The 144179-nt window shown below is 43.7% G+C and overlaps 8 protein-coding genes across 10 annotated transcripts in view; 2 read left to right on the plus strand and 6 right to left on the minus strand.

Moving 5' to 3' along the window:
• Positions 1-2387: 2387 nt before the first annotated feature.
• vps35 (VPS35 retromer complex component) lies at positions 2388-29502 on the minus strand. The gene is made up of 17 exons (XM_080788437.1): positions 29406-29502; positions 25042-25137; positions 24334-24430; positions 23519-23642; positions 21340-21522; positions 19512-19731; positions 15968-16051; positions 14781-14890; positions 13514-13610; positions 12313-12461; positions 10794-11001; positions 10368-10523; positions 9431-9553; positions 8655-8834; positions 5675-5914; positions 5357-5500; positions 2388-3476 (listed from the first exon to the last, which is right to left on the minus strand). Exons 1-17 carry the CDS (start codon positions 29406-29408, stop codon positions 3297-3299), a joined length of 2394 nt encoding a protein of 797 aa, XP_080644563.1. The 5' UTR covers positions 29409-29502; the 3' UTR covers positions 2388-3296.
• A 983-nt stretch (positions 29503-30485) lies between these two features.
• Positions 30486-32852, minus strand: LOC308320888 (CCR4-NOT transcription complex subunit 3-like; the record flags this gene model as incomplete). Its single annotated transcript, XM_080771606.1, has 1 exon — positions 30486-32852. The coding sequence occupies one exon, from the start codon at positions 32850-32852 to the stop codon at positions 30486-30488; it is 2367 nt and encodes a 788-aa protein (XP_080627732.1).
• Positions 32853-34796: 1944 nt separating this feature from the next.
• orc6 (origin recognition complex, subunit 6) lies at positions 34797-40157 on the plus strand. The gene is made up of 7 exons (XM_080784809.1): positions 34797-34925; positions 35391-35517; positions 36336-36499; positions 37193-37282; positions 38384-38493; positions 38814-38903; positions 39351-40157. The coding sequence occupies exons 1-7, from the start codon at positions 34861-34863 to the stop codon at positions 39491-39493; spliced, it is 789 nt and encodes a 262-aa protein (XP_080640935.1). The 5' UTR covers positions 34797-34860; the 3' UTR covers positions 39494-40157.
• Positions 40158-41072: 915 nt separating this feature from the next.
• Positions 41073-70689, minus strand: mylk3 (myosin light chain kinase 3). Its single transcript, XM_080764212.1, has 13 exons — positions 69938-70689; positions 64174-64273; positions 61701-62220; positions 58709-59151; positions 57616-57721; positions 54942-55035; positions 52055-52164; positions 50303-50444; positions 48739-48809; positions 48220-48348; positions 46897-47049; positions 45466-45601; positions 41073-43568 (listed from the first exon to the last, which is right to left on the minus strand). Exons 1-13 carry the CDS (start codon positions 70553-70555, stop codon positions 43491-43493), a joined length of 2700 nt encoding a protein of 899 aa, XP_080620338.1. The 5' UTR covers positions 70556-70689; the 3' UTR covers positions 41073-43490.
• A 13915-nt stretch (positions 70690-84604) lies between these two features.
• On the minus strand, positions 84605-85789 carry LOC308320891 (eukaryotic translation initiation factor 3 subunit M-like; the record flags this gene model as incomplete). The annotated part of the gene is made up of 1 exon (XM_080771616.1): positions 84605-85789. One exon carries the CDS (start codon positions 85787-85789, stop codon positions 84605-84607), a length of 1185 nt encoding a protein of 394 aa, XP_080627742.1.
• Positions 85790-86264: 475 nt separating this feature from the next.
• Positions 86265-87387, plus strand: LOC308314181 (mitochondrial import receptor subunit TOM20 homolog; the record flags this gene model as incomplete). Its single annotated transcript, XM_080761638.1, has 1 exon — positions 86265-87387. The coding sequence occupies one exon, from the start codon at positions 86265-86267 to the stop codon at positions 86697-86699; it is 435 nt and encodes a 144-aa protein (XP_080617764.1). The 3' UTR covers positions 86700-87387.
• A 3095-nt stretch (positions 87388-90482) lies between these two features.
• LOC308320898 (protein canopy homolog 3-like) lies at positions 90483-93273 on the minus strand (the record flags this gene model as incomplete). The annotated part of the gene is made up of 4 exons (XM_080771627.1): positions 93153-93273; positions 92232-92328; positions 91673-91795; positions 90483-90590 (listed from the first exon to the last, which is right to left on the minus strand). Exons 1-4 carry the CDS (start codon positions 93257-93259, stop codon positions 90483-90485), a joined length of 435 nt encoding a protein of 144 aa, XP_080627753.1. The 5' UTR covers positions 93260-93273.
• A 38212-nt stretch (positions 93274-131485) lies between these two features.
• The window catches only part of LOC308326445 (UPF0547 protein C16orf87 homolog), a 19907-nt gene continuing 7213 nt past the window's right edge, over positions 131486-144179 (minus strand). The window contains exons 4-6 of one of the 3 annotated variants that reach the window (XR_013965093.1): positions 140899-141078; positions 135079-135431; positions 131486-134982 (exon numbers count right to left, since the gene is read on the minus strand). Coding sequence is in view for 1 of the 3 variants with exons in the window: in XM_080779331.1 (XP_080635457.1) it covers positions 135313-135431; positions 140899-141078 (299 nt within the window). In the remaining 2 variants the exon portion in view is untranslated. Of the gene's footprint in view, positions 135432-140898; positions 141079-144179 lie in introns of all 3 variants that reach the window. The other 2 variants (XR_013965094.1, XM_080779331.1) reach the window with 2 other exon arrangements.

Below are 144179 nucleotides of genomic sequence, written 5' to 3' on the forward strand. Positions count from 1 at the left end.
TTAATTCAAATATCACTTATTTTTTTGTTTTGTTGTGATAATCCTCCCTACAATAGAGTGTGCTGACCATATAAGGAGTTCCTCTCTGTCCCACGTTAACCCCTTGGGGGTCAGAAAACCTATAGGTTTCGTTTTTGGATAGCTGGCCCAGCCTTCCGCCAATCATGATCGAGCGGGGGCGGGGCGGGCCTTGGTGTGTGTGCTAGCAAATAAGTAATTGTAGATCAACTCATGGGCCTGGATTGGCCTTTGCATGAGTTAATTGATACCAATTACTGTGATTTGTCTTTGGTTTCTCCCACCTGTTTAAGAGCAGGAATACTGCAGGTGAGGAGAGTTCAGTCTGACTTGATGCTAGTAAGAGACAACAGGTCAGAACTGCAAGCCAGGGCCTCATTGTAGGAGAAAAAGCCTGCAACAGTTCCTGTTTGTTTCTCGTGTATATAGTTTTCAAGTCAAGTGTACATTTAGCTTTTTTTTGAACATTTACTTTTGGCCAGCATTATGTATGTTTTGTACTTTGTCGCTGGCTTGCACTGCACTTTTGAAGGTAAATAAAATGCCTAAAATGTACTCGTGGACCCGTCTACTTCCTGGAGCCTCCGTCACAAAGAGGAACAACAGGCCAAGGTCCACTGCAGTCCAAAACATAAGGACATGTTGACAGCATGTCAACATTGACACACCAGTCCGTCCACATGACAGCCTCTCTGACAGCGTTTTATCTCAACTCTATCTGATCTTTTATGAAGCCATCTTTAGTTCAAAAAGTTTGTGGGACGTTGTCACACAAAGCCCACACCTCTTGCCTTTTAGCAGACCTATGCTGCCATCTAGTGGTGGAAATGCCCTCAAATAAAAGTCTATTTTTCATATTGGCCTACTCCAGCTTTGAGGGTTTGTGTAAACACAAACATTGAATGCCATTGACAATGAATGGCCAGTTTTGAGTGAGTTTGAAAAAAAAAAAACATTGTCCCAACACAAACATTGAATGCCATTGACAATTAATGACCAGTTTTGAGAGTTTGTGTAACCGGAATGAGATGAAACAAAATGAAATTCTGCATGTAAGTAGCATGTCAAACTAGGGGTTTTTCATTATTCCGAATCCATTTTTTGCACGAAAAACTAAACACACACTCTATGGGCTAATGATAGTTTGTTATAATTTCTTATTAAATTATGACATTTTTACATAATGAATACAATATCAGAGATTGGTCTGTAATCTATCTACACACTACTATACTATCAGACGTCAGAGTATAGCCTAGTTGTCTCTGGACTAGAGCCAATTTACATTGACTCCACAGTCCACTAGGCGGCAGCAGAGAGCTTGTTGATACACAGATGCTCTATTCTAGTGCTTAACAAACCTTTTAATTTCAAGGACCTCATAACTCTTGAGTTACAGCATCTTTTAATTAAGTTGGAGGTCCGCAGGCATGGGTTTTCTTCACATGAAAATGTTTGAAAACCACTGAGCTAGAGTAAACATTCAGGCAACATTATTTATAAATAATGTATAAATCATATCGCAACCATTTTAGGGGGTAATGTGCCACATCATCTGCTTTGTGTGGAGTCTAGGATATACCACGTGTCCCCAACCTAAATCTGCTGTTGTACCTAGAATGTCGATTTGAACAATATGACTAGGCAAACTGTCGTTTACACTTACAGTAATGGACAGTGTAAAGTTTACACTGTCCATTACTGTAAGTTCATTGTTTACACTGTAAACAATGAAACGTTTTTTTGGATGAGCCAACCTCCACTCTCAAGGTTGTCGTCTTCTCGGAATGGGCTGTTCAGCAAACCTGCAGGAGTCGGCATGTGATTATGGCAGTGGTTCTCAGACTTTTACATGTCAAGGACCTCAAAATTAATAAGCATTTGGCCCCATCTGAAAATGTGTTTTTATATCAGCCGCATGACCGTAGGCTACTTACATTGTCATTGTCTCCAACAGGCCGAAGACATGGGGAGAGAGTATGTTTTGCACTCCGTCCGTGTGTGTGTGCGCGTCCGTCCGTCTGTGTACAGCTAATCTCCAGCACCGTTAACCCGGTCATAGCCTCTCAAACATGAAAAGTTATTAAACATTTTCCAAACACATGCTTTTTCAGACATATTCAAAAATAGCAGATGTATAGAACACCACCCACTATAAATGTATTCCTTTTAGAGTTCCAAGAGAAAGACATGTTTAATAACCCCTCTATGATTGATATGATTGAGCACTCTGGGATTCCTTGTGAATGAAAAGTGCAATACAAATACAATTCCTTATTAATATGCCAAATGAAATCTACGCATGTCCAATTGAAATGACTGAAAATCAATAAGACGCATATACAAGTTTAACATTTTTATTTACGCTTGATTGGGAGAGGAAGCGAGCGATTAATGCATCTCATTGCACAGAGTGGGGCTGGAACCCCGTGGCTACGTATGGGTGGGGGGTGGGGGGGGGATGCATGTACAGTGACGGACAGACAGAGGTTAAAGTTCATTCGCTTTATTAAAACTCGACAGGGAGCTGAAGGGGTGGGTGTCTCTCTCTTGCGCGCGCGCACGCACGCGCCCCGCCGCCGCCGCAGCAGCAGCGACTCCAAGACGGACAGAATGATCATGGAGGAAGGAAGGAATGATGATGTCACAACATTTTGGAAGAAGTGCGAGGAGGCGAGGAAAACATGGAAGTGCAGCAGCAGCAGCAGTGTCGTCGGTATAAGAAAACAAACAAAAATAAAACAAAAAAATATGACAAAAAGTGCCGGGCCAGAACTCCAAAAGGTATACAGTGATGCCGTCGTCGCTAGATGACGCCGGGAAGTGGGGAGGTGGGGGGGGGGGGGGGGGGGGAGGGGATCTCAGAAAAAAACAAGGTAGGTCAGGAAAGCAAGGTAGGTTTAACTGTGGGGGGGGGGGAAGGGTGACGCAACATCTGGTTTATTTATAGATTTATTTATTTATCCCCGTCACATGGAATACCCTGGATGTGTGTGTGTGCGCGCGTGCGTGTGTGTATGTATGTGTGTGTTGTGTGTGTGTGTGTAAATATATATCCATAATCTAGTTATATATATATTTATATGGACTTTCTCCCCCATATTACCCTCCCATCCTGCTTCCCTGTGTGGCTCTTTTTTTAAAAGGACCCAGGACCTCGACGTGGAGGACAGACCTCGGGGGGCCCTCCTTCTCCTCCTCCTCCTCAGACAGACAGACAGACGGACGACCCCGAGGGAAACCAACTCAACTATGCTATGATGATGTGTGTTTTATAATTAAAGGACCAGGCCCTCGTAGGCGGGGCCCTCGGATTCGGGGGACTCCCGCTGCAGGCGCAGGTGCTCCAGTGTGTTGTGGAAGTGTTTGTTGATCTGCTCCGTCTCTTCGCTGGCCTCCAGGTTGGGCAGGTCCTCCCGGACCTTCTGGATGAGCTGGTTCAGCACCTGCATCGTCACCTGTGGAGGAGGAGGTTTATCGAGGAGGAGAACAGGAGCAGGACAGACGAGGCCATTAGATTACTGTAAACGACCTTGTTCTTACAACTTCCATCCATCCATAACCGCTTAATATCCGTTGTCAGGTGGCGGGGGTCAATAGCTCCAGACTTCCCTCTCCAGAGCAACATTAGTAACGTCATCCTGGGGGATTCCGAGGTGTTCAGAGGCCAGTTTGGAGATACAGTATACCCCGCCCCCCCCCCCCCCCCATAAACTGGTAGAGCTGGCCGACTGTCTGACAAACTCCATGCATCGCGCACGTGTAGCAGAGCTACCGTCCCATCGCCTGAAGAGACGCAACGCTCCGATTGGTTCAGAAACGTACAGTGTTCGGTTTCAGACTCAAACTTCAAAAATAAAATGACCGAAATAGCCATTGCACCTGGGGGCCTGTTTCACGAGACTTGGATTAGAGGTTAAACTGGGATTTAACAGATGTCCTGGTTTAATATATCCCGGGATCAGCGATTAACACATTTTGTACATAACACGTCCTGAAACGTCATAAGGATTGGAACCGAGAGGTGCCTTAGACGTCTGTGGACGTCCTAGCGACGTCCAAACGACGCGGGGCGAGATAATAATATTCAGAATAATTACTTCTTTTTTTTTTGGCATTTCGCTTTTCGCTTGCCGTATGCTAACGCTCTGTGAAACTATTAGCTTGTCATTGACTCCCATGTTAGCGCGGCGGAAAGAATGACTCGTATCTCCTCATCCAGGGCGCTCTCCGTGGTGATGAATGGATCGATATGCTGGCGCTGCGTTTCTGCTCCTCATCCGTCTCTCCCGCAAAATATGAACTCTTTTTGTAGCGAATATAAATATATTAAGATGATCGGAGATTGTGATGGCACTTTGTCAGTCAACTTTTTTAAGAAAGTATTTCCGGTTCATGGCTTTCAAAATGGAAGCGATCACTACTCTGGCGATTACTCTGGCGCAAGCAGCGCCTTTATTTTGATGCAGTTCCGGTACTAAATGTGTTAACCGGTTTCATGAAAGCTGGTTAATCTTGCCAGGTTCATTTAACCAGTTAACATGAATATGTTGATTTGGTTTCATGAAAGCAATGAAAAAGTGAAAATATTACCATTACTCATTGTATTTTCTTATACAATATTACCATTGTAACATTTCACACACCAACGGCCACTAGTGCATCACCCCAAGCCAGGATTGAACCCATGACCCACGGTTCACCAGTCTGGGCAACAACCCCCTTCACCAATGGTAGCTCCCTCAGAAGGGGGAGTTGTGGACAAATATCACAAAAATATTAAGTTTAGTGAAATAGGCCCCAGGTCTTTTAACCCCAGGATAAAATATTAAAGTGTAATGAACCCGTTATGACCCATTGTCTAGGGGTCTAAAGTAGTAACGTAAAATGGAAGAACTGCTGGCCGTAACAGAACCACTTTTTTTCTTTTTTTTTTACATGCATTTAGAAAATACAAAACCATTGAAATTTCCATTTTATCCCTAAGAAATATCAAACCATAAAAGCCAAAGTTTAGTTTGACACTGCCTGACACACAGAGGCAGCTCATTCCAAAAGAGAAATACCCATGTGGTGTGTGTGTGTGTATGTGCGTGTGCGAGTGAGCGAGCGAGCGCATGCTGTATAAAATAACTCTCCAACTCGCCACGCCACAACCTCCAACTCTTGGTATCTCATTACTGTCTGGTACGGTTCGACTTAGTTTCATACCGATGTATGCTCTTAAACACAATCAGTGCCGAGATTCCTTCAAAATAGAAGCTCTGGGGTGCCGGAAAGACATGGTCGCTCGCTTTTACTCTGAAGTGTGAGGCGTGTCTTTTTGCAGCCAGCTTACCGCATCGTTTTCGCGCTCGTAGAAGCAGACGTATCGGTTGAGGATCTCGATGAAGAGTTGCACCTGCAGCGACGGGTCCATGCACTGGTTGGCGATCTTCAACGCCTTCTTTAGACACTCCATCACTCGCTTCCCGTCACGGATCTGAGCAAAACAAATAAAAATAAAAGGGATCATCTGTGGCTCCTCAAACCGGGCCAAAACGGCCCACAACGTGATTGTCACGAGGTAATAAATCGGCCCCAATCATCCCGCATAGCGTGAGCCCCAACTTTCATACACAAAAAACAACAAAACGCTATAAAATGTCTCCCTCACGTCCTCTCCGCTCTTGTCGGTGCTCCGTCCGGACCAGAAGAGGTGGGCGCAGATGCTGACGGCGCGACACTGGTCGGGCTTCTTGAGCAGCTTGGAGGCGGCCAGCGCACACTGCGTCCGGAGAGGCTCGTGGTTCTCCTCGCTGAAGCACCGCGTGCGCTCAAAGGTGCCGATGATCAGCGTGATGGCCGCCAGCTGGGCTTTGGAGTCACTGATCTCGTCCTCGTACAGAGAGAAGGCCTGGGGGGGGGTAAATGGAGGATGGAAGAATAAGATGCAGAGGTTCAAATGGTTATTTAACCCATTCTGACCTGAGATCAGATTCATACAAGGTTTCCACTGGACACACACTGGTCTGATCAACCCATTCTGACCTGAGATCAGATTCTAAAAATGTCAGTCGTTCTTCGATTTTTCCAAAAATAGCAGACCTACAAGCTCGTAGCGCGCCACTCGGTGGCGCGCTATGAGCTTGTAGATCTGCTATTTTTCAATAGCTAAAGCATAACATGATGCGAACACCAAAACGGGTTCCCGGTCAGAATGGGTTAAACCAGACAGGCAAAAATATTAGTTGAAAACAAGCGATAATAATAAGATAATGAGCATTAAGTTGATGCGTTGTTGTGAGCTTGTACATCAGCCACTTCCCACTACACTTAAAAGGGACATTTCACCGCTGGTAGAAACTGCAGTCACTCAATGTAATTATAGTCCGGCAGCCAACAGGCTTCTTTAGTTTAAAGTGGGAAATTTGGTATATACTGTAGTCTTTTTTTATTGGCCTAAAATATTGTGTACATTCACGAATCCTCTTGCTGAACGGCTGTCAGTATTGAGCAATTTATAGGGGTTTCTTGGGACGGTTCAGCAAGAGGATTCATGAATGTATGTATAGACAATATTTTAGACCAATAAAAAAAGACTATATACTAAATGTATCACCCACAACCCCCGACTGCCGGACCGTACCAATAGTATTTGCAGTAGATAGCAGTAGCACAATTTGAAATATGCACCCTATGGCCATAAAAGGCTGTGTGTTTGCTTTAGGGCACTTCCCCTTCTTGTTGGGGAGGCTGCGTGGAGGTGGGACTTGTAGTCCAGGAAGGAAGTGAGACCACATGACATTTTCATGGCAAAAATATCTAAAAACACATATTACAACAATCCCCAGGAAAGTGTTTCTTGTGCCATCATTAAAATAAGATCTGGTTGCAAAAGGGGTGAAGTGGCCCTTTAAGGGTTCAGTGATTTGATCTTCAATAGTTGCTGTTTTTTTTTTTAGAAACTGACATTCCGTAATATTCTTGTATGTTCTCTTTTAGAAGTTAGAACCAAAACAAATGCAAACTAAATCAACTTCCTGATGTTACTATTTTAACTGGGACTGCATTCATGGATTCAGATCTTCAAATAGTACAAACAGGAATTTGGCATGACTTGGGAATGTGTCTTATTAGTTTCTTTTGCTGTCCAGACTTGATCAAATCTGGACCAAAAATGTGACATGGGCTGCCTACCTCCCTAGCACTTCTCATTCCGTTTCTATTCTTTATTGTTTTTGGTTCCAAACATTCCCTCAGTAAGGTCAACATAAATTACTTCCAAGGTTAAAGTTGATGACATAGTAATATCCAGAAAAGACTACATATTTGGGCTGTATTCTCGACAACAAGCTGACGGGTGAAAGCAAAGCATGGCAACAAAGGTGATGAAAAAATCAAATCAAAGAACAAGATTCCTGGGCAGAATTTCCTCTTTCATTTGCTCTCAAAACTCTTGCATGAGCTCTAATTCAGCCCTCCTTTGACTATGCTTCCACCTCTTGGTTCTCCAGCATCACAATGTCACATAAGACTAAAGCTTCAGACCTCCCAAAACAAACACATTCGACTACTCCCTCGGCCTGGGGCCCATTACCCACCTCTTTCCAACCCATTTTGCAAGTCTAAACTGGCTCCGGGTAGAAGACAGAGTTAAGCAACTGCAAATGCAGCCTTGCCCTCAATGCCCCTCAGTACCCGCATACCTGACTAACTGTAGTATACGGATTAGCTAACTACTATAGCCTATAGAACGAGCACCGGCGCTGTTGTGCATTAGCTCGCGGTGCGTTCATGCTGCAGTATACCTACGATCCGCCAGCATGTTAATTTAGCTTCAATGCTTTGTCTCGGTGTCCGGGGCTTGTATGTTACCTATGACATGAACTGTGATGTTGAACTGACTAGGTGAGGGTCCGTTTCTGTTGCCTGTGACATGAACTCTGATGTTGAACTGACTAGGTGTGGGTCCGTTACCTGTGACATAGTCTCGCGTTGCCAGACTGTTGCCTTCCGCAATTTCCAAATGCTTCCATCACACAGTCTGGAACGATGGAAAGAGCTATCACGAGTAAAATATAAAAGCGGAAGTGGAGCCTCCTCCCGACTTCAGTTTCGTCTTTGCACTCGCGCAAATGTATTCTAATATAAATACCGGTAGAAATCATCTAAGCATATATAGCTTGTTGCTATAGCAGAAAAGAAAATACAAAAATATATTTTTTAAAAATATTTAGAAAATAACGGAAATGGCAGCTTCCTTACTCAGCTCATGGGGGCTATAGTTCCAGACTCTATATAGCATGTGGAGATTGTGGAATAGTTGTCTGGCTACGCGAGACTACCTGTGACATGAACTCTGATGTTGAACAGACTTGGTGTGGGTGGGTCTGGTCACAGCCATAGAGTAAGACAGAGTTACGACATTGACGGGGCGGAAAACAGCCCGGTCACGTGGTTCATGTATACTCGCACGAGCCCATATGCATCCCGTAAACTTCCGGTTGTCCCTTTTCAATAGAAAGTCTATGTAGAAGAGCCTGGCCTCACGAAGTGAAGGGAGTTATCGTAACTCTGTCTTACTCGATGGCTCTGGTTACCTGTGACGTGAACTCTGATATTGAACAGATCGGTGCGGGTTCCGTTTCCGTTACCTGCGACATGAACTCGTAGGCCACCGTCTCGTGGTTCTCAAAGCCGATCTCGCCGGCGGCCAGCGCCCCCTGGAGGAAGAGACGGAGTGGCAGCTCCGCCAGCTCCGCCTTGATGAGTGCACTGATGGTCTGGTGGGCGAACGAGAAGATCTTCTGACACTTCTTCTCCCACTTGTCGTCCTGTAGAGGAGTTCACAGACACACGGGAACGTTGAAGAGGACCGCATGGAGACCAGTTCACAGAAAAACACACAGGATATCGTCGCTCTTGTCTCCATATTTAAACTTTTTGTGTTTTTCTCGGGTGCAGTATACTTAGTTTAGACAGTTTTTGGTTTAGACTAGTCATTGGCTAGACCAGTCATTAGTATCTCAAACCCTCTCCCTAACCCTAACCTCCCACGGGGCAGCACACCTAAGCCTAACCTTAACCATCCACAAGCTTGAGAGATGTGGAGTGAAGTGACATGTTTTGAGCTTGTAGATCTGCTACTTTAGCCATTTTTGAATTTGAATCCTTAACAGTTTTGGACATATGGGATTTCCACCCGACAGAGACGATATAAGCAGAGCTTGCGGATCTGCTACTTCTGTTGCTTTTGTGTGATGCTGCAGCTATAGTATAGTAGAGCATACATTTGCGAAACATAAAATATAAAGAAAATGGCGACAAGAGGTTTCTGCCGACGGCTACATTATAATAGTATGGTGTGTGTGTGTGTGTGTGTGTGTGTGTGTGTGTGTGTGTGTGTGTGTGCGCGCGCTCGTGCGCATACCGATGAGGAGTTCTCCTTATATCTGAAGGCGAGCTGATAGGCTGCGAACACCAGAGGAGGGAGAGTGTAGCGGATCCGCTGGTTGCCCCCGGCTCCAAAGTGCTTGCGTGCCGTGTTCAGTATCTGTGCACGGAACGCAGGGAAACAACAAACAAACTCATTACAATTTACAAGACGGTTAAAAAAGACAATCGTGGATAATTAAACACAGTAAAGGCATCCTCTGAATTCCACTGTGGTCCCGACACATAATTATGAAATAACAGACTACACCATTTAGATGAACTAACAATTTACAGCGGATCTTCTTTTTTTTTTTAGTGGTGCAACCACTCCAAGGAACAGCAATGTCCGTGTCTATGTGTTGATGAGCACCATAATGAGTACCAGTAGGGGCGCTGTTTGCCCGAAACAGAGAGAGGGAGCCTGCTAATGAGAGAGAGATAGGTGGTGGGGGGGGGGTTAATTACACTCTTTATCATAAATAGCCTAAAATAAATATATTAGGAACTACTTGCTCACACTACTGCTATCCTCTCAAGAAGATGGTTTAATTCTACCTAATTCTAAGAAAGAAGGTTTCTTTCTGGAGACATAGTGTATATTCATTGTTTCATAATAGATATTCCACTGTTGGGTTCTTAGCTTACGTATGGGTCTTGAAGACTATATTTATGTTTTTGATGTTTTCGTTCTAGCTTACTAGTAAATCGCTCTGGATTAAGAGTGTCTGCTCTTTAAATCAGAAGCTTTAGGTTTATTGTATGAATGGTTTTTGGTCCCATCCATGGGCCTGCAGGGTTTTCAAGATACTGACAGGACCAGTGCCTGTGTAATGCTTTTTGTGTTATCCTTTTAAGCATTATTAGTATTAGTTTTAGCAAACTGTTAAGTAAAGTATTCAAATGGATAAAACAACTCCAGAGTCGTTTCTCACCAGGTACTGCTGGTCGGGGTCGTCTGACTGCAGCAGGTGGATGAAGCGTCCCACCAGGCTCTGCTCCTCGGCAAAGTCCTCTGGGTCTGGGTCTTCTGCTGGCTGGTCTGGCTGGTCCTGGATCAGCGTCGACACCAAGCTCAGGATTGCGTCCACCTGCGGAGAAGGAGAGAGAGAGAGAGAGGGGGGAGAGAGAGGTCGGATCCAATTAAATTGATAAGTAAACGGCCGAACTTGTGGTTCATAAAATCAGCGGGTAGCTGTTCGGAATAAGAGCTCTTATGAATGGTGGTCTATGGGCAGCAGGCTGCAGCTTTCTGTGACCTTAAAAATGTAAGGCCAGATAACTATATAATTTCTGCACTCACATGAGATGGGCTCCAAACATAAGAGCATAAAATGACGTGAACGCGGCAAGTTGCTCACCTGCTCCTGGGCCATGATGGTGGTGTTGAACTCCAGCGTGTTGGTGAGGACGTAGCAGCTCATGCTCTTGCGGGACTCGTAGTCAAAGTACTCGAAGAGCGGCGGGAAGTGTTTGAGCTGCAGCACGGTCAGCACGTTGTTGTAGGTGTCCACCGGGATCTTCAGCAGCCGGGTGAGCTCCTTGGACACTGCACTGCTGGTCGCAATGCTGAAACACAAAAGAACACACGTCTGGTTTAGCTCCTTGGACACTGCACTGCTGGTCGCAATGCTGAAACACAAAAGAACACACGTCTGGTTTAGCTCCTTGGGACACTGCACTGCTGGTCGCAATGCTGAAACACAAAAGAACACACGTCTGGTTTAGCTCCTTGGGACACAGCACTGCTGGTCGCAATGCTGAAACACAAAAGAACACACGTCTGGTTTAGCTCCTTGGGACACTGCACTGCTGGTCGCAATGCTGACACAAAAGAACACATGTCTGGTTTAGCTCCTTGGACACTGCACTGCTGGTCGCAATGCTGAAACACAAAAGAACACATGTCTGGTTTAGCTCCTTGGGACACTGCACTGCTGGTCGCAATGCTGACACAAAAGAACACATGGGACCATTTGTTGTTTTGTTTAGACAGGGAGGTGTGTGTGTGTGTGTGTGGGGCGCATGTGTTTGTTAGACAATAGACATACTAACAGTCCACCAGACATTAGTCTGATAACTCCCGCCCTGTGCAGCCAGTTACAACTTAACTTAACTTTTATTCATAGTCCAGTTTTCCGTGAAGAGGTGACCACTGAAACGGTGGTTAGTAAAAGCCAGAGAGATGTGTTGTGTGAGTGGGTGACCACCGCGGCGTGACGCCATGTTGTATAGATTTCACTTTTCGGTGGTCACCTGAAAACTTGGACGATGAATAGGCCTTAACACGTTGCCGGTTAAAACTCATCCACGCACGGCGGGTTAACACTAACCCGTTGCGGGTTAACCCATTGACGCCTGGTGCAACCTATACGTTGTACTACCTTTGATGCCGGCGCGCTCTGTGTCTCATCAGCTATTGCTATACAATACATGTAGCAACTTAAGTATTTAAAAAAGAATGAATCAGAATTTGAAGGTTTTCAGAAACCTTAGGTCAGGCCCTAGAAGGCATTCCCAGATTCGGCCTCAGGCATCAATGGGTTAAAACTAACCCGTGGCTTCCAGAAGGGTTATAACACCAAAAAAGGTGTTCCTGCCCAGAATGGGTCAAGTACAATTTTGAGGCATTTGTATTTCCAAAACTTTTACTTCTACTCCACTAGATCTCGGATCCAAATGTTTCACTTTGACCCCCACTACATTTATTTGGGAAAAACTTTGTTGATTTCGATTAGAATTACAAAACATACGGCCATTTGAAAATAGCCGATCTACAAGCTCAACAATGAGTCGCGATGCGATGCATTACAAGCACATTTTGAATAGCGTTACTTCTACTTTGTAACGGAGTATCGGTACTTTTTCCCACCAACTTACTGTTCGAGGTTGAGCTTGTTGAAGATCTCCACGGTGCTCTCCAGGACTTTGTCGACGTAGTCCACGCGGTCGGGGTAGCACTTCATGGCCAGGTTGATGAGAGACACCTGGAGAGACACCACGTCCTCCGACGGCATGTCCTGGCGAGACTGGAGAACGATTCAGGAAATGAGACAGGGGGAGGGAGGGGAGATACAAAAAGCAAGGACTGTCTAAAGAGGACGAGACGCGATTAAGACCGTAAGGGCGCCGCCATGTTGCTCACATGGTGCTCCATGGAAGGAAAGAAACATGCGCAATGGGCTTTATGCAGCCAACACTTCCTCGTTCAGCTTTATTGGTCTCAACTGCGCATGTTTCTTTCCTTCCATGGAGCACCATGTGAGCAACATTACGGTCTTCGCGTCCCGTCCTCTTTAGACAGTCCTTGACAAAAAGCAGGAGGCGCCGCGAGAGAACCCCCAAAGCATGAACCAAAATAACCAAACTGAAACCATAAAATGCCTTTTCACATCCCTCATACTTGCCCTGCGAGGGCTAGTGCCATGTTTGCTGTGTTCAGTTAACACCGTTACTGCCCCAGCGTCGGTTGGAACCAGTACATTGCCTTCCCTTTTCAAGGTAACACAGTCCCCCGTTCGCTTGACCGGATGTAGCATAACGGCTAAACCAAATGATCCAAATCCATCGCGGGGCATGAATTGTTTTACCACAACTAGCGGCGGGCCGACAAAAACGCGGTGTTTTGATTAGAATCGCAATCCGTGATTTAGATTCAGAGAAATCAGTGGGAGAGGATTTCGGCAGTCCCATTTATTATAATGGACATTATAATATAATTTATTATAATGGGATAATTTCGCCAAACAACTTTACGGTTTGGAATGTTGTGTAATTGACGCTCATAGACAGTGGTATAGCGCTTGTCGATATCAAACAAATCTAGAGCATTGATTTAAAAGGCGGATCTCTCCGTCTAGGGCAGATAACAGATGGGTTTGATAAGACGGAGATCTCCGTCTTGGGCAGTTATGAACTTCAAAAACTAGGTTTAGAAACTTTGCACATTGTTCTTGTGCCTACAGAACATCTGGGGTTGAGTGTCAAGGAAAACTGTTAAAACCATTAAACCATTGTCTGCAGCATTGGAAAGATATTGTATTTGCAGTGAAAATAAGAAATAAATACTGGTGACATGTACCTGGATGACAGTGGCGACTTGCTGGGAGAATATGTCAAACAGTTTGATTTCAGCTGGTATGCCAGGGCCGTCTTCTCGGTGAGCAAACAGTGCTAGTCTGAAGCACAGAACATTAAATGACATTAGCTTGTTTAACGGCTCTGAAAAGGTTTATGGATCAATGTTTTATGTGAATACATTTAGAGTATATAAATAAATTGTTAAATTGTTTATAGGATCAATATAAGTCAATTAATATATGATCCCCCTTCCACAGTAGTAGCTTTTTCATATTTTCCTATATAATGCCTAATTTGCATATTAAAAACAATTTGTAATACAATAAATCATTGTCTTTGTGTAAGTAATCAACTGGGGAAGTTTCATGGTGATAACAATCTAATATAAGTATGGTTTTGCTACACTCAATTCATAATTAACGTTTCAATTAAGGAGATCTGGCTCATGGACTTCGGAACCAAAAATAACTGAACCGGTTCCCATTGGGAACCAACCGGTGTAAAAGAACTGAACCGGTTCCCATTGGGAACCAACCGGTGTAAAATAACTGAACCGTTGCATGTATTGCATACAGACAAAATGTTCTATATTGCTCGGCCCTCAACCACGCTGGAAGACTTAATGAACTATTGTAGAACTATTGTTGTTTTAAAAAAAACGAATGCCGATCATTAAAGGGACATTTCACCGCTGGAAGAAACTGCAGTCACTCAATGTTAATAGTATTTGTAGTAGATAACAGTAGCACAATTTGAAATTTGCACCCTGTGGCCAGAAAAATAATACAGTCTGTGTGTTTGACTATAGGGTTTTACTGGATTGCTGAATTCCTACAATGCCCATAATGCTTTAGTGCACTGCCCCTCCTTGTGGAGAGGGGGTGGGAGGCTGCATGGAGGTGTGACTTTGTAGTCCAGGAAGGAAGTGAGACGACATTTTCATGAACCTGGCGTCATGACTACAATATCTTATAAACACACATACAAACCCCAGGAAAGTGTTTTCTTGTGTCCTAAACATCATTCAAACAAGCTCTGGTTGAAAAAGGGGTGAAGTGGCCTTTTAATAAATATACAATACTAGGTGTGGCTTAGCTGTAGTACATCTCCATTATTCTCACGCCTGTGTAACTATAATTAGGATATACCCCCAACCGTCAAATATTCATAATTCCCAGTGATAACCGACAGGTTTTAATTGACTCGATGACTCCAACTCAAGTGTAACTGTAGTAGAGAGGGACGTGTGTAAAGGGGGTGTACAGTACCTGTCAATGAGGGCGATAATAATGTTTTTGACGTTGACATGCTGGTGGAGCTCGGCGCACGAACGCAGGAACGGATTCAGTGTCTGAAGGTGGAACTCGTCTGGGAAAACCTGGTTAAAGTTGAGAAACGAGAGAACAGAATAGAAACCCATTTAGACCTGAGGCCGATACTGTGTAAGATGATAACGGTTGACACCTGTGTTCAATAACTGTTGATTGTATCTCACACATAAATGCCACACTTCCTGTTGTCTTGTCACAACGATGAGGATGGCCATACAGGCCCAAACGTGTACATTTTAATTGTCAGAGGTAAATAAAATCATCTAAAATGACATGCAATGAGTGCTGCAATGAGTAGGAAAAAAAAGGCTTCTAAATCCTAAGAGTTTTCTGGAAAAACCTCTGTTTCTATATGTCAGTGGTGCTCAACCTGTTTCATGACAAGGAGCGCCAGAATTATATGTATTTGACCCCTAACCCTGAAAATATGTAGTTCCAGGGACCCCCCCCCCCCCTCCCCACAGAAGCAAAGATTTGAGTTAAAAAACTTTCGCTCTGAAAGAATATATATTCAAAGATTTGCACAACATTTTCACGATTTTTCAAAAAAATAGCAGATCTACAAGCTTGGTGCCAACCCTACACAACCCTAACCCTATGAGCTTGTAGATTGTGCTATTTTTAAATAGCTAAAGTATAACATATATATATATATATAACCTGACGCTGCCAGATCCAATAAGCTTGCTACACATGTTTGTTTCACAGCTTATTGGGATCTGGGATCGCGGAAGCAAATTCGATGACGGGCCTGTTCCTTTTTTTCAAGATACTTGGTAGATGATTGGATGGGACCGTCTGTCTATCACCGTGTGGGCGTGCAAACACAACCAATCATATTGACGTGTCTATATAGCTTCACATCTGGTTTCGCACATATCCCGCCCTTAGCTCACGCTGATTGGTTCGGTACGGAACGGATTGGTGTTAGCTCAACCCCCTCAGAGATCCCAGATGGATGTGGTGTTGGGGAACATGGTTACCCAATACCGCCCCCAGCTGGCAAAGTCAGGTTAGGGGGAGGGGGCTAACACAGTGGAGTTAGAGTGAAGAGAAGTGCTGGCACCCGAAGCTGTGGTTAATGCTACAATTAGCGAGCAATATGATTATGATAATTTATGTACCTGAATGATGCACTCCATAAGGTATTCCTGTGCCAGCGAGTCTCTGCAGTTAACCACCTGCTCCAAGACACCAGCCAGAACGACCTGGAGAGGAGAGAAGATATCAGAGTCTGTTACAACAATACATTTCTAAACGTTTCAAAAATAATACTGATTTTTTTTTAGCTTGCAGCCCTTTTGGAATTTTGCTGAGTGGCCCCTGAGCCCTCTGAAGTCGAGTAGCCCTAGTCTAGTCACAGCTTCCAGCCATGCTTTTCCTTTGACTTTCTACACGTTTCAAACCAAAAGATTGTTAGTTTGTCAAACTAAAACTTTAGATTGTCAAACTAAAACTTTGACATAAGCACACAATAATTTAGTGATCGGATGAATCCAACACACTAAATCACTAAAGTGATTTAGTGTGTTGGATCATCTATCTCAATTAAGTGCTTCAAGTCTCTGCAAGTAGATTCATACTCTACTGAAATGAATAGCATTCAACTGTGTCGGCCCGGACTGCTAGCCTAGCGGTCCAGGCACTTAGGCTTCAAGTATGTTGCGGGTTCGAGTCCCGATCCCAACGACCTTTGCCGCGGGTCTCTCTCTCCCCATGTCCCGTCTATCTACTGTATACTATCAATAAAATACATATCTTAAGAATTCAACGCACCACGGCACCATGCGTAGGAAAAAGTAGCACTTGTAAATATACTGTGGCATAAAAATATATATAAAATGGTGTCTCCTTTAGTTGTTGATTTGTCACATAACTGAAGTGCTTCCTCTTCATGGAACCATCCCAACTGGCGATGCTACTCAACCCGCAACGTGATCTAGTTATTGATCTAGAAACAGAAAGCTAGGGGTGTGCTTAGATGGCACAAGTGGTCCAGGAGTGACTGTCCACCACTGCAGAGTCTGGGGATTGAAATTCCCCCTGGTGCATTCGGCTTGCACGGCATAAAGCAAACTACAATCCCAAGACTGTAAATGATACTATTTTAGGCCGACCGGCTGAAGAAATCATCACGACATTTCTGAGACCATTCATGTTTCTGGAAGATGCTTCTAAACTCGTATCCTATTGCTAGTTTGATCACTTCAAATAATCTTAAAATAACTAAAATAGCCAATCTACAGGAGACCAGAGAGCCATGCCTAGTGATACTGTCCCAATATTGTCACTGTCGGGCAGAAACCTCTTATGTCCATATTTTAACTTTGTGTGTTTTTCTTTTTTTGTAAAGTACTGGCCTACTTGATCATACTACAGTGTCACACAAGCATCAAAAGTAGCAGATCCACAAGTCTGAAACTTGTCACAAAGCTACGCATTTTGAGCTTGTAGAACTGCTACTTTTTGCTACCTTTGAGTTTGAATCCTGAAGATTAATAGTTTTGTAAATATGACATTTCCACCTAAAGGACCGACCTCTAAAGTCTTTGCATTGCAAATGCAATGCAGTTTTTTTTATCTCAATTGTTTCCACCCTGTTTTAAATGTCACCTGTTTTAGCACACAGATTACATGTCACCTGTTTTAGCACACAGATGAAATGTCACCTGTTTTAGCACACAGATGAAATGTCACCTGTTTTAGCACACAGATTAAATGTCACAAGACGTACACTAGGCAGAGATCTATGATCACCTCAGGACTAGTTGGAAGGGAAGAAGTAGGAAGGGGGCACTGCTACATCCTCCCCGTGGGGGCTCCTCACTAGCAGGTAAAGCCCAACACACACCGTCTGCGAAGCGGGTGCGCAGGGACGCGGCATAGACGTTGCCGCACGGCAACGCCTGGAAAATAGAACAGTGGCGTATCGGCGCGTCAGGCGAGGCGTGAACGCGCGCGTCGGACGCCGCCGGCGTGGGATAAGGTTCATTGAAAATAACGGAGGCGGCTGTTTTGACGCGCGCCGTTCGCAGACGGTGTGTGTTGGGCTTAAGCCAGACAGCCAGTAGGCTACAAACCGTGGCAACACAGAAATGTGTTACTACTAGTAAAGTGGGAGAAAAATAATTGCCTATTATGGCTACTCATTCTAAAAAAAAAAGAAAGGAAAACACTAACGATTAAGCTGCATTCTATGGAGACTGGAGAGTATTATTAAATCAGGGTATCTGCACACTCAAAGTACAAAATGTAATACCTCTAAAAAGAAACAAATAATACCATTACTGCAGCATTCTGCAAAAGACAAACAGCATATATAATGAGTCAATATTATTCTAATTTTGAACTACTACCAATGGTAAATGGTGCATTTTATATAGCACTTATATCCAACATTCACATGGATTGTGCATCACATTCACATTATACACCGATAGCGGAGGAAACCATGCAAGGCACCAAACTGCATATCGGGAGCAATTACCGGCTACTGAGCCACTGCCACCCCCTATTCACACATTTAAGTGTAGCAACAATGAAAAGTAACAATTTTTTTCAAGAAATTGCATATTATATAATTCCATTTTGAAAACACTTTTTCCACGATGTGGATATATAATGGAGGCCGACAAGAAGTCTCAGTCTAAAAGAGTGGAAAATGTGCCAATGACTACAGTATATTCACACAGCACGGCCATCTTGCTCTCATGTCATATTTGCGGGTTGGGAGTGAAATGCCACACTGGGTGACACTTTGGGAGTGAAATACCACCCCGGTGACACTTTAACACATCCCATCCATAGGACATCTGGAAAAGTGTGTACACGTCCTAACGCATCCTCAATGATATCAGGCGAGAGAAGAATATTCCGAAATTTTAACTTTTCTTTTTGAGTCGGACTCTCGGCCACCGTATGCTTCGCTCTACGGCATATATGTCAAACTCAAGGCCCGGGGGCCAAATCAGGCCCGTGAATGAATTATCTTTGGCCCGCGGGATGATATTTAATTAATATTAGAACTGGCCCTCTGGTATATTGCACGGACCACCATAATACTGTTTTAAATGCATTTACTTTTTTGCTATTTGCCTGGGACGTCCTCCTGACCGTGATGCCCGTGTGTTGAAACACATGAGTCCGGCCCTTGACTTCTAGCAATTTCTTTATTTTGGCCCACCGTGTATTTGAGTTTGACATCCCTGCTCTACGGCCATTCAGAGTGGCCATTAAGCGGCCATGTCTTTCCGGCACCCCAGAGCTCCTATTTTGAAGGAATCCCGGGAATGATTGTGTTAAGTATGGCTATAGTTAAAAATGTCCACAGTGGCCATTTTTTACTATTAAATATGGTGAATTGGCTGGCTAGCTTAAGCAGTAGGCTATTCCTAGGGCATTCACTTCTAGTAATTTTTACTAGTTGCCTAGTTAACTTTTTTTTGGGAAATAAATATTTGTACATTGGTGACTATAACTATAATCTAACTGATCTTGAGGCCTACAAAATCGTGGAAAAAATAATTATATATATATTATTTCTTTAAATGATAAACTAGGTACTACCAGTACCAACAAGATCGACGACTAGTCGACTAGTTGAATAGCCGACTAGTTGCTTGATACCCTAGCTATTCCACACAAGTCACCACACACACACACACACACCTGTTTGTACTTGTCCACGTTGACTCCCTCCAGCTGGCTGAGGCGGACCAGGTTGGTCCCTACCAGAATCCTCAGCTCCTGCCTCTCCTTCTCCCTCTTCTCGCGGTCGCGGCTGTGGCCCTGGTGCTGCATGCGCACCCACAGCTTGTTCATCTCGGCGAAGTTGAGCAGCACAAAGTCAATGGAGTCGTTGATGTCGCCCGTCATCTCCTCCGTGCCTCTGTGTGTGGAACAGGACAACCGGTTTACAAAATAATACCGTTGCTTTCAACCAGTGTTGATTTAGCTGATTTCGCTAATATGACGAGAAATGTTCTTCGACTACCTTTTTTTCCACAGACGAAAAAACTAAATGGAAACTAAATGAAAGCTAAGCTATGATGACTAACACTACATACATTGACAATTTCGTCAACAAATCAAAACTAGACTAGAATGTTAGGAAGGGACTAGTGGACAAGAGATCCAAAACGAGTCATTTTATGCTTGGTTGCATGCTGAAAATAGCCGATCTACAAGCTCACAACGTGTCGCCCCGCAAACCAAGTGTTAGTCGACTAAAATCGTATGATATTTAGTTGGCTAAAAAAGAAAAACTAAACTAACACTAAAACATTTCAGATGACTAAAATGTGACTAAAACTAAATGAAGTTTGAGATGAAAATGAAATGAAATTATTCCAAAGACTATGACCAAGCTAAAATAAAAGAAAGTCAACCAACGACGTCACGTCACCAACAGCTGGAGATTGTTAAAGCCTGACGCGTTGTAGAAGTACATACTGCTATGTACTGTATGAAACTGTAAGAAACCTCATAGCTCTGTGTTTTTAAACAACGTGAATCAATGCCCTACTTGATCATACTACAGTGCGGCACGAAGCGATGCGCTTTGAGCTTGTAGATCTGCTACTTTTGCTATTTTTGAATTCTGATAAAAATGTAAAAAGAACCACCGCTCATCTGCTGAAGGAGGTGCTGGAGTCACAAAAAGTCCGAGTCTGAAAAGTAATAGTTTTGGACGTGTGAGGATTTCTTTTCTTTTTTTTGTTGTAAATGTGGGAAATAACTCCACAGAATGTTATTACTATTCATAGTTACATACAGATCAGAATTCAGTAAAAATGGGGGAAAATAAAGGAAAAAAAATAACCTGGGGACCATGGAACAAAGATGAGGATCAAGCTCATGGTCATAATTTTGGTCAGAGGATAGAAGCTTAAAGGACCACTTCACCACTTTTCAACCTATCTTCATATAATAAGTCCTCACTAATAATCATGAAAAAAATGGCAATTTTTTTCTACTCTGTCTGTGTCTCATATTAGGGCTGTGGGTAGTTCAGAAACCGTCTTCCAGTGACATCATCGATGGGGAATACAAGCTAATAAAAACGGCAGGCTTTCTAGTCCTGAAAAGTTGCAATGCGAAAATGGAAGCCATCGTTCTCACGATAATGAAAATCTAAACATTTTTGTAAAAAAAAAAATCTTGTTTAAAAAAGAATCTGCCTAATGATGATGTCACTGGAAGACGGCCCACAGCCCTCCTATGAGACACAGACTGAGTAGGAAAAAGATCGTGCCATTTTATCATGATTATTAGTGAGGACCCATTATATGAAGATAGGTTGAAAAGTGATGAAGTGGTCCTTTAAAGGGAATGAAATTAAACAAGTAGGTGTATCAGAAAGAATATCAGCATTCTAGGGAACGCCCCCCACCAAGGAATGAAACAAATACACAACGAAAATGAGTTTTTCGTAAATGAGTGACAACAAAACATGTCTCTTGGTGACATCATCAGATCTTATGTGATGTCTCCTTACTCGGGCTGCTCTCCGTCGTCGGGGAGGATGTTGCGGGTGCACTGCAGCAGGTAGTTCCTGAGGAACAGGCCTCGGAGAGGGTGCTGGACGCCCCGGCACATCTCCACCAGGTCCTTCAGGATGTCCTTGCGCGACTGAGGGAAGGAGCGCACGTACACCACGCCCACCGTGATCAGCAGGTAGCTGGGGAGGAGGAAGAAAGACTCAAGTTACACTTGAAGGGCTATAAGGCTTTATCACATTCTGACCTGAGATCAGATTCTTAAAAATGTCTGTTTGAAAATGACAGTTTTCTGGAAAAAGCTATGTTTCTATGTCAGTCGTTCTTCGATTTTTCAAAAATAGCAGACCTACAAGCTCGTAGCACGCCACTTGGTGGCGCACTATGAGCTTGTAGATCTGCTATTTTTCAATAGCTAAAGCATAACATAATGCGAACACCAAAACCGTTTTTCTGGCAGAATGCCTCTTAGCTCCATGTTAGAACTTTATAAAAAAAAGAATGCCCTAAGCTTGTCGGTTAGCTACTTTTGAATTGGAATGACTTGGCAGCCTCTTGTGTGTTTTCGTCAATTGATGTCATGTGTCATTTAGGTCGCATTCTCACCTAATACTTCGGTAGACTCGAATGCGTATGGGAGGAGAAATGGGATTCTTGCATATTTAATTGGCTACGGTTTGCCTTCACACTGTCATGATCCGCAGCAATTGGAAACGCAGCAGGGGGGACCTTTATCAATGTGTTACATTCATAAACTAGCCTACACAGTGAAATGATAAATCTATGGTGATAAAATTATACTCATAACGTGCATTATGTGTCGTGCCGACGGTCTGGGACTGCCCCCCCGTCTCTCGCTCTCTCACTATAAGCACGCAGCCACGCACTGTTCTTTTGGGCATGGAGGCACAGCGCTGAGCGCACTGATATAACAGACAGCAGCGCAAAATGTTTACAAGTTTATCGAGATGAAAGTTCCTACTCCCCACTAGTCCCTCCCACACAGTGACAGCACTCCATGTTTACGGCACGCACAGACAGACAGAATATTCTGTAGGCTATAATACTATTACACTGCACTGCAGTGTTTGTGTTTTCTTAAGCAATTGATTAATGTACTCGTCCTCATTTCGATCAGGGCTTCAGTCTCCACTCTCCTCATTCGACCACGTCTATCCACGGTAACGGGACATCTTTGCGCTGCGTAAAATATGCCTTCTCCGTCTCCAACTGTGTTCAGCTCCTCACCCGCCTGACGTATGTTTGCTTCATTTCCTGTATTTTTTTGCGGATTGCATTCACACCTGCACCGAATCGTAGTCAAGCGCGATTGGAAGCGAAGCGAAACCCCCGTTTTTGCTCGGAGTAAAATGCGGTTCTTTGTTGCGCATTAGGATTCGAAAGAGCCTTCACACCTGCCAAACGAAGCGCACTTTCTGAAAATGCGCAGCAGGATTCGTTTTAATCGCAGCAAAGCTCTCTGGTGAGAATGCGACCTTAGTGTCACAATGTGTTTTGTGAGTTTGTAGATCTTTTCTTTTCTCAGCCTATAAAGAGGATTAGGTTGAAAGTCGTTAAATTCTATGGACCCTATTTTGCCTGATGCTTAAAAATAGCCAATATACATCAAGCTTGTAGATCGGTAAATTTCACCATTTTAACCCATTTTGGCCTGACCTCGAAATTTTAAAAATGTCTTTTTAAAATGCCTTTTTTTCTGAAAAACCTCATTCAGTGGTTCTCAATATTTCATGTCAAGGACCCCAAAAATTATATGTAATATGCCGCCGACCCCCATCTGAAAATATGTTGTTCCAGGGGACCTCTCCAGAAGCAAGGATTTGAGTTAAAACTGAAACTCTGTAAGAATATTCCAAGATTTGAGGCACATTTTCACGATTTTTCAAAAATAGCAGACCTACAAGCTCTTAGCGCGCCACTCGGTGGCGCGCTATGAGCTTGTAGATCTGCTATTTTTCAATAGCTAAAGTATAACATAGGCCTAATGCTTAAAACACCAAAAGGGGTTCCCGCCCAAAATGGGTTAAAATGGCAAAATATTGTATACATATTTAGCCACCTGTATGCAGTGTGCACATTAAAAGAAATTGTCTGTGGTGTAGACGGGCTTGAACACATCAGCAGTTATCTTTTTAAATGATTTAGGAGGATACTCACAGTCTAGGGATGATGTTTCCTGCATACTGCACCAGCTCGTACAGGTCAGCCACTTTGCGTCCTTTGGCAAACTCATCTGTCAGATAGACCTCTAGGTAGTGGAGCTCATCGGAGATGGCCATGTCTGGACTCACCGTTAGGGACAAGCTACTGAAACACCTGCCTGTGATGCATTTGGTACGCACCGATTAAAAGCGAAATAAGGTCTGACAAGACTGAAAATGTTCGCATGACCAAGTCTTAAAACCAAGGGGAAGAAGTCACAGACTGAGGCTTTAATTTGAGCTTTTATTCAAATTACAAAAAACGGTATGAAATATCCGAGACCATTGAGATTTTTATGGAAAATGCTTCTGAACATATTGCTAGTTTGACCACTAGAAATGCTTAAAATAATTACCGAAAACATCCTATCTAAGCTCTCAATGCGTCACAGAGCTTGTAGATAGGCATGTCTTCTATATGGAAGCATGTTGCGCAGCGAAAACAGCCCATCTACCTACAAAAGGCTGTTTCCGCTGTCCAAGCCAGCATGTCTATGGAATCCAAATGACTGAAATCAATTGTGGCGACTGAGAACTTGAATCCCGCTTTGGGAGAAAAGGTTTGGCGACCCCTGCACTAGTATTCTCGCCCCAAAAAAACGAATCTCTTCGCCGATATCCAAGTTCACGACACACGTGGAAACTATACAGCATGACTCCTCATGGCCAACAACGTGAAGAATGAGAGGAATGTGGACATGAATGCAGTATAAGCTCATGATTCTACTATGATAATGGCGGACATTGTTCTTTTTTGCTGGTAGAGGATACAGAGCTCGTAGTAGCTCTTTGGAGACAGCATGGATGTCCTGAGCTCTCCCAGCATGTTGGAGGCATGCTTCAAAGCGTCCATCAGCTTGTTTTTGTCCTGCAGAAGACAACGACAACTGGGTCAGCAGGACTTAAAGCAGAGGTTCCCAAACCCAAGAGAGAAATGTGATGTCTCCCCAGGATCCAAACTAGTAAAAATAGCTTATCTACAAGTTATTTCTCTACTTCTTACAAAGTATTATATATATATTTTTTTTTAATGAAACATTTATAATTTTCAGGTATTTTTTTGAAATAATTAAAAACTAAATGTAGGAAACAAAAAAATAAGGGGATATTTGCTGGGCCTAGGACCCAAACATGGGACTAGGGTGTAGTTCAACCATCCATTTCATTATGAGTACATCCACAAAGAAAGCAAATATTACATGTAACGCCCGCACTGTGTAGAGACTGTGGATTTTATTAGAGGCATTCGTTTTACACTACAATATCAGACCCAGAAACAAACGGTGTAATATCGGGTCCTAAATATGATTACATTTTCAAGATATTGGTCAATATTGGCCTGAGAAGAACGCCTCAGGAGGAAGTGGTCAAATGTTGCTCGGGAAAGGGAAGTCTGTAGCTCTCTGGTGGAACAGAACCGAGTCCGGGTAAAGCAGCTGAACATGGATGATAATAATAATAATAATAATAATATCCTACCAGGCATCTCTTCATCTGGAAGGACTGGACCTTGACAGCCTGCACAGCTTCATCTAGAAGCTTCTCCTGCTCATCCTGTGGAGACTGTGTGGTTGGCTGAAAACACATAAACACACACAAACATTTAAAGCTGCAATCCCTAAAGTTTCCATGACCTAACTGGAGATTCCACGCATGATAGACCAAACTTCTACCACTCCATGGGGAGATATTTGCGCTTCAGGTTGTCCTTCAAGTTTTTACCCCCTAATTGATATTTGGCTGTTGTCTCAAAAATATCTTTGCTCCAGGGAGCTCCAGAAGCAAACAATTGAACAAACTTTTATGATAGCAGATCTAGTAGAAGCTCATAGCGCGTCACTTCGCGTCGCACTATGACTATGAGCTTGTATATCTGCTATTTTTGAAAAGCCAAAGTATGAAATATTAATTATGGTTAAAGTGGTTAGGATAATTCTGACCCTATAACTAATATTGCTGTGGACTCCCAGCCCAGGTAAAGCATAATTTATACTCTCTAGTACAAGTATGTCGCTTTGCCAAAAAAGAACATTAGTACAAGTAGCCAGGAAAGACAAGTGACAGATTCACAAGCAAATGAAGCAATAGAAGTCAATAGAACTTAAACCACATCGTGTGGTTTAAGCAGATCTGCTCTTTTTGGGACATGACGCCATCGTACTACAGAGCATACTGTCAGCTCAGCATAATTTCGCCTTTTTCCGTCGTTAAATACTTTTACGCTTAGTTACGGTTTCACTTCATGAAGCCAAAAGGAAGTCACTTGCCTTAGTCGCCTGCAACCTGTCACCAAGTTCTTCAACCAGCTTGCTGACTTGGCTCAAACTCTCTCTGACTACCTCCATGTCAATCATGTTGGGGGCTTTATAGATTGTTGCAACTCACTCATTGCAACACAAACTCATTTTGTGACATATACAACTTTGAGCTAGGTTTATAATGAGACGATGATGACGGCTTGGCTAAGGCTTTATCACATGACCCTATACTACTGCTGCAATGTGATCAGGGCATTGACTGCTCATTTCATTGCTCCCCGTTTCATGTTGGTCGCATTCGCACTGTAACAAATCCATTCGATTCGCACAATGTGGCAACGGGTGGTGGTGAAACTCGCTTCTCAAGTGATTACTGGCCGATCACAGCGCATCTTTTCCGGGACTTTCCTGAACATGTGCTCTGTGATGCTCTGTTTCACCACCACTGTGCAACTCAGGCCTGCGGTGAGTGAGTGACATTCTATCAAGTCATAATAATAATAATAATAATAATTAGTATCCATTCCTACTAGCCGGTGCCTCTATCTTCTGTCCTGGTGGTTCTGTCCGTTTAATCTCCCTTACAAGGAGGATTGTCTATCAGGCCATCCCAATTAATCGTTTTTCTTAAAAGGGACATTTCACTGCTGGAAGAAACTGCAGTCACTCTATGTTATAATAATAGCATTTGTATAGTAGATAACAGGAGCACAATTTGAAATGTGCACCCAGTATGGCCAAAAAAATTATGTAGTCTCCTGCTTGTGGAGAGGGGGGGTAGGGCCATAGACATACTGTATAAGGTAGACACCCTTTCTGGCTCTGGAACGTATATATCTGCCAGTATGCTCAAGGGAGGGCAAAACATTCCCGAGATTCCTTGTGAAGCACCCATGAGTGTGCATCACAGAGTACATGTTCAGGTCTGATAAGTCCCGGAAAAGATGTGCTGTGATTGGCCAGTAACCACTCGAGTGACAGCATGACGTAACGTGCCTTCCACACTTCCGGCATACTTCCTCCCCCAGTGTAAAATTGTTCCGCCCCTCCTTCAACACACATGGCTCCAACGAACAGCAGCGGCCAATGAGGCATCTATTCTTTGTATCTATGGGTAGGGCTGCCTTACGGAGACAACATGTAGTCCACGAAGGAAGGAAGTGAGACCAGTGTCTATATCACATCACTGGCACTTTGAAATACTAAAATATCAAAAAAACACATTATACACACACAAAAACCCCAGGAAAGTGTTTGTGTCCTCCTGTTTGTACAAAATAAAGTTTAGACAAAAGGTGGGTGTCTGTGGGAGCATGTTACGCAGCGAAACAGCCCATCAACAAAAGACTGGCTCAGAGTGTGTCCACTGTCCACCAAGGAAAGCATAGGCTTTCTAATTACACAAACCGCCTTTGTATTGCGAGTAGGTCAAACATCTTTGAGTGGTGCAACCACTCCAAGGAACAGCAATGTCAACCTATGTGACTATGTTACTATGAGTACCACCAGTAGGGGCAAAAGTTTGTTGTGCCAGAAACAGAGAGAGAGAGAGAGAGATAGTGCTGCACTGTTGCCTGCTAATAATGAGAAAAAGAGGGAGGGGGGGGGGGGGAGTTGCACCACCACACTTTTGTATTTACACAACAACAGACCAGAGGCTGGTCTGCATTCATGCGAGCGTAGGACAACGAGAACAGTTCCATAGCTCTAATGAAGGCATTAGAGCTATGGACCAGAGCTAGTAGTATACCCCAGACAGACGGACATGCTCAGAAAAACAAAACCTTGCTGTCTGGCAAGATGAATCACAACCCCCAGAACTAACAAAACAAGGTCATGGTGGTTCTTTATTATTAAGTCTCCCGAGGAAGACATTTGTCTTAGACAAAGGCATGCCCATGTCGCCGCAGTGCAGCGCCAATAACAAAACACACTACACATAGGGAAGGGGTCTTGAACATGTTTTAGGTCAACCCCTTGTGGAAGACCCATTACTATGGACCAAATCCAAACCATTGATTCACAAAAGGAAACCACAGTAGTCTGAATGGCCTCCGTTCCCAAATAGTGAAAATAGCCCATCTGCAAGCTCACAATGCATTGCAACATGAGCTTGTACATCTGATTTTTGAGGGGCTCCGCCTCCTATATTCAGCTATTAGTGTAGATCTTCATCTTACACAAACAATACATTCCCATTGACAATGAATGGAGAATGTACGTCATAGTGTCTGTCAGCAAATCGACATGTTACGTCATGATGCTGTACGATGATAATGAGCGCCCCTCATTTTACACTGGGGGTGGTTTTTTTATTTTAAAAAGTTCACCAAAATATAGGGACACCGGGGTTAATGTGGTATTACATTGTATTAAATGTAATCGTTTTATTGTCAAACATTTACTACAGCCTTCATTTACCAACTTCGCCCTGTTTTTTGTGGCTATTTTATTCGATTTCTAGGCCTATAGTAATAATGAGGCTCTTACACATGTGTGCCATCAACGCCCCACGGCAGACTCGAGCAAAGGTGTCAAGCAGACAAAAGGAAAATAACAGATCTACAAGCTCATCGTGCAACGAATCCTACAGTATACGTTAGGCCAGACATATTTCACACAATGCTAGAGATGTTTTGGAAATGTTTTTCTAGGAATGAAAATATACATATACTATAGGTCAATTATATTCAAACATTTTCCAAAACATTTACGCAATTCCAAACCATCTCCAGGGCAGGCCTGGAAAACTGTTTTATTTCTAAATATTCTCAACACACCTGTTTAAGAGGATATATATATATATATATCCTTGTCACACGTATGCACAAACATGCACAGAGCTGGTGAGTTTTAAACCACTGATTCTCAACATGAGCTCAGGGGGACCCCGAGAGATCCTTGAGGGTAGGTTTCCAGGGGGTCCCCAGCTATACATTATTGTTGGAACCCAAATGGACTTTATGGATCGTTAACAGTTAACACTGACAGTGTACAAATGGAACCAAATGTAGCCTTATGGATCGAGAGTGTAGAAATGGATCAATGTGTACACTATCAACAGAGGGGAGTACAGTGTAGATTCATTGTGGTCAGAGATAAACAATACGCTATGAAAGAAAGGCATGAGAATCACTGTTTAATCTACGAATTAACATGAATGAATGCGTCTCATCATCAATTCACTCTATCGACACAGCTGGCTAGTAAGTTGTTGTTATGCTAACGTTAGCATGCTGTGCTAACCCTATAGTTGCAGATGTTGAGATGCTGAGTCCAAAGAGGGGGCACGACAGAATGCGACCATGTATACGACTTCTATTATTAAATAAATATAACACTCACTTCATTTCTCACTGTCTTTCAGTCTAGCATTGCCCATTTTCTTACTAGCACGTTAGCCACTAGGCTAACCAGCTAGTTGGGTTGGCTAACGTTAGGCCAGAGCCAGCAGCATTAAATAAAGTGTTTTAAACGTATGTTCAGCTCTTCTGGACGAGCCACAGTGCTCTCACACTAAACAACAGGCACGGCGCGCAGATGAAATGGCTGATATTGACATCAAACGGACTGTACTCTACTCACCATGTTTATTATCAACAGATGTGTGTCAACAAGAGGAAACAGTCGAGGATGGATCAAATTGATTCACTGTGTCATGTGACCAACACACAGTCTGACAGGCTTCTTCCATGGTGTCTGGAACGGCAGGCCGTGCCGTGCATACATTCATGTTGTGCTACTGACACCTGCTGGAGGCTGGTTTAGAGCAGAAAAACAATGGGGCTGTCGAATTAACTGAGTTAATTCATTTGTAAAAAATTAATTAGATTACATTTTTAAACAACGACTCTGCACTATCTGCCGCCCTATCTGGATGGACTGCAGAGGCTCAAATCACATAGCACGACAACAGGGTGAAAGACAGAGAGACACCATCCTGCCACACTAGATTTGTTTAAAGAATAAAATTACACGTACCATTAATATACAGAAAAAACATGGAATATTTTGGACATAGTTGAATGGTGAATAATCATGATTAATTATTTTTTAAGCTGTGATTAATCTGATTAAAATGTTTAATCGTTTTGACAGCCCCTATATATACTTAACTGTATAAAACTTTATTTATTGTTATTTTTATTTGGCCCCCATCTGAAAAATGGTAAAAGGTGCATTTATATAGCGCCTTTTATATAGCGCTTTACATAGATTGTGCATTTCATTCACACACATTCACACCGATGGCAGAAGAAACCATGCAAGGCACCGAAACCTGCTCATCGGCAGAAATTAGGGGTTCAGAGTCTTGCTCAAGGACACTTCGACACTAACTGGGGGTGAGTTACAGATGTACAATTCTACAAATGCAGGGGGGGGGAATATAAAAAAAAAGGTCTAAACATTTTCTATATTTTTCAGAATTTTTCAAAAATAGCAGATGACATCCCCCCCCTCTCCGATTATTATTAGGCCTATTATTATTATTAATAATAATAATAATAATTCCGTAAGTTGTATGAGTTCAGAGTTGTAGAGCCTTCCCTAGAATCTGGCTCAATGTTATTTTTTGTTCCGTGTCAAACACTTCCAGGATTGTGTCAGAGTATAGGAGCAGCAGCACGTTCTCTTTCTGTCTCTCTTTTGTGTTACTGGAGGTCTCTAGATGTCTTCCAGGTACCTGTACTCAAAGATGAAGCCCTCCAATGGTCTCCAGTCCCACTTCTCGTAGTCAAAGTAAACGTAAGTGCCCTTTTCAAACTCCCCCGTGGTGATGACCTTGGGTTCCCCAAGTCTCTGGAACCACATCATGTACTTGTTGTGGAACATCCACGATTGTTTCTTCAGAACCTTAGCAGACAGATACTGGGCCTTGGTGCCCTCTAGGTAGTAGAATATGAAGAACAGGGTCTCTGGTGAGAATCTCTGGTAGAACTCTATGGAGTCCGAGTGGTGGAAGGGAGACGTGGGACAGGGGCTCCTCGTCATCTCGGAGTCAGCGGGGTGAGGCATATGCGTCCACGCCGCCTCCTGCATGGCCTGCTGGTACTGCTGGTCTTTAGAGAGCGGCGTGGGGCCCAGCGGACACACCCCTAGCGAGGGGGGGATGCTGACCTCTGAGAAGGACGGCCGGGGGGTGGCGGGAGTCTCGGGGGTCGCAGACCAACCAGAACTGTCTTTCTCCGATAGGTGCAGGTTTGTGGTCTCTAGATGCAGACGAGATCCTAGCACCGACCTCTCAGCCATCGCCTTGAGAGAGCTGAGAGGCTCAGACCTTAGGCCCTCAGAGGGCTGTGTGTAGGAGGAGTGTAGCCCATTGAGCAGGCTCCCTCCTCCGGGTGCACAGTCAGAATACAACGGGGATGGAGATCTTGGGGGAACAGCGACGGAGCTGATCAGACTGCAGGGGTTGTCTATCCGCTGACTGGCTGAGGAGGCAACTGGCGAGGGCTGTCTGCTCTGTGATTGACTCGGTGTACCTAGCGCCGACTCCGTAGAACTCTCTGCCTGCACTATGGCACTGTAACTTATGCTTCCGCTTTGTTTCAGTCTACTTGGCGGTCTGGCGGGAGCAATGTTTGCGCTACACACCACAGAGACCACGCTTTGTGGAGCCCAGGGCCCCCCGGTCAAAGAGCTGTGTGCGGGGCTCGAACCCCGCACACCAAGGCCCGTGCCAGCCCCATCGGTGGTGACTCCACTAGAGCCAGAGGTGGCGGGGGCGGTCCTGGTCTCCACAGATACGCTCGACTGGGTGTTGCTGCTCATACCCAAGCCGCCCCATGCCACCGCGGCCTGGGCAAAAGAGTGGGCTTGGGAGATGGGCGTGCTGGGGGTGGGGAGAGACGACGGGGTGGTGGAGGCTGGTAAGAGGGGGCGGCTGGGCGGGCTGGCAGTGTTTGAGGGGAAACAGGTTTTCATCAGTGGTGGCTGTTGCTGTTGTTGCTGGCTTGTTGTTTGGGCATGTCGCTGCTGCTGCTGCTGTTGTTGTTGTTGTGGAGGCTGATGCTGTTGCACCACACTGCTGAAGCTTCCTACAAGACTGTTGCTCGTTGGAACAACAGATTTGGCCCTGGCCTTGCTTGCCAGGGACGCGAGTGAGGGCGAGGAATCGGATGGGCGGCAGGTGGTGGAAGAAAGCAAGTAAGGGGTGCCATTTTTCACAGGCGACTGGCTAACTTCATTGTCTGTCCACTGGGCGCTTTTCTTATCGTGGGCTGTGCATGTGGCCAGGGACGGGGACGGGGACGTGGGCGAGGACGTGGCGGAGGACGTGGGAGAGCTGGCCTGACCCGATGGAGACGTGCAGGCAACTAGTGCTGCGGGGACCTCTTCCAGGTCCAGGTCATCGTACAGGAACTCATTCTCCTCGAAGTCAGGATCCTGCGACGAGTCGATGTAATACACCACGTCATCCTTAATCTTCTGGACGGAGTCCACCGGGACGGAGTCGTTGTCCAGCATTCGCAGGATGGTCTCCAACATGTGAATGTGGAAGCGGTGCCTCTCGATCAACCTCCTGAGCTCTGTGATACGATCCTGCTTCTCCTTCTCGGCCTTCTTCTTGCCGGTCTGCACCGAGAGAGACTCCACCTCACTTTCAAACTGGTCTACCTGCATGTTTAGAGTGTCTATTGTATTCGTGAGCCACAGTACTGTCTCCTCCTTCTCCTTCTGTGCAGGATCAAACTTTGGAGTGAGCCCCAGACCTTCTTTCGAGTACGCTTTTGTTTTGGATTCTCGCTCCACCTCCTTGAACCGCTCCATTTGTATCTCAATGAGCTTGCGATGCTCCACTAGCTGCTGTTTGTCTTTGATCTCGTTTGAGGCTATCCATGTCTTCAGTTGATCCCTCAACCGCTGTAGTTTCTTTATCTCTTTCTTTAGGTCAGCCTCGTGCTTTTCCTTCTGATTAGAATTCGCTGCATTTTGAAGCTTTTGCCAAATATCTTCAAACTGTTCGACGCCTTCAGCTACCCTTTTAAAACATCTGTCGATTTCACATTGGAGTTTTCTCTTGTCAGCCATGGCTTTGACTCAGTTTGTGAGTAAGCAAGGGGTTCTGGGCTTTTATTTGTCCTTATTCAATTATAGGCTAAGACGCTAAGTTAATTCCCCGCCAAATCCTCTTTGCTTCCAAATTATATGTTTTCAGTTTGCCAGTCATTCAATTCTTATCTGGGTCTATAAAGCCAACGCCAGATTATCGTTTACCAAGCTGCAGCGGCCTTATTACGTGCTGGAATCGTTAGTTGATTGGTTTGTTTTATATAAATCTAGCACAATATACCAACTATATAAAGTTCAAGTTGAGGTGGGTAGTGCACAGATATTCCCATGTATGGACTGGACATGTCTGATGTCAGAACAAATCAGCATATGGGCATGCCCATATATGGTCCGGACATGCCCAAAGTCAGCGTAAATGGCAATGGTTGTACGAATCAAATTGTCAACTTATCTTTTTAATGCACGCAAATCGACGTTGTTAGACAACGGTCTCTGTTGTGTGTGACATCAGACCAATGCTCGACTATAGTGAGAGAGAGAGGGAGAGAGAGAGTTCACCCCACCGACTTCAAATTCGACACACACGTTCCACACCCCCACAAGGAGTGCAATGCCCGGTGTCAAGTCGGTCGGACCCACAGTTGTCCAGAACCGCCAAAAGGCCTCTGGCCGGGCTCTAGTACGTACAGGGCCCCTGCCCAGGGTCCATATATGGAGCTGGCCTGTTCTGACATCACAACATTCTATATATTTGGGCATGCCGCGCCTGACACAGAACTCCATATATAGGAATAAAGGCACACAGAGAGACAGATACATGAAATCTCCATTTATGGACATAAAAGGGACACAGACAGATGGGTGGAACGGGTACTCTGACACGGGTTCAACGGGTACTGCTTCCGTCGTTACTGACTCGGTGCTCTACAGCTGGGCACCGGTCTATAGTGACTATAGAAATACACTCTGTCGAGCTGCCAACTTGCGCATTGCACACCAGTAGGCCATGCATGACCTACTGGTGCACAAGCAGAGCACACCATGAGATGCGTTCATGGTGCAATGCTATTAACCAATGTATACTATACAATTGCTGTTCTAAATGTCCCTTCATATACAACTTTTAAATGTACATTAGTTACAGCCCCTCTATTGGCTGGTGGAGAACACCAACATACATACATACCCAGCCGATGCATACCCTTACCACCACCTATTGACCTTATACCAATTTTGAAACGTACTTTAGTTACGTCATCAAGACTGAACAGTGGTCCCTCATTGGCCGGTGGAGTACACGACATATACATACCCAGCCGGGTATATTGACTTTATACCCATTTTGAAACGTACTTTAGTTATGTCATCAAAGGTTTTTTTTTTATGTTTGACAATGACATAAGTGTATGCACATAACATTATATACCGGTACCTAACCTAACCATGGTGTTTTTTGTCTCCATCAGAGGCATGGGGAGAGAGTATGTTTTGCACTGCGTCTCTGTGTGTGTGTGTGTGTGTGTGTGTGTGTGTGTGTGTGTGTGTGTGTGTGTGTGTGTGTGTGTGTGTGTGTGTGTGTGTGTGTGTGTGTGTGTCTGTGTGTGTGTGTGTGTGTGTGTGTGTGTGTGTGTGTGTGTGTGTGTGACAAAATGCCTCAAATCAAAGAAGAAATGTCACCCTTTTCACATTGGCCTATTATAGCGCCACCAGGAGGCCACAACCTGACCTGCCCTGGTGGAGACCTCAGACCTATGCCCCGAGGGGCACTTTTTCTATTTTTCTTTTTTTTCATTTTTGGAAAGGACACCTTTCTTCTCTACACTCGGGGCCGGGGGCCGGTAGGTGGCGATCATGATCCATAACTTTGCATACCAACCGTCTTCTTTAAACTACAAAAGGAAGAAGAAGACATTTGCCGCGAGTTCCAACTTCCTTCCTATTGTTTTGTTCATTTTCTACCGAGGAGAAACCAAACAGCAGCGGATAGTCTCGTTTTCTAACATTTCTTTAAATTAATCTACTGACGATGGAAAAGGAGCTGTATTCCAAACTTGCTTCGAAAATGGGTATAAGTTCTGCCAGAGTTATTCGGTGAGTAACCTATCCTATGTAGATTCGTTTAGTTACTGTAGGCTACTATACTTCTCCAATTCTCCAATCTAGCTGTTAATAAATACTTCAATCAAACAAACTTGATTGATTGAAGTATTGTTCAGTTTGCAGAATAGGTACATTTCGCATGAAAGCACAACGAAATACAAAGACTGTTACTGTAGGCGACACACAGTAGGTCCACAATAATATAATTATAACTGCATGCTCACATTGCTCAGGTATAATCTACTAAAAGTGTCAAAAATAAAGATTAGAGAAATGTAAGAGTGTGAGCCTGAGGTGTTGTTAGATATCATCTGTCAATTAGTTGAGGGAACATTTCGTACCCTTACTAAGGTCTTATACCATATATTATTCTGCAATGATTTAATGTCGCCTGTAGGTGTCACGTTTACTCTTTTTTTTTTAAATATATTCTCTATCTATCCATCCATACTTTAGCCAGGCGGAGGAGTATGTGCGCCTGTCCCAGGTCAGATGCACAGGGCTGGGGAACCTCACAGCCACCAGCAAAGCAGTGATGTGTCTGGAGCTGGCCTCCACCGCCATAAAAGTACCCATGGACAAGGTGAGCTATTTGCCTTCACTGTTTCTCTGCTTATCAGAGCATATAAAGCAGTGGTTCTTAAAGTGGGGTCCCCAGCGAAAGTATAGTTAACATACCGTAGCTTCTAAATCATTTTAACCATTATTGAAGATTTAAAAAACAAATCGTGAAAGTACATGAAAATCTGCTGTTCTGAATGGTCCCTGGCACAATAAAACCTTTTCAAATGGGGGTCCGTGGCCCAAGGCCAATACATATTCATTTCTAGGGGTCCTTTTCCTTGACAAGGTTTAAAAACCACTGATAGAAATAGTTCAGATTCAAGTCAGGAGACCAATTTTTGGCCGGAAAGTTAAATAAAGTTTGTTATATTCAACGTTTAATTTTTAAAGATAGAGTGCCACCATTTTTTTCCACCCTAAAACATGATCATCAGGTATTATTACAATATAAGGGGGAAGAACTTTTTCCAAAAAGTGTACAGTATTTGTTAAAATCATGCTTTTATGTGGACACGCCCACCAGTTCATTAAGTATGCCTGGTTTGCCTGGTGGGTGGTGATGGGTGGTGATCCACCTGAACTGAAGCCGCACCCACAGCTGTAGTTGTATGATAAAGGGGGAGGGGTAGGGGAGGGGCTGATAGTGTGGTGTCACTATATTACTGTTTACTTAATTGGCCTGTTTGACTGTCAAAAGTTCAGCCATCCAGGAAGAAACCCGAAATACAAAGTTAATACACCATAAAAACAACTCCAGGGTGTCTCATGAAGTACTGTCACCTCATAGACACATGAAAACCTCGAAAAATACAAAAATTGTGGCACTCCATCTTTAAGGAATACGCCGTCAAGCTGTCGGGGCTTAATAAAAAGATGTACCAGAGTAACCTGAAGGCGTTGGAGTGTCTTCTTGGCTTGGAGAGTCACGTGGGGCTCCGAGAGCTGGCTGTCCAGTACGGATGCATGGAGGCCCTCAAAGTGGCTGCACAGATACTGCAAAGGTGACAACTAAAACATTCATTCATATTTGCTATTTACTACTCGCAGCGCGTGTACTGCACGTATAGGTAGGGACGGCACTGTAGCCTATACATTGGCAGCCCTTCACCCCGTGTGCATGCATTATTTCTGTTAGTAGCGAACCACAGCAAGCCGCCTTTGTTTTAAATGGTCCCCCGTTAGCACGTCGGCAAGGCCGTTCTCACCTATCGGCCAGAGTTGTGTTACCGCACCCCGCTAAGAGCTCTCATATCTGGATACGAATAAAAAAAATAGCAGACTTTCAAGCTTGTGGATCTGCTAATTTTGCTTTTATGTGATGCTGTAGACTTATGTATGATCAGGTAATTAACAAAAAACAAAAAGTTAGAATATGGATATTTGAGAATACGGTTATTCATTATTTTAAGATTCAAGAATATTTGAAGTGGTCGAGAGTGACTATAGCAAAATAAATCATGTTCATTCAATCTTCCAGAAAATCTTAATGATCTCCGATTTTTCATGAAAGCATTGTTTAATTAAATCAATTTCTTCAACTGGTTGCCTGTATGCCATGGGTACCAAATTGTTTATGAAACTCATCACACTGTTTTCACAAATCGCTGATTAGGCCTAACAAACGTTTTTCCATTCATGACATTTTATTTTTCTTGAATCCACGCAAACGTTAGTGACATTGTGCCTTTTTGCAGATATGAACAGAGCCTGCCTGCTGCCCAGAGAGAAGACCTGGATCTGTCCAAACCTCTCTTCACCACCTCTGCTCTGCACTCTGCCTGCAAGTCAGTCACACGCACGCACGCACGCATGCATGCACGCACGCACAAGCACACAGCTGGCACAAGGCTAAAAGTATATTCACACCGGACGCAATAAAAAAAACTTTTATGCATCTGTAAAATATTCTTGTGAAATTTGTTTTCACAGGCAGCGTAGTTAACAAGACAAGAGCCCTATTTAGACTATGTATGGCGCATGACACACACACCACGCATCCATGGGTCGACGGTTCAAATCCAGGCTTGTCCTGTCTACATGTAGAAGTGTCCTTGGGCAAGACACTGAACCCTACATTGCCTAAAGGGGTTGGTGTGTGAATGTAGGAAGTGAGGATGCTGGCGTTGACTGTTCGCCACTTCACCTCCCAATGTATGAATGAATGGACCACAATGAAAAGTGCTATAATAATGCGATCAATTATTATCAAGCTGGGCAGCAGTATTATCATGCTGACTATAGTTCGCTAGTGCTGCCTGGTAAGGTAGATATGAATGTAGTCGTGCTTATTTGTAACAAACTCTTGAATTTACATCACAGTATAGTCCCAAGTGTAATTGTGTCACATCGGCAACCAGTGGAAACCTGGAGGAAACAATTCTAACGAGCACCAAAAGCCACCTTCCATTGATGTCAATGGCACACAATGCAGTGTATGAACCAACTTCCCTCATTAAAAAGACCCTAATGAATCTGAGCAGTATATTGTTAACTGGTTTTTGTGTGGACGAGAAATGCACCTCAGTTTGTCATGTATTTAAGTTATCAGTCAAAAAGACGGAAAATAGGCCATCTACAAGATTAGACTACATCGCAGAGCGACGTGTTGTAATCCTGTGATTACTTGTATTCGGTTATTTTAAGATTACATTGTATTTTGAGTACCGTATTTGAAGTGGTTAAATGAGCAAAAGAATCGATGTTCAATCTTCCAGAAAATTCCTAATGATTATACATATTTAATAAAAGCAGAGGTTGAATCTGCAGTTTCTTCAACTGGTTGGTTCTATGGCTACCAAAGAAAATCACACATTACATTGACATTGAAGTGTTGCTTTAATGAATGAGTCGGCACTAAATGTTGCCCTTTTGCCTCCCGCATGCAGATGCCTGAAGATGAAAGTTGACAAGAAGCTAGCAACGTCATCTGGAGCCAAGAAGAGCATCTTTGACCGTCTGTGTGTGCAGATGCAGAAGATGGGACAGGACATCTGCAGTAAGTGGTATTTTTAACCCATTAAAACCAGGAAAGCTTGGTTATTCAAAAATAGCTCATAGCATGTCGCTTTGTGCCGTGCTATGAGCTTGTAGATCTGGTGTTTTTTTTTAAATCGTGATCATTTGTGCAAATCTTTGAATACCATGTACTATGTTAAATCACACTGATGGGTATGAAATGTCCTTCACCAATAAATTGTTTAACCATTGCCATTGTTAATTCCTTCGTTAAATCAGTAATTTCACTCCTAAGAGTGTATATAAAGGGATTCTTGGCGAGATCAGTTCTAACGTTGTCATTGCATTTCTTCCCCACAGAGGAAGCTGCTCCGTTGAAAGCAGCAGCAGTCAGAACGGTGCAGAAGAGACAGAAAACACTGCTGGAAAGCATAGAGCAAGTTGAAAAGGGTGAGTTCTTGCATGAACACATTTGTATGGCGTGGCTGATTTAGGCAGAGCTGTGTAGAAGGAGGTGTTCCGTCTCTCTGCCTGGACTTAAATCTCTAACCACTGGTTTGGACTGGTTTGGGAGTAATAATATTTTGGTTTATGCATTGGCCTAATGTTGTTAGCAACAACAACACATTCAGGGGGACACTAGAATAAATCGGCATGTTCACTGGTGAATCTTGTTTCCCTTAATTCCTTAGTTACAAATACAACTGCAAGGAAACGGGGTTGATAGGCCAATGCAATGCTGTTAATTTCTGAAGGATTATCTGAAGAAGCAATACCTTTTTTAGATTTTTCTGACCAACAATATGAAAAGAGAGAAAAATCGATCAATCGTTCTTAATAACAGTAGTATAATGGAAAATGATTTGTCAGTCACGCACATCCCTGTATTCTTTACAGAGGATGACTCGCCTTCGTCTCCAAAACAGCAGAGGGACGACAACGACGATGATGATGATGAAGAGTCCAAAGTGCAGGACTATGAGGCATGGAAGAAGAAGATCTTGGAGAACGCTTTGAAAACCAAGGAAACTGAGTCGTGAGGGGGGGCAACACCGCTCAAAGGGACGGTTCAGGACTTCTATGGAGATGTTTGTTTTACAGGAGATGTTCTTAAAGGCGTTTTGCGCCTGATGCAACGGTAACAAGTTCAGGTATTAACGAGAAAATGATTGGCGATGGTTCCGTTAATCCGTTTAGGTACTTTGGTGTTCAGTCAGGGTAAGTACAGTATCTGTTGCTTTTTGGGATTAAAAACAAAGTAAAAGGCAAAAGTAGCAGATCTGCTACTTTATGCTTTTTTTTATGTGGCGATGTACAGTAGTATGACAAGGCATTGATTTACGCACACCAAGTTAGAATAAGGAGACAAGAGGTTTCTGCCCGACCGCAACAATGTACAGTATTGTATTGGTCATTGGACTTTTTTTGACCACACTTGTTTAAGCACTTTCAAACTGGCGTTCCTATTTTTAGGCATGCCATAAGCTTGAAATATCATATCGTCCTTTTGCAAGCTCACATGCCACAACGCATTGTGAGCTTATAGAGTGGATATTTTGAAGTGGGGCTTAATCACTTTAACCTAGCATCCCTATTCTGTGGGGGAACCGGAGAAAATGTCAGATGCTTTGAGAGCGGCAATGCAGGTCTTTCTCAAGGATGCTAGGGTTAAAGTGATCAATTAAAAAGCATCACATTTATGTAAGCGGGGGTAAATCTGACTTGATGTTGGATTTCACTTTTACAGATTGCTACAGTACATATTTGTTGTGTGTGTGTGTACAGCAAGAGTTTAACTTTATTTGGACCTTTTTTAATAAAGCATGATGATATATGCAAAAAAGCACACCCACTCCGAGTCTTATATTAAATTATTTTATTTCAAAGTTTGAGTTATTTGCACTGAATACCTCAGCAAAGTCACACATGGAGAAAGTCTAGTCACCCCCTAGTCTAATTGTGCAACACATGCAAGTCAGAAAAGTGTTTTACTGTAACAAATTCCTTCACAGAAGGCAGCATGTAGCGGACAGACTTTTCCAGATCCTGTGGGCTCACTCACACTAGAGTCCTAGACACCAGAGCGGTGGTTTTCACTTTTCAAACCTTTTTTAGCTTCAGTACCCGTTTCCCTGATTACTACATTTTGCTTGTTAAACTACTGAGAGAAAACCATATATCATACGACGCTATGAATGATAAAACTCGCCATTTGAAGAATATTACATTTACAAAAGCGAAATTGAGTGAAAGGAGTTCCAATTAGTGCCCCCTGTCCTCCTGTGCAGATTTATTTTGAACTGTGGCCATTAGATTTCAGAAGGTTCGGTTTTAATGTCTGTTTAAATTATGTGCAAATAAGAATAGCTTTCTACTAAAATAACATTTGATGGTCAGGGTTTTGATTTCATTTGGTTTAACACTTTGCAGAACAGCAGGTTCACACAAAATGTCAATGTTTTAGCATTACCGTAAGTAACTAAAATAAATTAGCCCATTTCTCAATTTCTTTCAAATACCTTAACCCTGATTTGAAATTGAGAAACACTGCTGGGTAGAGGAACGACAAAACTGCTCATGTAGTTGACTGCCAAATTCAGATTGAGGCCTTTACCCGTGGTGAATAATTCACCTTGTTCCATGTAAGAATCATGTTGCTTTATCACTGTATAATATTCCCGGCGTTAATTCCACGACAAAAATGTCCCCGTTCTGAAAAGGATATTCTTTGAAAATGTGCAAAAAAGGCCAGATAATACTGTATGTATAGCCTTGTATATGGGGCTAGTATAGCCTGAGCTAACGTGTTAAGTTTCTGGTCTATAGGGGTGGGTCGCGGCTGAGATTTGCGCACGCCCTGATTGGATCTCACCGATCTGTCCGTCAGCCCTGGCCACTCCTCTCCCACCTAGTGAAGCGCTACGTCACATCATTTGGAGCGACAACCCACCCGGAAGCGTTGACTCCCACTTCTAGACCAAGGCAGCCAATGCGTTCCTATCCAGGCTTTCATTTTTCGCGCAGACGAAATGAAAGCCTGGGTATCGAGGCTACTGTATGTACTGAACTCCACAGGACTTGAAAAGAATCACTGCCCCGTTGACAGTTCTAAGAGGTATTTCTGACATAAAAATAAATAAACCAATACATCATGCCGATAAGATTGTTAAATCCATGGTTAAGCCTCAGCTTATACTCTTGTGTATTATTGTTTTTAAATTAAAAAATATGAAGTTTAAATTGATATCGATTACACTCAGGTTAACAGAGATGACTAACTTTCTGTTGGAAATAAGTCAAACAAAATGCTTGCCAGATAGCAGCAGGTAGGCTAACTAAAAACAACAAACAATCTTCTAAATATACTTTACTCTAAAGTGTACGGTTTGGGCAGCCATAGCTGAATGGGTAGAGAGCTTAGAGCATATAGGTAGAGGGGCCATCTAGGGTTCCCCAATTAATTTTCCTCAAGGGCCATATTTTGACTAGGGTACCAGGCTGGGGGCCGAGTCGGCACGCGCGAGGTCGAGGTCTTGCCCTGAAAATCCATTTTCCGGGCAAGACCCCATTTGAAAAGGACCCCCAGTTTGACATGCAGAGGTTACTGACCCCCATTTAATGCCATTTATATCTGGGACCCCCCCCAAAAAAAACCCTTTCTTTTGTTTTTGGAAATTCTTCCAGGCCCGCGGGCCACTAATTGGGGAACCCTGAGCAAGACACTTAACTGTACAACTGCTCCCCGGGTGGCTCTTCTCACTGTACACTGTACAGACTGTGAAATGTGTCCTCTGCAGTACAGACTGTGAAATGTGTCCTCTGCATTGTCCCATATCCTGTAACTATTAGGAGCAGTGGGCGACTGGGTGCTATCAATACATTTAGATCTCCCCAGACATTTTGGTATAGGGGCGAGATTTTGGATCATCTGGCTATATAAACTGAGACTTATTTGCAAACAGAAAAAAGATCAAATAAAAAAATAAACGGAATGGGGGCAAAAACACAATCCACAATCAAAGATTATAGGATTGTGAAATGGGTCCAAACTACATTTCTGGTTGGATCAGTGGTTGTCTCAGATAGTACAGTAAAGCACGTAGCTAAATATATATGAGGTCAGTGACGTACTGCAGTATTAAGGCATGTCCACCTATAAAATCACCACTGACAAACTCTCATGCACTGTACAGTATCAAAAGTGACTCAAACACGACAGACAGTCAAACCTCGAGTGTTCCTTTCATTCTGAGAGTTGAAGGAACACTTGAAGGAGCTTTGCTTGACTAGTTTTATTATTGCACTGTGGATATTTTTGTTCTGGAAAGCACGCCAACACCGACATTCAAGTTTTTAAATGTGCGCTATAGCCTATAAACACAATGTACTTGACTTGACTAGTCTAACGGCTAATGGGGATGCTGAGTGGTGCTGTTGGGGTGTCGTACTAATGGGGATGCTGAGTGGTGCTGTTGGGGTGTCGTACTATTGGTTGTCTAATGGGGATGCTGAGTGGTGCTGTTGGGGTGTCGTACTATTGGTTGTCTAATGGGGATGCTGAGTGGTGCTGTTGGGGTGTCGTACTATTGGTTGTCTAATGGGGATGCTGAGTGGTGCTGTTGGGGTGTCGTACTATTGGTTGTCTAATGGGGATGCTGAGTGGTGCTGTTGGGGTGTCGTACTATTGGTTGTCTAATGGGGATGCTGAGTGGTGCTGTTGGGGTGTCGTACTATTGGTTGTCTAATGGGGATGCTGAGTGGTGCTGTTGGGGTGTCGTACTATTGGTTGTCTAATGGGGATGCTGAGTGGTGCTGTTGGGGTGTCGTACTATTGGTTGTCTAATGGGGATGCTGAGTGGTGCTGTTGGGGTGTCGTACTATTGGTTGTCTAAAAAAAAAAGAAAATCTAATTCAAACCACTTCAAAGAACCACTGATGAACCAAGCTGTTTGTGTGTGTGTGTGTACTGTGTAGCTGGTGTGCAGATGTGTAGCAACGGCACCCCCTTCAGGTGTACAGGGGGACAGACGCTTTTGGTCATGCTGTGTTGATTGAGCGGCTCTGGGAACAGAACCTCTGGAGTCTGTTGGCGGCGGCGATCACGTTGAAATGTTTCTGCAACACACAAACACACACACAACCTTTTTCACACCAATGCCCCATTATTTATCCCATTCTGACCTGAGATCAGATTCATACGAGGTTTCCACTGGACACACACTGGTCTGATTAACCCATTCTGACCTGAGATCAGATTCTAAAAATGTCAGTCGTTCTTCGATGTATCAAAAATAGCAGACCTACAAGCTCGTAGCGCGCCACTCTGTGGCGCGCTACGAGCTTGTAGATCTGCTATTTTAGAGATTTAGCCTCTCAGACTCAATATTTTGTTATCGTTGACACACAATTCCAATCCATACTGTTGGATCAAATGTCGATCAAAATAACAATTCTTCTACATTCTCTAATTGTGTAAGACTTCTTGTAAATTAAGTAATGGCCAGATGTTTAACAATGATGTAACTTGAGAGCATAAAATGAAACCAAAATGGACCCAGTACCAGTCCATTTGGTTTCATTCTTACACTCTCAAGAGTTAAAGACTCCTGATGGTCTATTTGGTTAGTACAAACTCTCCATCATTTATAGCTGGGGACCACCTTGAACCCCTTCAAGGACCACTGCTTTAATTAGATCAAGGGTTCCCACACTTGTCAGGCTGTGACTATACTGATGGAGCTTGTTAATTCTTTATTGATAACGAGAACCTTATCGATCAGGCTTTATCGAGCCGGGTTCTCATCGAGCCCACAATAGAGCATTTTCTATTATTTTGTGGAAAGACGGGAGACGACAATAAATTCTTAAAAGAATGAGTATCTTTTACCTTCAAATACAGTAGGCCTACTTTTCTAAACAGACGGAAGGCAATTGACCTTTTTACTTTTGGAAATTAACATAGAAGAAACTATTAACTGGTTAGTGTGTCTACCGTCACTTTAGAAGTGTGATGTTTATTGCCCCGGACAGCGCTGGTTGGCAGGTGTCAATATACCCTTTTAGACTGACATGTTTGTGCCAGCATTACATTTATTCCTTGGTCGCCTCTTGCCGGGTACTCTATAAGCTTGTTACATGCCTGCGGAACAGATAAACATTGCGAAAATAGCCAGACTGCAAATTCACAATGCGCGGACATGGGCTATTTTCACAATGTTTTGCCTCTTTCTTATACGTATAATATTTGACTAATTTGGCGTGGTCTTAAAAGTCATTAAATTGCCACTTTAGAAAAATGTACAGATACCCTGCATACACTTATACTGTATATGCCGGTTTGTTGTTTACTAGGAAACAATGTTGCACATTAAACGAATCATCTGGAGACCCTTAAAATAATGTTTGTCCCCAAGAGTATACCTAATCCTTTCATTGAACCGCAGCATCAATATTCTAGCAGGACCATTTGCCAAAAATAGCAATGTGTTTATAAGGTCACTGAGCCACATGTGGTGTATCTTTGTTCTCAATGCATGAGAAGCAACTTCCTTGCAATAATGAGATCATAGGATAGGAAGCACTGCTGCTGTTTATAGTTAACTGTGAACATTATCATGAGATATACCCCCAAAATGAAAATGAGAGGTCCGGTTCGAAATTAAAGGTATATTCAGTGATTTCACTCAAAAAACCGTAGATTTCGTTTTTGGCTGGGACCGTCCTAAGCCTTTCATCCAATCAGGATAGAGAGCCAAAAACTAAACTTAAGGTTTTTTTGACCCCCCAGGGGTTAACTGGGGACAGGGAGGAACTCCTTATATGGTCAGCACACTCTATAGTACAGAGGATTATCACAACAAAACAAAAAAATGAAGTGATATTTGAATTAAGTGAAATCACTGAATATACCTTTAATTTGAAGTATTTTAGATAGTAATTAGAAAATTGCGTGTGTGTGTGTGTGTGTGTGTGTGTGTGTGTGTGTGTGTGTGTGTGTGTGTGTGGAGTGGACCTTCCACTGGTGTGCTGCAGCCAGGTAGCGCTGCAGTTTGACTTGGGACTTGAGCTTCACATGGTGGAGTTTGGCCTTCTCAGGCAGGTTGTTCAGCCAGCTGTGTTTCATACAGCCAGACGCACTCAACCGGCCACTGAAAACAGAACAGCCACTTGTTAATGGCCTAGTATATGCACACACACACACACACTCCATGTTGGAAATAACTTGGGCCCCTTCCCTATACTTCCTTCAAAGGTGTTACCACCAGCGATGATACTGTAATGAAGGCTCTGTTCCATTCTGGTCAAACGGAGTCAGGGTGCTGCTATTGTGCAATGCTGGCTCACTAAAACACTCTGCTGCACCAGTGGGTCACAAATTGTCCTTGAGTGGGTTCCAAATGGCATAACTCTGACTGAGAGTTATGGGGGTCCTTGAAATGAAAAGGTTTAAGGGCCACGGCTCTGGTGTTCCGGCGACCCCCCCGGCGACACCCCCACACGGTAACTCTGTCATTTCTCGACGTTGGCTTGCCGGAACAGGCCCAGCAAACCTGGGCGGCTTGCCGGAACCGGCCCAGCAAACCATGGGCGCGTTCCTGGGGGTCTGGATGTTTCCCGGGGACCCCCACACAGTACACACTACAATACAGTACAGAGCACGGTAGAGTACTGTAACTATAACAATAAATGTATAGTTGCACCGCTCAGTTCACACAGGTGTGATATTTTCTTCTTTCTAAACGCTCTATAGTCTATACCTCTGTACTTTTAGCAAACTGTTAATAAAGTATTCAATCAATCAATCATTGCTGCTCGCCTTTTAAAAAGAGAGAACACATAACCCCCGTGCTGGCCTCCCTTCACTGGCTCCCGGTTTATTTTAGAATTGATTTTAAAGTCCTTTTATTTACTTTTAAATGTTTAAATGGGCTGGCCCCCGAATATCTCTCCGGGCTCGTAAAACCCTACACCTCGGCTAGAGCTCTGCGCTCTGCGGATCAGGTACTGCTAGAGGGCCGAACAACTAACAAAAGCACTAGGGGGCGCACGCTCTTTCGCGGCTGCAGCTCCCAGACTCTGGAAGAGCTTGCCCCTTCATATTCGCTCTGCCCTCTCCATTGGTGTTTTTAAGTCTCACCTTAAAACTCATCTTTTCTCCCTGGCTTTTAATCCCTCCTGAGTCCATTTTATGCTTTCATCCTTACATTTTTGTCATTTTTATTTGTGTGTTTCTCGTTTATATTCTGTGTTCTCCTGCCTGTTCTCAGTTTTTGCCACTGATGTACAGCACTTTGGTCAACCTTGGTTGTTTTAAATGTGCTCTATAAATAAAGTTTGATTTGATTTGATTTGATTGGTGACAGACACATAAGCTCATCCATAGCGGCGATGTCCATATATAGAGATGGACCGTTCACAGACTCGTGTGTGTGTCTATTTGTACCTTCTGGTGGCGACGAGCAGCCTGGAGATGAAGTCCTTGGCCTCGTCGGAGACGTTCTCGAAGGCGTCGCTGTCAAAGTCCCAGTTGGCGTGTAAGATGTTGTTCATGGTCTCGGCGTCGTTGTCCCCCAGGAACGGAGACAGGCCGCTTAATCTGACAACAAACTATCTGTTAGGGCCGATTCATACTCCTATTTTACCGCTGTTTCGGCGCTGTAGTGCCGAAATGATTTGGGCTCGTCAGAAATGTTCAGTAGCACCGAAGAGACGACTTTAGGACGGTACCCGCCCCCCCCCCGAACCTCAAATGACGTCACATTGTAGGCTCTACAGCGCCGAACCGACTTTTATTCGGCTCTAAAATAGGAGTATGAATCGGCCCATAGGCCGTCCCCCAGAAACGGAGACTAGCCACTTCATCCGACAACAAACTATCCTGTTTTAACCCATTTATTATAATGGAGGGGATCATTTTGCCGACCATTGGTCGGCGAAATGATCCCCTCCATTATAATGAACATTCAAAACCTGAAGTCATTGCAATAGACGCTCATGGACAGTAGTGTATAGCACTCGCCGATATCAAACTAATATAAAGCATTAAAAGACAGTCCTGGGCAGTTAAAGTTGCTGTCGGGCAGAAACCTCCTATCTTTTATCCATTTTCACACCAAAGTATCAAAAGCTACTTTCAAATGCTACTTTTGCTAATGTTGTATTTGAATCCCGAAACATAGCAGTATTGTATACCGGTACATATGAGGTTTCCTTCCACCCTACAGTAACGGTTGGTTACATCGTGTCTGTGTGGTGGTGGGTGGGTTGTTCACTTGTTACATTGTATCTGTGTGGTGGTGGGTGGGTTGGTTGTTAAATTGTGTCTGTGTGGTGGTGGGTGGGTTGTTCACTTGTTACATTGTGTCTGTGTGGTGGTGGGTGGGTTAACTTGTTACATTGTATCTATGTGGTGGTGGTGGGTGGGTTGGTAAATTGTGTCTGTGTGGTGGTGGGTGCATGGTGCAGGTTGTTGTGGAAGGAGTGCGGACAGGGGGTTGTGAGATAAAATATAAAACCAAAACAGCCAGACATTTTGTAATTTGAATGTAACGTGTAGGATACAGATCATACATACAGTGTTGTTTATGTATCGTCTGGGTTATATTATTATTATTATGTTTCTTTACTCTTTGAATACATTTTCCTTAAAAAATCTGCAAGTACTGGTGTGTGTGTGTGTGTGTGTGTGTGTGTGTGTGTGTGTGTGTGTGTGTGCGTGCGTGCGTGCGTGCGTGCGTGCGTGCGTGTTCTTGCTGCAAACACTCACAGCATGTATGTAATCACTCCCACGCTCCACATGTCAGTCGGGAAAGAGACAAAGTCGTAGTTGACCACTTCTGGGGCCAGGAACTCTGGGGTGCCAAAGTTCACCTTGAGCTTCTCCCGTGGCCGGTACCTTTGTGCGACACACACACACGTACACACACACGCACACGCACGCACACACAAACACAAACACACACACACACACACACACAATGTGTGACATAGATGTCACGTAATGCAAAGAGTTTAGGATTATTGGTTTTTCAAAGCTGCGGGAAATCTGGGCATATGTTCTTTAGAATTTCTCTGCTGTTCTAGTCCCTACATTGAATTCATATCATGTCACCCGACAATCGGTATAGGCAGAGATTCAAGTGGGTTCATCTGGTCAGAAGTTACAGTGCACTTTTGTGACAGGCCACTGTCAGTGTCACGCTCCCCTTTTTGGACAATAAACATGAAAATGTATGACATACGTACACTGGTGGTCAAGTTGAAAGCGTGCGCACTATATACTTACTTGCGCGCGAGGCCAAAGTCTATGATCTTGATCTGGTTGCCCGTGGAGGTGACACACAGAATGTTCTCTGGCTGACGTGGAAACATGGAGGGGAAAAAAATAACAGCAAAACATACCATCAGGTCTCGGACAATGTCGGTTCCACGGATAAATATTGTGAAAATAGTCGATCTAAACGCTCACAACGCCTCGCCGTGTGAGCCGTTGTGAGCTTGTAGATCAGCTATTTTCACAATATTATTTAACAATTCGTTTTGGGCCAATGTTTGACCAGTTTTCATAGTATAGTTTGTTGATCACTTTTGATTGATGCAGTAATAGTCTTATTTAATTTAATTTATTTTTATTTGAAGGTATTAAAAAGGTCTTGACAATTGTCATCTGGGGGAAATATCGAGGCTATACAGCCATGAGGCTATAGGCTATTTGGGTAATTGGAATGGAAAGGTCTGGGAACCGTCGGGCTTAACAGAAGAAACCTTTCAATTAAAACTGTGCTTGGGTATGATTTGAATCACAGACAACATACATGTCAGAGGTTCCGTTACACCATCTGTAGTCTCTGGAGACAGACGTGTTGGATCCCACAGTTTTCAAGCCTTCCAAGATTGTGGAACAGCTATGCCTAATGCATGCTCTGACGTACGTGCCCTGCGGTCGACAATAGCCCATATTTATGGGCCCACATTATATCAAGCACTGTGAGCTTGCATATCTGCTATTTTACACTACATAGTATAGCACATGCCAATACCGTTTTTTTAAGCAGATGCTGAACCGAAAGAAGACAGTCGTAAAACGTGAAAGACGTTTCGCACACTGGCCTGGTGTTATTTGTTTGCGCCTGTGAGGACTGTCTCTCCATATATTTTGTATATTGGCCATTCTACTGAATTGGTTAAAATGTGCAGTCCCACAATGAAAAACACATATTAAAAAACAATTTAGTATTCAGACTTTTCACTGTAGTAATGTCATAGTATGGTCTAATTAATCACAATACATTAATTGAGATAATTGAGTTGAGTTAAATATATAAAAAAACTTCCTATTGGAAGGTGCAGGCTGTCCCAACCTCTAACCCCTAAATGTCAATTCATGAAAAAAGTACTTACTAGTAAAGTAATACACCAATTTGATTTATTTTTTATAGGGAAGTTGAAATAATGAAATTGATTTTGTAGATTTACACTGAATACACTGTATTCAACTAATTTGATTGATTATAAATTAAAATTAAAAAATATCCTCCCCATTTACTTGCATTGCACAGCGAGGGTATAAAGTCACTCCATAGCGCATTCATAAATGAACACAAGTAAAGCATTACATTACTGGATCATTTAAAAATGTCAGTACTTTTACTTTAACTCCTGACTAGCCTCGATCACGATCAAAAGCGTTTTATTGGGAAGGTATATTATTCTTCCGGTTTGAGGGAAAGGATGTTCTGGTTTAGAGAGGATTCCAGCCTGATACAAAACAATGACTACAACATGACGCAACGATATCATCCGCTCCCGCGAGCGGATCATAAACCCATCATAAAAGGCTGGAGGATTACCTTGAGGTCGAGGTGGAGGATGTACTGCTGGTGGAGGTACTGAACGCCCTCACAGATCTGCCTCATGAACACGATAGCGTCCATCTCCGTCAGCTGGTAGGCCTCGTCCACGATGCGATCGAACAGCTCTCCTCCCTCCACGCTGGGAAAAACAAAGTGCTCAATTGGTTTACCTATATGATTGATTGATTGATTGATTCTTTATTTAAGTGTCATACTTCCGAAGAAGCCCAGCCCATATGGACTTACAGCAGGACACTGCCCATATGGACTTACAGCAGGACACTTTTAATAGTTTACGTAAACAGTGACAATAAATGACAATAAACCGACATGACAGTTCGCAAACAATGATCAAACAATGATCAAAGTGAATACTAAACTAACTAATACACCCACAATTCTTACATGGCAGATTACATAATATACAAAAAAATAAAATAAAATAAAATAAAATAAAATAAAATAAAATAAAATAAAATAAAATAAAATAAAATAAAATAAAATAAAATAAAATAAAATAAAATAAAATAAAATAAAATAAAATAAAATAAAATAAAATAAAATAAAATAAAATAAAATAAAATAAAATAAAATACCGGAGATGGAACTGAGATTGATTGTCTTCTACTCCAGGCTCTAGAAACAAACTATGCCGTCTTAAATACGTCATAATTAAATAACCACTCTAACTTCCCTCATCTTCCCAGAATAATTCAAGGGTTTTGTTGTTGCATTGCCTCAAACCTAAAGTTTATCAATACTGCCATGCAGAAATAGAATAACTTATAAGTAGTATCATTTATTAGTAGTATAGTAGTATATATAGTAAGTATAACTCCAGAAAAGTACCAAGAGTAAAAGTAGTCATTGTGCACAATGTCCCGTATTCCACAACTTCAAAATGTACAGTATAAAACATCTTTTGAAAATAGCCGATCTACAAGCTCACATAATAGTGCCGAAGTGGTTAGTGTGTTTTGTAATAACAACAATAACAAGAATCTACAAAGTAACTCGTAACTAAAGTTTGTGGAGTAAAGGTACAATATAATAAGTAAAAGTATTGGAAATTGGAAATACTCAAGTAAAGCATAAGTAAATGGCAGCAGCAATGCTGTTTCCACTCACCACTGTCAGTACCGTACCGTGGCTATATGGAAAATGTGAGAGGACTACAAAACAACATGACGTAACGATATCATCCGCTCCCCGGCCGGATCACACTGCAATTTAAAGTAACACAGACCAGGCTTTCCTCCGAGGTGGAAAGCCTGGTGACGCGAGCTTATAGTAACGCCCATGGGCACAATGCCAGAGGCAGCTCCACTGAGCTCATTCACCCCCCAGATTGGTCACAGACATGGGGATGAATTCATATTATTATGCCACCAAAAAATGTGGAATGCCCTGCCAACGTGCAGCCATCAAAAAGTCCCTAGTCCCTACCTTCCTTCAAAACAGCCATAGGCCCAAAAGAGTCCTCTATAGCTAGTCAAAATAAATTACCCACCACACAGTTGTTCTGTACATATTATTTTACTGCGCCTAGGCGAGTGTTGATGATTTCTTGTATAGTATTGTATGTCTTTATATATGTCTTGGATACACAGACAGGACCACAATGTAAACAAGCTCTCGGGGGGTTTTTGTGTTGTACATTTAGCATTATTGTATAGCCGTGCGTATACCTCTGTACTTTGTTTGCAAACTGTCAATAACGTGTTCAATCAAGCAATGAAAAAAACCTACAATTCCATGATCAAGGTGAGGTTGGAGCGACACTCAAAGGCGTCGTACAGCTGTATGAGATTGACGTGGTTCAACTGGTTCATGACGGCGATTTCATTCTTCACTTCATCCTGTCGTGTCGGGGAGAAGAAAAGCAACAGCTGATTACATCAAAATTACCTTTTGATGGGTTTGACACTGGGGTCACTTTGGGTTCAGGACAGGTTGGTATATGCTGTCCATCGTCACAGAGGACACACGGCATGGCTCTGCAGGAGGCTATAGCAGTATATAGACAAATCCCTAGCTGGGCACAGCCATTACTGAGGTGTAGCCAGCACTGATTAGCTACACCTGGCCAACAGGGCACTGCATCCATTCCATGGAACAGTGCCCTGTTGTACATCGCAAGGTTTCGTAAAACCGGTACTCCAAATGTCACTGCGGCGCCCTCGATTTCACTGGATTCTCCAGTATAATAATAGCTACATTATACTCAATGGTGTAGAGATAGTTTTTTCTTCAAAATTGCCACAGCCAATCTTCTTGCCCACACACAAAAGTTTGGTCCCACCATCAGGACCCCCGCCGGAACCCTGCATCCATGGAGCAGTTCTCTGTTTGCCAGGTGCAGCTAATTAGTGCTGATTACACCTCAGCAAAGGCTGCAACCAGAGCACCGCTCTGTGGATTAGTCCATGAGAGGGTCAGTCTGTGTGTCTATGTGTGTGTATGAGTGTGTGACGTGTATGTGTGCGCGTGTGTGCGTGCGTGCAAGGCTGTGTACAGGTAGACCACATGACATGGCCCTACAAAATATATAATAAAGAAATATCCACTGCTTGAATTAAGGTGACTTCATTGGTTGACATCAAATAGGGCCTGTCAGCTCATGCCCACAATGCAATACTTATTACTATACTTTGTTTTCAAGAGTATTTCTCACAAATGTCAGTAACGTCACAAACAAAACCGTATCATTTCCCACCTCTATTGCCCATTCCGTGTGTTTGTCTTATATGTAATGCCCAGTGCCGCTATTCCAAAGCCCCGCCAGGTACATTTATTAACTATTTTCAGCAATGGGATAATACTTTTTTGGGGGTGGGTAGATCTTGTTGAGCTGGTCATTTTGAAAGTCAAAAAAAGCCGGACTGATTAGTGGTAAACTTAATATTGTCTCTGCCGGGTGGAAACGGATTAAAATTCAAAAGTATCAAAAGTAGCAGATCTACAAGCTCCATCGCATTTCGACCATCTACTTCTGATACTTTTGTATGATCAATAAGGATGTTATTTTATGGGGGGTGGGGGAACATAAAAAGATTGAATATGGAGATAAGAGGTTTCTGCCCGACAGTAACAATATGTCCACTGCTGATAACTGACAGAAATAACTAATTTCACTTATATTTTTAGGGAACCGTCAGAGACGTCTATAAGGGCTTTATTGGAGGAAGGCCTTATAGCTGAAGGATCTGTATCTTTCTTTAGGTGCTGGGGATGGAACGGAGATGCGACATACTGTACCAAAGCCTACACGGGTTGTGCAGTCGACGCGCTGTGATTGGCCAGTCGCTGTGATTGACAGCCTAAACCTAACCCTAACCTTAACCTCAGTAAAACTACACCTAAACCTAACCCTAACCTTAAACCTCAGTAAACTTAACTTGCCCTTTAACAGGGTTTCAAGGGTTGATACTTTTTGAAATGTTCAAACCTTTGACCAACTTTGGAATCATAGGTCATAGATGATACATCATATAGACCTGTGGTTCTCAAAAGGTTTCTGAGACAGGGGGGGGTGAGCTGGGGAAAGGTGGGTCTTGAGAGTGGCTTTGAAGGTTTGGACGGTGGGGGCATTTCTGTGAGGTTTAGGGAGTGCATTCCACAAGGTTGGGGCAGCAAAAGCTCTATCACCTTCTGGGGACCTCAAAGAGGTTGTTACGCTTGAGGTTTATTTTTGTTAAGTTTAGTTTATTTTGGTCATAGAAGGGGTAGGTAGGCCTGGGCCGTGGCTCAGCGGTCCAGGAACCTTGGCTGGTAACCCAGTCTGGCAGTGTGCCGCGGGCTCGACTCCCGATCCCGACGGCCTTTACTGCATGTCTTCCCCCCCCCCCATCTCTCTCCCCATTTCCTGTCAGCCTACTGTCTGTCCCTCCATAAAAAAATATAAAATAAAGGCGAAAGCCACAAAAAGGGTTAGGGTTAGTTGCATCTTCCGTGTAAGGATCTAAACACACAAGAAAATCGAAAAGGCCAGCTTGTAAAATAGGATAACCCTGTTTGACTGTGACTGAGTTCAAAGACAGTCACTAAAAGTTATGCAGAGTGCGTCTAAGCCAAGGTTCAATATAGTGGTGGCATTTTATAACTATGTGAACTATACAGAGGCAGTGATTTAATGTGTGTGACGGGAGATGAAGGATATGACATGATTTGTAGACATTTAGCTGCGCATCTTTTCCGGGACTTATACAGACTTACGTGACGCTCTGTGACGCTCTGTGACGCACAAACCCTAAAACTGGTCCGTGGCTTCCTGTGAGGTTATAGGTTTAGGGCTGGGCTTTGGGTATAGGGTGTCGGACTCATGACTATATAGGACTGTTATAGTACGTTCGGACCAAACACATGTACCCTCTCAAAGTGGGGGTCCAGGGACCCCCCCAGAGGTCCTTTGGGGCGGGGGGGGTATGGATGTTTTCCGGGGACCCCCCACACACACGGTGACTCTGTCATTTCTCGACTGTTGAGTGCGTGCGTTCCAAGAGACTCATAAATCCTCTTCACAGGAACATGGAATAGACTGGTGGAGGGGAGAGAGAGAGAGAGGGAGACACACAGAGAGAGAGAGAGAGAGAGAGAGAGAGAGAGAGAGACATTGGGTGTGTGTTGGCCTACTCACCCGTTCTTTCATTCCTTTGACTTTAATGATCTTGGCCGCGAGCGTCAGACCAGACGACAGCTCAGCACATTTATGGACCTGACCGAAACGCCCTCTGAGCACACACACACACACACACACACACGCACACGCACACACGCACGCACACACACACACACACACACACGCACACGCACACGCACACGCACACGCACACGCACACGCACACGCACACGCACACGCACACACACACACACACACACACACACACACACACAGTACTTGCAGATAAACTCTCTTTTTGTCTGATATAGAATAATTGGTCATCTTATCTTATGTGTGTGTATGGGGGGGGGGGGGGGGGCATTGGATCGATGTAAATTGAGCCCTCTCAACACCTCCCAAAAATAACCCAGACTCCTGTCCGGTATCCAGCTGCTATCTCTCTCTCTCTCTCTCTCTCTCTCTCTCTCTCTCTCTCTCTCTCTCTCTCTCTCTCTCTCTCTCTCTCTCTCTCTCTCTCTCTCTCTCTCTCTCTCTCCCCCTCTATTTATCTCTATCCCTCCATATCTTTCTCTCTCCCCCTCATCCTCCCTGTGTCATCCTCTCTGTGGGCAGCGGTGGCCGAACGGTTTGCGGAGCGGTCTTGATATCGGAAGGTCGCTATAGTTCGTATATCCCCGGACCGGCACGTTAAAATGACCACCGCTGAAGTGCCCTTGGACAAGGCATTGAACCTCTAACATGAAATGTTCTATGAGCTGCAGGGCCTGGCTGTGAACAAGTTCTTGAGCTTAGTCCAGTTACCCTGGGTAAACCTTTCCTTTCCTATATCATTATCATTATCATTATCATGGTTATCCATGGTGTTCTCCCCCCCCCCCCCCTCCCCCATCCTCTCTGTGTCTCATGTTATCATGGTGTGTCCCCCCCCCCCTCCCCCATCCTCTCTGTGTCTCATGTTATCATGGTGTCCCCCCCCCCCCCCCCCCCCCTCATCCTCTCTGTGTCTCATGTTATCATGGTGTCCCCCCCCCCCCCCCCCCCCCCTCATCCTCTCTGTGTCTCATGTTATCATGGTGTCCGTCCCCCCCCCCCCCCCCTCATCCTCTCTGTGTCTCATGTTATCATGGTGTCCCCCCCCCCCCCCTCATCCTCTCTGTGTCTCATGTTATCATCATGGTTATCCTCCATGGTGTTCCAGTGTTTATCTGTGGATGCCAGGGCTTGACGTGCCACAGGGGGAGCACACACAGCCCAGAGTAGAGTGTAGAGTGTCATTATCACATGGCTGAGTAGATGCCATGCTGACAATGTACTGGAGCCATAGTTAGGATGGAAATAGACCCCCGACCCCCCCCCCCCCCCCCCCATGCAGCCCTGTGTGTGTGTGTGTGTATACAGCTTCTGATTGGATCTCTACTAGTCTGGGATCATGACACAGTCAAATACAAACTGTGCACCTTCATGCCTCCATATTCTGGGCATGTCAGTGTGTTCTCCGAGAACTAAATAAAGGTTGAAATGAAATGTCAGTATGGCCAAAAAAAGAAGTTAAATGTTAAAATGGCGTTTGTAATTGTATTTTCCATCTCCACGTTGACCGTCGTATACTACAAGGTATATAAGCTATAAAGTATGGGGCTTATATATATATGTTATATATTTGTTGTAATACAAATATATATATATATATTTTTAAAGTTACCAAAACCTCGTCTCTGGGGACAGGAACAGTGTGACTGTACCATAATGCCACGGCTCCCAAAGTGGGGTCCGTGAAATAATTCTGGTTATTATTATTTTTTTGTCAGTGAATTATGGTACGTGTGATATAATGTGACACATACCATAATTCACTGACAGAAAAAATAATAATCACAGTAATCCTTGCAGTCACTTTCAGTTACTACAGAGTGTCTGTGACGCCACATACCAAAGCCTACACACGGGTTGTGCAGTCGACGCGTTGTGATTGGCCAGTCGCTGTGATTGACAGCCTAACCCTAACCTTAACTTTAACCTCAGTAAAACTATAAAGCTAACCCTAACCTTAACCTCAAGAAAACTATACCTAAACCTAACCCTAACCTCAAGAAAACTATACATAAACCTAACCCTAACCTTAACCTCAGTAAACTTAACTTGCCCGGGGGCGTGGTTATAAACACAATTAACCCGTGTAGGAATTAGTATGTAGCGTCTGTGACTGTGACCAGCTGATGGTCGTTGACGCTTAATTGATGCATCAAAGAATACAAATAAGTTTCTGCACCGTCAAATAGGTCTAACATCTATTCCAAGATATAGCATCTCACATAAACTTTGTGAAAATGTGTCGTACGTTTCATTAGAAGCTTGATTTAGTATACAAATAGTTCCAATGACATCTAAAATGTAAGGTTGTAAATATCTGTGTTTTGCGAGGATGAGGGGGTGGCCAAAGAGCCCTGTCATAACCCATTCTGAACGGGAACCCCTTTTGGTGTTAGCATCATGTTATGCTTTAGCTATTGAAAAACAGCAGATCTACAAGCTCATAGCGCGCCACTCGTTTTTTTAAATCGAAGAACGACTGACATTTTTATAGAATCTGATCTCGGGTCAGAATGGGTTATATAATCAGACCAGTGTGTGTCCAGTGGAAAACCTCGTATGAATCTGATCTCAGGTCAGCACTAGTGGACTGACTCACCCTCCCAGCACCTCGTTGGGCTTCACGGTGTAGTAGGAGCCCATGGGGACCTGCTTGGCGCTCACGATGCGGTGCTCAAACGGCGCCGGGGCCGCCCGACAGTCATCTGTGGACACAGAGTGGATGGAGACACAATGGACATGATGGGGTTGATATACAGAGTGAATGGAGACACAATGGACATGATGGGGGTTGATATACAGAGTGGATGGAGACACAATGGACATGATGGGGGTTGATATACAGAGTGGATGGAGACACAATGGACATGATGGGGGTTGATATAGTATAGTACTGTCTGCAGGTCAGTGCTTTTTCAACCCTTTTCATATCAAAAGGACCATTGTTTGTTCGGCATTTGAGCCACGGACGGACCACCCTTTGATGACATTTATATAGCCTCTCAGACCCCAATACTAAAGAATGTTTAGTTGTTGTTGTTGATCTCTTAAGTTCTATACGACACTCTGTAGCAATGGTTTGCAGTGGCACTGGTGCTCACAATTACATTTTTTTAGATCGCACGGATTAAAGTCCAATGCAAAACGGTCGCAATTTCGAGCCCTGCTCTGTATCGCAAATGGTCAAATAGCTATTTGATTAAGGAATATTATATGCCTTTTCCTATTCTTTCTGTGTATATCAGCAAAGTGTAGATTTATTGAGGGAAGTGAAGATTCTCAGATTTTTTTTTTAAACGCTGCTTATCAACTAACCGGATAATAAAGCTTATCAAAACGTTATCAACTTATCAACTATCAATTAATGCATTCATCGATAATTCCCATCCCTGACTTGACACAATTCCATGCTTTTGGCAAATGTCGATCAAAATAACAATTCTTCTACATTCTCTCAAATGTGTAGATGTCTTATGAATTAATTAATGCAATTAATACAGACAGACAGACAGACAGACAGACAGACAGACAGACAGACAGACAGACAGACAGACTTCCAATAGAAAGAATAACTGTGACCCCAGGGCCCCTGGGTCACTGAAGTCTGACATCACTGCCCCTGTAGCCCCCTGAGCCAGGGGGCTATTTGTGGTGGGCCTTTAGCTCAAAATCCAGTGCATCTATACTCTTACCTACGACAGGAAGCAGAGTTTCTGGGCCTGGATCCACACTCGGTCTCCTCGCTGTGGAAACCAGCACTGCAGGCGTTACTACTGGCTTCAACGGATCCCCGTCTCCGACCAAAGACGGCCGAGATGGCCTGGAGTTCTCTGGCACCGTCGCGTTCGGCGCGACGTCCTGCTTTTCCACCGAAACACGCTCCTTGGAGCCCGCGGCGGGCCTGCGGTCGTTCCGATCAGAATCCGTTTTTGTCGCCCGCCGGGTAGAGATGTCCTCCCCAGCGACGCCAACGAAAACAGCGTCTTTGTCCCGTCCGGTCTCCGGCGTGCCCGCGGTGGGTTCCTCGATGACGACGGCGGCGGCTGTCACGGGTATAAACCGGTCCGGTTCGGGGGCCTCTTCTCTCTCCGTGACGACCTCCTCCGTGAGCTCTGTGAGGTCCTGTTCTGGGGTTCTACGGGAAACAGTATATATACAGTAGAGTGATCGTCAAGATGAGGTTTCCGGCGCGTTGCAGGCAGCGCAGTCATGCAGTATAGGCTAATTAAAAGGTTATATCTCACCACGTTATTCAAAAACAAAATAAAGACTAATGAATAATGGGGAGAGATTGCTGCTATACCACTTTAACCACCTATAAACCCCCATCATCCGTATTCTGGGGAAAGCCTTCGCAGAAAATAGCTTATCGGCTATAGTTTCCGCGAAGATATTTAATGTCGAGCCAAAACAGACAAGACACTACACTAGTGTAGAAACCCTGAGGGGCTCCGCTGGTTTATATGGTTAAACTGGGGGACAGTGCACACAATACAAATTGATATTCCTCACGTGAGTTATATAGCCTTACATTCGTTATAATAAATGGTTTTTGTCTTCACTGAACAAAGAGGCAAAGTGACATGGACATAGAGCTATAGAGTCTTTTGATACTACATGCAGGACAGGTAAAGGGGTGCATGAACGAGGGACTGTTTTTGTGTACACGAGTGAGTGAGAGACAGAGACAGAGACAGACAGACAGACAGAGCTGTGGCTAAACTGTTGACCTGCTGGATGAGTTCTTCCCATTCTTGTCAGGTTTCTGAAACAGACGTAGTCTGGCCGGTCGCAGTGGTTGTTTGGACATAAACTTTCCCTCTGGCTTCCTATAGAGCAGCAGCAGCAGCAGCAGCAGCAGGGGTTAGTGGCGTATTATTAGAAAAGCAACAACCTACTACGGCACAACAAGTATTGTGTTCATGGGGTGCATACTGTACAGCTCATAAACAGACAATACCAGCACTCAACTCAGGCAAATGTCTTTATCAGGTCTGGTTTTGCAATGTTATATTTTATTATCTTCGAAAACACTGAGGAAGGCAACACGTCAGATCATCTAGATAGACCGCTGCTGTGTGTGTGTGTGTGTATTTTGAAAATAAATAAGTTCATAAGAGACTATACTCAAGAGAGTCCTTTTTCTACATGTATCTTCAAGAATAATCTGCACGCAGCTGTTGAGACTATACTCCTCAAGACTCCTCCCTGAGTAGACTAGTCGCGCCTTCTCCTTCCCCTTCTAATCCTTATTTATTATCATGGACTTTGAGCTGCGAATGACTTTAATGCCTTTTCCCTCCCCGGTATAGTTGTTAAGCCTCCTTCCCAACACATTTCTGACTGTGTTGTATATCCTATCCTGTCTGGCTCACCTGCCAGTGACGAGCCCCCACCACCGGGGAGACGTACAGTATAGAGCCTCCCTCCTACTCCGCCCGCTCAACATTCTCAGCTGAAGGCGCCACACCCAAGCCTGTAGGTCAGTACAGTACGTGCAAGTTGTGCAGTGCCACTCCCAGCCTATAGGAGGGAGTACCCCGCCCGGCTTCCCATCCCCCTCGAACACGACCCTTTGTGTTTGTATAATATGCTCGGGCCAAACTGGACGCACTGCAGTGGATACAAACTCCTACACGCTGGTGTTTGGTGCATGGACAGGTACTTCATACGACGTGCACAGCACGCGGCGCGCACCCTTTGCTTTGCAATGTGGATGGATGACAATGATAGTTTGACGCTTGTAAAAGTAAGATGGCAAGCAGTCACTGAATGGTTCAGAAAGCAACGGCCGAGCTCCTAGTTAGTATTCATCGTGATATCATGTCAGTGGCTGGCTGAAAGCACACATGGCGAACATGCAGCATTTGAGACGCTGTCACGTTTATGCGAGGGTGAAGGAATTAAACAGGCCGAGCTGGTGACAACTGATTGTCAGCAGCAGCATCTGTCGCTGTCCAGCTAATCTCTCTGTCGGACTGCTTGGTCTCTATACCTACACACGGTGCCAGTGGAAGATTCATAGAAAAAAGAAATCTGATGCTCAGTTTATAATAGGTTATAATCGCAACTATTTGACACAATCACAAAGTATTTTTGTATAATCGTCAAAAAAAGCAGAGATAGAAGATCGACAAGCTTACACCGTGCCGTATGCTTGTAAAACAACCATTTCTGCTACTTTCCACTGAAATTATTAAAATATTTCTATAGCATTTGGTTGCCGAAACGTTGGTCCCAATAAAATAAAAATTTGCATCTTGACTACGAGCTGTGCGAATCCTTTTTTCAAGTCATACCTGACCTGCGCAATCTTGAATTACGATTACACCTATAACAATAATAATGCCACTTACTGAAAACTGAAATAACATTTTGTTATTCTTATGTTCCCATGTCCAATGTCAAAAAAGCCCAATTAAAACCTTAATTGCAGTTAATTGTATGACAATTAACCATCAACTTAAATGTTGTAATCGTGACATGCCCTAAGCATCACTGTCACTGTTAGGTATAACTGATGTGTGTGTGTGTGTGTGTGTGTGTGTGTCGCATCATGACAGTGTCTAAAATTGCAGACCTATACAAGCTCACGACACTTTGTATCCATGACGCGTTGTTAAGCTCCATGCAGGTGGACTATTTTAGGTATACGCAAAAACACAAAGTATCACTCAGGCTTACCTCTCCAGCACGGGGACCGCGGACTGATGAGAGCCACCTTTCTTCTGAGCACCAGACGCAGACGACAGAGGCTCCGGCGCAAAGACCTGGACCTTGCTGGGCTCTCTGCTCTTCAAGGTGACCTCTTTGGCTTTGGGCTTGCGAGAGACCTTGACGGAGCCGTCCCTGGTCAGCGGGAGGAGGAGGGCTGCGGCGGGGGGCACGGAGGAGCTCTTCGCTGCTGGGGATGGGAGAGGTTCTGAGGTGGCCGCTTTAGGAGGAGGAGGAGGCGGTGGAGTTGGCAGAGATGTTGGAGGTGATGTTGGAGGTGAAGGGGGTGTTGCCGGAGATATTGGCGGTGGAGAAGTTGGCCGAGATGTTGCTGCCGGTGGTGGTGGAGAAGTTGTCCGAGATGTTGCTGGTGGTGGTGGTGGAGAAGCTGTCCGAGATGCCGGAGATGTAGTTTGTGGTGCGGGTGTTGGTGTCGGCGGTGATGTTTCTTGATCTGGTGGTTTCGCATCGTGAGGTGTCTGTTTGGTGTCTGTGGAATAGAAGAACCCAACCAGTGGTGGAAAAAGAAGTACTGAAATGTTTTTACTTTACAGTATCAATACTGCAATATAGAAATACTCCCCCGATTTCAAAATGTACTTGAGTAAAAGCACAAAAGGATTGGCATCAAAATGTACTTAAAAGTACCAAAAGTACTACTGTAGACAGAAGGTCCCATTTCAATCTTTTGAAAATAGCAGATCTATACACGCTCTTGTAGATCGGCTATTTTCAAATGGCCACAATGCACTGTACACAGGGCTGAAGTGTGTGACCACTCGTGTCTACTACGCAGCTGCTAAACAAAAATAACAGTGCCAAAACTTTTCAGATTGCTATGCTATTAATAACTTCACACATTCAAGCCATAACGTTTTACAATCATATATCATCATGATTTGAATTATCTTAGTTGGTTATTCATGTGCAAATTCAACATCTGTGGGATGTGTCCACAGTCTATTATATGTGCTTTTTCTGCTGAAAACTGAAAAAGGGGGGGTAGTGCGATCAACAGAAACTATAGACCTGGGCCCACTTCAACCCTCTGTGGTTCCCATTGTCTCCAATTTAGGAGTTAAAATGGATAATGCTTTTAAACTTGATACACAAATAGAAATGCTGTGGTTAGATCTAGTTTTTTATCATTTGAGGCTTTTATCACAAATCAAATCAGTTTTTATCTTTTAAGGACCTAGAGCGAGTGATACACACTTTTATTACAACTTATTGTAAATGCCCTCTACGCCGGCATCACCCAAGCCTCCCTCTCCCGCCTTCAACTTGTTCAGAATGCTGCCGCACGACTTTTAACAGGAACCCTTGAAATATGAACATATCACTCCCGTTTTAGCCGCACTCCACTGGCTCCCAGTACGTTTTAAGAATCCATTTTAAGATTTTATTGTTTGTTTTTAAATCTTTAAATGGATCAGCGGCAGTTTATGTTTCCGATCTCCTAAAACCCCATGTTCCATCTAGATCACTGAGGTCAGCCAATCAAATGCTCCTTGTCATCCCCAAGGCAAGGTGTGAGAGAAGAGCCTTTTCAGTCATTGCTCCTAAACTGTGGAACCATGCTTCCTAGCCATGTCAGGCTGGCTCCAACACTACCTGTTTTTAAAACACATCTTAAAACTAATTTCTATTCCCTGGCTTTTAAACCGTGATTAATGTGTACTCCTGACGGAGTGTTTGATTTGTTTGTATATGTTTTTATTACAGTATTGTATTACTTGCTTTGCCTAATTGTACAGCACTTTGGTCAACTTTGTTGTTTTAAATGTGCTCTATAAATAAAGTTGGATTGGATTGGATATGGAAAGTATTAAATACATGTATGGAGATTAACGGAGATTAACAGAGACTCTAAAAAAGTGCCCTGCTCAGCCAAAAAAGCACACTGAGAAAAGCTTTTTAAAAACGGGCCCCTTTTGTTTATTTCTTATATATATGTTTTCATATAAAAAGGTGGTACCTATTTATGTCATTTTTGACTGTGCTTTGTAAACAGTCCTATAAACACAATAAGAAAGGGGAGGATATACCGTAGAAAGGTAAAGGGTCAGAAAATGGCTCTCCGTCATGCTAAACTTAAAGTGACTTCCAAATGTTGCGTTCACACGGGCAGATGCAAAGATACAGTTTTACCATTCATTTTCAATGGAAGCCAGCGACATGAAGACACAAAGATACATCCGACGTTTGTAGCTGCTGCAACAGATACAAAAACGTTGAGCTGGTTTCAACTTCAGCTACACATAATATGCTGTGTAACTTTGCATCTTTGTATACCTTTTGCCATCTGCCAGTGTGACGATTTTCCAGGAGCCAACACTGAACAATGATACAAAGTCAAATTTAAATCAAATTAATGATTGTTTTAAGACGGATTAGTGTGAACAAACATACCCATATGTCTGTAATAATCGTGTCTCTTTACCTTTTACGAGTTCCAACTTCTGGTGCTCCACCTGGGTCTCCTGACACAGCGTGACGACGTGGGAACTCACAACACTCTGGTCTTCTGGAGGATCTCTTTTCTATAAAGGAGAAAAACAGCACAATTCACACCCAGTCAGCTCTCGACTCGTACACGTCATGTTTGTGTTGCTGTAACTTTAGCTTAAACTCATACTGTGTGACAATAATATTATTAGCAGTCTTTTTGGGAACACCGCTAATGCTGGAGGGTCCTATAGATATTTCGGAAAGCAACAACAACGGCCCCAGATAGCCCAAGGGCCACCATTGCTCCAATCTGCACCAAATGTGGCACAAACACTGTTCAGGGGGACTGGAATGAGAATAGCCACACACACACACACACACACACACACACACACACACACACACACACACACACACACACACAAAAAGGTCAAGTACAAGCCCTATAAGTATAAGCCCTGGATGGAGTCCACACAAGAATGCTACGAATGGCACTAGGTGTCACATGGACGGACCAATCAGAATGGCACTAGGTGTCACATGGACGGACCGCATCAGAAATGTGGACCTCTACGGGGACCTATATACCACGGGTCACGGACAGAGTCAGAGAGAGAGAAGGATGAGTTCTTCTGGCACTGCGATGCAGGCACCCAGAACTTGAGGCAAGTAAATTGACTCTATATGGGACCACCAACCACAGGGCAAAGCCAAGAGGGGAAAGAAGCGTACCACCTAATGTAGACGTGCTGCGGCGCGACAGCTTGGATACAACAACACTGCAGAGCTCAAGAACCTGATGTTGGATAGGAGTTTGTGGAGGGCAGCGATCCAGGAATCCCGAGTTGGTGTTGGCTATAAACCTCACTCTCGCAGTAACTAACTACAATAACTAAGTACAGGCTGGTGAGAAAGGCGGGCCCCGTCGTGGGGAGCTCACTAGAGAGGAGTACTACACTTCTATGAAGGGACTCTCAGCAGGACCCCAATAGGAACCAATTTGGTAAATAAAAAATAAATCTGCATTGAGAGATTATCAGGACCCAAATGTATACAGTATAACAAAATGCCTCATGAAATAACATTGAACTAAAGACAAACATTAAACCTGTGTACCCCTCAGAAATAGTGAAAATAGCAGATCGTCACAACGCATCAGGAAATGGTGTGAGCTTGTAGGCTGTACTACCTATCTTTGGTATATATATTTTTTTAAAGCAAGTACTCCAGTACAAATTTGACTGTTATTCGAGTATCTGTACTTGACTGACTGAAATACTGGGGGGGGGGTTGAGAATGTTACCCACCTCTACTGGGCTGGTTACCAAAACATGACTGCTATGCCACAGGACTGCAACCTCCGACACATAAGGTGAGGACACAATAAGAAAGAACAATGGCCAGGACTCCTGGATCCTGCAGGATCCTGCATTGTCATTTCTCCTGCCGGTACTTCCCCTGGATTTGGTATCAAACTCCCAACAATTCACCAGAACACAAGAACTGGGGAGGACCCCCAGAGTACCCCCCGCTTGGGAGATCTCGGCAGTGCACACAGAGATGTTCACTTAAATAACGAATGGTTATGATTAAAAGTCGGGGTTCGATCCCCGGCCCGGGTCATACCAAAGACTGTAAAAATGGGACCGAACGCCTCCCTGCTTGGCACTCAGCATCAATGGGTTGGATTGGGGGGGTTAAATCAACTAATCAATGATTCCCGAGCGCGGCACGGCTGCAGTTCACCGCTCCAAGAGATGGGTCAAATGCGGAGAACAAATTTCACTGCGGTAACGTGTGTGACAAATCATACGACTTTGAAAGATGGGTTTTACATTGCTTCAGTCATCAAATCAATTGATGTAGGCCTACTTTTTGCGTTTTAATGGCTGAAACTGTACTCAATGTTGAAATAAAGGTAATGGGTCACACACCAAGACTGCGTTTTAGTTTTTATTCTTGCATGATGGATCAATGACAGACGTTTCGGCTATCCAGCCTTTTGAACCATAAGTCAGAGCGCGGTGGTCACAAGAAAAGTTTGATCTATTGAAACTATACCCATCGTGTTAGTATAAAAGCAAGCCTGATAAAAGTATCAAACTCCCAAAATTCACCAGAACACAGGAAATTACATCTACTCTGTTCAAAATAACATTCCTGTCGCTCAACAAAACCATGAGTAGATTGTCCACAACAGTCTTTTTTTCTTTATTTTTTTAATAAGCGTTAAATAATCATTGCTAGTGTCTTTCTAGGACTCACAAAATGAATATTTCTGGTCAGAATACAAATTTTATCCAATCAGGAGAGAGAACTTGTTCGGGATCCAGTATAAAAAAGTGATGAACAAAACAAAATGAACAAAGTCAAAATCGAAACTGTAATAATATAAAAATCGTAGATGATAAAAATGATCTTCCTTAATGTCAACGAAGTTCACAATCTGAATCACAAACACCAGAGGGAGTTCGACAAACCACGTGCAACCCAGATGTGGCTCAAACAAGGTGTTTGGGACAAATGTCGCTCCCATGCCAGTAAACGCGGGACACCCTACCAACAGCCATTAAGAAATGTGAATCCCTATAGACTCTTTCAAAACCGCTCTCAAAGAGCACCATGGGTGTATAGACTCTACGCCCATGTGTTCTTATGGGCGCTTGTATTACAAGTAGTGAAGAGTTACTGTGCCAAAACTGTGATGAGAGAGAGAAAATAAGACAAATGTCTTCCTCAGGAGACAAATAATAAAAGAACCTTGAACCTTGAGTTCATGTGACGTGTGACCCTTCCTCGATATGCGACAGCAGTGTACGCACGCGTGACGTATATATATGTCTTGGCCAATCAGAATTGCGTATTGCCCTATAGGTGCTATACTGTAGGTCAAATCTAGGTAATTCCTGCCTGTGCCATTTCTTAAGCCATTTCGCAACAGGAGCGCCACCGCCAGATGCTATGGCTATTTGCAGGTCCCCTGCCGTGGAAAGGTTTGGTAACCCCTGGTATATGTTGTGTGTTGTTATTTATTGTGTGTTGTTGTGGTAATAAACAGCTCCGTTGTGTACAGACCTATGGTCGGTGCACTGGGCCGCTGTTACCATTCTGTGTGTTGAGCTCTGTTCTGTCAATGTACTGTAGTGACACGTATAGGCTATTTCTGGACAGCACTTCCTTCGGTCTCGCTGCTATCGTTGTTTTTTAAAGTGCTTTATTTAATATTTAAAATGTTCCAATGTTAATGGTGAAGAAATCAATGACACTTGATTCTTCATCATCATTCCACCGTGTCTAATCTGTCTATACTGTTGTAACTCGCGCTTCTGTGGGCAAACACCACACATTGTTTCCAGGCAGCTGGCTAAACACAGGCACATAGTAACCCGGGTCAGCTGGACGTAATTCCAAATGGCTGTTGCTTAACATGAGAGCACCTTCAAATCACACTTGTTCATTATGCTCATAGAGGGAAGGGGGGGGGGGGGGGGGGGGTCATATCGACCATGTATGGTGTTGGCATCGGGGAGGCAATTAAGTCAGGAATCTGAAATCAAGATTGGTTCGTTAATTATTTTTCAGGCCTACAGGTTTAATGTTTGTTTTTAGTTCGATGTTTGTTTTAAAAAAAACGCCATTGACAATGAAGGGAAAATGTACGTCATCTTGTAACCCTAACACAAACATTAACTGCCATTAACAATAAAGAGAATTTAATGTTTGTTTTGACACCGTTTGTTTTACATAACCATTACATCACCTATAAACAGCACGAGTTAGACTTTAATATATTAGCGCTCCTCACTTCACACGGGTGTGATTTTTGTATTTAGTGATGCACGCACGCACGCACGCATAACCCATGGTGTAAAATACACCATTATTAATACACCAAATAATGGATCTATCCCCTCCTCTGATTACACCCAAAGAAAATAGTTGGCCGTCTTTAGGTTTGTTTTACAAACAAAAACATAATAATAAGATGAACACAACAGAAAAAGATTACAGTATATTTGTGCCACTATACCCACGCCAGCCAGCCACAGAGAATAGCCTTTTGTACTATAGAACTAATACAAGCTGTTCCTTCCAGTGGAAGTGTCAGGGCAAGATTTTTGTTTGAAGGAGGTACATAACATTCTAGATGGGAACAAACAAGTACTCCAATAGCAGCATGCTGCATGAAGCATTCACAGAACAACGTCTGTGGGAGATTAGAGCTGGCACCATCATGGCATTAAGTGATGATTCATTGTCATGAAAATACTTGTGACAATTATTGTGTTTTTTGGTGTTAAAACATTGAAATAAATAAATGAAGATGAATTATTTTAGTTCGCCTTTAAAGGCTTTGTAAAGGGGTGTCTTTGAAAAACAAAGAAAAGGACCCGCAGTCCCCGCACACTGTTGGAAACATGCCAGAAATGTTAAAATCTTTATTAAATGTTGCCCTTTATCGATTTAATAAAGAGCAACATTTTTGGCAAGTTTCCGACAGTGTGCGGGTCCTTTTCTTTGTTTTTCAAAGATACCCATTTAATATATGCACTTTTGTCCTATACGCACCTGTCACCAAACTGTTGAGGTGTGCAAGCCTTTTTCTATAAGGCTCTGTAAACTAAAATGACACAGGGCAGATATGACAAAGCGTAGGTCATGTACTTAATAAGGTTATACTTCAAAATATTAGTATTATTCTTTTTTTTAAAAATGCTATTTTAGCTATTTTGGAAAATGTACGACCATCGGAATTTCAGATTGAAAATCGGGTTGATGCCCAGAATAGGGACACCAAGTTGAAAGTGGTTAAAGACGACATGGAAATAATGACAAAAACATGACACTTCTGTCAATTTCATCCAGCTCCTTTTTTATAGAAATTAATCGAAACCATTACAACAATTATGCAATCAGATCAAATAATTGTGATCACGCAATTATAGTTGTGACAGGCTGAGTGTTGCATTGGTCACTGCACGCAGTACCACGCCGTCCCCGACAAGATCTTTCAGGAGCACACACGATTAAAAACAATCCTTAATTCCTCACATCAACAACCTTTTCTTCCCATTGCAGTCAGAACTGCAGCATCACTCCCGATCTTCCACCGCAGTCTGAAAACCCACCTTTTCAGACTCCATCATGGCCCGTAGCACTTACCCTACACCCCCTTAGATAGCACTTTTCGTAGACTGTAGTCATATATGTATAGTTTATATGTATAGTTTCATTATATAGATATTCGTATACGTTCTTATCTTAAGCATGTTTCATGATAACGACCTTTTATGTATACAATGTATTGCCATGCTTTTTGTTCTTGCTTAATGTAAGCTCTGGCGTCTGCTAAATGCCTAAATTGTTGTAAATTGTTGTAAATTGTTGTAAATTGTTGTAAATTGTTGTAAATTGTTGTAAATTGTTGTAAATTGTTTACAAAGGCTGCGACAGCTGAGTGTCATTAACATTAATAGGAATGAGCCTAGATGCATATCAATGGCCCATTGTGTGACGTGCAGTGTATGGTAAGCAACGTGCACGTGGAATAGCATTCCACCAAAGTGGATAAAATGAGCAATGCAACACTGGACAGACAGGCTTAAATGTGCAATATTTGCATGGCAAGGAACCGGAAACCCTATAGCGTGAACTCCATTTCAGTTTCACCGCAGGACAAGTCAACCCGGGGAGGAACCGTTCATGATAGAAACACAAGATGGCTTTATAATGGAAGGTCTATGCGGTTGACTGACCTGTTCCTGAGGAGCGCTGCTGCTGCTACTGCTGCTCTTCCATGAGGGCACCACGCCGTTCAGGATAAACTCCACCACCTTGGAGCTGCGGAACACTTGGGCCACGTAGCCCAGCGCGTTGCCCAGGACGGACACGGAGCCCTCCAGCGTCTCCAGCGTCTCCCGCTGCCTCGTCCCTTCCTGCTGAAGGCCCTTCATCAGAACCGCCGTCTCCCCGCACATGGCTCTGACCTCCGAGACCCAGGACGGCGGCTCCTGCAGCAGGGTCCGGGGTGGCGGCGCCTCGTCCACGACGACCGGGAGCTCTCTCTCTCTCTCCCTCTCCGGGCTCTTCCGGACGTGGGTTCCTCCGTCCGCCGCCTGCATGGAGGCGATGCCCTGGCACACTTCGTCCAGCTTGAGGAGCAACGCGGCCTGCCCGGAGGCCATCTGCTCCACCTTGCCCTCCAGCTGGAGCAGCTTGATCTCCATGCGTCCCAGCGTGGCCAGGAGGCCCGTGTTCGCGGCGGTGGCCTCCTTCTTCTTGGCGGGGCTGCCCGCCGCTCCGCTGTCCGTCGTCCGCTGTACGCCCTCGTACATCCGGGCGATGCAGTTGGCCAAGGTGGCCGGCTTGCTCATGACGACTGCGTCAGGGCGGTGGAGGAGGCGGCGGCGGCGGGAGCCAGGAGATCAACAACCTCGCCGCAGCTCTCTGTGTCGGTCATTAGCTAATAGCTTGAAGCCCTTCCAAGGTGTCAGGGGGTTGTTTCTGTCTGCCTGCTTCAGTCAGTCCATGTACTAAACAACAGCTCCACCCTCTCCCCCCCTCTCCCTCCCTCCTCTCCCTCTGTGTCTCTCTCTCACAGTATATGCTTGTTGTCTGTATGTGAGGCACTGTACTCCTGCACACCTCCTCACTATCTTATCTCTCCACTTGTCTCTGTACCCCTTCCCCCACCCCCTTTTTTTTTATGTCCGCAAGCCAAACGTCCCCTGGCCAAGATTCCAACGGTGGTTCGTTCACTGCAGGTTTGACATCAACCATAACGTCTAAATCCTCCCTCCAAAGATTTTACGGTTTGCTGCCGGTGGACATGCCAGGAATGACCTTTGCACCCGAGGAGGACCGGACCGCACAACCCGGCATTGCCGAGAGAGAGAACGACGTTTGGAACTTTGGAAGAAGAAATAGCGATCATAGTTTCAAACTATCACTGGCCATTCTTAAGGCAGGTCTGCCTAATTTGGTTTATGCCATTGCCGATAGGTGTTAACGATAAATCGGTTTATTATTTGACTTTTTCCACATCATCAGTATCGGCAGTTATGCAGCCGATTCGTAACCTTCGTAAACACATAAAAAAAATAACAGATCTACAAGCTCACAGTGCCTATAAACTGTATCCAATCATGTCACCAACACTATTTTTAGCACTTGGCTTAGAGTATTTATACTGCATATCTAACAATGCCTAAATGTTTGTTCTGAGATATTGAGCATCATGAGCATATCCGATTATCCGTGGTCAAACAATCATAACACAAATAACACTAGACGCCTAAAAACGTTGTCTTTGTGTATTTTTATATCAAAAGTGCCTATCGATAAATCTTAATTATGTCCCTGTCAAATAAAAACACATTGCATGATTATTATATCAGCAGGCAATAACCAGTTTCAACCAACAATATGATGAAGGGCACTACTTTAAAGCTAAACACTTGAGGTGAGAAAACAGGCAACGAAGTAACATGCATTCTGATTCAGTGCCTTGTTGCAGTGAGCGACGCAGAGTTTTTTAGATCACAGGTCTGAGATCCCATAGCTTGAGGGGTAGCAGTCGGCTGAACGTGTTTTGCGCGGACTGATTCCAACCCTAACCCCATAACCTTTCCCCTGGTGCCACGCATAGTACAACATTTCCACTCGCACACGAGATATTTCAAATCCTATAAACGGGACGGAAACTCTGAGCAGCACGACGGCCTCTACGACGCTCTAGCTGAGACTTTATATACTCTGAAAGTCTTGTTCTATAGTGCAGTGGGTTTTCAACCAGTGGTCCATCAGAATAATTGTTTTTTTTTTTATCAATGCCTGTTGTCGCTCCTAACGGTACCACATCAATACAGTATGGAATCCTATCCAACTACAACAAAATACTCGTAGTCTTCTGCGAGGCTAAATCTCATCAAACGGTCGTCCGTGGCTCAAATACCGAATAAATAATGGGACTTGAAGATGAAATAGGTTGAAAACCCCTGTTCTATTGTACTGTATGTGCACACAGGGCTGCTCGACGTACCGTGCAGCCAGAGTGTGTGTGTGTGTGTGTGTGTGAGACGAATGGGTGAGTTGACACTGGCACAGCTAGGGGCGTCCTTTAAAAATAAACCAGCAATGTTGAACACTCCAAGTGGACAACTGGAATCTACATGTACGTATAAGCTGCTTGACCCCGTCACCTTCTAGAACATATTGTTTATTGGGTAACCGGATAACTTACATGACAGGAGTCATGGACTGCTCCCGGGTTTCCCCATTTTACATATTATAGAACCCATTTATTGCATACTGTCATTTAAAATATAGGATATTTCACGCGCACGCACACGCACACACACACACACACACACACACACACACACACACACACACACACACACACACACACACACACACACACACACACACACACACACACCTAACCCCTGCCCACTTTGACAGGCTGGAATGGCTTAGGGTTGACGACAGAGTACAACATCATGCAATGGGTCTGGTCCACCAAGATACCCATGTACCTGTCTAAATGCTTCCTTAATGTCAACAAAGTCCACACCCACAACACTATAGACTAGTGAGGGCAGAATCCAATCGTACCGGTAACACTATAGGGAGTTCAACAAACCATGTACAACCCAGATTCGGCACAAACAAAGGGATAAATTCATTCCGCTCCTTCTATGCCACCAAAACAAGGAATGCCCTACCAACAGTCATTAAGACATGTGAATCCCTTGACTCCTTCAAAACAGCTCTCAAAGGGCACCTATACGGACAGCTGCAATTCGAAACTAAAAGCTGAATCACCCCCGCCACCCCTTTTCCCAACACTGTATAACTAACTGTATATGTTTTTTCCCCTTTTACCTCCTTTTATGATGATTTCCTGTTTTTGGTTATATCGAAGTGTATATTTGTATACTTCTCTACATGTTCTGATTAATTGAAAAGGGTGGACCCTATTGTAAACAAGTGTTTATGGTTGTCGTCCACAGTTAGTTTTTGTATTGTTGTATCAACATGTAAACCGCGCTATAGGGTTTTATTTTCTATCTATATTTAATCCTGGTCTGGTGTTTGAGAGACAGCCAGGTTCTACACAATCTACTGTATATGAGCACGTTATGCAACATTGCCCTGGCGTCGATGATGATGACGACGATGGGATTGTCCAGTCGCAGGACACTGTGTGTGTGTGTGTGTGTGTGTGTGTGTGTGTGTGTGTGTGTGTGTCGGGGGGGAGGGCTTGGGGGTGTGTGTTTATTAGGAGAGACACACAACTCTATTTACCAAAATCTAACAATAGAAGTTGGCAGTGTGGTGGACAGATGCTCCGCCCCAGAACTTGAGTTCCAAGTATATACTGGTAAGTGTAAGTGAATGTTGCTCAGTGAAATTTGTACATGGATACTGGAGTGAACTTGAGCTTTTACCATAAAGTCAAGAGCACATTCTTCCAAAAAAAGTATAGTAGTATATTTTTTCCTTTAATAGCAAATAGCAATGCATCGCTGTATTGAAATTTAGAGTGGGAGGGGAGACCTTTTAGAAATGTTTTTTTAAAAATAGTAAAAATAGCCTATCTACAAGCTCACGTGGCCATGCCAATACGGAGGCCACGAATCGGCCAATCTGTTTTCTCTGCTGAGGTGATGGGTAATGTGGTTTCCATAGCTGTAGTTCTCTGAGGTGCCATGGGTACTGTGGTTTCCATAGCTGTAGTTCTCTGAGGTGTCATGCAGGGTAATGTGGTTTCCATAGCTGTAGTTCTCTGAGGTGTCATGGGTAATGTGGTTTCCATAGCTGTAGTTCTCTGCGGTGTGATGGGTAATGTGGTTTCCATAGCTGTAGTTCTCTGAGGTGTCATGGGTAATGTGGTTTCCATAGCTGTAGTTCACTATAGTTCTCTGAGGTGTCATAGCTGTAGTTCTCTGAGGTGTCATGGGTAATGTGGTTTCCATAGCTGTAGTTCACTATAGTTCTCTGAGGTGTCATAGCTGTAGTTTTCTGAGGTGTCATGGGTAATGTAGTTTCCATATAGCTGTAGTTCTCTGAGGTGTCATGGGTACTGTGGTTTCCATAGCTGTAGTTCTCCGAGGTGTCATGGGTAATGTGGTTTCCATAGCTGTAGTTCTCTGAGGTGTGATGGGTAATGTGGTTTCCATAGCTGTAGTTCTCAGAGGTGTCAAGGGTAATGTGGTTTCCATAGCTGTAGTTCTCTGAGGTGTCATGGGTAATGTGGTTTCCATATAGCTGTAGTTCTCTGAGGTGTCATGGGTACTGTGGTTTCCATAGCTGTAGTTCTCTGAGGTGTCATGGGTAATGTGGTTTCCATAGCTGTAGTTCTCAGAGGTGTCAAGGGTAATGTGGTTTCCATAGCTGTAGATCACTATAGTTCTCTGAGGTGTCATAGCTGTAGTTCTCTGAGGTGTCATGGGTAATGTGGTTTCCATAGCTGTAGTTCACTATAGTTCTCTGAGGTGTCATAGCTGTAGTTCTCTGAGGTGTCATGGGTAATGTGGTTTCCATAGCTGTAGTTCTCCGAGGTGTCATGGGTAATGTGGTTTCCATAGCTGTAGTTCTCTGAGGTGTCATGGGTAATGTGGTTTCCATAGCTGTAGTTCACTATAGTTCTCTGAGGTGTCATAGCTGTAGTTCTCTGAGGTGTCATGGGTAATGTGGTTTCCATAGCTGTAGTTCTCTGCGGTGTGATGGGTAATGTGGTTTCCATAGCTGTAGTTCTCTGAGGTGTCATGGGTAATGTGGTTTCCATAGCTGTAGATTTCAGAATTTTAGTATTTTCCATTTTACAATTATTGTGCATTTCATGATAAAGGACCAATTTAAGGGTGACCCATACACCTTCACTCACTCACTCACTCACTCACTCACTCAAAATGGCATCAAGTGGGTGTCCGTAGCCCAATGCATGATAACAAATGATAGGTTTATTTTATTTTTTCCCTCCACTGTAGTTCTTCTGATGCGTGATCAGTAACAGTTATGTTGTATGGCTACCTGAAATCTGATACGCGGAATGACAGTTGCTCAGATAAACTGTTATGTGACTGTACAGTATGTGGTAAACAATTATTATCATCATGCTTTTTGTTGTGGACAACAAGATAGGCATTCACATTTTGTCTGACTTGGAGGAAACTTGTTAAGTTTGATTGGTTAGTATTTTAAGTAGCCTATTTATTATAAGCCTATATAACATATATGCATTATATATGCACATCTAATATTGTCTGTGTCGGGTGGAAACCGCATTTGTCCAAAATTGTTACTTTTCATGATGCAATTTCGAAATCAGCAAAAAGTGTCAGATCGACAAGCTCGAAACACGTAGATGTTTATACGCTATATAATGCTGTAAGATGATAAAGTATAGTACAGTGTTAATTAATGTGAAAAAAAACACAAAAGTTAAGAGGTTTTTCTGCCCCAACAGCAATGATATACCAACATAAATGTAGACTTAGATCTCGGCACTATAACAACAGCAGGTATTTTGTCTGGGGTTAACTCGGTGCTATTTGACCCCAGAGGAGGGAATTCACCTCTTCGACAGCAGCCCATTGTGACATAGGTGGCATCTGCGAGAGTGCTAAAACAGTAGCCTCATCATCTGCAGTAATACAGGAAGGGCCCATATATCACAGGGGCCTGTCAACAGCTGCAGGGGCCTCTCAGGGGCCACACAACTCTTAAACTGCTCGGCTTGCTGCACAAGCCTAGACTGTTTCCCCGTAGTTTAAACATGGGAAATCATTGCGAGAGTGTGTGTGTGTGTGTGTGTGTGTGTGTGTGTGTGTGTGTGTGTGTGTGTGTGTGTGTGTGTGTGTGTGTGTGTGCGCGCGCCATGCATTCCATGCGTGCGTGCAGCATTTCACTTTAACACACTTCTGGGGTCATTTTTAACGTCAACACAAAATCATATCTTGCTTTCAGAATTGTACAAATGTATTGAGTAACTCTCACGTTGACATTGTATTGTGTGATCTGACGACTGCTTCACAAAACAAATTTCCACAAGGACAAGGATCATTCTAAATGATCTATCTATCCAGTATCCACTGTCTACCAGTATGTTCTCAATGTGATATATTAGTACAACTGAAATGTACACACACACACACACACACACACATGCTAAAAAACTTGCACTGTGACCTCGACCTTCGGCTAATTGTATGTATGGCACAAATCATAACCTATACAGCATACCATGATGTCATCGGCCTAGTTTGATCCTAATAGACCATATATTCACATGGCGGCCATCTTGCCAAGTTAATGAAATGCCACCCCGTTGTCACCCTTCTTCTTCTTCAATGTAAAACGTCGCCATGATCGCCATGTGAATATGCTCTACTCTCTATGGGATTAAAACTGCCCTATATAGTTCTCGCTCTGACAGACAAACAAGCTGTGTGTTTATAGACAGACATGCACAGTATATATACATAGTATTAATGTCTTGTATTGATGTCATAGACGGGCCTCCAAGTATAGTTAGTGCCTATTTCGCCTGTGCAAGTTGTTCAATCAACAGGCACCAATATAAGTACTGTAGGCCTGATTATAGACACTCAACACAGTGTCATACACGTCATAGACTTAAGTTGCCACCAAGTACTCCGACAACCGATATGGATAATCAGACGAGCTGATTATCAGCTTGTGAATTTGTGGGCATAGTATGGCTGTGTTTTTACAGCCTCATTCTTACAGAATAGCAATAGATATAGGCTACAATTAATAGTTGGTTGTGCACCATTGTCATGCACCGGAAATGCTGTGACACATTGTGAGTGGGGACACCCCTACAGACACGCTCTGCATTAGGTCGTTGCCAGGCTTTTCTCCTCAGAGATGATAAAAAAAACTGTGAGAACCACATGGTTTAGAGTTTACAACCCAACCCAAACAAACGCACCGTACCCACCACATAACCCCCACACCACCCCCAGCAAATTTACATTGATGTCTAGTGGTGAAAGTTGACTATTGTGAGATAAATAATAAAATACATTCATGAATATTGAAAATATAGAAATATTGAAAATATGAACATTTCTGTTCACTTCAGTACTATTACATTTTAATTTTAATGTTTGGAGTCATGTTGTCCCACCATATATAGACATTGGTTTAGGTATTCTTGACTTCACTCAACTTTATTTCTGTGTGTGAGGGAGGTCCTGTGATTTATGTGTGCTGCAATCACACGCAGGTGTGACTGCAGGCAAGGCCATGAGCCAAATTCCAATACCGCTTCCAACTTTCACACTCGCTCACTCCCCTCACGTCCTCCACTCGCTCCTTAGCTCCGCCCCCAGCAAGGAGGAGAGGATTCGACGCGAGGACAGAGTGGCGGAGTGGATTTGCCTCTAGAATCGGAATGTGCTACGCAGTCATTTCAAAGCGACGGCACATTCCGCGATCACTTGTGACGTGTATCAATTCAATTCAATTCAATTCAAAGGGCTTTATTGGCATGGAAAACAATAAACATACGTTTACATTGCCAAAGCAAAAGTGGTGGAACAATACAGTGTCACACAGATGGATCACTGGAACTCCGAACCCAGAGCCGTACAGTCTACACAGAATAGACAATTCATCATTTTGTGCATGTAACCGAAGTCAATGATGAATAAGCGCCAGGATGCGCACACTTTTATATTATATGATTGCGAAGGGAATTCCTGACCTGCCCGCGTTCCTTTTTGCTCGTATAAATCACCCCCCCTCCTCCGACGGTCTTTGCAAATAACGGACACTAACAACAAGGAACAACAGGAATTGTCTCTCTGACTTACATATTCAGTCCACATATAAATAAATACATTTTTGTCATTCATAGCAGTCTGTGCATGCGGGCATGCACAGAGAGAAATTAATAGCTTTTGAGGTGCGCACAATATAGCCTATATTTATATAGGTACTTTTATTATGCTTATATCACACAACGCAAAAAAGCCAGTGGCTTGTTGTGGACCTTTCAGCTTTCACTTTCACATAATTATGTAGGCTATAGATAGGCTACTTTATCATTCTGAAGCTCTATTAATTCAGCGAAAATGTGTCTCTTCAACAAACAGCAAAGCTTTTTAGTTTAATGTGTCTGCGTGTGTGCGTGCATGTGTGCGTTGGGCGCCCGGCAGCGCTAATGGATGGGGGGTGGGCGGGTGCATATAGTATCGGGTTTCAAGCAGTGTTTTCTCTGCCACACGTGGAGGAGGTGGACTTATGTCACTGGAGAAAGAAAAAAACATGTACACGCGATGCGGAAATCCGCCGCGAGGAGACAAAATTATACCCCACCGAGCCTGCACCTGATGTACACTCGCTCTATGCGGTCTCGGAGAGCCCACTCGGCTCCTCCACTCGGCTCCACTCGCCTCCTCGATGGAGCACAACGTTAACCATTTCCGGGTCAAGCTGGAATGACCCCGAGTGACCGAGTGGGAGTGAGCGAGTGGTTCCGAGATTTTGGGTATTGGAATTTGGCTATGGAGTCATGCAAAACCACACCCACCTGGGTGAACACAGGCATAGATATAAAAAAAAATAATAGATGCCTCATTGGCTGCTGCAGTTCGTTGGAGCGATGTGTGTTGACGGGAGGGGCGGAAGAATTTACACTGGGAATGTCGGAAGAGTGGACGGCCACGCTGCCACTCAAGTGACTACTGGCCAATTGTATGCCGGAAGAGTGGACGGCCACGCTGCCACTCAAGTGACAGCCAATCACAGCACATCTTAACCCGGGACTTGCGCTCTGTGACGCACGCTCATGCTTCTGCGGGGCTTCGCAAGGAATCTCGGGAAATGTTTGCCCTCCCTTGAGCACATACGCTCCAGAGCCGAAAGGGGCGTCTACTTTTATATGTCTATGCATTGCACACAGGTATATAGGAAAGTGAATTCCCAATGACTTATATGGTATTGGTGGGGCTTGTTCGGTTCCCTATCGTCATTAGGATGCTAATTAGGATATGTGGGGGCGTCTACTATGACAAGTTACGAGGATTTGGATTTGCATCATCGTAAGAACATGCTTCTCTTAGGAATTCACTATAGGAAGAAATGTATAAGAGGAAAAGTCAGGAACTTATTTGCGCATGAGGCCCTGCACTCTATGTATGGTGAACGCATCTTCCTCCATCACAATGTATAACAAGACTCAGCTGAGAATACCACAGAAAAGGTCATCACACCCCCCCACCCTGTGACTCACTGACCTATGAAATAGAATACACGAGTCGCAAGGTGACAGCTTGTCATCTCGTAAAAACCGTTTCACATGAAGGCATCAAAACACACCCCGGAGACAGACACATTAAAGGCCTCGGCGTGTTAACCACATCAAACCCAGCGTCCCAAACAGGACCAGACAACCACCCCCCCCCCCCCCCCCCCCCCCCCCGCCCCGGACAGTGAGGACAAAGTGGTGTTAAGGTGGTGCGTTCAGACTTGGATGGTTGGAGCGGCGCGATGACATACAAAGTCAATGCAAAGACGAGAATTGCGCGGCGAACGCCGGGCGCGGCGCGACCTGGCGCCGTACAAACGGGACGAACCGACTATAGGCGAATATACTGTAAATATTCAGGTCTAATTCCTCATGGGGGTCTCGAGCCCCGCCGCCGCCCCCACCGCGGAGTCTACGTCACCGATAGCACTGATTTCTCATAGTTCCTAAGTTGTCCGCAGCGCCGGTAATATTAGCCAAAAACAGTTGAGATATCCACTGATTACTGGTAATCTGAATATAGAGCTTTAACTTGAAAAGTCACACCCCTGTGAAGTGAGGGGCGCTCTTATCATCGTACATCGTCATCATCGCCGACTTCTTACTGACAGTTGAGAGTTGAAAGCGTATGCAACACATCAATGTTTGTTTTACGCAATGTTTGTGTTTACACTATGCCGTAGGACAAAGTTTGTGTGTGTGTGTGTGTGTGTGTGTGTGTGTGTGTGTGTGTCCAGCTGGTGCTCGTTGACGGTCGTTAATGTCAAGGCAATTATGTTTATGCACTGTTAAATAGGTCTACATTTACTATTCTAAGGTACTGTAGCATATACCTGTATAGACATATTATCCTGCTCATTACTGTACACAAATGTATTACATACATCTTTGTGTTTGAGCACAAAATGAATTTTGAGAACACACAGATTTTGCACACGCTGTGCAACATACACACACACACACACACACACACACACACACACACACACACACACACACACACACACACACACACACACACACACACACACACACACACACACACACACACACACACACACACACACGCACACACACACACACACACACACACAACATTCTACAGTTAAAATTCCTAATCTAGTTAAAATGAGAATTCGCTCACTGTTCAGTACAGTAGAACCTCCATAGCATTCAATGAGGTTAAACAGCAGCAAATCCAAAATGTCCACATGTGGATCATGTGACCAACGACAACGTCCCTTGAAATACTGAATCGTCCCTTTATTTGGAAACTAAAAGATGTGTCCCTTATTGAACTGACAAAGTGACACACTTTGATTCTTATTCTTATACACAACATACAGTATAATACAATACAGGTTGTTGACCACAAAACAGTGTAGACTTGACCTAGACTGGACGGGACCTGAGTTGCCTCTACTCTGTACTTGGACTGCTTTTTTCCATCTACACACCAAATCTCTTTGCCAACCACAGCATTAGCTAATGTCCATAGTTTGAACACAGGGGCTAGTGTAGCTGATCTTAAACCACCAAACCTGAGACAAATAGGGTAGGTAGAAGCTCATTTAAATATACAGGGGTGGAGGATTGGAACAAAATCCCAAGGGAAATTAAATTTGCCCAGTCTTTGAACATTTTTAAAAAATATGTTGAAAAAGTGGCTGATGGGCAAGTTAGTATACTGCTGTATTTATCTATTTATATCTATTTATTGTCTTTTGTTTATTGATCTATGCTGGCCGGTTGTAAATGTCATCAGTATTGTAATGTTAGTACAACATGTTCTTCTTATCATATGCTGTAACTATTTATTTATTTATATATTTGGATCACAATGGAATTAAGTCCTCTGACTTTTTGTGAAATCCTGATGATTCTGTACTGCTCTCCTATATGAATTGTATCATGAATATATCAAATAAATCAAATCAAATCAAAAATCCTCCCCCAGAATATGGATGGGATTGTTTTTCCAAGTGGTTAATATCATCTGTCGGGTGTGTAAACCTCATAGCTCCACGACAGAGTACAACAGCTTGCAATGTGTCTGGTCTACAAGATTCTCCACACCGCCAAGATATACCCAACGTAGCTGTCTAAATACTTCCTTAATGTCAACTTAAGTCCACGATCACAACACCAGAGGGAGTTCGACTAACCTTGCAACGTTGCAACCCAGATTCAGCTCAAACAAGGGGTCAAATTAATTTTGCTCTATATGCCACTAAAATGTGGATCGCCCTACCAACAGCCATTAAGAAATGTGAATCCCCCTAGACTCCTTCAAAACCGCTCTCAAAGAGCACTTATGGCTGCAATTGGAAACGGGCCCCTGTAAAACAGTTAAAGTCCCCCCCTCAATTTTTGTCTTTCGCCCGATGGAAAATATAATAACACAGGAACAGTACATAGCCAATAAAGTGTGAGTTGATATTTTTCCGTGTCGTCCCTTATTTTTCATCTTGGAAATAAGTAGGGGTGAACGATTATGAAATTATGACCGATATCCGATCTCCGATTATTTGCAGGGTCATATCTGCCCGATAACGATTCTGACCGATTCCGACATTATACAGAGGATATAGGGGCTCGGCCCAAAGCCTGTTAATAAAGTATTCAATCATTCAATAAACATACTCTTTTTCTAAGAGTCTGTTTTCACTACTGAATGACTACAGAATGAGATGAGTAGGCCTACACAAATTGTAATGTAGAATGTAGCCATTGATGGTCACATTGTTATTGCGTCATCAAATATCGGTGAAAATAAACCGCTTTAATTTGAGACCGATCGGACACAGATACGGTATCTTTATGGCCGATATGGCCGTTTCCGATATGCTATACCGATTACATCGTCCGTCTCTAGAAAATAAGGGAAGCCTGGCTCTCGGGTCAGAGATCCTTCGTTTCTCACCGTGAACTTGCGAATGTAGTCCGAGACGCTGAAACCTTGCGTGCCGGCGAGGGAGCGAGACCAGAGCGACATGGTGGTGGTGGTCCCTGATCCATCCTCTCTCTGCTCCGTCTGTGAGAAAGAGATGTCCCACATGAGGCTGCATGGGAAACAACAAAGAAAACGATCTGTTTTGGACCGAGCAACACGCACGCACGCACGCACCCCCGCACGCACACACACACACACACACACACCCCCTCCTCTTCCTTCTCTTTGGGTTCAGAGGCTTTGCGGTTGGGGGAGGGGGGGGGGGGGAGGGTGTCCCTGTCCCCCCTTCTTATTCTGGGTACAGTGTACACACACGTGCACACACACACACACACACACACACAGGCCTCTTCCTGCTGGGAGATAGCAGCTGTGTGAGATTAGTTGGGGGGTATGTAGGAAATGTGACTGTCCTGTTTTATTAATAGGTGCTCAGATTGGACAGTTTTTGTTTGTGACGCTCACTTCAAAACCACTAGGGCGTCTGTGTGCCAGAGCGTGAGTACATACGAACATGCATGCGTGTGTGCGTGCGTGCGTGTGTGTACACACGACAGAAAGCATGGGGCTGTGTTGGATTGGATGGCTAGTATGAGAGAGACCGACAGACGCACACAGACAGACACATGGAATGAAACCACACGCGCGCACGCACGAACACACGCACACACACACTCTTAATGTGACTCCATATTAGGTGACTGCCAATTATCACAGACACTGAAGCAGAATTTTGCCAATGCCATATAGCTCTCGGCTTGCAGGGCATTCCTGCAATCTGCAACTGATTTATGGACATTACAGAGGCTTCCAAATATGAACACAAGTATAGTTTACTTAAGTAACCAAGCTGTATAATAGCATCCTTAAGACGTTGGTACTTAAGCACCTTGGTAAGTAATGCCTCTTCCAGACTGTGGTCAATTGTACATATACGACTTCTAAAACGGTCACTTCTCTACTGTCCTCATCAACAACAACGTCTGGTGTATTAGCCAAGTCAAGTACATTTTATTTTGAGGCAGCTTGATGTACAAGTACACCCCCTGGACATGACGCTAGTATGTTGCATAGATATGGACCCAGCATCCAACCCTTGATGCTGGGTACCATTTATTTTTTTGTAGTCTTTGGTATGACCCGGCCGGGGATTGAACCCCAACCTCCCAGTCTCAGGGCGGACACTCTAACCACAAGGCCACTGAGCAAATCAAGTAGAGCTGGCTTCAACTTCACATCAGAAGCTACAGCACGAGCAATTTGATGTCGACCATTTCCACTCCCCTTCTCTCTCCACAAAAGTCCCGTTTATAATGGTGGAAAACGAATGACTTCCAGCCAGTTCCTTGTTCTTTTTAACCCTTTATTTTCCTTAATACTTTTCTCGCTCGTCGCGCACACGCTTGAGGATGTCATCTAGCGTGTTGCACAGTGGTGTGGTCTAACGTTATATGATATATACGCAGTATACCGCGCTGAAGCTTCGGGAAAAAAGCATAGACCGTCTGCTGATCATATCATCCAATGGCCCACGAGCGAACACTATCCCCACACTATCCCCACCATTATAAAAACATTATTTAAAATGTCTAAACGTATGCAACATAATTATGGGAACAAATCTGTCAGATCCTTTTTTTCTAACAGTTCTCAAATGTTCTGGGACATTCGGTGCTGTGGGATATGACTTATGTGTTTTGCGGGAAGAACTTGGAGAGTGCCACGGAACTTTCGTGTAGACCACATGCTATAAAAGATGGGGTAAGAACCATGATGAGGCAGCTAATATGCCACACTAAACCCCGAGGAACAAGTGCAACTCTGCTCTTGTACGGTTCTATCCTTTCTCGACTCTTGTACTTTTCTTTTTGGATCCATCGTTGTACTTTACTTTTGAACTCTTTCTCTTGTAATATCTCTTTTACTTTTTTGACTTTTTTTTGTATCATCTTCAAATAAACCTTTTCCATTAGACCTAATTGTTTTTGCCTCATTATCTATACTGGAATATTGATAACCATCAATAGGAAGTTGAGAGCGGACCTCAAGTTTGAGGTCAGGGTTGACGCACGTTGCGCACATGACGTCACTGACCGTCCGTCAACGTGCTGCAGTTCTTTTGGCCAATAGGTAGTGGCAGCTTCAACGTTGGCCAGCCCTTCTGGGGGCTTGGTGTGAATGCACCATTTAGGCAAAGGGCGACAGGGTTTCCAGGCTGGACTTCACAGTCGTCAGGTTGGCCTTCAAAGAGGTGACGCGGTCAAAGAGCTGCTGCCATTGCTGTTTGCCAAAGGCGCGGTACATGCTCTGGCTCACGACGACCTGTCGCCGCGTCTGGTCAATTCTGCAACACACCATCTTGGTCCGAACGGCGTCAATGACGAAGGCTTCGACGTCGCCCGCGCCGATCTGAAGCTCCCGCTGCATGGCGTCAAAGGAGACCACCTTAGACTCCACCGCCATGTCCATGAACGTCAGCAGACGCATCTTGGCCATGTTCTGCTCGTGGGACAGCTCGCGGTCAACGAAGTCCCGGAACTTCTGGTAGAACTGCACGTACGCCGCCAGCTTCGCGCTCACGAAGATGGCCAGCAGGTCGTGAACGAGCTGCCCCTGGAGGAACCGAACGGGCTTCAGGACCAGCAGGTGGTCGAACAGGAAGGTGTCGGGGTCCTTCAGAGCTCGGACGATGCACGTGGTGGCGTCGGCGCCACCGTCCTCCTCCTCCTCCGTGGCGTCGCTCCCCAGCAGCTCCAGCATCACCCTGGCCGCGGGCTCGCTCTGCCCGCAGTCGTGCAGCGCCTCGGAGAGCAGCCTCAGGAGAGCGCGCTTCCGGTCCGCGGTCAGGTTCCAGTCGGCGATCCACCTGCGGAGCGTGGGCAGGTCGGTGGGGAGGAAGGAGACGGCGTCGGCGCCGCAGGTCGCCGCCACCCGGATGAGGCCGCAGAGGAGCGTGAAGCGGACCGGCCCGGACCCGTCCACGACGCCGCGGAACAGGTTGCTCAGCAGCCGCGTCCGCAGGGACGCTCGCTCTCCTCCGTGGAACGTCACCAGCTTCTCGCACAGGCTCTCCACGAGGCTCTCCTGCTCGTTGGCGCTCCCCCCCAGGGCGTTCAGGAGATGCACGATGCTGTTCATCACGCTCTCCACGTCTCTGTCGTCGGACCCCTTGAAGCAGACGTGGCACGCGTCGATGATCTGCACCAGGTCCGCGCGGAGCCCGCCGCCGGGCTTCTCCGGGGGGATGTCGGCCCCTTTGGACCTCATGTAGGCCCTGAGCTCTGAGGCCTGTTCCTCCTCCGTGATGTCAATGAACTTCATCTGCCTTTTGTTGTTAGGCAGACGCTTATTATGGGTCAGCTCGGCGCTCATACTGAAAATTGATTAGTTTCCGCCAAATACTTTAATATTTAAATGTGTAAGTGTTAAATGACACTTTATTTAACAATTCACTATAAAAGATTAATTACACGGTTGTGATGACAGCGTGGTGATGTCATTGTGCGACGATGGTCATCAATATCTGACCCCCTATTTAGGACAGTCTTAATCTTATTTTCCCCAACTGGCTGTTGTTCAAGGTTCAAGGTTTCTTTATTTTGTCTCCCAAGGAAGACATTTGTCTTGGACCCCAAGGACCCGCCCTGCAGCATACAATACAATACAATACAATACAATACAATACAATACAATACAATACAATACAATACAATACAATACACAATACACAATACAAGACAACAAAGGCACACCCGTACAACATTAAAATACCACACACCAGGCAGTAGCTGCCTGCCAGGCTGTGCCTGCAGCTTCGTTGCTGGAGGAGTCGTCTCAACTCTTAAACATGATGATGAGCAATAAAACGAGCGCCATTGTCGCCGGCATGTGCGGGGCCGCTTTCATCGCACACTGCATTTGTTTCGACAGAAAACGACGGAGCGACCCGAACTTTAAGCTGAAGCTGCGCGAGCGCAGGGGGAAGCGGAATGCGACCATGAGCGTGATGAACGCCGGCTTGTCAACGTTGCCTGACCTGAAAGACCCGGAGGCCGTTCAGAGGTTCTTCCTGGACGAGATCCAGTTGGGAGAGGAACTCCTTTCACAAGGAGACTATGAGAAGGGTGTGGATCACCTGACCAATGCGATTGCGGTGTGCGGACAGCCCCTGCAGCAACTCCTCCAGGTGCTCCAGCAGATTCTGCCTGCTCCAGTGTTCCAGACGCTGCTTACCAAACTGCCCGGCATCAGCCAGAGAATCGCAAATGCCCAGTCCCTATAGCAGAAGACGACATTGAATGAAAGTATCATCCAGAATCTCAAATGCCCTGCGGTCCCTCTGACAGGAGAATGAAAGAGTGTATGTGTGATTGACGTACACTCTTAAGTTTTTCCACGTTTGAATACTTGTCTTAAATGAAAAGTGTGTTTGAGATGGAGAGGCTGACTGTGAGAGTCCAAGCTTTGGACATCATTTGACAGCAAACGTCTCTACCACTCTACTCCTGTCTTACTTTATGGCTGTTACTATTTTTTATATCCTCTGGAAATAGTTTACCACATTCCCTATAACTACCCTGTCATTTCCTGTCAATCTGTCTTTGTGACACACATTTGGACTTGGAACTGTGATTATTATTACTATGCTAATGCTGCATTATAATGTTGATGAATAGGAATACAAATGTCATAGATAGTGCTTAGACAAATCTATCATAGAAATATTGTACAAAATTGAAAATCTCAATGTAATTATGTATGCAAAATGACATTGCATATCTTATAATCTTATAATTAGTTTTTTTGTGCATCACTATGCTAGACATGGTCATATATGTGTGTTTTGAGTCAATAAGGAGCAACGCTTGTTTTTTGGTATTTTGAGTTGTCAAAGTGTTATTTTTGTATTATAATCTGAATATCAAAAGTTTTCTTTCTAAGATACCCTCAATAAAATGAGAAGTCACTGAAAAAAAAATACCACACACCAACATACCTAGTGCAAAAAAGGAAGAACATCACCTCTTAACCTTCGACCCCTACCCTGTCTGCCCTCTGCAAAGACTCTGTTAACACAATTTTTACATTGGACACCTCAGGCCGTCTTAAGGAGTGTGATTGACAGAGGGACAAAGGAATGCTTGTTGCGAACTCAGTGAGCACTTACTATGAGACCTAGCAGATCATGTCTGTCTGTCTGTCTGTCTGTCTGTCTGTGTGTCTGTCCCGCTATCCAAATATGGAGTGTGTTGCATCAGCAATCACTCAGCTCCATATATGGGCACAAAAGGGGCCAGGTCCACTCAGCTCCATATATGGGCACAAAAGGGGCCAGGTCCACTCAGCTCCATATATGGGCACAAAAGGGGCCAGTGATTTGTTTGTTGTGGACCTGGCCCCTTTTGTGCCCATATATGGAGCTGAGTGCGTTCGCTTCCCGCGTTCGCGCGTCTTACTCGTATTACATGGGAGGGGATAGACATACCCATGATCTTCCCTGCCATTTTTGGCTAATCTAAGGATCTCAGATTTGTTGCGAACGCAGTGAGCACTTACTATGAGACCTAGCAGATCATGTCTGTCTGTCTGTCTGTGTGTCCGTGTGTCTGTCCCGCTATCCAAATATGGAGTGTGTTGCATCAGCAATCACTCAGCTCCATATATGGGCACAAAAGGGGCCAGGTCCACTCAGCTCCATATATGGGCACAAAAGGGGCCAGGTCCACATATACAGTAACAGCGGGACAGACAGACAGACATGATCTGCAGGGTCTCAGCTGCGTTCGCTTCCCGCGTTTGCGCGTCTTACTGGTATTTTACAGTTAGGTTTCCAAACCAACTGGTGATACCATACCTTAGAATTGACTATAGCTCTATAGAAGATCAGCATTATGTTTCTACTTACACCAAAAAGCTTATATCACAATCAATGTGTACTCCTAGATGTTTATAGGAGGTGACCTGTTTGATATCATGACCATGTATTGTATGGTGATCGTGGTGTGGTCACCTATAGACCTGGGATCCACTACAGCCTCCTCAGTTTTCCTTACATTAACTTGTAAGTGATGTTCATCACACCAGGTTACAAACCTGCCCACTCCAGTTGTATGGCTGCTGGTGTTACCTTCACTTGTGAGTAAACTAAGGATAACAGTGTCGTCAGAGAACTTGACTACATACTGATTGGGCTGTGAGCTGACACAGTCATTTGTGTATAGGGTAAATAAAAGGGAGGAACTAACTGTCCCCTGGAGGGCCCCTGTACTGCTTACTGCCCTATCAGAGAGCGCCAAATTAAATCTCACTTGTTGTGGGCCTGTTAGATAGAAAGGAGAAATACCTATACTAATCAGAACTGGATTCACCGTCATCTCAGATAACTTACGAAGAAGAATGTCTGGGATGGATCGTATTAAAGAGACTCTTAAGAGTGAACCACAGTAGTAGCCTCCAGTGGTCAGATACATGCCTCACACATACTGTTGCGAAGGCTTTTACGCAGAGCTCCATATATAGGGATAACCTATAGTCCCATATATGGAGAGAACATTGAGCTCCAGCGCTGACATCACATTAACGTAGAAACCCCAGAGATGGATATACACAGTGGTGATATCATCGTGACACTAGACTTGCACTCATCATATCCCAGCCTCTAAACCTCAGATACCAACTTACCAAGCAACGCACGTGGTATCTCCAATGATCCCAAATCTTCAGAGTCACAGCACTCAAGCAAGACACAATATCCAAGATCAAGAAACGTGTCAACGGACTGAATGACCTCAGACTGTCGCAGGACCGGTGCTGCACCTTCCTCGTCTGCCTAAAATTCACAAGCCCTTGGGAGAAAGAAATATAATAATCTCCTCCTTTCTCTGTGATTAGCGACCAAGACCAAGACTCTGCTGATTTGATCAGACAGACTGTCGGGAGATGGGCTTGTAGATGGATCACCATGTCCGGAATTGAAGAGCTATACCCCCCGTTGCGGGCCCCATCACTGAAGACGAGATTGAAGATGATGATGTAGTCCAGTAATTATGTAATTTGACCTCAAACTAATTGCAAAAAAAACAAACCCATAGCCACTTGTCAACACATACGAACCAAGGTGTCTGGCTTTACAACCCAGATACCCTGAATAGCTTCTATTACCTTTGGCACGAGTCGTCTAGATGAGACAGAATATCTGGCTACTGGCTAAGCAACTCGTAGAGCATTGAAGTAGAGGTTTCTACATCCCGGTTTAAGTTCGTATCGAACACCACTATAGCGGGTCCTAACTAAATAACCATCACTGATTCGAGCTATTTAATACATACAATTACATTTATTGTAGTCTCATAAAATAGGCTATTGCCTATTTTATATAAAATCTACAATCTAAGATCTACAAGCTCGCATCATGTGATTTCTTAAGTCTCTAAAGAATGCAATTGTCATAGACGGCTCGCTTTCGTGACTCTGTGGTGCAGGAGATAAATCACTATATGCCATGAACACAAGTAGTTTGCAGCCAACAGGCTTCTTTTGTTTAAAGTGCAAAACTTTGTGCATATAAGCCTACAATATTGTCTGTATGCATTCATGAATGAAAAAAAATGAAATTTCCTTATGCTTTAAGTATCATGTGACATTTGTTTTGCGCAAAAAACACTCCTTGGGCTAAAAACGGCCATAGCCGTCATGACAAATGTGATGAAGTCAGCACATTTGGAAAGATTTGTAGGGGCACATCATGTAAACACCTATAAAAACATTTGCTCAATACAGACAGCCGGTCAGCAAGTGGATTCATGATGTACTGTAGGTAATAGGTATATAGACAATATTTTAGACCAATAAAAAAAATACTATATACTATGTACTATATACCTACTGGAGTACTGCATAGCGGGCCATGGACACCAAGAAAGGTCAAATAATAATATTCACAAATCCAAGGTTCTCAACCTATTAATGGTCTCAATCAAAACACATACAGTATGATTTAAGAGCTTTTTCCTAATAGCATTGTTGTATTGTTTAAGTATTGTTGTATTGTTGTCAGGTGTTGACACTAAAAGGGTTGCCCACCTGCCCCTGGCAGGTAAATAAAACTTCCGGGGCAGGTGGATATCAGGTTGCGCAACCGGGCAAGTGCTCGTTTGAGAGGGGACGCAACCATCTATAAACACAAACACAAACACGAGATATCTGTCTCTAAACACCTGAACGTGGCCAGAGCTCTCTGTCTACTGGTCTGTGGAAACTTAAGTCAAATACTGTAAGTTTACCTACTGTATAATGTGCTGTCATCACTATTGCTACACATAGAATTATGAAATATAACAAGTGTGAACCCATAGTCATAGAGGTATTTGGCATAAAATTGATGTTAAATAATGAGTGTTAAATTAAACAGTAATTACAATTTTACCTATCATTTTTTGAATGGACGATTTACTTTTCGGGGCAAGTGGGCATGACATTAGGGCAAGTATAGAACATGACCTGATGGGCAAGTGCCTCTGAGACTTTAGTGTCAACCCCTGGTTGTATTTAGCATTGTTGTACCTCTTGCAAACTGTTAATAGAGTATTCAATCAATCACTGCATACCGAGAGAGCTTCTCAGATAGCACATGTGGTTGGATAGGGTTGTTGAAGGTGCTTGAGCATTATTGCGAATGCAGTGAGCACTAACTATGAGACCTAGCAGATCATGTCTGTGTGTCTGTGTGTCTGTCTGTCTGTCTGTCTGTCTGTCCCGCTGTTACACCACCAGAGGGCGCAGCTGTATCACACACAAAAAAGACACACACACACACACACACACACACACACACACACACTTTGTTAAAATGTCGTTTTTATGTGGGCACCCCCACCAGTTCATTAAGTATGCCTGGTTTGCCTGGTGAATGGTGATCCACCTGAACTTAAGGGGTTAGGAGAGGGGTTGATAATGTGATCTCACTAAATTATTGTTTTTTTCATTGGCACGTTTGACTGTCGAGGGTCAAACAAAAATTGTGGCACTCCATCTTTAACTCAAATATTTGCTTCCGGAGGGTCCCTGGAACAACATATTTTCAGACGGGGGTCGGCGGCCAATTACATATATTTTTGGGGGTCCTTGACATGAAAATGTTTGAGAACCACTGACATAGAAAACATGGATTTTTCTGAAAACTGTCTAGTATTTAGAAGGCATGTGTAGAATCGTCCTCAGGTCTAAATGGGTTAAAGTTACCATTACATCATTTACCTGCTTTTTCAGGTCGGCCACCTCAGCAGACGTCTCGTTCCACAGCTCATAGGGAATGTCCATGACTACCTTCACTCCTTTATTCACCAGACCATGGAGGGTGGAGAAGGTCTCCGACATGCCCTACAGAGAGACACACACTTCTATTATAAATTGACTTTTATTTAGGGTTGTGTGCACCTAGTTAAGTAGTATTAACTAGGAATGAGACGATAATTGTCCTCCGTCACACACCAGGATGAATTTGCTTTTGTTGAGCTGCAATTCAGTACCACTTAAACCCTCTATACCAGTAAGACGCCTGAGGGCAAAAAGCGACCTCGCACTAAACACACACACACACACACACACACACACACACACACACACACACACACACACACACACACACACACACACACACACACACACACACACACACACACACACACACACACACACACACACACACACACACACACACACACACACACACACACACACACACACACACACACACACACACACACACACACACACACACACACACACACACACACACACACACACACACACACACCTTGGCAAAGCGGTTAGTGCCTGACCGCTCCTTGTGGAGGCTGTACTCGGTCAGTCTCTGACACACGTTCTCCACAACCTCAATAAACCTCAGGTCTCTATATGAGAGAGAGAGAGAGAGAGATCTTCAGTTAAACATTCACAGCTGAAAGCAGAAGTGAAAGCCTTCACACACACATGGTAGGGGATGAATGGTGAGAAAGTAGGAAACAGAGGACATTGCATGGAAAGTTTTCCACATCAATGAACTCTGCCTCATGGTGGCGCTATAAGGGGTCATTGTGGAACATTTGCACAGAGGTTGTTCCATGCTGATCAGTCTAATGATGCTGGAGACTATCAGTACGCACACAGTCACACACACACACACACACACACACACACACACACACACACACACACACAGAGAGTACAACTTCTCTATTCTAGCAGAAATACCATCATCCCCAGAGGAAGACTTGTGGAACATGTTCTGTATTTGAGACACAAAAGACACCTACAGTATGTAGGTATCGATCAATCTAGTATCAAGCCATTCATCTATCTCTTTTCAAGTTGAATGTACTAGTCACAAGCCATTCTTAGCAACAGGCACATTTGTAAGCACCCATTGAAGTTTATTTATATATATTTTTTGTATTAAACGTGTCAGTAATTGTTTTAGGTTATTTGTCATATCTGCCCTGTGCCACTTCAAAGCCTAAAAGCCAAACTGAAATGTAAGTTGTATTCATATGTTCCAGACTTCAACAACACTGTAGCATGTGATTTGATTGAATACTTGTATTAGTCAGAACATTATGGCACAGCAAGACATTATCAAGGCTATAAGTATAACACAAAAAGGTCCTGGGTACTTGTTAGTGTGGTTGCCTATAGTATCAACCCATCAACCACCCCAATCATCATCACAAACACTTACGATTTGACATATTTGATTGGCGGCGTTCCCTTGTTGTCATCTATGAAATTGTAGTTTGTCCCCAGGACCTCCTTCGTCTTCCCCGTCTCATCAAACGCCGACTTCATCTCTATGGACACAAACTTGCACACTGGACACACACACACACACACACACACACACACACACACACACACACACACACACGATTTCGACGACTAAAACTATGAGGTTTGTCGACTACCTCTTTTCACTGACGAAAACTAAATGGAAACTACATGAAAACTAAGCTAACACACACAAACACAACGAGATGATTATAAGATCCCGGGAAAACACAATCAAATATGCTACTGAAAACAATACAGTTAAGTGGATATTGTCACATGATTATACAACTTACCCACTTCGTACCTACCGTGCACAGAAAATGAAGGGTATGTAGTAATGACAGGAAACATTCTTCTCTCAACATTACTAGTGGGCGACCTGGGGGAAGGGCAAAAATGCTCGTCTGACGCTGGCCTTGGGAAAATGTCCTTCCATCATCTTACCTCCTCTGATGGAACGACATGTTCCCAATGCCTCCAGACCGAACTGATACCTCTGCTTCTCCCCAGCTTCATGTCCACAGACTTCACATCAGCGTTTCACTCAGTTCCTTCCATCATTCGTCTTCCCGTTTTCTGGAGTTCAGCCTCTACCTGTAAAATGACACACACACACACAACGAGATGATTATAAGATCCCGGGAAAACACAATCAAATATGCTACTGAAAACAATACAGTTAAGTGGATATTGTCACATGATTATACAACTTACCCACTTCGTACCTACCGTGCACAGAAAATGAAGCGCATGTAGTAATGACAGGAAACATTCTTCTCTCAACATTACTAGTGGGCTAGCTGGGGGAAGGGCAAAAATGCTCGTCTGACGCTGGCCTTGGGAAAATGTCCTTCCATCATCTTACCTCCTCTGATGGAACGACATGTTCCCAATGCCTCCAGACCGAACTGATACCTCTGCTTCTCCCCAGCTTCATGTCCACAGACTTCACATCAGCGTTTCACTCAGTTCCTTCCATTATTCGTCTTCCCGTTTTCTGGAGTTCAGCCTCTACCTGTAAAATGACACACACACACACACACACAACGAGATGATTATAAGATCCCGGGAAAACACAATCAAATATGCTACTGAAAACAATACAGTTAAGTGGATATTGTCACATGATTATACAACTTACCCACTTCGTACCTACCGTGCACAGAAAATGAAGGGTATGTAGTAATGACAGGAAACATTCTTCTCTCAACATTACTAGTGGGCGACCTGGGGGAAGGGCAAAAATGCTCGTCTGACGCTGGCCTTGGGAAAATGTCCTTCCATCATCTTACCTCCTCTGATGGAACGACATGTTCCCAATGCCTCCAGACCGAACTGATACCTCTGCTTCTCCCCAGCTTCATGTCCACGTTCATGTCCACAGACTTCACATCAGCGTTTCACTCAGTTCCTTCCATCATTCGTCTTCCCGTTTTCTGGAGTTCAGCCTCTACCTGTAAAATGACACACACACACACAACGAGATGATTATAAGATCCCGGGAAAACACAATCAAATATGCTACTGAAAACAATACAGTTAAGTGGACATTGTCACATGATTATACAACTTACCCACTTCGTATCTACCGTGCACAGAAAATGAAGCGCATGTAGTAATGACAGGAAACATTCTTCTCTCAACATTACTAGTGGGCTAGCTGGGGGAAGGGCAAAAATGCTCGTCTGACGCTGGCCTTGGGAAAATGTTCTTCCATCATCTTACCTCCTCTGATGGAACATGTTCCCAATGCCTCCAGACCGAACTGATACCTCTGCTTCTCCCCAGCTTCATGTCCACAGACTTCACATCAGCGTTTCACTCAGTTCCTTCCATCATTCGTCTTCCCGTTTTCTGGAGTTCAGCCTCTACCTGTAAAATGACACACACACACACACACACACACAACGAGATGATTATAAGATCCCGGGAAAACACAATCAAATATGCTACTGAAAACAATACAGTTAAGTGGATATTGTCACATGATTATACAACTTACCCACTTCGTACCTACCGTGCACAGAAAATGAAGGGTATGTAGTAATGACAGGAAACATTCTTCTCTCAACATTACTAGTGGGCGACCTGGGGGAAGGGCAAAAATGCTCATCTGACGCTGGCCTTGGGAAAATGTCCTTCCATCATCTTACCTCCTCTGATGGAACGACATGTTCCCAATGCCTCCAGACCGAACTGATACCTCTGCTTCTCCCCAGCTTCATGTCCACGTTCATGTCCACAGACTTCACATCAGCGTTTCACTCAGTTCCTTCCATCATTCGTCTTCCCGTTTTCTGGAGTTCAGCCTCTACCTGTAAAATGACACACACACACACACACACACACAACGAGATGATTATAAGATCCCGGGAAAACACAATCAAATATGCTACTGAAAACAATACAGTTAAGTGGATATTGTCACATGATTATACAACTTACCCACTTCGTACCTACCGTGCACAGAAAATGAAGCGCATGTAGTAATGACAGGAAACATTCTTCTCTCAACATTACTAGTGGGCTAGCTGGGGGAAGGGCAAAAATGCTCGTCTGACGCTGGCCTTGGGAAAATGTCCTTCCATCATCTTACCTCCTCTGATGGAACGACATGTTCCCAATGCCTCCAGACCGAACTGATACCTCTGCTTCTCCCCAGCTTCATGTCCACAGACTTCACATCAGCGTTTCACTCAGTTCCTTCCATCATTCGTTTTCCCGTTTTCTGGAGTTCAGCCTCTACCTGTAAAATGACACACACACACACACACAACGAGATGATTATAAGATCCCGGGAAAACACAATCAAATATGCTACTGAAAACAATACAGTTAAGTGGATATTGTCACATGATTATACAACTTACCCACTTCGTACCTACCGTGCACAGAAAATGAAGGGTATGTAGTAATGACAGGAAACATTCTTCTCTCAACATTACTAGTGGGCGACCTGGGGGAAGGGCAAAAATGCTCGTCTGACGCTGGCCTTGGGAAAATGTCCTTCCATCATCTTACCTCCTCTGATGGAACGACATGTTCCCAATGCCTCCAGACCGAACTGATACCTCTGCTTCTCCCCAGCTTCATGTCCACGTTCATGTCCACAGACTTCACATCAGCGTTTCACTCAGTTCCTTCCATCATTCGTCTTCCCGTTTTCTGGAGTTCAGCCTCTACCTGTAAAATGACACACACACACACACAACGAGATGATTATAAGATCCCGGGAAAACACAATCAAATATGCTACTGAAAACAATACAGTTAAGTGGATATTGTCACATGATTATACAACTTACCCACTTCGTACCTACCGTGCACAGAAAATGAAGGGTATGTAGTAATGACAGGAAACATTCTTCTCTCAACATTACTAGTGGGCGACCTGGGGGAAGGGCAAAAATGCTCGTCTGACGCTGGCCTTGGGAAAATGTCCTTCCATCATCTTACCTTCTCTGATGGAACGACATGTTCCCAATGCCTCCAGACCGAACTGATACCTCTGCTTCTCCCCAGCTTCATGTCCACGTTCATGTCCACAGACTTCACATCAGCGTTTCACTCAGTTCCTTCCATCATTCGTCTTCCCGTTTTCTGGAGTTCAGCCTCTACCTGTAAAATGACACACACACACAACGAGATGATTATAAGATCCCGGGAAAACACAATCAAATATGCTACTGAAAACAATACAGTTAAGTGGATATTGTCACATGATTATACAACTTACCCACTTCGTACCTACCGTGCACAGAAAATGAAGCGCATGTAGTAATGACAGGAAACATTCTTCTCTCAACATTACAAGTGGGCTAGCTGGGGGAAGGGCAAAAATGCTCGTCTGACGCTGGCCTTGGGAAAATGTCCTTCCATCATCTTACCTCCTCTGATGGAACGACATGTTCCCAATGCCTCCAGACCGAACTGATACATCTGCTTCTCCCCAGCTTCATGTCCACAGACTTCACATCAGCGTTTCACTCAGTTCCTTCCATCATTCGTCTTCCCGTTTTCTGGAGTTCAGCCTCTACCTGTAAAATGACACACACACACACACACACACAACGAGATGATTATAAGATCCCGGGAAAACACAATCAAATATGCTACTGAAAACAATACAGTTAAGTGGATATTGTCACATGATTATACAACTTACCCACTTCGTACCTACCGTGCACAGAAAATGAAGCGCATGTAGTAATGACAGGAAACATTCTTCTCTCAACATTACTAGTGGGCTAGCTGGGGGAAGGGCAAAAATGCTCGTCTGACGCTGGCCTTGGGAAAATGTCCTTCCATCATCTTACCTCCTCTGATGGAACGACATGTTCCCAATGCCTCCAGACCGAACTGATACCTCTGCTTCTCCCCAGCTTCATGTCCACAGACTTCACATCAGCGTTTCACTCAGTTCCTTCCATTATTCGTCTTCCCGTTTTCTGGAGTTCAGCCTCTACCTGTAAAATGACACACACACACACACACAACGAGATGATTATAAGATCCCGGGAAAACACAATCAAATATGCTACTGAAAACAATACAGTTAAGTGGATATTGTCACATGATTATACAACTTACCCACTTCGTACCTACCGTGCACAGAAAATGAAGGGTATGTAGTAATGACAGGAAACATTCTTCTCTCAACATTACTAGTGGGCGACCTGGGGGAAGGGCAAAAATGCTCGTCTGACGCTGGCCTTGGGAAAATGTCCTTCCATCATCTTACCTCCTCTGATGGAACGACATGTTCCCAATGCCTCCAGACCGAACTGATACCTCTGCTTCTCCCCAGCTTCATGTCCACGTTCATGTCCACAGACTTCACATCAGCGTTTCACTCAGTTCCTTCCATCATTCGTCTTCCCGTTTTCTGGAGTTCAGCCTCTACCTGTAAAATGACACACACACACACAACGAGATGATTATAAGATCCCGGGAAAACACAATCAAATATGCTACTGAAAACAATACAGTTAAGTGGACATTGTCACATGATTATACAACTTACCCACTTCGTATCTACCGTGCACAGAAAATGAAGCGCATGTAGTAATGACAGGAAACATTCTTCTCTCAACATTACTAGTGGGCTAGCTGGGGGAAGGGCAAAAATGCTCGTCTGACGCTGGCCTTGGGAAAATGTTCTTCCATCATCTTACCTCCTCTGATGGAACATGTTCCCAATGCCTCCAGACCGAACTGATACCTCTGCTTCTCCCCAGCTTCATGTCCACAGACTTCACATCAGCGTTTCACTCAGTTCCTTCCATCATTCGTCTTCCCGTTTTCTGGAGTTCAGCCTCTACCTGTAAAATGACACACACACACACACACACACACAACGAGATGATTATAAGATCCCGGGAAAACACAATCAAATATGCTACTGAAAACAATACAGTTAAGTGGATATTGTCACATGATTATACAACTTACCCACTTCGTACCTACCGTGCACAGAAAATGAAGGGTATGTAGTAATGACAGGAAACATTCTTCTCTCAACATTACTAGTGGGCGACCTGGGGGAAGGGCAAAAATGCTCATCTGACGCTGGCCTTGGGAAAATGTCCTTCCATCATCTTACCTCCTCTGATGGAACGACATGTTCCCAATGCCTCCAGACCGAACTGATACCTCTGCTTCTCCCCAGCTTCATGTCCACGTTCATGTCCACAGACTTCACATCAGCGTTTCACTCAGTTCCTTCCATCATTCGTCTTCCCGTTTTCTGGAGTTCAGCCTCTACCTGTAAAATGACACACACACACACACACACACACAACGAGATGATTATAAGATCCCGGGAAAACACAATCAAATATGCTACTGAAAACAATACAGTTAAGTGGATATTGTCACATGATTATACAACTTACCCACTTCGTACCTACCGTGCACAGAAAATGAAGCGCATGTAGTAATGACAGGAAACATTCTTCTCTCAACATTACTAGTGGGCTAGCTGGGGGAAGGGCAAAAATGCTCGTCTGACGCTGGCCTTGGGAAAATGTCCTTCCATCATCTTACCTCCTCTGATGGAACGACATGTTCCCAATGCCTCCAGACCGAACTGATACCTCTGCTTCTCCCCAGCTTCATGTCCACAGACTTCACATCAGCGTTTCACTCAGTTCCTTCCATCATTCGTTTTCCCGTTTTCTGGAGTTCAGCCTCTACCTGTAAAATGACACACACACACACAACGAGATGATTATAAGATCCCGGGAAAACACAATCAAATATGCTACTGAAAACAATACAGTTAAGTGGATATTGTCACATGATTATACAACTTACCCACTTCGTACCTACCGTGCACAGAAAATGAAGGGTATGTAGTAATGACAGGAAACATTCTTCTCTCAACATTACTAGTGGGCGACCTGGGGGAAGGGCAAAAATGCTCGTCTGACGCTGGCCTTGGGAAAATGTCCTTCCATCATCTTACCTCCTCTGATGGAACGACATGTTCCCAATGCCTCCAGACCGAACTGATACCTCTGCTTCTCCCCAGCTTCATGTCCACGTTCATGTCCACAGACTTCACATCAGCGTTTCACTCAGTTCCTTCCATCATTCGTCTTCCCGTTTTCTGGAGTTCAGCCTCTACCTGTAAAATGACACACACACACACACAACGAGATGATTATAAGATCCCGGGAAAACACAATCAAATATGCTACTGAAAACAATACAGTTAAGTGGATATTGTCACATGATTATACAACTTACCCACTTCGTACCTACCGTGCACAGAAAATGAAGGGTATGTAGTAATGACAGGAAACATTCTTCTCTCAACATTACTAGTGGGCGACCTGGGGGAAGGGCAAAAATGCTCGTCTGACGCTGGCCTTGGGAAAATGTCCTTCCATCATCTTACCTTCTCTGATGGAACGACATGTTCCCAATGCCTCCAGACCGAACTGATACCTCTGCTTCTCCCCAGCTTCATGTCCACGTTCATGTCCACAGACTTCACATCAGCGTTTCACTCAGTTCCTTCCATCATTCGTCTTCCCGTTTTCTGGAGTTCAGCCTCTACCTGTAAAATGACACACACACACAACGAGATGATTATAAGATCCCGGGAAAACACAATCAAATATGCTACTGAAAACAATACAGTTAAGTGGATATTGTCACATGATTATACAACTTACCCACTTCGTACCTACCGTGCACAGAAAATGAAGCGCATGTAGTAATGACAGGAAACATTCTTCTCTCAACATTACAAGTGGGCTAGCTGGGGGAAGGGCAAAAATGCTCGTCTGACGCTGGCCTTGGGAAAATGTCCTTCCATCATCTTACCTCCTCTGATGGAACGACATGTTCCCAATGCCTCCAGACCGAACTGATACATCTGCTTCTCCCCAGCTTCATGTCCACAGACTTCACATCAGCGTTTCACTCAGTTCCTTCCATCATTCGTCTTCCCGTTTTCTGGAGTTCAGCCTCTACCTGTAAAATGACACACACACACACACACACACAACGAGATGATTATAAGATCCCGGGAAAACACAATCAAATATGCTACTGAAAACAATACAGTTAAGTGGATATTGTCACATGATTATACAACTTACCCACTTCGTACCTACCGTGCACAGAAAATGAAGCGCATGTAGTAATGACAGGAAACATTCTTCTCTCAACATTACTAGTGGGCTAGCTGGGGGAAGGGCAAAAATGCTCGTCTGACGCTGGCCTTGGGAAAATGTCCTTCCATCATCTTACCTCCTCTGATGGAACGACATGTTCCCAATGCCTCCAGACCGAACTGATACCTCTGCTTCTCCCCAGCTTCATGTCCACAGACTTCACATCAGCGTTTCACTCAGTTCCTTCCATCATTCGTTTTCCCGTTTTCTGGAGTTCAGCCTCTACCTGTAAAATGACACACACACACACACACACAACGAGATGATTATAAGATCCCGGGAAAACACAATCAAATATGCTACTGAAAACAATACAGTTAAGTGGATATTGTCACATGATTATACAACTTACCCACTTCGTACCTACCGTGCACAGAAAATGAAGGGTATGTAGTAATGACAGGAAACATTCTTCTCTCAACATTACTAGTGGGCGACCTGGGGGAAGGGCAAAAATGCTCGTCTGACGCTGGCCTTGGGAAAATGTCCTTCCATCATCTTACCTCCTCTGATGGAACGACATGTTCCCAATGCCTCCAGACCGAACTGATACCTCTGCTTCTCCCCAGCTTCATGTCCACGTTCATGTCCACAGACTTCACATCAGCGTTTCACTCAGTTCCTTCAATCATTCGTCTTCCCGTTTTCTGGAGTTCAGCCTCTACCTGTAAAATGACACACACACACACACACACACACAACGAGATGATTATAAGATCCCGGGAAAACACAATCAAATATGCTACTGAAAACAATACAGTTAAGTGGATATTGTCACATGATTATACAACTTACCCACTTCGTACCTACCGTGCACAGAAAATGAAGGGTATGTAGTAATGACAGGAAACATTCTTCTCTCAACATTACTAGTGGGCTAGCTGGGGGAAGGGCAAAAATGCTCGTCTGACGCTGGCCTTGGGAAAATGTCCTTCCATCATCTTACCTCCTCTGATGGAACGACATGTTCCCAATGCCTCCAGACCGAACTGATGCCTCTGCTTCTCCCCAGCTTCATGTCCACGTTCATGTCCACAGACTTCACATCAGCGTTTCACTCAGTTCCTTCCATCATTCGTCTTCCCGTTTTCTGGAGTTCAGCCTCTACCTGTAAAATGACACACACACACAACGAGATGATTATAAGATCCCGGGAAAACACAATCAAATATGCTACTGAAAACAATACAGTTAAGTGGATATTGTCACATGATTATACAACTTACCCACTTCGTACCTACCGTGCACAGAAAATGAAGCGCATGTAGTAATGACAGGAAACATTCTTCTCTCAACATTACTAGTGGGCTAGCTGGGGGAAGGGCAAAAATGCTCGTCTGACGCTGGCCTTGGGAAAATGTCCTTCCATCATCTTACCTCTTCTGATGGAACGACATGTTCCCAATGCCTCCAGACCGAACTGATACCTCTGCTTCTCCCCAGCTTCATGTCCACGTTCATGTCCACAGACTTCACATCAGCGTTTCACTCAGTTCCTTCCATCATTCGTCTTCCCGTTTTCTGGAGTTCAGCCTCTACCTGTAAAATGACACACACACACAACGAGATGATTATAAGATCCCGGGAAAACACAATCAAATATGCTACTGAAAACAATACAGTTAAGTGGATATTGTCACATGATTATACAACTTACCCACTTCGTACCTACCGTGCACAGAAAATGAAGCGCATGTAGTAATGACAGGAAACATTCTTCTCTCAACATTACTAGTGGGCTAGCTGGGGGAAGGGCAAAAATGCTCGTCTGACGCTGGCCTTGGGAAAATGTCCTTCCATCATCTTACCTCCTCTGATGGAACGACATGTTCCCAATGCCTCCAGACCGAACTGATACCTCTGCTTCTCCCCAGCTTCATGTCCACAGACTTCACATCAGCGTTTCACTCAGTTCCTTCCATCATTCGTCTTCCCGTTTTCTGGAGTTCAGCCTCTACCTGTAAAATGACACACACACACAACGAGATGATTATAAGATCCCGGGAAAACACAATCAAATATGCTACTGAAAACAATACAGTTAAGTGGATATTGTCACATGATTATACAACTTACCCACTTCGTACCTACCGTGCACAGAAAATGAAGCGCATGTAGTAATGACAGGAAACATTCTTCTCTCAACATTACTAGTGGGCTAGCTGGGGGAAGGGCAAAAATGCTCGTCTGACGCTGGCCTTGGGAAAATGTCCTTCCATCATCTTACCTCCTCTGATGGAACGACATGTTCCCAATGCCTCCAGACCGAACTGATACCTCTGCTTCTCCCCAGCTTCATGTCCACAGACTTCACATCAGCGTTTCACTCAGTTCCTTCCATCATTCGTCTTCCCGTTTTCTGGAGTTCAGCCTCTACCTGTAAAATGACACACACACACACACAACGAGATGATTATAAGATCCCGGGAAAACACAATCAAATATGCTACTGAAAACAATACAGTTAAGTGGATATTGTCACATGATTATACAACTTACCCACTTCGTACCTACCGTGCACAGAAAATGAAGGGTATGTAGTAATGACAGGAAACATTCTTCTCTCAACATTACTAGTGGGCGACCTGGGGGAAGGGCAAAAATGCTCGTCTGACGCTGGCCTTGGGAAAATGTCCTTCCATCATCTTACCTCCTCTGATGGAACGACATGTTCCCAATGCCTCCAGACCGAACTGATACCTCTGCTTCTCCCCAGCTTCATGTCCACGTTCATGTCCACAGACTTCACATCAGCGTTTCACTCAGTTCCTTCCATCATTCGTCTTCCCGTTTTCTGGAGTTCAGCCTCTACCTGTAAAATGACACACACACACACAACGAGATGATTATAAGATCCCGGGAAAACACAATCAAATATGCTACTGAAAACAATACAGTTAAGTGGATATTGTCACATGATTATACAACTTACCCACTTCGTACCTACCGTGCACAGAAAATGAAGCGCATGTAGTAATGACAGGAAACATTCTTCTCTCAACATTACTAGTGGGCTAGCTGGGGGAAGGGCAAAAATGCTCGTCTGACGCTGGCCTTGGGAAAATGTCCTTCCATCATCTTACCTCCTCTGATGGAACGACATGTTCCCAATGCCTCCAGACCGAACTGATACCTCTGCTTCTCCCCAGCTTCATGTCCACGTTCATGTCCACAGACTTCACATCAGCGTTTCACTCAGTTCCTTCCATCATTCGTCTTCCCGTTTTCTGGAGTTCAGCCTCTACCTGTAAAATGACACACACACACACACACACAACGAGATGATTATAAGATCCCGGGAAAACACAATCAAATATGCTACTGAAAACAATACAGTTAAGTGGATATTGTCACATGATTATACAACTTACCCACTTCTTACCTACCGTGCACAGAAAATGAAGGGTATGTAGTAATGACAGGAAACATTCTTCTCTCAACATTACTAGTGGGCGACCTGGGGGAAGGGCAAAAATGCTCGTCTGACGCTGGCCTTGGGAAAATGTCCTTCCATCATCTTACCTCCTCTGATGGAACGACATGTTCCCAATGCCTCCAGACCGAACTGATACCTCTGCTTCTCCCCAGCTTCATGTCCACAGACTTCACATCAGCGTTTCACTCAGTTCCTTCCATCATTCGTCTTCCCGTTTTCTGGAGTTCAGCCTCTACCTGTAAAATGACACACACACACACACACACAACGAGATGATTATAAGATCCCGGGAAAACACAATCAAATATGCTACTGAAAACAATACAGTTAAGTGGATATTGTCACATGATTATACAACTTACCCACTTCGTACCTACCGTGCACAGAAAATGAAGGGTATGTAGTAATGACAGAAAACATTCTTCTCTCAACATTACTAGTGGGCTAGCTGGGGGAAGGGCAAAAATGCTCGTCTGACGCTGGCCTTGGGAAAATGTCCTTCCATCATCTTACCTCCTCTGATGGAACGACATGTTCCCAATGCCTCCAGACCGAACTGATACCTCTGCTTCTCCCCAGCTTCATGTCCACGTTCATGTCCACAGACTTCACATCAGCGTTTCACTCAGTTCCTTCCATCATTCGTCTTCCCGTTTTCTGGAGTTCAGCCTCTACCTGTAAAATGACACACACACACAACGAGATGATTATAAGATCCCGGGAAAACACAATCAAATATGCTACCGAAAACAATACAGTTAAGTGGATATTGTCACATGATTATACAACTTACCCACTTCGTACCTACCGTGCACAGAAAATGAAGCGCATGTAGTAATGACAGGAAACATTCTTCTCTCAACATTACTAGTGGGCTAGCTGGGGGAAGGGCAAAAATGCTCGTCTGACGCTGGCCTTGGGAAAATGTCCTTCCATCATCTTACCTCCTCTGATGGAACGACATGTTCCCAATGCCTCCAGACCGAACTGATACCTCTGCTTCTCCCCAGCTTCATGTCCACGTTCATGTCCACAGACTTCACATCAGCGTTTCACTCAGTTCCTTCCATCATTCGTCTTCCCGTTTTCTGGAGTTCAGCCTCTACCTGTAAAATGACACACACACACACACACACACACACACACACAACGAGATGATTATAAGATCCCGGGAAAACACAATCAAATATGCTACTGAAAACAATACAGTTAAGTGGATATTGTCACATGATTATACAACTTACCCACTTCGTACCTACCGTGCACAGAAAATGAAGCGCATGTAGTAATGACAGGAAACATTCTTCTCTCAACATTACTAGTGGGCTAGCTGGGGGAAGGGCAAAAATGCTCGTCTGACGCTGGCCTTGGGAAAATGTCCTTCCATCATCTTACCTCCTCTGATGGAACGACATGTTCCCAATGCCTCCAGACCGAACTGATACCTCTGCTTCTCCCCAGCTTCATGTCCACAGACTTCACATCAGCGTTTCACTCAGTTCCTTCCATCATTCGTCTTCCCGTTTTCTGGAGTTCAGCCTCTACCTGTAAAATGACACACACACACACACACACACAACGAGATGATTATAAGATCCCGGGAAAACACAATCAAATATGCTACTGAAAACAATACAGTTAAGTGGATATTGTCACATTATTATACAACTTACCCACTTCGTACCTACCGTGCACAGAAAATGAAGCGCATGTAGTAATGACAGGAAACATTCTTCTCTCAACATTACTAGTGGGCGACCTGGGGGAAGGGCAAAAATGCTGGTCTGACGCTGGCCTTGGGAAAATGTCCTTCCATCATCTTACCTCCTCTGATGGAACGACATGTTCCCAATGCCTCCAGACCGAACTGATACCTCTGCTTCTCCCCAGCTTCATGTCCACGTTCATGTCCACAGACTTCACATCAGCGTTTCACTCAGTTCCTTCCATCATTTGTCTTCCCGTTTTCTGGAGTTCAGCCTCTACCTGTAAAATGACACACACACACACACACAACGAGATGATTATAAGATCGCGGGAAAACACAATCAAATATGCTACTGAAAACAATACAGTTAAGTGGATATTGTCACATGATTATACAACTTACCCACTTCGTACCTACCGTGCACAGAAAATGAAGCGCATGTAGTAATGACAGGAAACATTCTTCTCTCAACATTACTAGTGGGCTAGCTGGGGGAAGGGCAAAAATGCTCGTCTGACGCTGGCCTTGGGAAAATGTCCTTCCATCATCTTACCTCCTCTGATGGAACGACATGTTCCCAATGCCTCCAGACCGAACTGATACCTCTGCTTCTCCCCAGCTTCATGTCCACGTTCATGTCCACAGACTTCACATCAGCGTTTCACTCAGTTCCTTCCATCATTCGTCTTCCCGTTTTCTGGAGTTCAGCCTCTACCTGTAAAATGACACACACACACACACACACACACACACACACAACGAGATGATTATAAGATCCCGGGAAAACACAATCAAATATGCTACTGAAAACAATACAGTTAAGTGGATATTGTCACATGATTATACAACTTACCCACTTCGTACCTACCGTGCACAGAAAATGAAGCGCATGTAGTAATGACAGGAAACATTCTTCTCTCAACATTACTAGTGGGCTAGCTGGGGGAAGGGCAAAAATGCTCGTCTGACGCTGGCCTTGGGAAAATGTCCTTCCATCATCTTACCTCCTCTGATGGAACGACATGTTCCCAATGCCTCCAGACCGAACTGATACCTCTGCTTCTCCCCAGCTTCATGTCCACGTTCATGTCCACAGACTTCACATCAGCGTTTCACTCAGTTCCTTCCATCATTTGTCTTCCCGTTTTCTGGAGTTCAGCCTCTACCTGTAAAATGACACACACACACAACGAGATGATTATAAGATCCCGGGAAAACACAATCAAATATGCTACTGAAAACAATACAGTTAAGTGGATATTGTCACATGATTATACAACTTACCCACTTCGTACCTACCGTGCACAGAAAATGAAGCGCATGTAGTAATGACAGGAAACATTCTTCTCTCAACATTACTAGTGGGCTAGCTGGGGGAAGGGCAAAAATGCTCGTCTGACGCTGGCCTTGGGAAAATGTCCTTCCATCATCTTACCTCCTCTGATGGAACGACATGTTCCCAATGCCTCCAGACCGAACTGATACATCTGCTTCTCCCCAGCTTCATGTCCACAGACTTCACATCAGCGTTTCACTCAGTTCCTTCCATCATTCGTCTTCCCGTTTTCTGGAGTTCAGCCTCTACCTGTAAAATGACACACACACACACACAACGAGATGATTATAAGATTCCGGGAAAACACAATCAAATATGCTACTGAAAACAATACAGTTAAGTGGATATTGTCACATGATTATACAACTTACCCACTTCGTACCTACCGTGCACAGAAAATGAAGGGTATGTAGTAATGACAGGAAACATTCTTCTCTCAACATTACTAGTGGGCGACCTGGGGGAAGGGCAAAAATGCTCGTCTGACGCTGGCCTTGGGAAAATGTCCTTCCATCATCTTACCTCCTCTGATGGAACGTCATGTTCCCAATGCCTCCAGACCGAACTGATACCTCTGCTTCTCCCCAGCTTCATGTCCACGTTCATGTCCACAGACTTCACATCAGCGTTTCACTCAGTTCCTTCCATCATTCGTCGTCCCGTTTTCTGGAGTTCAGCCTCTACCTGTAAAATGACACACACACACAACACAACGAAATGATTATAAGATCCCGGGAAAACACAATCAAATATGCTACTGAAAACAATACAGTTAAGTGGATATTGTCACATGATTATACAACTTACCCACTTCGTACCTACGGTGCACAGAAAATGAAGGGTATGTAGTAATGACAGGAAACATTCTTCTCTCAACATTACTAGTGGGCGACCTGGGGGAAGGGCAAAAATGCTCGTCTGACGCTGGCCTTGGGAAAATGTCCTTCCATCATCTTACCTCCTCTGATGGAACGACATGTTCCCAATGCCTCCAGACCGAACTGATACCTCTGCTTCTCCCCAGCTTCATGTCCACGTTCATGTCCACAGACTTCACATCAGCGTTTCACTCAGTTCCTTCCATCATTCGTCTTCCCGTTTTCTGGAGTTCAGCCTCTACCTGTAAAATGACACACACACACACACAACGAGATGATTATAAGATCAAGGGAAAACAAAATCAAATATGCTACTGAAAACAATACAGTTAAGTGGATATTGTCACATGATTATACAACTTAGCCACTTCGTACCTACCGTGCACAGAAAATGAAGCGCATGTAGTAATGACAGGAAACATTCTTCTCTCAACATTACTAGTGGGCAAGCTGGGGGAAGGGCAAAAATGCTCGTCTGACGCTGGCCTTGGGAAAATGTCCTTCCATCATCTTACCTCCTCTGATGGAACGACATGTTCCCAATGCCTCCAGACCGAACTGATACCTCTGCTTCTCCCCAGCTTCATGTCCACAGACTTCACATCAGCGTTTCACTCAGTTCCTTCCATCATTCGTCTTCCCGTTTTCTGGAGTTCAGCCTCTACCTGTAAAATGACACACACACACACACAACGAGATGATTATAAGATCCCGGGAAAACACAATCAAATATGCTACTGAAAACAATACAGTTAAGTGGATATTGTCACATGATTATACAACTTACCCACTTCGTACCTACCGTGCACAGAAAATGAAGCGCATGTAGTAATGACAGGAAACATTCTTCTCTCAACATTACTAGTGGGCTAGCTGGGGGAAGGGCAAAAATGCTCGTCTGACGCTGGCCTTGGGAAAATGTCCTTCCATCATCTTACCTCCTCTGATGGAACGACATGTTCCCAATGCCTCCAGACCGAACTGATACCTCTGCTTCTCCCCAGCTTCATGTCCACAGACTTCACATCAGCGTTTCACTCAGTTCCTTCCATCATTCGTCTTCCCGTTTTCTGGAGTTCAGCCTCTACCTGTAAAATGACACACACACACACACAACGAGATGATTATAAGATCCCGGGAAAACACAATCAAATATGCTACTGAAAACAATACAGTTAAGTGGATATTGTCACATGATTATACAACTTACCCACTTCGTACCTACCGTGCACAGAAAATGAAGCGCATGTAGTAATGACAGGAAACATTCTTCTCTCAACATTACTAGTGGGCTAGCTGGGGGAAGGGCAAAAATGCTCGTCTGACGCTGGCCTTGGGAAAATGTCCTTCCATCATCTTACCTCCTCTGATGGAACGACATGTTCCCAATGCCTCCAGACCGAACTGATACCTCTGCTTCTCCCCAGCTTCATGTCCACAGACTTCACATCAGCGTTTCACTCAGTTCCTTCCATCATTCGTCTTCCCGTTTTCTGGAGTTCAGCCTCTACCTGTAAAATGACACACACACACACACACAACGAGATGATTATAAGATCCCGGGAAAACACAATCAAATATGCTACTGAAAACAATACAGTTAAGTGGATATTGTCACATGATTATACAACTTACCCACTTCGTACCTACCGTGCACAGAAAATGAAGGGTATGTAGTAATGACAGGAAACATTCTTCTCTCAACATTACTAGTGGGCGACCTGGGGGAAGGGCAAAAATGCTCGTCTGACGCTGGCCTTGGGAAAATGTCCTTCCATCATCTTACCTCCTCTGATGGAACGACATGTTCCCAATGCCTCCAGACCGAACTGATACCTCTGCTTCTCCCCAGCTTCATGTCCACGTTCATGTCCACAGACTTCACATCAGCGTTTCACTCAGTTCCTTCCATCATTCGTCTTCCCGTTTTCTGGAGTTCAGCCTCTACCTGTAAAATGACACACACACACACAACGAGATGATTATAAGATCCCGGGAAAACACAATCAAATATGCTACTGAAAACAATACAGTTAAGTGGATATTGTCACATGATTATACAACTTACCCACTTCGTACCTACCGTGCACAGAAAATGAAGCGCATGTAGTAATGACAGGAAACATTCTTCTCTCAACATTACTAGTGGGCTAGCTGGGGGAAGGGCAAAAATGCTCGTCTGACGCTGGCCTTGGGAAAATGTCCTTCCATCATCTTACCTCCTCTGATGGAACGACATGTTCCCAATGCCTCCAGACCGAACTGATACCTCTGCTTCTCCCCAGCTTCATGTCCACGTTCATGTCCACAGACTTCACATCAGCGTTTCACTCAGTTCCTTCCATCATTCGTCTTCCCGTTTTCTGGAGTTCAGCCTCTACCTGTAAAATGACACACACACACACACACACAACGAGATGATTATAAGATCCCGGGAAAACACAATCAAATATGCTACTGAAAACAATACAGTTAAGTGGATATTGTCACATGATTATACAACTTACCCACTTCTTACCTACCGTGCACAGAAAATGAAGGGTATGTAGTAATGACAGGAAACATTCTTCTCTCAACATTACTAGTGGGCGACCTGGGGGAAGGGCAAAAATGCTCGTCTGACGCTGGCCTTGGGAAAATGTCCTTCCATCATCTTACCTCCTCTGATGGAACGACATGTTCCCAATGCCTCCAGACCGAACTGATACCTCTGCTTCTCCCCAGCTTCATGTCCACAGACTTCACATCAGCGTTTCACTCAGTTCCTTCCATCATTCGTCTTCCCGTTTTCTGGAGTTCAGCCTCTACCTGTAAAATGACACACACACACACACACACAACGAGATGATTATAAGATCCCGGGAAAACACAATCAAATATGCTACTGAAAACAATACAGTTAAGTGGATATTGTCACATGATTATACAACTTACCCACTTCGTACCTACCGTGCACAGAAAATGAAGGGTATGTAGTAATGACAGAAAACATTCTTCTCTCAACATTACTAGTGGGCTAGCTGGGGGAAGGGCAAAAATGCTCGTCTGACGCTGGCCTTGGGAAAATGTCCTTCCATCATCTTACCTCCTCTGATGGAACGACATGTTCCCAATGCCTCCAGACCGAACTGATACCTCTGCTTCTCCCCAGCTTCATGTCCACGTTCATGTCCACAGACTTCACATCAGCGTTTCACTCAGTTCCTTCCATCATTCGTCTTCCCGTTTTCTGGAGTTCAGCCTCTACCTGTAAAATGACACACACACACAACGAGATGATTATAAGATCCCGGGAAAACACAATCAAATATGCTACCGAAAACAATACAGTTAAGTGGATATTGTCACATGATTATACAACTTACCCACTTCGTACCTACCGTGCACAGAAAATGAAGCGCATGTAGTAATGACAGGAAACATTCTTCTCTCAACATTACTAGTGGGCTAGCTGGGGGAAGGGCAAAAATGCTCGTCTGACGCTGGCCTTGGGAAAATGTCCTTCCATCATCTTACCTCCTCTGATGGAACGACATGTTCCCAATGCCTCCAGACCGAACTGATACCTCTGCTTCTCCCCAGCTTCATGTCCACGTTCATGTCCACAGACTTCACATCAGCGTTTCACTCAGTTCCTTCCATCATTCGTCTTCCCGTTTTCTGGAGTTCAGCCTCTACCTGTAAAATGACACACACACACACACACACAACGAGATGATTATAAGATCCCGGGAAAACACAATCAAATATGCTACTGAAAACAATACAGTTAAGTGGATATTGTCACATGATTATACAACTTACCCACTTCTTACCTACCGTGCACAGAAAATGAAGGGTATGTAGTAATGACAGGAAACATTCTTCTCTCAACATTACTAGTGGGCGACCTGGGGGAAGGGCAAAAATGCTCGTCTGACGCTGGCCTTGGGAAAATGTCCTTCCATCATCTTACCTCCTCTGATGGAACGACATGTTCCCAATGCCTCCAGACCGAACTGATACCTCTGCTTCTCCCCAGCTTCATGTCCACAGACTTCACATCAGCGTTTCACTCAGTTCCTTCCATCATTCGTCTTCCCGTTTTCTGGAGTTCAGCCTCTACCTGTAAAATGACACACACACACACACACACAACGAGATGATTATAAGATCCCGGGAAAACACAATCAAATATGCTACTGAAAACAATACAGTTAAGTGGATATTGTCACATGATTATACAACTTACCCACTTCGTACCTACCGTGCACAGAAAATGAAGGGTATGTAGTAATGACAGAAAACATTCTTCTCTCAACATTACTAGTGGGCTAGCTGGGGGAAGGGCAAAAATGCTCGTCTGACGCTGGCCTTGGGAAAATGTCCTTCCATCATCTTACCTCCTCTGATGGAACGACATGTTCCCAATGCCTCCAGACCGAACTGATACCTCTGCTTCTCCCCAGCTTCATGTCCACGTTCATGTCCACAGACTTCACATCAGCGTTTCACTCAGTTCCTTCCATCATTCGTCTTCCCGTTTTCTGGAGTTCAGCCTCTACCTGTAAAATGACACACACACACAACGAGATGATTATAAGATCCCGGGAAAACACAATCAAATATGCTACCGAAAACAATACAGTTAAGTGGATATTGTCACATGATTATACAACTTACCCACTTCGTACCTACCGTGCACAGAAAATGAAGCGCATGTAGTAATGACAGGAAACATTCTTCTCTCAACATTACTAGTGGGCTAGCTGGGGGAAGGGCAAAAATGCTCGTCTGACGCTGGCCTTGGGAAAATGTCCTTCCATCATCTTACCTCCTCTGATGGAACGACATGTTCCCAATGCCTCCAGACCGAACTGATACCTCTGCTTCTCCCCAGCTTCATGTCCACGTTCATGTCCACAGACTTCACATCAGCGTTTCACTCAGTTCCTTCCATCATTCGTCTTCCCGTTTTCTGGAGTTCAGCCTCTACCTGTAAAATGACACACACACACACACACACACACACAACGAGATGATTATAAGATCCCGGGAAAACACAATCAAATATGCTACTGAAAACAATACAGTTAAGTGGATATTGTCACATGATTATACAACTTACCCACTTCGTACCTACCGTGCACAGAAAATGAAGCGCATGTAGTAATGACAGGAAACATTCTTCTCTCAACATTACTAGTGGGCTAGCTGGGGGAAGGGCAAAAATGCTCGTCTGACGCTGGCCTTGGGAAAATGTCCTTCCATCATCTTACCTCCTCTGATGGAACGACATGTTCCCAATGCCTCCAGACCGAACTGATACCTCTGCTTCTCCCCAGCTTCATGTCCACAGACTTCACATCAGCGTTTCACTCAGTTCCTTCCATCATTCGTCTTCCCGTTTTCTGGAGTTCAGCCTCTACCTGTAAAATGACACACACACACACACACAACGAGATGATTATAAGATCCCGGGAAAACACAATCAAATATGCTACTGAAAACAATACAGTTAAGTGGATATTGTCACATTATTATACAACTTACCCACTTCGTACCTACCGTGCACAGAAAATGAAGCGCATGTAGTAATGACAGGAAACATTCTTCTCTCAACATTACTAGTGGGCGACCTGGGGGAAGGGCAAAAATGCTGGTCTGACGCTGGCCTTGGGAAAATGTCCTTCCATCATCTTACCTCCTCTGATGGAACGACATGTTCCCAATGCCTCCAGACCGAACTGATACCTCTGCTTCTCCCCAGCTTCATGTCCACGTTCATGTCCACAGACTTCACATCAGCGTTTCACTCAGTTCCTTCCATCATTTGTCTTCCCGTTTTCTGGAGTTCAGCCTCTACCTGTAAAATGACACACACACACACACACAACGAGATGATTATAAGATCGCGGGAAAACACAATCAAATATGCTACTGAAAACAATACAGTTAAGTGGATATTGTCACATGATTATACAACTTACCCACTTCGTACCTACCGTGCACAGAAAATGAAGCGCATGTAGTAATGACAGGAAACATTCTTCTCTCAACATTACTAGTGGGCTAGCTGGGGGAAGGGCAAAAATGCTCGTCTGACGCTGGCCTTGGGAAAATGTCCTTCCATCATCTTACCTCCTCTGATGGAACGACATGTTCCCAATGCCTCCAGACCGAACTGATACCTCTGCTTCTCCCCAGCTTCATGTCCACGTTCATGTCCACAGACTTCACATCAGCGTTTCACTCAGTTCCTTCCATCATTCGTCTTCCCGTTTTCTGGAGTTCAGCCTCTACCTGTAAAATGACACACACACACACACACACACACACACACACACACAACGAGATGATTATAAGATCCCGGGAAAACACAATCAAATATGCTACTGAAAACAATACAGTTAAGTGGATATTGTCACATGATTATACAACTTACCCACTTCGTACCTACCGTGCACAGAAAATGAAGCGCATGTAGTAATGACAGGAAACATTCTTCTCTCAACATTACTAGTGGGCTAGCTGGGGGAAGGGCAAAAATGCTCGTCTGACGCTGGCCTTGGGAAAATGTCCTTCCATCATCTTACCTCCTCTGATGGAACGACATGTTCCCAATGCCTCCAGACCGAACTGATACCTCTGCTTCTCCCCAGCTTCATGTCCACGTTCATGTCCACAGACTTCACATCAGCGTTTCACTCAGTTCCTTCCATCATTTGTCTTCCCGTTTTCTGGAGTTCAGCCTCTACCTGTAAAATGACACACACACACAACGAGATGATTATAAGATCCCGGGAAAACACAATCAAATATGCTACTGAAAACAATACAGTTAAGTGGATATTGTCACATGATTATACAACTTACCCACTTCGTACCTACCGTGCACAGAAAATGAAGCGCATGTAGTAATGACAGGAAACATTATTCTCTCAACATTACTAGTGGGCTAGCTGGGGGAAGGGCAAAAATGCTCGTCTGACGCTGGCCTTGGGAAAATGTCCTTCCATCATCTTACCTCCTCTGATGGAACGACATGTTCCCAATGCCTCCAGACCGAACTGATACATCTGCTTCTCCCCAGCTTCATGTCCACAGACTTCACATCAGCGTTTCACTCAGTTCCTTCCATCATTCGTCTTCCCGTTTTCTGGAGTTCAGCCTCTACCTGTAAAATGACACACACACACACACAACGAGATGATTATAAGATCCCGGGAAAACACAATCAAATATGCTACTGAAAACAATACAGTTAAGTGGATATTGTCACATGATTATACAACTTACCCACTTCGTACCTACCGTGCACAGAAAATGAAGGGTATGTAGTAATGACAGGAAACATTCTTCTCTCAACATTACTCAGGCATGCAAACAGGCCCAAGGTGAAAAAGGTGACAGTGTGCGGGGCCAACGCTGTGCCGCGGGCAAAACCGCGGCGCAAATCTTTTAAGCGTTTATCGGTACTAAACCCACTTTGGGGGGGGGGGGGGGGGGGTGTCATGGGGGACAGTATATACTACACTGTACTAGCCCTCCTCCCGGCCTGTGTGTCTGTGTGTTAGGCTGTGCAACAGTGACACTTGGTGGTGAACAAATGCTATAACGCTATGTTTCGTGCTCGGACACAGCCAGGGACCCAGGGACACAGCCAGGGACAGACCCAGTGACACAGGGGCAGCCAGGGACAGACCCAGTGACACAGGGACAGCCAGGGACAGACCCAGTGACACAGGGACACAGCCAGGGACACATCCAGGGACAGACCCAGTGACACAGGGACAGCCAGGGACAGACCCAGTGACACAGGGACAGCCAGGGACAGACCCAGTGACACAGCCAGGGACACATCCAGGGACAGACCCAGTGACACAGGGACAGCCAGGGACAGACCCAGTGACACAGGGACAGCCAGGGACAGACCCAGTGACACAGGGACACAGCCAGGGACACAGCCAGGGACAGCCAGGGACAGACCCAGTGACACAGGGACACAGCCAGGGACAGACCCAGTGACACAGGGACAGCCAGGGACAGACCCAGTGACACAGGGACACAGCCAGGGACACAGCCAGGGACAGCCAGGGACAGACCCAGTGACACAGGGACACAGCCAGGGACAGACCCAGTGACACAGGGACAGCGAGGGACAGACCCAGTGACACAGGGACAGCCAGGGACAGACCCAGTGACACAGGGACACAGCCAGGGACACAGCCAGGGACAGACCCAGTGACACAGGGACACAGCCAGGGACACAGCCAGGGACAGCCAGGGACAGACCCAGTGACACAGGGACAGCCAGGGACAGACCTAGTGACACAGGGACAGCCAGGGACAGACCTAGTGACACAGGGACAGCCAGGGACAGACCCAATGACACAGTGACACAGCCAGGGACAGACCCAGTGACACAGGCACACAGCCAGGAACAGACCCAGTGACACAGGGACACCGCCAGGGACACAGGGACCCAGCCAGGGACAGACACAGGGACACATACTGTAGCTGTCTATAGTGTGGTTGAGTGGCTGCACCACTCAAAAATGACAGATGATTATTTACTAAATCAGTACAAATCTAGTCAGTATTGAGCAAGATGTTAACATTCATGTCCTGATAGTCATAGAACAATTAATTTACTCCAACAGGAGCACTAGCCCCTCGAGGAGCACTAGCCCCTCCTATATTCAGTAGATTTGTGTCCTAAATGCCATTGACAATGAATGAATTGTCATATATCGGCTATTTTTGTCCTACACAATCCTACACATTCATTGTCACAAAAATGACAATGAATGGATGATGTATGATGATAAGGGTCACTTCACACAGGTGTGATTTAAAGAAAGAAACTGGTCCAGCACTCACACTCCCATCTCAAAATCCCTTACAGTTACACTCTTCACATCATGTAAAATAGAAAATTATATTCACTGGCAAAATAATGAATTATAATACAAATAAAATGTTTTGGGATGGTTTAGTCAACAGGGTCAGTTTACTTCATTATTTTAGCCTTAGTCAATTTAAGACATGTAGAGTAACATCCTCTCCTTATTCAACAGTTGAGCTGCATGTTTTCGTTTTTAATATATCCATTTAGTATAAGCCCTGGCACGCACGCACGCACGCACGCACACACACACACACACACACACACACACACACACACACACACACACACACACACACACACACACGCGCGCGCGCGCGTGCTTTATTTATTTACTCATACGCATGCATGCACACACACGAGCACACAGACAGACACACACACACACACACACAGCGAGAGAAACTGACGCCGGCGCGTCCACACCACAGACAGTATAACGCAAAGTGCTAACGTTGCTAATGCTAACTGTAGCAGCTAAACTAATGGATCGACTGGCGAGTCACAGACAGTGTGTCAAAATTCATGCCGAGTCCACACAAACAGGTTTTTTTTCCGCGGAGCGACCAGCGGCTGCGCACATCATGCCGCCCAGATGCAAGCAGAAATATCGCTCAGAATCATTAGTGACTCACGAGAGTAGTCTGTCAGATAATTCTCCGGGCAGCGAGCTCGGGCTTCACAGACCCCCTCACCCCCCCCAAACATTTTTTTAACGGATTTGCATGAATCACACAGGTCCTATATTTGGGATAAAAACGGCGATTTTCGCCGAAAAGCTACACTTTTGCATGTCTGATTACTAGTGGGCGACCTGGGGGAAGGGCAAAAATGCTCGTCTGACGCTGGCCTTGGGAAAATGTCCTTCCATCATCTTACCTCCTCTGATGGAACGTCATGTTCCCAATGCCTCCAGACCGAACTGATACCTCTGCTTCTCCCCAGCTTCATGTCCACGTTCATGTCCACAGACTTCACATCAGCGTTTCACTCAGTTCCTTCCATCATTCGTCGTCCCGTTTTCTGGAGTTCAGCCTCTACCTGTAAAATGACACACACACACAACACAACGAAATGATTATAAGATCCCGGGAAAACACAATCAAATATGCTACTGAAAACAATACAGTTAAGTGGATATTGTCACATGATTATACAACTTACCCACTTCGTACCTACGGTGCACAGAAAATGAAGGGTATGTAGTAATGACAGGAAACATTCTTCTCTCAACATTACTAGTGGGCGACCTGGGGGAAGGGCAAAAATGCTCGTCTGACGCTGGCCTTGGGAAAATGTCCTTCCATCATCTTACCTCCTCTGATGGAACGACATGTTCCCAATGCCTCCAGACCGAACTGATACCTCTGCTTCTCCCCAGCTTCATGTCCACGTTCATGTCCACAGACTTCACATCAGCGTTTCACTCAGTTCCTTCCATCATTCGTCTTCCCGTTTTCTGGAGTTCAGCCTCTACCTGTAAAATGACACACACACACACACACAACGAGATGATTATAAGATCAAGGGAAAACAAAATCAAATATGCTACTGAAAACAATACAGTTAAGTGGATATTGTCACATGATTATACAACTTAGCCACTTCGTACCTACCGTGCACAGAAAATGAAGCGCATGTAGTAATGACAGGAAACATTCTTCTCTCAACATTACTAGTGGGCAAGCTGGGGGAAGGGCAAAAATGCTCGTCTGACGCTGGCCTTGGGAAAATGTCCTTCCATCATCTTACCTCCTCTGATGGAACGACATGTTCCCAATGCCTCCAGACCGAACTGATACCTCTGCTTCTCCCCAGCTTCATGTCCACAGACTTCACATCAGCGTTTCACTCAGTTCCTTCCATCATTCGTCTTCCCGTTTTCTGGAGTTCAGCCTCTACCTGTAAAATGACACACACACACACACAACGAGATGATTATAAGATCCCGGGAAAACACAATCAAATATGCTACTGAAAACAATACAGTTAAGTGGATATTGTCACATGATTATACAACTTACCCACTTCGTACCTACCGTGCACAGAAAATGAAGCGCATGTAGTAATGACAGGAAACATTCTTCTCTCAACATTACTAGTGGGCTAGCTGGGGGAAGGGCAAAAATGCTCGTCTGACGCTGGCCTTGGGAAAATGTCCTTCCATCATCTTACCTCCTCTGATGGAACGACATGTTCCCAATGCCTCCAGACCGAACTGATACCTCTGCTTCTCCCCAGCTTCATGTCCACAGACTTCACATCAGCGTTTCACTCAGTTCCTTCCATCATTCGTCTTCCCGTTTTCTGGAGTTCAGCCTCTACCTGTAAAATGACACACACACACACACAACGAGATGATTATAAGATCCCGGGAAAACACAATCAAATATGCTACTGAAAACAATACAGTTAAGTGGATATTGTCACATGATTATACAACTTACCCACTTCGTACCTACCGTGCACAGAAAATGAAGCGCATGTAGTAATGACAGGAAACATTCTTCTCTCAACATTACTAGTGTGCTAGCTGGGGGAAGGGCAAAAATGCTCGTCTGACGCTGGCCTTGGGAAAATGTCCTTCCATCATCTTACCTCCTCTGATGGAACGACATGTTCCCAATGCCTCCAGACCGAACTGATACCTCTGCTTCTCCCCAGCTTCATGTCCACAGACTTCACATCAGCGTTTCACTCAGTTCCTTCCATCATTCGTCTTCCCGTTTTCTGGAGTTCAGCCTCTACCTGTAAAATGACACACACACACACACAACGAGATGATTATAAGATCCCGGGAAAACACAATCAAATATGCTACTGAAAACAATACAGTTAAGTGGATATTGTCACATGATTATACAACTTACCCACTTCGTACCTACCGTGCACAGAAAATGAAGCGCATGTAGTAATGACAGGAAACATTCTTCTCTCAACATTACTAGTGGGCTAGCTGGGGGAAGGGCAAAAATGCTCGTCTGACGCTGGCCTTGGGAAAATGTCCTTCCATCATCTTACCTCCTCTGATGGAACGACATGTTCCCAATGCCTCCAGACCGAACTGATACCTCTGCTTCTCCCCAGCTTCATGTCCACAGACTTCACATCAGCGTTTCACTCAGTTCCTTCCATCATTCGTCTTCCCGTTTTCTGGAGTTCAGCCTCTACCTGTAAAATGACACACACACACACACAACGAGATGATTATAAGATCCCGGGAAAACACAATCAAATATGCTACTGAAAACAATACAGTTAAGTGGATATTGTCACATGATTATACAACTTACCCACTTCGTACCTACCGTGCACAGAAAATGAAGCGCATGTAGTAATGACAGGAAACATTCTTCTCTCAACATTACTAGTGTGCTAGCTGGGGGAAGGGCAAAAATGCTCGTCTGACGCTGGCCTTGGGAAAATGTCCTTCCATCATCTTACCTCCTCTGATGGAACGACATGTTCCCAATGCCTCCAGACCGAACTGATACCTCTGCTTCTCCCCAGCTTCATGTCCACAGACTTCACATCAGCGTTTCACTCAGTTCCTTCCATCATTCGTCTTCCCGTTTTCTGGAGTTCAGCCTCTACCTGTAAAATGACACACACACACACACACACAACGAGATGATTATAAGATCCCGGGAAAACACAATCAAATATGCTACTGAAAACAATACAGTTAAGTGGATATTGTCACATGATTATACAACTTACCCACTTCGTACCTACCGTGCACAGAAAATGAAGGGTATGTAGTAATGACCGGAAACATTCTTCTCTCAACATTACTAGTGGGCGACCTGGGGGAAGGGCAAAAATGCTCGTCTGACGCTGGCCTTGGGAAAATGTCCTTCCATCATCTTACCTCCTCTGATGGAACGACATGTTCCCAATGCCTCCAGACCGAACTGATACCTCTGCTTCTCCCCAGCTTCATGTCCACGTTCATGTCCACAGACTTCACATCAGCGTTTCACTCAGTTCCTTCCATCATTCGTCTTCCCGTTTTCTGGAGTTCAGCCTCTACCTGTAAAATGACACACACACACACAACGAGATGATTATAAGATCCCGGGAAAACACAATCAAATATGCTACTGAAAACAATACAGTTAAGTGGATATTGTCACATGATTATACAACTTACCCACTTCGTACCTACCGTGCACAGAAAATGAAGCGCATGTAGTAATGACAGGAAACATTCTTCTCTCAACATTACTAGTGGGCTAGCTGGGGGAAGGGCAAAAATGCTCGTCTGACGCTGGCCTTGGGAAAATGTCCTTCCATCATCTTACCTCCTCTGATGGAACGACATGTTCCCAATGCCTCCAGACCGAACTGATACCTCTGCTTCTCCCCAGCTTCATGTTCTCAGACTTCACATCAGCGTTTCACTCAGTTCCTTCCATCATTCGTCGTCCCGTTTTCTGGAGTTCAGCCTCTACCTGTAAAATGACACACACACACAACACAACGAGATGATTATAAGATCCCGGGAAAACACAATCAAATATGCTACTGAAAACAATACAGTTAAGTGGATATTGTCACATGATTATACAACTTACCCACTTCGTACCTACCGTGCACAGAAAATGAAGCGTATGTAGTAATGACAGGAAACATTCTTCTCTCAACATTACTAGTGGGCGAGCTGGGGGAAGGGCAAAAATGCTCGTCTGACGCTGGCCTTGGGAAAATGTCCTTCCATCATCTTACCTCCTCTGATGAAACGACATGTTCCCAATGCCTCCAGATCGAAACTGATACCTCGGCATCTCCCCAGCTTCATGTCCACCTTCATGTCCACAGACTTCACATCAGCGTTTCACTCAGTTCCTTCCATCATTCGTCTTACCTTTTTTTGGAGTTCAGCCTCTACCTGTAAAATGACACACACTGACACACACACAACGAGATGATTATAAGATCACGCAGTGACATTACAAAAAGCACAGGAAAACACTATCAAATATGCTACTGAAAACGAGATGATTATAATTAAGATCACACATTACAAACAGAAAGTGCAAAACACAATACGCTACTGAAAACAATGAAACAGCACACAATAATAGTGTTGTAATTGTCAAACAAGTCTATGGAATCTATGGAAAGGTTTAATCTGCAACTATGCAACTTCATCCAATATGCAGTGGGAAGCTAAGGAGTCTTTAATCCCTTAGCCTGGAATTTTTTTTGGAAAACCTGATCTAACACCAGTAACAACACTAATAAAGCCTAATACAAATACAATCGACACATGACAGTAACAGCATATAACACTAGTACAATAACATAAAACATTAATTATGTAGATTAAAAGACATACATAAAACAACTTCAAAAACCGAAATGTTAAATTATGCATAAAAGGGAAATATGACCCATCAATCAAGCCTCAACAACACCTTAACTATGTACAACCAACCTTCAATAAGATTTTTAACCAACCACAACGTATTTAACCATGCCAACAGACAACCAACCATTACCGTTATTAGTGTCTTTCTAACAGGACAAATAATACACAAAAATAATTTAATAACTTAAATGTTTCATTTTGCATTACTTACAGAACTTTAGTGCTCTCCACTGGTAAAACGAGTAGTCCCTGAATCTTAACGTTCACTGTACAAGCGGCGTTGCCAGATTTTGCGGGAGAAATAAGCAACCAGGTCTATGAAAACTAGCCAGAAACTGACGAAAGAAGAAGGCCACATCATGACTTTAAAACTATATGCATGCATTGGATATTTGAAAATAACCGATCTACAAGGTCACAACGTATTGTGTTTGTGAATCAGCAGACCATGACAAACAACCAACAGTCTGGCAATGCGAGACTAGCAGAACAGTAGCCTCGGTTCCAGGCTTACTTATCTGCGGCAGAACAGACGGTTGGAAAGTCCTCCCAAGGCCCTGGAAAGTCCCGGAAAAGGACTGTTGTGATTGGCCGACCGTGACGTCATTGCGGAATGAGTCACTCTCATTGGTCGTAAGCGCCAAGTCCCATGGTTCAAAAATACTCCCAATAAACGTTTTTAAAATCATTGTGTACTTTTACGTTAGCATTAGGCTACATTACGTTAGCATATCACAACTGACATTAACATAGCCTAATCTCTGTGTTTGAAAAAATATATCAATTCGGACGTTAGTTTTAAATAGGTCGCGGGGACATGGTGTACATAAATTATTAGCATCAGATGACATACGCATTCAACATGACAGTTGCTACTAGCTTGTTAACAACAGCTGAAAATGACACGATCAAAACAGTTTCCCAGACTGCAAATTAACTGAAAAATCGATGGTGCTTTGTGGCCTCGTACAGAGCCAGAGCCAGGCCAAAATTGCTTACAATTTAACCAGCACCAGATATCTAGACATCGGACATACTATAAGATGGCTCTGACCAGCACTTAGCCCCTCTCGGAACCCTCCATAAAGCTTTTATGAAATTTGGACTTTAACTTAAAGTCTTAAAAATGTCAGAAACTTTACTACCATTGGGTTCTGCTTGTGGGGCTAACCAGCACTAACCCTAGACACACAAACACGGACACCACCACACACAGAGAAACCAAGTACAAACGAAACATAATGATTCTGCCTAATTCTTAAAATAAATCATCTACCTGCATGCATGTAAAGGTATCCAAAAGAGTCCCCCGGGGCTAGTGGTGAACGTCGCCAAGCTTGGAGGCCCATCTGCTGGCGAAACCGTCGAAAAAAGCCGTTGCGACTATTCCTTGCTCTTTACCCGTCCAGTTAAAGTTGACAGTTACGTTGCCATCGATCAGTTGCCAATCTGAGAGCCCATGCCGTCAAAAAATAAAGGAAAAACAGCGCCGGGAGTCCGGGACAGACTAGTCAACAGTCTATCTCTATAAAACTAGTTAGTTGCGGACAGGTGCTGCTGGTCAGGGTGGTGGCACGACGTCTTCTGAAATTCTGGTACACTGTGCGTTCGGACCTGACTATTTGCTCCTCCCCCTCCCGCACCCAAGCTCGTGATAGGTTGACAGGCGCCCAGCGTGTGCGTGGCTGGCACATGGGCTGGCACAGGCGTCCCGCTTATTGGTCCAAACTGTCGTCAACACAGGTGCTGTGTTGCCTAGCAACCGAGCAGCCGACCGCTAAAACACTTTGAAACTTTTGAAAGTACCGGTATAACATTTTAACATAATATTATATGGACGAGTGAAATTAACATGTAGATTAAGTCTACCACTTGTGTTGTTTAAGAGTGATTTTTTTTTTCAGGGCTATTCTGTCTGTAGGCCAAAATTAAATTAAGATCACCAAATATAGCAGAATAGGGCAAGTTGTGGTGAGTTGGTGATCACACAGGACTGATTTGTTAGATCAACCTGGGATTTTATAATAGGTACTAAGTTGTGTGCTATGTGTCCATCCATGCTAGCCTAATAATATCCTAAGGATTGATTGTTAGGGTGTTCTGATTGTGTGTATTCATTATTTGAGACATGCATGTGTAGGTGCCTTTGTGTAGTGTACATGATTGTGGATGCTGTGTTCAGCATATGTTGCCAACTAGTGTCATATTTAGAGTTGAGGCTTTGGACGGTTCGTTATCAACCACTGCAACACATCCCTATTTTAATTTATTTAGTCACATGCAAGTAGTGATGGTAAGTAGCCTACTAAGTAGCGATGACATAGCAAACAAAGCCCTGGTAGGTAGTACATGCCAGCTATATGTTGGGATCTGCCGCGATCTGGGTGCTACTCCCAGGAGGGCTGTCAAATGCTGTCTCACTGCTGTCCACTGTCCAGTAGTTGTATGTTTACACTAAATGTTCAATTCATTGTCACACTGTCCAGTTAACAAATTAAGATCGGCTCATCTGAAACCCACTTATGTTTTCTTGTAGACACTGTCCTACGACCAGATAGCTCTGTGATTACACCTTTAGCACATGGTGGCTTTACTCTGCAGCCACACTAGCCTCGGAAACACAGACATTATTTCCAGGAAGAAAAAAATTAACCACTAATAACCCTATTAAAATAGTATAAAAAAAGAAGTGAGGGGTGCTCTCTACATCGTCATGATGTATAATAGACACTATGTCTATTTGCTCAGACACTGATTGTCCATTCATTGTCAATGGGAATTTAATGTTTGTGTAAGACAGTGCCCCTCAAAATAGAGCAGGCAGTTTAAAAAATAGTGAAAATGGCCAAGCTACAAGCTCAGCTTGTAGATATTTTCAGAAGAAATCTATTTTTGAGGGGTGCTAGCCTCTCACTCTGAGGGTTTGTGTAAACACAACTATTGATGACGAAGGTGAGGACGCAAATTGTGATTGGCCCGAATGAGATGATGAATGATAAGAGTGACCCTCACTTCACACAGGTGTGATTTTTATTTCTCACATGTTTGTTTAAATGTTCTGCAGTGTTGAATAAGTGTTATCATATCATATCTATTCTGCCATTATTCTTCAGGCCATAGGGGGCACATTTCTAATTGTGCTACTGTTAACTACTACAAATAAGATCTTTTACGCTTGAGAGTGTAAAATGAAGCCAAATGAAACCCTTACGGTCCATTTGGTTTCATTGTACGCTCTTAAGAGTAGAGTTATTGTTAAACACCTGCATTACTTCATTTACAGTCTACAGAATTGGAGAATGAATTATTCTGAAAAACTCCTGTTTCTCTTATACCAACATCCACACAGTATGGAATTGTGGACAAAATCCTATCCGTCAACAAAATATTCTGTCTTGAGTCTGAGATAAATATAATAATAATATCCTGGTTTTTCATCATTTTGGACCATGGGCTATAGCCCATATCGTACGGCATACTATAGCACGCCGTTTTTCGTCATTTTTGAGGATTTGAAAAAAATGAAAAAAACGATGGGTTATAGCCCATCGTTTTTTGAATTTTTGAAAAAAACAATATCCTCGTTTTTCATCATTTTTGACCATGGGCTATATCCCATATCATACGGCATACTATAGCACGCAGTTTTTCATCATTTGAGGATTTAATAATGTATAAAAAGTACAAAAGAAAGAAAAACCCATTTACACTTTAATAAAAAATAAACACACACATACCAAAATAATGTCACAAACTCAATGTTTAATGAAAATAAAAATGGTACAAGAAACCACATAGACAAGAGACACCTCTAGAACAAAAAGGAGCAAAACGAAACATATCAAGACAAATTATGCAACAAATAAGAAAGTTACGAAAACCTAATTCATGTTTCAATAAGTAATACATTTAATAACTTTATTTCATGTCCCTTAAGATTCCAAAGAGCAGTTCTGTAGAACAGCATTATCCTCTTCAAGTTAAAAAATATGTTGGAATTTGTAAAAGGCAGACATACAGTAACGGCAGCAGCTGGTCAATCACTCAGACAGCACTCAAAACCACACACTTAAATAGCAGCACATACACAACCAGCAAAATGACAATATGGGGAAATAGGGATTTGACCACCATTTGATGAGATTAATCCTCTCAGAACCAAGACTTAAAATGGTGAGATTTTGTCCACAATTCCATACTGTATTGATGTGGTACCATAACAGGCAAACATTGATCAAAATAGCAATTATTCTACATTCTCTAATTGTGTGGCCTTCTTGTAACTCTAATGCAGATGTTAACAATAATTTAACTCTTGAGGGTAAAATCTAATCATTTCACACTGTCAACAGTTAAAGATTTATAAGTGTACATTTGCTTACCAAATTGCCATAATTTAGCTGGGGACCACCTGGAAACACCTCAAGGACCACTGGTGGTCCCCGGACCACTGGTTGAAAACCACTGAATTTCCTCAATAATCGATAGTGACGAGAATATTGTATTGTGACGAAAATAAAACATGTCTACATGTGCTATTTTTGCAGTATAAAAAGTCATTAAAACCAGGAAAAGACACCCATGTCATGTCATATTACTACATGCAGTCTCAATCTAGTTCCATATCACTATATAAATTTGTCAATATATGAATATACTGCACAGCCCTACATGAAAATGTTTTATATTTCAAAAGACAGGCCACGGTATACACACATGTTGTAAAGTTGCTCAACTCCAATTTTATAAATTAATACAATATTATTGGTTTCTCAGTTTAAAACTACTGCATATAATCAAGTTGATGATGAAATTATTTAAATGCAGGTTGGTAATAAAAAACACTGGACCTCAGACAGGAATGCAAAATAAACCGTATTAAAAATAGGATTGTAACAAAGCACAGACTGAACAACACTTCACATTATGATAAGGGATAAATGAACCGGTGCTGTCATCCCTTTTTATGATAATTATACAACAAAAATAACGGGGCCAGAAAAAAAAGGGGGGGACATATATTTCCAGATGCATGTATGCTAGTGGCAACAGTCATTTCCAGCTCCAGTCTCGAGGACCCATACTAGTGATGCTTTTCTCTGGACTTCACTGTTCACTGGGTGAAAGCTAGTTTTGCGTAGACGATCAAGAGATCTCATTCTTATCTCAAATATTTACCGGCAGCTTCTTCTTCGCACTCTGATTGGATAACACTGGTAAACGAGGACAATCTCAGTGCCATGTATGTAGGAAAAGGGGTCGTGTTCATTCATACATCGGAAACGAGTTGTTCTGGTCCAAGAGTACAGATTAAAAAACCGAAGAGTTCGTTTTGTTGTATGGTCTGGTCTGTCCAGGGGGATCACAGCTCCGTCTTCTTCCCAGGAAGAGATGCCTTCCCCTGGATGTCTTCGTCCGAGGACAAACCCCCTCCTCCTCCTCCCTCCGTCTTGTGCACAGGGTGTTTGCTCTTTTTCTTCTTCTTTGCCTTCTTTTCCTTCTTCTTCTTGCTCGTCTTCTCTCCGTCCGTGCTGCCCTCGCCCTTCTTCTAATCTGGCAAGAGATTATATACACATTATGCCCCAAAGGTCAGTGACGAATTAGTGTTCTTGGAAATCTTAAAAACGTGAACACTAGCATGCCTAGATGCTGAGGGCGAATATGCTATATACTATTAAGAACTGGTCAAACATTGACCAAAATTGTCAAATAATATAAGAAAAAGGCAGAACAAATTGAAAATAGCTAATCTACAAGATCACAACGCCTTGCGTTCTAACTTCTCTCAGCTTTCTTTCACAATATTGGGTCGGTCGAGGCCTGGAAAGGTTGAGAACCACTGGTTCAAGTAGGGTGACCAGAAGTCCCCCTTAGCATGGGAAAGTACCTCATTTTCAAGACTTTTCAGGAATCCCACAAATTGAGAGCCTGTCCCACATTGTGACTGACAGGCTCAAATGCCCCAAAATAGCTAGTCCCCAAATAGTTGGCGTTCTGTTGTAAAGCTCTCTCATCGTCTCTTTTCCACCAAGATTTATATGGTTTATAAGCCATATCAGAAATATTACTCTAGGTCTAGGGCTAGCTACAGTACTAAGTCGCCCTATACCACCCATGAACAACATTTGAATTTTAAAACAAAAGAGGGGTTTAACAACAAAATTATAGGCAATATTAGGACTATGGTCGAATATGACATCAAGGCATTTAATAGCAACTTAATAAGTTGCTAACTCTGTCCCGTCCCACACAAGCTTTACTTCTGTCCCTAAAATGAACTCTGGTCAGTTGTCACCCTAGGTTCAAGTCATTACCGCCAGGACTGTCACTCATGTGTTCTCGTCTCGGCATATCATTTGTGCATGGGGAAGACCACTTCCCGTTTCACACCAAAGACAATCCCCATGAATGTCATTCTGAAACAGGAAGTGGCCTCCTGCAAACCGTTGCCACAGAATTGGAAGCACACGCTTGTCTAGTCCACGTCATTGTGGCTGTAGCAATAATAAGATTGCCATTCAATGGAACAACGGGCACCAATTGGAAACACAAACTAGAAAAGGTTTTTTTTGGTCATACAGTGGATTAAAATATCCTGAACCAATCACAGAAGCGGGATATGAGAGAGTGTGTGTGTGTGTTGTGTGTACCTGAGTCCTTTCCTTTGAGAACGTGTTTCTCACATAGATAGGAGGTAAGGTCATCTTTTTGATTGCCCTTGTGCCAGTCCTCAATCACTTCCTCATACTGCTCCACCATCGTGTCACACTGTCACACACACACACACACACACACACACACACACACACACACACACACACACACACACACACACACACACACACACACACACACACACACACACACACACACACACACACACACACACTTTAACTTAAAAAAAAACTTAACTTAAAAAAAGATAACTTAAAAGAAAATAACACACACACCTTAACTTAAATAGATAGAAGATCTATGTTTATGTTCTCCGGGTATGCACACTGCAGAGAGTCGAGGTGGACAGTACTCACCTGTGGTCTCGGGTGCTGCAGAAAGCAATGTTGTCGTCATGTGGGCCTGCTGTTGCTGTTGCTGCTTCTGTCCAGGGGCAGCCAGCCGCCCGCTGTCATCATCGCTGACCACGCAGTCACCGTCCTGGCCATCTGCTGGCTGCTGCTGTGGGGCAGTGAAAATGCGATGTTTATCCTTCCGATAAAACTACATTATTATTATTATTATTATTATTAGGGGTCAAGGGCGTAGACCCCTAAAGACTTATTCATAGTCGGTGAAGAGGTGAGACCACGGGAAACGACATGACCGTGATGGTCACCGGCGCTCACACAACACATCTCTCTGTTTTTCAAAATTTGCGACACTGCCAGATATTATTATTATTATTATTATTAAACCTGAGAACCTGTTAAATGGTGCAGCGGGACCCTGACCTAGACCCTTTCGGGGCGGCACCCATGTGAAATTACAGAAAAGGTAACCAAGGGTCCAGAAAGATGCTAGACCCTGACCCTGCGTCACTGAACTGTATAGCCATCTTCCTGTACAGGTCTCACTTGCAAGGTTCCATACCTCAACATGACTTTCCTGGTTAAATAAATGTTACATACTTAGAGGGAGAGCTGGGGTAAGAACGTAAGATGAGCCACTTTTTGACTCCTATATACAGGTTTAATATTGTAAACGCCATTGACAATGAAGAACTTCACACGGGTGTGATGTTTATATCCAGGATCACTGCATCAAGCCATGCAATTATAGTTGTGTTGCAAATTATTATGTCTGCATATATTTCAGGATGTTGTGCATCCCTGCAAACAATCTGAATGAGTGTAAACATAAATTATAAATAAACATTTTTTTTAAGTGGTCTTGCATGGAGCTCAGCTGGCCACCAGCTCCTTCCCTTCTCCTCTCTTAATTCTCTCCCTGCACTGCCTCTATGTATTTAATTTTACTCAATGAAAAAACAGTTGCCTCTTCAAAACAAAGTGTACAGTAGCCTACATGCGTCATATTCCGAACATGCCCCTCTGCCAAATGGCTCAACTTAACCCAGAGCTACCATGTTGACTTGATTAGCTCCCACAGCTAACATGGTGCACTTTCATGCTAACTTTATCAAATGCATTTCACATGATTAAAGTTATTGTAAGTGCTGGTTTATCGGCTTTCAAACAGTTCAATGACAAACCCACTGATGCACCCAGTCTATGGGTGTAGGCTTACGCAGGCTCGAAGAATTGCAATGTCCACAACTTGCATTCATTTTGCTTTGCTTTCACTGGAAATAAAGTGCATAATAGCCTACAAACATTTACTTCTTCTGTGCTACTGGTAAAAACCATGTCTGAATTATCCCCCCGTACCAGCTGTCCATAATTAAAGCCTAGGCCTGGGAGGCGTGGCCGTTTGTGCCCAAAACAATAAACCAAATCCAATAATCAACAGAATATACTCAAAATGAATAAGGCTAAATAATAACAGAAATAATACTCAGAAAATACAAAACACAGTAAAATGGCTTCTACAGTTATCATAGACTTTGGACATGTCTAACTACCACGTGGTTCTGGTGCTTACCTTTACAGTTAACGTCTTCCTCATCATTATTTGGTCACATGATCGATAAATATATCTATAAACTAATGTGCCATAAATCAACAATGCGTCTGGGTCTGGCTCACGGCCTTAATCACATCCAAATAAAGAAGCTCTTATGATCCAGTCTGTCTCGTTTGGCTGCCCTACATAATTTTCCCCAGCAGATGGCAATCATGCAACCGAACCTAGTATGCACGTTTTTACACCTATGATTTACACAAATACATATTAAAATGCCATTATGTTCATCTGACGATATCACACATCGTCTTTGTAGTATCACTCTCTCTCTCTATCTCTCTTTCTCAAACACACACACAATTTATTCTACCAATAATAATTTATTTGAGGACAAGTTCTTTCATATCAACAAAAATGTGTCTCAGTATTACAGTTGAATAGTTACAGTATTCAGCAACACTGGAACAAGTTTAAATCATGGGTTAACCTGATGTTACATCATAGGTTACCCGACGTTACACACCAGCCACTGAATGTAAGGTACAGGTTGCTACATGGGAATAACCAATCAAAACAAGCTCCTTTCACGGCCATCTGTGCTTATACACTTTAACCCTTACGTCTCTATTTTGTGCATGTCATATACTGTTACTGTAGGCAAAACGTGTAAAAACATTTCAAAAAAATATACCTTTGTTGTTGCAATCACATTGTAGATATAGGTCATATTCTTTAAATAGAGCTTAAGTATTTAAAAGCAGTGCACACACAAAAGCAAATGTAATATTTGGTTTGCTCAATTTAAAATCACACATGCCTTTCGATTCAGTTTTTGTAAAAACTGTTCCAAAGGACATCATTAGCTGTTGTCCCATCCTTTTTCTTTTAAACACATATTGAAAGTATTGTTTGAATTGATTGCATTTGGACAGAGTTTTCCTCAAAGTACTGGCAAGGAGCACGACAGGCATTGCACAACCCAAGGGGCATGCATTCTGAAAAGGACATTGTGCTAGTTACATCCCTTGTAGATCTGCTATCTTCGGCGTGCAAGTTGCAACACAGCCGTACGACAAAAACAAAAAAAAATCTGAAAAGGTCATTGTGCTAGTTACATGCCTTGTAGATCTGCTATCTTCTTGCTAAGTTGCAACACAGCCGTACGACAAAATACATTGGGCTTTATTTCTGACTATATCCAGGACAAAGTAAAATTATTCACATATTATATATATATAATTTAAATAGTCTGCATATCATTGCTGTCTAACCGTGTGTCTTGAGAATACAGTTAATACGCAATTTTACAATTCATATGCCATTGTGGGCATATCATGACATTGTTTTTGACAAATGTTCAACTTTCTTTTTTCAAATTTCCAACCATAATGACATGCCCAAAATAGACGTTAGGTTGAAAGTGGTATGGGTACCTTTTATAAATATTGAACCAATAAAAATGAGAAGGAACACAGGTTCTTTTTTTTCCACATTCCTGAAAGGTGGCCGTTTTGACGGTGCAGGAGGTCTCTTTCAATGGGCTGGGAAATGTTATAATGACCGTGCATGTGAATATAAACATTGATTGTAAAGCAAATGGTAGTCAAGTATTGAGCAGGTACAGTACTATCACCTATCTTTACCGTTTGCTTGAGATCACTGACAAGATAATACCGTGTAACAAGAATGCCTATCATTTAAAAAAAACGATAGATGCATTTTTATATTCCTGTAGTTCCTAACATTTCCCAGGCTTCAGGTGGAATAATGACATATTTTGGTAGCACAGTTAGTATTCTGAGATGAGGAGATCAACAAACTGAAAGGCTGTGTCCACCAAAGCATTTTTTTTCTCCACAGCTGGACGGGCACGGTCCTCTTCTAAAACGCTCATCAATGTTAACGCACAAGTTGAAAATATCCCAACTCTCTGCGACCAGATACAAAATAGACTGTGATCGCGAAGCACGGATTCAGAACAAGACGGTCAGCTCATCACACCACTGGCGTTTTCAACATAGCAGAAACACACAGCGTTCCCATTTAAAACCACTGAAACCAGGAAAGCATCGTCTCTGTTGGGTGGAAACCTCATATGTCCAAGATTCACGATGCTTTTGTGTGACACACTGTAGTATGATCAAAGTAAGGCATTAACTTACAAAAAAAAACACAAAATGTTACAATATGGAGATAAGAGGTTTCTGCCCGACAGCAACGATATATACTGTAGCAACATAGGATTCAGAAGGCATTTTGTAGAATCGACCTCAGGTCTTAATCGGCTAAATCTATTCAAAACATACACTGCTGCTCAGAAGAGACAAAAAAACACTGTGAACGCAGCCAAGCATATCAGATCAACTTGATGGATGCAACTGGTTCAAATATGACTGGACCAGGGATGGGAAGCTGGTTCTATTAAGGATTTTGCTTATCAATTGTCTAACCGAGTTTTTGAAATCAGTTGAACACACCGATATCAAAGCAACGCAACACCGGTGTAACATCCAAAGAGAACACATCATCTACAAGCTCTGGTTCAGCGTTGCCTAATGCCTAACAATGACAACAGTACATGCATCAGTCTATGCCAGTGTGAGAACAAGAGACTCGGGCAACCATAAACCAGTTTGTTCAATATTTAGCACATTTTTCGGTTTCGGTAGAATATTTGGAATGTCTAGTATTGTAATGATAGGCCAAACATATTATTTAACATTCAACAACTTAATTTAAATAAAGAAATACAAAAAAGCTATACATTCCTGTTTTTTTGTTTTTTTTTAATTCCCATCATTCCACCAAATGATAGAAAAGTATTGATAGGGGGGACTGATAAGCAGGTATCCTTAGCGGAATCAGTATCAATAGAAATGAACGATTTCCACATCCCTAAATATGACAAGTCTCTCTCTGGGTGTTAAGCCACACTTGGCCATATAAAAGTTCACTCGCTGTAGAATTTAATGCACAGCAGCTTCACTTCGCTTCTATCTGAAAAGAGAATACTGCGCTCCGAAACAGCCAAGCAAAGAGGTCTCCAGTCACGCCAACGTTTGTGGACCTTGATAGATTTCATAGAGGATGAAACGTTGGGAAAGGCATCGAATGCTCTTCATGGGAGTTGATTTATCCTCGTCTCTATTCTGTGGTGTGAACATCTGGCAAAAATAGATGATCTGTAGACATGTTGTGAGCTTGCATATTATTATTATGGGCTATTTTCGAAGATATTTATAGTGTAAGGCAAAAACAGGAAGGGGGCCCCTAATATAGAGCCCTGATGGGACAGGACAGATATTTTGGTGTGCCTTTAAGCTTAGATATTATGACTGGTGGATTATGTCAATATGACAATCTTTCTCACAAAAAGAGCTTCCGGTGGAATCACAAGCACTAGGCCGCGATCAGGTGCGGCCGCAGCTCGAAGCCAACGCTATATGGCGCCCAGTGGAATCTGTATTTTTCCACAGATTTTATATGATATTGGGGATATCCGCCCCAGCACCGGTCAACTAAATATTGGGTTTTTAAGTCTACAAAATCACATACGGATTCATATCAATTGAACTGGCAGCACATTGGAATCACAGGTCTTTTCTCCGTGAGCTATAACATAACATCTCTGGGGGCATTTATAGTTCATAACAAAGCTACAACGCTCTGTGGGTCGGTGGGGCTGTGTGCACGGCGCATACACACACAACGCTTTTAACCCATTCTGACCTGAGATCAGATTCATACGAGGTTTCCACTGGACACACACTGGTCCGATTAACCCATTCTGACCCGAGATCAGATTCTAAAAAATGTCAGTCGCTCTTCGATTTTTCAAAAAATAGCAGACCTACAAGCTCGTAGCGCGCCACTCGGTGGCGCGCTATGAGCTTGTAGATCTGCTATTTTTCAATAGCTAAAGCATAACATGACGCTAACACCATCTGAACAACCACTCCCTTTAGTCTCGAGTCTCTCGCTCCGCCCCCTTTCACCCAGGCCTCAGCCATAACCACTGAAAAGAAAAAGGTCTTCAAGAAAAGATCAAAGATCAGCTTCCGCCCGACGACCCACGTATCATGTTGGGTTGGTCACGTGTTCTTCTCATGTCGACGGCGGAGTCTAAAAAAGGTTCTCTTTTGGCCCATCCTACAGGTACAGTGTTTCCCCGGGGGCACGGGGCGTGTTCATAGGATGAGTCTTTGTCCCAGGATCTTTCGGTTGATCTCAGCCAGGGCCACGGAGAACACGAAGGCCTTCTCGTCAGACAGGTTAGCATAGATGTCCACTTCCTTTTCTTGTTTCTCTGTGGACGGGAATAGAACATGGATTAGCTATCGGGTCATCATTTTACATCATTATTTTAAAAGGAACATAAAACCTTATTGTACTTTGTGCTTTTAGATGGCCAAACGCAGCCAAGCCAGGCCAGGAAGTGAACATTAATTGAAACGGTTTAGTAATGGCCTGTATGATGATACTTTTTAAGAACATGCCATCATTTTTTATTCACTTCTTGTGATTTGGTGATTTAAAGCAGCATTTCCGAACTGAACAACATTTTTGCAAATAAGGTCAGTTGTCTTCTAACAAGCCTATGTTAAAGTCCTACACATTAACAAAGAACAAATTATCCATCATAAATCTGATGATAGGGAGCATAATCCCTTAAAGGGACAAATATATATAAACCGAAAAGGAGGGATTATTACAGACAGATGTCGAATCAATCAACCTGAACCAACCCATTCTACCGACCAGGAGAAAATAAGAGCCCAGCCCACACACACCACAGCAAGAACTTAATTAAAAACGGTAAATAAATAGTGCCTTTATACGCCACTATTCAAAGAGACAGGCCACAGCAGGCAGATCAACCGTCACTTGGGTGTGAAGAGGTGAAGTAGGTCACGTGTGAGTTCGACAAGTTGGCACAGTCAAACTGGTTCATGTGGTTTACACACGTTAACACGACTGCACTTCTGTTCACTTCATTGAACCATCTGTTACTGTGAGAGAGTACAACATGTACCAATTGTACCATGTATACCGGTCCGTTTGGTCTCATTAGTACACTCACAGTTAAAGTATTAGTCATTCTGTGTTTCATGTGATTGAAAGTATCAGTACCCCATTGTCTGTTACAAGTGCAAAATGAGTGCAAAAGTATTGGAATCAGAATATACTTAAAAGTGCCAAAAGTTTAAAAAAAAATACTCATTATGCAGGAGGTCCTCTTTCACGAATGTATTAAAATTAGGGATGCACCGAAAGTGAAATTCTTGGCCGAAAACGAATACCGAATATAGGAAACAGTTCGCCGGAAACCGAAAACCGAATATCCGAAAATAATAATATATATCTTTTTTCCTACCATTGCTGTCATGGCCGTACCTTAAAGCTACCTGATTTATGGCAAAATAAATGGTTAATGCAAAACTTCACTTAAATAATAATCACTTATGGGTCCATAAAACATTTATTCAGCTCTTTTGAATGCATTAATTGCATCCACTATTCGGTGATATATTTTCTGCCTATTTGGGGCCGAAACCGAATAGGCCGAAAATGCATTTTTAGCCATTTTCTGCCGAATATTTTCTGCTGCCGAATATTCGGTGCATCACTAATTAAAATGTATTTAAATCGTTTGAAAATAGCAGATCTACAACCTCACAACGAGCTTGTACGGCATTGGCTATATTAAATTGCCAAAGCATAGGTCTGAAGTGGTTTTGTAATTATAATGAACATCTAGAAAGTAACTAGCAACTAAGTTTTCAAATAATTGCAGTGGAGTAAAAGTACAATAGTTGCCTTTGAGATGCAGTGGAGTAGAAGTAAAATAATTGAAAATTGGAAATACTTCAATAAAATAATAAAAATACTGTACAATACTTGAGTAAATTTACTTAGTTAATTAACACCACTGCTAAATTGTGCAGTGATTTTAAACCCATTTAGACCCAGAGGACGATTCTACAAATGTCTTCTAAATCCTGAAAGGTTTTCTGAAAAACCCACGTTTCTATGTTCTCAAACATTTTCATGTCAAGGACCCCCAAAAATATTATGTAATTGGCCACCGACGCCCATCTGAAAATATGTTGTTCCAGGGACCCCCCCTAGAAGCGAAGTTATGAGTTAAAAGTTGAACTCTACTAATAAACAAACCGCAATGATTTGTGTTTGGAGTGGACACTGACGTTATGTGATGTCTGCACGATTGTCACGTATTTCAGCAGGTCACCAATTTCACCGTAACACCACCATGCTGGAGTGAGCCGAGTGGCTGAGATTGTGGGTATTGGACTTTGGCTCAAGACAGCCCTCCCCCTATCCACAAGGTGGGGTGAGTGCACAAAAGCATTATTATTAGTAGTAAATCCAGCAGTGAGACCAGTGTCCATGACATCACAGTGTCCATGACATCACAGACACTTTGAAATACTAAAATAGAGGGTATGCGTGACATCATCATCATACCCGGAAGTTATGCAGGAATTATGTTTACTTGCGTGGCCGGCTAAGAGTGGGTTTAGAGTTAGGGTTAGGGTTAGTAAGGGTTAGTTACATACTGACATTTTACATTGCATGGTCTCGAATTGATAAGTAGCCTACTGGAGTTGATAAATCCACTAGGAAATGCTGGTCAAGTGAGGTCATGCTGGAGGCCCAGTCTCCCAGATTCAAATCCCAGGTAGGATATTGCTGTTGGCCAGAAACCTTTAACAACCTACTTGGTCCAATAGTGTCACAAAAGCATCAAAAGTAGCAGATCCGGCCTGGGCCGTGGCTCAGTGGTCCAGGCACCTTGGCTAGTAACCCAGTCTGGCAGTGTGCCGCGGGTTTGACTCCCGATCCCGACGGCCCTTACTGCATGTCACCCCCCCCCCCCCATCTCCCCCCCGTCAGTCTACTGTCTGTCCCTACATAAAAAAGGCAAAAGCCACAAAGATCCACAAGCTCAAAACGCGGTGCAAATCAATGTGTTTTGAGCTTGTAGAACTGCTATTTTTGCTGATTTTGGACATGAGGTTTCCACCCGACAGAGACAGTATATGTTGCATGCTGAGTGCAGCTTTAAACTAACAACACTGTGGTGAATGACTCGACACCTAAACACACACAAAACCTCACTATTTGCTTGGTTAGAACTAAGGACGTAAAGGCACTGGAGCACTCGGCACAAACAAGGGACTACATTCTTTTCGCTCCTATGCCACAAAAATGTGGAACGCCCTACCAACAGTCATTAAGACATGCGAATCCCTTGACTCCTTCAAAACCCGCTCTCAAAGGGCACCTACGGACGGCTGCAATTCGAAACTGGCCCCCGTAAAATCTGAATCCCCCCCTCCCACCTCCCCACCCCTTTTCCCCCTCACTGTATGTGTTTCTTTTCCCTTTTTTACCTCCTTTATGATGAATTCCTGTTCTGTTCTTTGACTATATAGAAGTGTCTATTTGTACGTCTCTAAATGTTTTGATGAATTGAACAAGGTGGACCCTCTTGTAAACAAGTGTAATGCTTAATTGGGTCGTCCACTCACAGTTAACAGTCTTTGTATTGAGTTTGTGCTTGAAATGTACTGTAATTCTGCAAACTGTTAATAAATATGTCAATCAATCAATCAAAGCCTACTGAGTGGCAAAAAACTATTTTCTGGCCTTGACAGCCCATACCGTTCATCCAAACAGAAATGGAGGAATGTCCTATCTGCTTGCATTAAATGACGTTAAACAACATTAAACTCACTTTGCCACTCACATTGCCACTCATTGCCATTCACTTTATGCATGTGCTATATAAATATAGCTCTATATCAAAAAACACATATTACCCACCTAAAAACCCCAGGAAAGTGTCTCCCAAACATTAACCCATTCAGGACTGGAACCCCTTTTTGCTGTTTTAAAATAAGATCTGGTTGCAAAACGGGTGAAGTGGCCCTTGAAGACCTGAGGCCGATGCTACAAATGTCTTCTAAAATAAGCAGCCATCACCTGGGCGACAGAACTAATAAGGTTATAAAAAATGTAACAATAAATGTGCATGACTATGTTTATGTGGATAATTATTGGTTTCTGGGAAGGGGGATTTGTTTACAAAACGGCTCATTACATGTCTAGAGAGAGACAGGCTAATCTGGAGTGTATAGAGTTAAAAAGACAGATTTATTCGCATCTAGAAGAGATAGGAAGCACTCCTTTTGTTAGTAAAATGACAACTCCCGTTGTCGCAGAAACTATGTAAACATGGGCAAGAGCACTGGTTAACTTGTTAATTACTGTCCTGCTAATTGTCCTGCAGTTGAAATGTCCACGACACTCAAACAAACTTGTTTCAATCATTTTAAGCCCAAAATCAAACTCAAACATTAGACATTAGACAAAACACATGAGAGTCAGAGATGTGAACGCCTACTTGTGTAATAAGGAGACAAAACACAGGTTTTTCCCATCAACCGCCCAAATAATCATATCATTTGAACTGGGGAATCTTTGTTTTTCACCCATGTCATGTGTTTTTATTCTGTTCCGTCCTGTGATTGTTGCAAAGGCTTTGCTCTGTTGATGCATTCCACGGGAAGCACGTGGGTCAACCTTTGATTGTGTGCCATATAAATACAGTTTGATTTGATTTGTGAGCTTGTAGTAGAGCTGCTATTTTCACAATGTCTGACGTAATATTTGACAATTTTGTATTAAAAAGGGTATTAATTGTCAGTTTAGAAATGTGCAGCCAGATACCCTGCATACACTTATACTACTGTTATACTTATACTACGGTTTGTTTACGGTGGGTTGAGTGAGAAACCAGCTGTTGCACATTAAGCTAATCATCTGGGGAGTGGGGACCACCCCAAAATCATTTGGGAGGTCCTACCTGGAGGGTCCTGACCCACAGGTTGAGCACCACTTGGGCTTCTGTGTTTGTGTGATGACAGAGTTTAAGTGAGTGGTCTCCACTCTCCATGCAAAGCAGTGTGTTGTCACCTGTTGTTATGTACACACCAATCTGCTGCTGGTGGAGACCTTTCTAGGCGGTTAACCCTTAACACAAACAGTGTCTCTGTCTCCCCACCCCCCCAGGCCCCTGTAAAAGTCATATCACCAGAAACGCTGAAACCGTTTACTGTACATATTCTTCTTTTTGATTAATACCCATTTATACAATGTTGTGTTTTTTCCATAGTATTGTATATTTGTCTGTCACTTCATGTTTCAATGAATTGAATATACGGGACCCCAATGGAAACAACAAACCATAGTGCTTTCTTGCGTTTAATCCTTTTAGCAGAACCTGGTATAGAACTGTACTTCCTGTGCTTTTTTTGGGGGGGGGGGGGGTGACACTGTTAATAAATTATTCAATCAATCAATCTGAGTCTCATACCAACTACCCTGCTGTCACTGTCCGTGACAACCTTGTACATGTCCAAAACCATTACTTTTCAGTAAAAAATTAACCTGTGTTCAAATGGATCCAATATAGTTATTATTAATTTACAAGTTCTTGTTAATACTTTTCCTTGGTCGAATATTTATTAAACCCACAAACACACTTATGACCATTTTCAACCAGGTTTTCTTTTCGCAGATAAGTAAGCCTGGGACCGAGGCTAGCCTATAGGAGAGGGGGAGGGGTACTTTTGTGTGATACAAGATATAAAATATATTATTTTTTAGAAAAGAAAAAGGGAAAAAAGAGGAAATATGGACATAATATGCCAATTGGCCGGAAATGTCCTGTGTAAATAACTGTGTACCTTTCTCTTCTTCCTGCTTCTTCAGTCCCACTGTCTTAGGTCTGCCACGCCCTCTACGGATGGGATCTGACTGGCTATTGGACCGGGATCTTCTCCTATTCTCCATGTCATTGGTCGACGGGGAGTCAATCCGGTCTTTGCGAATCCGCTCCGTTCTCCTACGTTTTATGTCCAACTTGTCTGAAGAACAGAAGAAAACGCATGCATTTACTGCACAGATACTGTATAAAATGATTGGACTCCTCATGCATAGAAGGAAGCATGAGGTCAGTCCGCTGCCCCCCCCCCCCCCAGTGTGGCAGAGGAAGTGTAGAGCCCAGGATTACATTAGATAATTGACACTGGGTGAAAAAAATCGTGGGATATATATATTTCTTTTTAAGAGATAGAGATAGAGAGAGTCAAAGTGAGACAGAGAGAAAGACATTTCATTACATTTGAACAATGTAAATATATTTAAAAAAAATCCAGGTTATGCTTGCATAAATATGATGTATGCAAACTATGCATGTATGAGTGTAGTATTTTTTAACAGCAAAGGCTATACATTTTTGGTTGGTCTTTTTTAAGCTACTTTTTTTTTTACATTATTTTCTACATGGCATAGTTTATTTGAATGCAATGTTCCAATGTGACACAGCTCTGCTTATTATGTCAACGTATGTTTCCCATTTCAGTAAAGCCCATTTAAAATAATTACATTAATTTCAACAGAGAGAGAGAGAGAGAGAGATTGCCTAATTTCATAATAGAGCAGAGTGCTGCAGGGCTGAACTGTTGAACTGTAAACAGGATGGACATGGCCGGTACAGGGAAACACAGATATACTTAGTTTTAAATTAAAACATGCAAGGGATGATTTAATAGTGATGATCTAGAATTCGAAACTGGCCCCAGTCAAATATGAATCACACAGCAGAGTCTGTGGGTCTCTACGACAGCAGAATTTCATTTCTGTCTCATTTGATGAATGGATGGGTGGATGACGGTTGCAGTCATATTTATGCAAAACAATTACATTTTGTAGGAGCACCTTAATAATATACCTTGTAAAAAAAAAAACCTGCTTCCTAGTTCAGGGATTCTCAACCTGGGGCTCGCCAAATTAATTTGGGGGTCCCCAGGTTATTGTTTTTGCAACAGATTGGCTGAAAAATGGAAATTAAGAGTTCACATAGTACATTATAGTACATGCATAACTTTCCTTAAAGGTAGAGTCAGTGATTTCACTTAATTCAAATATCACTTATTTGTTTGTTTTGTTGTGATAATCCTCTCTACTATAGAGTGTGCTGACCATATAAGGAGTTCCTCCCTGTCCCCAGTTAACCCCTGGGGGTCAAAAAAGTGGTCAATTTGTATTGGGGGAAGGGGGGCGGGGGTCGCGAGACATGGCCAAAGCATTTCCCGGGGGGTCCCCAGCCCAAAACGTTCAGCACCCCTATCCTAGTTGACATACCATACAAATATGGTAACTGTGATTCATAATGTAACTATATGTATATATATATTCATAATGTATTTGGCATCGAAAATGGGAACATACAAACTAAACTTGCATTTCCGTTTGCCTTTTTTAGGCTTTGTAAACAAAAACGTGCACGGGGCAGATATGACAAACAATAATGTACTTCTATGGCCATATTATATTAAATAATTGTATACTTTCAAAACGTTTCAAAAATAGCAGAACATCCGATCTACAGTATGTACATGCTCACAGGAGAATGGAGATTATGTAATAATTGTGTCGGGCCTACATCGACTGACAACTACTCAGTAAGTACTCTACTCAGACTAGTAATCAATAGCCTGTAACCACTCCCCATTGTGTGGAATGCCATCACTTTGCTGCCCTGCACAATTCAACAATGGGATGTTTAAAGTTAAACATCCTTGAATAACAGCAGACCCACTCTGTGTCGACCTATACAGATTGATTCTCATTTCACCAAGTTAGATCGTGCCCGGATGTCAATATTAAGTCTAAACTAGACAAGGACGTTAATTCGAGAGAGAGAGAAAAAGAGACCAACAGTAATATTTATTTCCTCCTTCTGTTACAGGGGAAAAGGAGAAGTGTGCGTGTGTGTGCCTGTACGTGTCACAGGGAGCTATTGTTCCTCATTTTCTCCCCAAGCCATAGCATGGAAAGGTTTCCCATCCCGTTTCCACGTGATAAGTTAACACTATCATAGTATACACACATGTATACTATTATACTGTTATTTAGATGTTGTTTAGAGAGATGCTAGGTTTGATGTTTACCTGGTATCCTAGTTACCTTGTTTGAAATATTTGTATTGAAGAAGTGCTTGCGCATAGAATCATTCAAGACATCCCCCTAAAGATGCTTGACTCTTTGATTCATGTTTGGTTTCTTTTAACAACCCAACATACATCAAAAGGAAGTCATCAAAGTATCCCACTTTGACTTTGTAGCTCAGCTGTTAACCACACTGTTAACATTCAGCTAAAACAGCAGATCTGTGGTGCATTTTGAGCTCGCTGACCGGCTACTAGTGCTGCAGAGCCCAGAGGGATTCCAGTCGACTAACCATAGGGTCTATGGTGGATAAGTGTTTTCTTTGCACCATTAATTATATGGTGATTGCTGATTTTCTTTCTGTATACAGTCTAGCGGCGTCTGTATACAGTCTAGCGGCGTCTGTATACAGTCTAGCGGCGTCTGTATACAGTCTAGCGGCGTCTGTATACAGTCTAGCGGCGTCTGTATACAGTCTAGCACCGTCTATATACAGTCTAGCGGCGTCTGTATACAGTCTAGCGGCGTCTATATACAATCTAGCAGCGTCTATATACAGTCTAGCGGCGTCTATATACAGTCTAGCGGCGTCTGTATACAGTCTAGCGGCGTCTATATACAGTCTAGCACCGTCTGTATACAGTCTAGCAGCGTCTATATACAGTCTAGCACCGTCTGTATACAGTCTAGCGGCGTCTATATACAGTCTAGCACCGTCTGTATACAGTCTAGCAGCGTCTATATACAGTCTAGCACCGTCTGTATACAGTCTAGCGGCGTCTGTATACAGTCTAGCGGCGTCTGTATACAGTCTAGCACCGTCTATATACAGTCTAGCGGCGTCTGTATACAGTCTAGCGGCGTCTATATACAGTCTAGCACCGTCTATATACAGTCTAGCACCGTCTGTATACAGTCTAGCGCCGTCTATATACAGTCTAGCACCGTCTGTATACAGTCTAGCGGCGTCTGTATACAGTCTAGCGGCGTCTGTATACAGTCTAGCGGCGTCTGT

This window comes from Protomyctophum bolini (genome assembly GCF_963924005.1).
Source record: "Protomyctophum bolini genome assembly, chromosome: 1".
In the NCBI taxonomy this organism is placed as follows: Eukaryota; Metazoa; Chordata; class Actinopteri; order Myctophiformes; family Myctophidae; genus Protomyctophum; species Protomyctophum bolini.

Excerpts from the sequence above, each read along its gene's own strand:
- vps35 (XM_080788437.1), bottom strand. Across the intron at positions 21,523-23,518 it reads GGAAACATCATCCCTAGACT|CTACCTGCTGATCACGGTGG; the intron begins GTGAGTATCCTC and ends CCTCCTCCCCAG. Across the intron at positions 5,915-8,654 it reads CCTACGAGTTCATGTCGCAG|GCCTTCTCTCTGTACGAGGA; the intron begins GTAACGGAAACG and ends ACCCCCCCCCAG.
- orc6 (XM_080784809.1), top strand. The coding sequence starts at position 34,861 with ATGGAAAAGGAGCTGTATTCCAAACTTGCTTCGAAAATGGGTATAAGT. Across the intron at positions 37,283-38,383 it reads GCTCTGCACTCTGCCTGCAA|ATGCCTGAAGATGAAAGTTG; the intron begins GTCAGTCACACG and ends TCCCGCATGCAG. Across the intron at positions 38,494-38,813 it reads GATGGGACAGGACATCTGCA|AGGAAGCTGCTCCGTTGAAA; the intron begins GTAAGTGGTATT and ends TCTTCCCCACAG.
- mylk3 (XM_080764212.1), bottom strand. The coding sequence starts at position 70,555 with ATGAGCAAGCCGGCCACCTTGGCCAACTGCATCGCCCGGATGTACGAG. Across the intron at positions 62,221-64,173 it reads GAAGTTGGAACTCGTAAAAG|ACACCAAACAGACACCTCAC; the intron begins GTAAAGAGACAC and ends TCTATTCCACAG. Across the intron at positions 43,569-45,465 it reads CTGCAGCACACCAGTGGAAG|AAACATTTCAACGTGATCGC; the intron begins GTCCACTCCACA and ends TGTGTGTTGCAG.